A 135,028-nucleotide genomic window follows, 5' to 3' on the forward strand; every position below is an offset into this window, starting at 1 on the left:
GTAATTCCACTCCTAGATGGGCTTAACCTGTGATGGTTAATTTTCTGTGTCAACTTGTCTGGGGCACAGGGTGCCCAGATATTTGGTGAGCATAATTTGGGCTATTTCTTCGAGGGTGTTTCTGCATGAGATGACCTGGTGCTCTGAGTGAAGCTGACTGCCCTCCCCAGTGTGGGCTGGCCCCATGCACTCAGCTGAGGAAATACTAGGATAGAATAAGAAGTCCCAGGAATCAGAGGGCCGGCTCTCCCTGGGTCTCAAGCCTGCCAGCTTTCAGCCTGGAGCGGTGGTATCGCTCTCCGGGGTCTCCAGGGTGCCAACTGTGGCTCTCGGGACTTCTCAGTCTCCATCATCACAGGAGCAGATTCCTTCTCATCGATCTCTTTCTCCAGATACAGAGATGGGTGTGTCTCCTGGTGGCTCTGGTTCTTTGGAGAACCCCAGCTAATACACACCAGAGACAGAGAAGGGCTTCTGTGACCAAGGGACACAAACAGGAACCTGCTGAGCAGAGTTCCTCATCACAGCCCTTGTGCGTTTCTTTTTTTTTTTTTTTTTTTTTGAGATGGAGTCTCGCTCTGCCGCCCAGGCTGGAGTGCAGTGGCGCAACCTCCGCTCACTGCAAGCTCTGCCTCCCGGGTTCACGCCATTCTCCTGCCTCAGCCTCCCCAGTAGCTGGGACTACAGGCGCCTGCCACCACGCCCGGATAATTTTTTGTATTTTTAGTAGAGTTGGGGTTTCACTGTGTTGGCCAGGATTGTCTTGATCTCCTGACCTTGTGATCTGCCCGCCTCGGCCTCCCAAAGTGCTGGGATGCCACCACGCCCGGCCGTTGTGCATTTCTTTAGGGATGCCGTAACAAAGTTCCCCAGTCGGGCGGCCTAAAGGAACACCACTGCATTCTCTCACAGTCTGTAAAGCCAAGGCCTGGAATCAAGGCATGGGCAGGATCGGCTCCTTCTGAAAGCTCTGAGGGAAAATCCTTCCGGCACCTCTCCGCAGCTTCTGGGGACTGCAGCAACGCCCCCCGGGTATCTGTGTCTGGTCTCCCTCCGCCTCGCTCTTCTAAGGACACCTGTCATTGGATTTAGGACCCACTCAACTCCAAGATAATCTTTGTAAATGTCATTAATTAATTTGTAAATGTCACCTGAGATCAAGAGTTCAAGACCAGCCTGGCCAACATGGTAAAACCCTGTCTCTACTAAAAATGCAAAAATTAGCCTGGCATGGTGGTGCATGCCTGTAATTCCGGCTACTTGGGAGCCTGAGGCAGGAGAATCGTTTGAACCCAGGAGGCAGAGTTTGCAGTGTGCTGAGATCGCGCCATTGCACTGCAGCCTGGGCAACAGAGCAACACTCTGTCTCCAAAAAAAAGAAAAAATAAATAAAGAATAGTCAGTCTGTAATTAAATGTCATTAATTAATGACACTTACAAAGATTATTTTTCCAAAGAAGGTCCCTTTCATAGGATCTGGGTGGACACATCTTTTGGGTGCCACCATTCAACAAGCCCCAAACCAGAAATGACCCAAATGTCCATCAGTGGGAGGCTGGGTCAGTGTGCCGTGGTTTATTCCTACATGGGATATAATTCAGCAACAAAGAGGAGCCACTGATGCATGTGGCAACTCAGATGAATCTCCCAGGCCTGACGCCGAACTCAAGCAGCAAGATAGGACCAAGGCCTGAGGAAGGTGAAGCTACCAGGTGGGCCTTAGTAGCGGACCCTGGTCAGGGCTTGGAGTGCCGGCTGAAGACCCAAGGGCTGCACGAGAATCTCATGGGTGAGAACGCGTTGAGCTGCAGCCCAAAGATGGAAGCATTTATTTATTTATTTATTTATTTATTTATTTATTTATTTATTTTTGAGATGGAGTCTTGCTCTGTCGCTCAGGCTGGAGTGCAGTGGCACAATCCCAGCTCACTACAACCTCCGCCTCCTGGGTTCAAGCAATTCTGCCTCAGCCTCCTGACTAACTGGGACTACAGGCATGCGCCACCATGGCCAGCTAATGTTTTTCACCATATTGACCAGGCTGGTCTTGAACTCCTGACCTTGTGATCCGCCCACCTTGGCCTCCCAAAGTGCTGGATTACCGGCGTGAGCCACTGCGCCAGGCCGATGGGAGCATTTTACCGCCTGGATGCTGTACCTTGACTGAAAAGGGAACCCCAACCAAACCCTGAAGCTGGGGTGGGTGCAATTTGAGTTTGGGGAGGGTGGTGAGCAGGTGCGGGTGGGGCTGGGGGAGTCAGGGGGGCTGGGGGAGTTGGGGGAGCTGGCAGAGTCTTTGGGGCTGGGGGATTCCAGGGGGGCTGGGGGAGTCGGGGGCTCTGCCTTTTGCAGCTTGGCCTCAGGCACTCACTCCACATCTCTAAGCATCAGTTTCTCCATCTGTCAAATGGGTGAGTGAGCCCCGCCCCAGACACTGCAGAGCGCGCCAAGCCAGGCAACTTCTGGGGGGCTTAACGAGTGTTCGTCTTAGTCCACCTGCCCCGTGGGGAGAGCCCACTCCACAGGGAGGGAGCCGGGCCGGCCTCGAGGCAGGAGGCTGGAAGCAGCACTTGCAGGTGTGTGTGTGAGCAGGCCAGTGTGTGCTGATGCACGTGTGTGTTCACATGAGCACATGCATAAATATCTCAAGTGAAATTAACATCGGGAAGAGTCCACCAGAAATGAAATAACACACGTGGGCTGGCTCAGTATTTTTTTTTTTTTTTTTCAGATGGAGTTTTGTTCTTGTTGCCCAGGCTGGAGTGCAATGGTGTCGTCTCGGCTCACCGCAGCCTCTGCCTCCCTGGTTCAAGCGATTCTCCTGCCTCGGTCACCCAAGTAGTTGGGATTACAGCTGCCTGCCACCACATCCAGCTAATTTTTTGTATTTTTAGTAGAGATGGGGTTTCTCCATGTTAGTCAGGCTGGTCTCAAACTCCTGACCTCAGGTGATCCGCCCGCCTCGGCCTCCCAAAGTACTGGGATTACAGGCGTGAGCCACCACGCCGCGCCCCGGTCTTTTTTTTTTAAGAGAGAGTTTGCTCTGTCACCCAGGCTGGAGTGTAGGTGGCACAATCTCGGCTCACTGCAGCCTCCACTTCCCGGGTTCAAGCAATTCTCCCACCTCAGCCTCCTGAGTAGCTGGGATTACAGGCGCCCACCACCATGCCTGGCTAATTTTTGTATTTCGGGGTTTCACCATGTTGGCCAGGCTGATCTCAAACTCCTGACCTCAGGTGACCCACCTGCCTTGGCCTCCCAAAGTACCGGGATTACAAGTGTGAGCCACCGTGCCCAGCCAAGACTCTTTTGATGTCAGAAAAAATACTGAATGCCAGAATCTGGGCTCATAGTGTGTGGGCGGCTACACATCAGGGTTCAGCATGTATGTTGAGGGGTCTGCCTCGGCCCCTCCATTCCTGGGCCCAAGCAGATGGGGTAGCAGGTGGGGAAGGGTCTCAGTTGTCTGGGTGGGCTTTCTGGCCCACCCCACTCTCCCCTCCACCCAGGATGGGGTGTCCTGCTGGATCAGGGAGTCTCAGGGCTCCCAGGCATTCTGAATGCTGGAGCTTGGGCACCACTGCACTGGGTCCCCTCCCCAGGGCGCAGCAGGCCCTACGTCAAAGGACATGCCCACCCTACCTCCCCCTCAACCCCTCAGTCAGGCCAGGCCCTGCCCAGCCCCCTTGGGGCTGCAGTTTCTCAGGGAACAGCACTGCCCAGAGCGCCTCCCCCACGGCAGCCACTGCCTGCCCTGCCCTAGGCATCCCTCCCTGCGGCCCCACAGGGACATGAAGATAGCAGCATGGCGGCAGGCTCCCTGTGCAGTGTGCTTCCTGCCAGGAAACTCGTCGGCCTTCCGCTGGCATCACACATCCCTGACCCTCCCTGAGGGTCCTCCCAGGTTTCCCAGGCCGGGGGCAAGGGGCAGAGCAGCAGGAGACAGGAGTGGTGATCCACCAGGCAAGGTGCTGGGCTGGTGAAGGCAACCTCTGGGATCCCTGTCCTGGCTGGGGCCAGGAATGGGAGAGGCTCGGGGGGATGCTGGGGCAGAGCCCGGGAGCTGGAGGGGAAGCAGGCGGGGAGAGAGCAGAGCCCCGCTGAAGGGAGACACACTGAGCCCTGGGCACAGGTGGGGCAGGCTTTGAGTCCTCCTTGGCCAGGAGACTCCCAGGAGGGATGGCAAGAAGGCAGGGGTGGGCCACCAGGAGCCTGCAGAGCCCGTCCACATCTGCCAGGCACCGCCTGTACGACAGGCCAGCTCCCAGTGTGGTTGAGGTCCCAGGTCCCTCCGGCGCCCAGCAATGCCCAGGTCCCAGACAGGACAGGTTGCGGCCTCCCTCTCACCAGCAGGACCTGCTGGGCATCTGAGCTGCCTGGGGTGTTACAGGTGAGCCAGTAGTGGCGGGTGGGAGGTGACGTGTCATGGGTGAACCAGCGGTGGTGGGTGGGAGGTGTTGAGCCAGTCCTGGGCAGCGTATGGCTGGATGGGAGATCTCCCAGGCCATACTTCGAAAAGGACAAATGGACTGGGTCGCTGCCCTGGAGCTCATAACACGCACCTGGCTGTGCCCCCCGCTCCCCCCACACCCCGCTCCCCACCCCTCCACCCCCCTGCTCCCCCCCACTCCCCACCCCCCCACCCCTCCACTACCCCCCCGCCTCCCCCCACATCCTCCCCGCTCCCCCCATCCCCCCCAACTCCCCCCGGCTCCCGCCCACTCCCCCCACACCCCCCCACTGCCTCCGCTCCTCTCAATCTACCCCACCCCCGCCGCTTCCCCCCACTCCCCCCATCCCCCTGCTCTCCCCCCACTCCCTACTCCCCACCCCCACCCCCGCCCAGGCAAGCCTCAGGGGTGGTGGCTGTGACTGCAGGAGCAGAGCCAGAACAGCTGGCGGAGACCAAACCTGGTCATCCTTCGCAGGCTGTGTGGCCATGGGCAAGTCACTCTACCTCTCTGGGTCCTGGTCTCCACATTTTCAGAGTAGGGGCAGTTTCTCTGTGCCCTGAAAGTGGCTGGGAGTCTAGGCCAGGGGACAGCTCAGGGCAAGTTCTCAAGGGCCCCAGAAGCATCTGGGGTTCAGGGGAGGCTCCAGGATCCCCAGTTTCCCACCTTTAAATGAAGTGACTCGAGACCCTCTGAGATGAAGGGACCCTGGACGTTGATCATTTTGACCTCCCATCTCTAGGAGCACGTCCAGAGTCTGCCATTCCTTCCAGAAAGGAAAAAGAAGAACTCACACCAAGGTCTCCCAGGGAGGTGGGGGTGGGGTCGGGCAGCAGCCAGGAAACATGAGAATGTTCGTCATGGTGGGCAGGTGCTGCACGGGCGGCTGGGCAGGGTGAGTCCATGGTCAGCACCAGCAGCGAGCTGTCATCTCCCTGTGCCTCAGTTCCCTTCTCTGTAAAACAGAACTCTGCACCCCCCCCCCACCCCATGCCGAGGTGCTGGGCAAAGCTGCGAAGGTGCTGGTGCCCGGCCACCCTCAGTCAAGGTGGCAAGAACTCCTCGGTGAGTGGACGTGGCCCCACAGGGATGTAAGGGATGAGGCAGAACCCAGGGCTCCCCAAGTTCCAGGTCCACGCTCCCCTGCACACGGGCCCACCGCCGCCCTTTCCAGAGAGAAAAAGAAATTTCTGTCTAAAGCCAGTCAGAATGCCCCCAGACTCCACACTGGTGACGTCCAAATCTCCCCAGACACCAGTGTGACCTCAGTCCTTTCTCCCAGCCGGTTCGCTCAGCCCTTGCTCCCTGCCGGCCCGCAGGTCCTGGTCCTTCTGCCACAGGCTAGCAGGCACCCCACAGCCGGATGGCGGCTCAGACAGAGACTAGGGTGCTGGATCTCCTGGGAGGAACGTCACAGCCACACCCTCCGCCGGGCTGGGGACAGCTGCCCACGGGCCGGGCCAGGCCAGTGCTGGGATTATGTCTGGGGCCACCCAACAAAGGACCACAAGTGGGGCAGCTGCAAACAACAGAAGTTTATTCTCTCTCGGTCCTGGTGGCCGGAACCAAAATCAAGCTGTCGGCAGGACTGTCCTCTCTCTGCAGGCTGCAGGGCAGGTTCTTCCCGCCTCTTCTGGCGTTTGGTGGCCCCAGGCGTCCCGTGGACATGGCCTGTCTCGCCTCCCTCTCAAATCTCCCCCGACCTCCGTCTTCTAAGAGCCTTTGTCTCTGGACAAAGACCCTTTTCCCAAATAAGTCTGTCGTGTTCACAGGCTCCAGGTGGACCAATCATTTGGGGGCCGCCACTGTGCCCACTGCAGTGGAGTCGGGGACAGGGCCACTCATGGCCATGAGGCCACAAACGGGTGTGGGGTCTGAGAGCAGCAGGCAGGTCACCCAACACCAGACAGGGGAAAGCCCAAGCAGGGGTGGCCGAGAGAGCTGGGAGGGCAATCGGGTGAAACGCCTGCCCTCAGAAGAAGAGATGGGACATGGCACTCGGTGGGGCCTCACCCGCGGCCTCTGGTTCTCCCCGTGCCTTGGCGCCACCCCCGCTCCATCCTGTCCCTTCACTCCCCTGTGGGAAAGGGTTTTCCCACAATGGCCTGGACAGGGAGGGCTCGGGAGGTGGGTGACCCGCCCGGTGTGCCCAGCTGGAACTGGCCAACTTGGGCCCAGGTCCATGTGAGTCCCGGGCCCCGCTGCCTCCTGAGACCAGGGAGCGTTTCCCTCTCTGGCGATGAGCACGGGAGCTCCTGGCAGGATGGCGACCGTCCGGCAGGCCCGGAGAGGAGGCAGCTGCTGCATCCTCGGCGCTGGCTCTCAGGGATGGCTGGGCTGTTAGGCCCGAGCTAGACCTGCTGCTGCCGTGTGGAGAAGAGGTGGCCCCAGGAGCCCACTGTCTCAGGTGTGGGCCATCTCCATGCCTGTGCCTGTCCTCATCACATACCAGGCAGTCCCCACCAGCACCCACATCCTCACCAGGGCTCTGCACGGCCCCTCCTCTGGTCCCCACCCATGTGTCAGCCCCTCATAGTTCCAGGGGGCCAGCCGGCATCCCCGGGACCCAAGCCCTTGGAGGATGTGGTCTAGGAGGATGGGACAGACACCTCTTCCCCAGGCCTGCCTCTGATGTGTCACCCAAACCTTTCAACTTTGCACCTCAGGTTTATTTATTTATTTATTTTTATTTTTTTGAGACAGACTCGCTCTGTCGCCCAGGCTGCAGGCTGTGGGGTGTGGCGTGATCTTGGCTCACTGCAACCTCTGCCTCTCAGGTTCAAGCCATTCTCCTGCCTCAGCCTCCTGAGTAGCTGGGATTACAGGTGCGTGGCACCACACCCAGCTAATTTTTGTATTTTTAGTAGAGATGGGGTTTCACCACGTTGGCCAGGCTGGCCTTGAACTCCGGACCTCAAGTGATCCACCCACCTCAGCCGCCCAAAGTGCTGGGATTACAGGCATGAGCCAATGCACCTGGTGGGACCTCAGGTCTGTAATCATCTAAATCACCCAATAGCGGGAGGCAGCAAGACCTGGGCAGCGAGGGCCAGGCAGGAGGGCCATCTGCCTGCCCCCTGCTGTCCCCTCCCCACCCCCACCTCTCCCAGGCACTACAGCCTGGGGCAGCCCCTCTCCCAGGGCCCCACCCTCAGCCTCCTGTGCAGGTGAGCAGGAGCAGGCAGCCTCACTGGAGCCCAGATGATGGAGCCGGAGCCCCTGCCCCACCCCACCTGCATTTGAGGGGTGGGCTCTGCTTCTGGCCATGGGGAAGGACAGCCCCCCACACTCCACAAAGCCTGCGCCTTGGCTGCTTGGCTGTCTGGGCCAATTCTGGTTGTCCTGAACCAGAGGCCACCAGTGGCCCCCGTGGGGGCTCAGAACCAAAATCCCACATTCTCGGAGGTTTTTGGGGTCCTCATGGTTGGGTAGTGCAGCAGTGTGCAGGCTGGGAGGGAAGCCTGGAATCAAATCCTGGCTCCCCTTCTTCCCGTTTGGTGGCCTTGAGGGGGAGTGAGGGCTTCCTGGTGACTGAGCCTCGCTTTCCTCGTGTGTCCTGGGCTCGGAGAAGTCCTTTCTGGAGGAAGGAGGGTCCCTTCCTCTTGGTCAGGGCGGGGAGGAAATGTGCCCCAAGGAGGGATGGCAGCGCCCACTGCGCCCATTTCCTCTTTCCCCCACCCCGGGCTCCTTCTCTGATCCCGTGCTGGGGACTCTTTCCTGCCCCTCAGAGTCTGAGGCTTCTAGACCTGCGCTGTTCATACCTTGACCCCACCCCAGCCCCCATGTTCGCAAGCCCGTGTCCCCTGGAGCCACTTGTCACACAGGACCCTCTCCTGCGGAGTCCCTGGGCTCCACTCGCCCCCACGGGGTTTCCAGCTTGCAGCCTGGGGTCCTGGGACGGGTGCAGGGAGGCAAGTGGCCCCCAGCCCAGGGAGCCACATCATGCAGAAAATTCGGCAAAACCCAGCTTCCTCCGAGTGAGGCGGCTGTCCCAGGGCAAGCTCGATGAGGGCACTGTCGCCCCGCTGCCCCTTGGCCATGGCAGGGTTAGGCTGTAGCATGGGCAAGACTCAGGGGTGCAGAAATCGGAAGGGGAGTCCAAAAGGGGGTCCAGCCCTGCCCAGCAGCCTCACCGCCTGGTGGTTCATCACCCCCATGCTGGGCGAGCTGCCCCCTCTCCAGGGCAGGGCTCCAAACCGCTCTGGGGGAGGCTGGCCTCAGCTGGGTGTCGGGGGGCCTGGTCCCATTTGCCTGGACGCTGTGGGCACCCTGCTCCTCTGGTTCCCCGGGGTCCTGGGCCTCTTGCGGGCAGGAATGCCGTCTGTGCCATCTGGCCAGGGCTCCCCTCACTGTGCACCCTGGCGTTTTGGGGCGTGGGAAGGTGTTCAAGGCTGGTTTCTGTTTCCCCGTCAAGCCCTGAGTGGAGTGCGACCGGAGGCTGGCCAGTGGCTCCCCGGGCACCTAGGGGAGGCTGTGGGCAAACTGAGGCAGTCCAGAGCCTACAATCACTCCAGGGGCCTGTGGGACAGGGATAGGGCTAAGGGGGCCTGGCACCCTGTGGGTTCCCCAGCAGTGTGGCTGGGGACATGGGGACAGAGCCCACCTTGCAGCCTCTGATCTCTGGGCCTGGACATTTGTTTGGAGTAGTGTTCATTAGTTTGTTTTGTTTTCTTTTTTTTGAGACGGAGTCTCTCTCTGTCGCCCAGGTTGGAGTGCAGTGGCGCGATCTCAGCTCACTGCAAGCTCCGCCTCCTGGGTTCGAGCGATTCTCGTGCCTCAGCCTCCCAAGTAGCTGGGATTACAGGTGTCCACCACCACGCCTGGCTAATTTTTGTATTCTTAGTAGAGACGGGGTTTCACCAAGTTGGCCAGGCTGGTCTTGGACTCCTGGCCTCAGGTGATCCACCCGCCTCAGCCTCCCAAAGTGCTGGGATTACAGGTGTGAACCACCATGCCCGGCCTGTTTTGTTTTCTGATTGCAAAATGAATACATTTCAAAAGGGAAATCTGAAAAATATAGAAAATCCACCCGTCAACCCATCATGCTATACCCAGGTGCACTACCTCCAGCTTTCAGGTCCCCCAACCTCAGCCAAGGGTCTCCACATACTTCTCCCTTCTGTAATTGGGTCTTTCTGTGGGGGCTGGGGAATGGGTGGATGGATGCCCAGGGTGGGGGCTACCTCCTCTGGACTACCAAGACCTCTCCAGCAATGAGGCGCATGCTGGAGCCAGACCAGGACCGGGGTGTACTCACCATGAGCTTGTGTCGCCATCTGGGCCTGGGCTGGGAGCAGGAACCTCTGGGGAAGGGCAAGCATGTTTCAGAGTCATCGGGATCAGGGCCACCCTCTCCCTTCCCCAGTGTCTGCAGCCATTTTCATAGGAAAAAAACTGGGTTTAACAAAGCTGTTCCAGACCTCCAGACCTGAAACTGATTTCTACCCTTCTGTGTGGCCCTAAGGCTCCCAGGCACGAGGCGCATAGCTCGGGGAAGACAGTGCCTCTGACACCCATTTAAGAGTTAACTGAGGCCAAAAAGCCACTCTGCACGCCCCTCTTGTTCAGAGGTTCACTGATCCCCTGGTCCCGTGGTCACCACGGGGTATGGGTGCAGACAAAGCCGTGTTCATGGAAGCTCCAGGCCTGATGACAGTGGCACAAGGACCCCATTCTCTGCTGTCCCCAGCTGCATCCCCTCCCCCAGCCGGCCTGACATCAGAGACAGCGGGTCAGACATCCCGGGATCCCCCACTCCCACCCCAGGACGCAGGCTCAGCTGCTGGGGCTCAGGGAAATTCACAAGGGGGCCTGTGCCGGGGAGACGGGGGGTGGATGAGCTGCCTGAGTGGTGCAGACAGCTGCAGCTTGGCCCAGCAAGTCTTCAGTGGGAAGCTGCCTGCATTTTTACAACTGATATTTGAACCTGAAAGTGGAGGTTCACATCCAGCCTGTTCAACGTAATCTTGTTGGTTCCAGTCCAACGTGACCTTTTGGAATCTGGTTTCCAGACTCTTGCCATATATTAGCAGTTCCTCCCGGCTGCAGGCTGCGATCTGCCTTGCTGGGGCCTCATCTCAGAGAAACAGGCTGGCCGGGAGCATTCGGAGGGGCTTCCCAGGGAGAGCTGGACCCTGACACATCTTTCCGTGGGTGCTGTGGCCAAGATGCCCAATGGCTGGTCATGAGGCCCATTTTGTTCTGCTCCTGGTCTACAAAGTAGAAGTCGGGACGCATCATGTCTGCCCCAGTCATGAGTCTTAGGGTTGTCCCAGGCCCAAAAGCCAGCCAACCCTAGTACTAGTTTTCCAGAAGAATCCAGAGCCTACGCACCCAGGCCCTCAGTGTGAACAAGGGCGCGTTATTTGCTCTCACAGTCTCCTTCTGCTCATCTATAAAATGGGCATGGCCACCATGCCCTCTGTGTCCCAGGCTGTCTAGAGGGTTGAGCAGGAAGGGTAGGATCTGGTACCCACGATGCCCCCGATGCCCACGCAGGCTAGAGAGGGGAGGAATGGAGTTGGCTTAGGCCTGGCTCTCCAATGCCCTCTCTGGGATCTGAACCAGGGTTCTGTCCGTCCCCTGGGGCTGCCTCCCACAGGCCAGCGCTCCTTTATTTCTCCCCGTTGAGCACCCGGGGCGTAGGAATGACAGCATCATTTCCCCAAGCAGCCCCCACAGGGCTCCCTGGATTCCTCTCTGAGAAGCACATGCGCCGGCTCTGGTCTTGGCTCCGTGTACCCCAGCACGACAGAACAAGTGCGACAAGACCAAGGCCTGCAGGGCCGCGGCAAGTGCCCGGAGGGGCGGAGGAGGGGGTAGGGGGTATGCCGGCGCCCGCCAGTGTCGCTGTCCCCGCGCCACATCCCCCCCGGCGTGACCTTCCCTGCCGCGCGGACAAAGGCCAGCAGAGCAGGCGGCGCTTTTAAGGACGCGGCGGCGCGGCGGGCTCGGTGCCAGGAGGCGCCGGGGGTCGGAGGGAGCGGGCGCTCGAGGCCAGAGGAGCGACCCCCGGCAGCCACCCAGGCGCGCCCCGCTCGTCACTCGCTCTCTTCTCCTACTTGCGCCGGCCGGGGGCGGGGCGGGGCGCGGCGGCGAGGGTGGGGGCTTGGCAGCCGGGGTCCTCCCTCCCCGCGCTGTGCTGGAGGCAGCGGGGCGCTCCCCGGAGCTGGGGCGCGGAGGGAGGGCCGAGGGTGCGTCGGGGCCTCATCCGGCCTGGACCCTCCGAGCGGGAGCGACCCGGGTGCGGGGCCGCACTCTGCCTGGCCGCCCCGGGCGCGTGGAACGGGAGCCGAGGTTCCGCCCGAAATGCGGCCGGCGAAGGGGTGCGGTCCGGGCGGGGTCGCGCGCCCCCAGCACGCGGCCTGGGCTCCGGAATCTGGGAGAAGCCTCCAGCACGGGCTCCCGGGCGCACAAACTCGGGGACGCCCTTCCTCCCGTCCCTGGTCCCTCCCCGAAAAGCGACGGGGACGGGCCTGGAGGGAAAGGGATTCGGTTTCGCTCCACTCTCGTCAATTTTCTGTTTAATGTCACCGGGCCCCACTGTGGGAGTAGGAAGCGCGTCACCCGGGCCATAAATTTGCGGTGATGGCGCCTCCCCAGACGGAAGGACAGGGCCGACTCCGGAGCAGGTGGGGCCGCCGGGACTCGACCCCCGCGGTAGGCGCTGCGCGGCTTCTCCCGACGCGGGTCTCGGGCGCGCTCGGCCGCCCCTCCCGCCGCATCCGCCCGCGCCCGGCCCCGCCGCGGGATTTCCAAAGGGCTTTTGTTCCGGGCTTGGATGTAGAGGCTTTGATTTTTTTTACCACCCGCCTCAGGAGACTTTTTGCTTGGAAAAGTCCTGCTATTAAAACAAAAACAAAAACCAATCAATTCCGGAGGGAAGAAAATGCCTCCAGTGTGTGTCTGCGTTTCCCCCGGGCCAAGGACGGTGGTCAGGGCTGCGTATTGCCCGGACCCCGGGTAGAGGAGGCGCAGAGACCTGGCCCTAATGGACTTCGCTCGGAAAATCCCCGGCGGAAGTGGCCGGAAGAGCGGGCGGCTGCGCGGGTCTGGGCCCTGGCCCAGGGCAGGCTCGTCTGGCCTTCCTGCCTTGGCTGCTCGGAAAGGGATTTCTGGGGAGTCTCCCTTTGGGGGCACTTTCCCCAAAACTCCTCTCCCGCCTGGGGAATTACCCCTGCAGCGGGTACTGATGCTTCATGAATTGAGATGGAATACATATTTTTTCAGGCCAGAAAAAAAAAAGGAATCCATTGAATGATTTTTAATTTAATGGATCAACTGTCCTGTTAACAAAAGAGGCGGTGGCCGTGTTTGGAGCCAGCAGTCAGGTGGTCCAGGGGCTGGAGGTGAGGGCTTTGCCGCAGGCCCATGCTGCTCTGTGAGAACTCCAAGGAATAACTTACTGGAGGGCTATAAATGATGAAGGTAACCAGGCCGAGGACTCCAGTGCCCCCAGAAGTCGCGGGGGAGAGACAGTCTGTCCCCTCTGGTCCAGCCCAGGGAGGGCCTGCAGCCTCCCCATGGGAGCCATGGCCAAGAGGGAGAAAAGTCTCCAGGGCTGGAAGGCAGGTGGGAGGTGGGGCTCATCTCAGGGGCAGGGCGTGGGGGTTTGTGGGCCAGGACCCACCTGAGAGCCAAGTCTGGGAGGTGCATGGGGAGCCCAGGGCGACCTGTGTGCCCTGCGGGATGCTCCGAGGCCTCCCGCTTGTGTTGGCAGCACCCACCCTTGGGAGCCCTCAGCTGGGGCCACGATGCTGGCAGGGTGAGGCCTGGCAGGGTCTGAGGCTTTTGGAGGGTGGGGGCTAAGGGAACCCCTGGTGGAAGCTGCCTTCAGGGTTCCTGCCTGCCTTGAGGATGGGTGATAAGGGGGCTGGATCCTGCCCTCCTGCTGCCTGGGCTCTGTAACTGACGCTCAGAGGACCGGTTGGGGTTGGGTGGGAGACCTAAATGCTCCACGGTCCTGTAGGTCTCAGCTGGTCTGGCCCTGCCACCCAGCCCGCACCCTTCCCCTAGGGCCCTCTCACCAGTGTGAGAATAGGCCTGGGGAAGTCTGGGCCCTGGAGGCCCCCTGACCCCCACTGTCCAGACACCCTGACAGCGACACGTGTAAACACAGCCAAACAGTGGAGACAGGCAGCCCTGCCTCCGCCTCTGCAGCCAGGCCTGGTCTGGCAGGGAGTGGAGGCAGGTGTCCTTGCAGGGAGGGCCCGAAGCCAGGCTGTGCCTTGGAGGATGCTCCCGGAAGGACCACATAAGCAGTGCCCTCATTTGGATTGGTCCTGCCTGAGCATTGTCCCCAAGCAGGGCAGTTTCAGCCACTAGGCCCTCCCAACCCCCATCTGTCTGATCTGGGCTTTCTCTCCCGGGTCTGGCTTCCTGTCCTCATCCTCGTGAGCAGGAAGACTGAGGGCTGTTTGGGGTCAACCTCCTGCGGGGAAAACCGATTACTCTTTATTCCAGCGGATCCCCAAAGCGCATCCCTTGGCCCAGAGATTCCCAGAGAACCCCGCCCCTCCAGGTCCACCCCTAGACTGGCTGCCTGTGGGGAAGGAGCCGGACTTTAGGGACGGCAGCCTGGCATGGTGGAGATTCCCTGGGCTCCTGGGCCTTTCTCCAGCCCTCCAGCCGCAGAGGAGGTGACAGTGACCAGGAGGCTGGAGGGGCAGCAGGACAATGGTGAGTGGAGGGGGGCTGGGAGGCTCCCTCCTCAGCCTGGGGGTCCCTGGCAACTCCCACCTTCCTTGATCCCCTCTAATAATTGCAACAATCACAGTCACTAATAAAAAGGCAGGGGAAACCAGGCAAAGGGGCGCTTCTGCCCTTTATGAAAATCACTTTAATTTAACCCAGATGGGTCTCGTTGATAACCTCATACAACGAGCACCCTGAATTATACTTTCCGTGAGAACACACTGGTTATATTTAGCCACAAATTACGACTGTGTTTAACAAGCAACTTTGAGAGCGGGGAGGGGGCCGGGCAGCCTCCTGACCTGGTTGGACAAAACCAGCAACTGCAGCAATGGAGCCCCCATCGCTGGAGGGGACACCCACAAAGCCGTGCCACGGGCTTCTGAGTCTCTCTTCTCTGCTGCTGTGGTTTCTTTAAAACACTTACAACCTCCTCCCGAGGTCTGTCGAGGAGACTGTGGCCTGCAGGTACAACCTGAGCCTCCCCCAGGATCCCTGGGACTTCTGCCTTCCCACACCCCCAACCTGGCTCCCTGCTTGGGCTGGAGCCGGGACCTTCTGGGAGTGCCCAAGGAGGGAGAGCCCAGTTTGACGGGCTGGGGGCCGTGTGTGCCTGGAGGACAATGCTCCTACCCAGGTCTGGCCCCTGACAAGTCTTGCTCGTCTGTGGCCTGCCTCAGCCCTCTTATCCTGGGCCTCAGCCCAGGCCTGGTCGGGAGGGGGCAGGCGCTGGGGATGAGGGTGCGGGCGCTCCCTCCATGCGGCCCCCTCCCCTGCCACCTCATCCCCTGGGTCCTGATGAATAATGAAGGGGCTGTGACTGGAAGCTTCGTTTTCAGTGGGGGCAGCCCCCTTCCCTTCGGAACCTTCCCCGTCCTCTTCCCCTCCACAACAGTTCTGCTCCTACGAAGGGTAAGCCCCCAAAGGCAGAAGCTGTGGCAGAGAAAAGGCTGCCCCCCACTCCAAGGCACAGACCGTGGGGCTTCCTGATCCTCCCCAGAGCCAGAGGCCACACCGCTGAGCAGGGGAGGTGAGGGGGGAACACACAGACCTTTCCCCCACACCCTGTTCCCTCCAGGCACCAGGCAAGGCCCTGATGAAAAGAACTCGCCCCAGTCGATAGCAGAGGGGCTAATACAGGCAGATGGGTGGGGTGGGGTGCGGGGGTCAGGACCTCTTCCGGGAGGGAGTGGGATTGTTCCTAACCCCCTGCCCCCAGCTGTCCTCTGGAACACTGATTCTGGGGTGGGGGTGAGCTGCCGCTGCCCTCCTGTTAAGGGAGGTCTCTGTGCTATGAACCATCTTAGGCCCCCCACCTCTACCCCGCCTATCCCTCCTGCCGCCAGCCCCAGCCTCAGGCCTGGCCTCTGGACTTGTCCCCCTGCGCCTCTGGTGGGAAGAATTAAGAGTCAATTTTTGTCGTCAAGAAATTGTTTCTAATTTGCCCTTTGACTAATGGCCCAGGGAACAATGGAGAGATACCCAACACACGATTATTGGGGGCGCAGCGCGGCTGCTCTCTGGCCGAAGCAGGCATTTATTTGGAGCAGCGGCTAATTCACAATTTCATGTAACTTGCCTGACACCCCCACCCCCTTGTATTAAAAAATGATTATTTATATGATGATTTCAGACAGAGCAGGATCTCAGTGGTTTGGGAGCCGGGAGACCTACATCTGCTGCTCTTGGGGAGCGTGGGAGTGGGAGAGGAGTGCTGGAGGGGGCTCCAGGGCTGGGCCTGGTTCTGGGGGAACAGGGGCCCCTAGGCTGGAAGGGAGAAGGCGGTTCTCGGGAGCGCTTCTGCGTGTGTGATATGCCTCTGTACGCATGTCTTGTGCATGTGGGAGTGTGACATGCTGCACGAGGCTCACCTGTCTGCCCATCTGTGCTGTGGGTTTGGGTGTGTGTACACTTCCCAGTGATTCACATGTGGGCACATGAGTGTGTGCAGGCCGATGTGTGTGCACACATTCAAGACTGTGCACAAGTGTGTGTGTGAATATAGTGTGCATTAAAGCATGATGTGTGAGCCAGCCTGCCAGGTGTAGGAGCGCAGCTGGTTATGTGGGGTGGGGGTTTATCTTCTCCCCAGGCCAGAGGCCAAATCTGGAGTGGTGTCTGCCAGGCCCATGGAAGTGACCCCAGATCCTGCTGGAGAGGGATCAAGGTGGGGTTCAAGGCCACTCCTGGCACTGTTCCAGGCCCCACTGGGTGTCCACAGTCCTAGCCTCACTGGCAGCCCACTCGTCTGTAAAGCTGCAGGAACTTCGGAGACCTGGACCCTCCAGCATCAAGACTGACCTCGGGTTTATTATCCCCTCTCCTTTCCTCCCCCTCTGTCCCCTCCCTGGCCCTCTCCCCAGTGGAAGGCGAGTCTGCAGATCCCCACACCATGTTCCTCTAAAATTAAAAACATTTGTTAGCTCTGGACAGCAGGAAGAGTAAAAAAGGAAACTAGGGAGGTTTCCTCCAAGCAGATCGCCAGCCTGAGCTCCCGGCGGCCCAAGTCTTCCAGGGGAACTCGGGAGCTTATTTTGGTATTGCGGGAGCTGCCCAGCGGCCAGGCGCCTGTGCTGGGCAGCTGCCAGCCCCTCTCCGCCGCGTCCAGCAGACCCGTCTGCAGTTATTTGCTGTAACAACTGTTTTGAAACAGTATTGAAAAAAAAAAAAAAAAGCCCACTAGAATTTGTTTCAAGTGAACGCTGGGGGAGGAGGGGGCAGAAGTGGGGAGGAAGGAGGAGGGCAACGAGCTTCCGCACTGCCCTGGAAGGCGCACTCAACGCCTCGGGGCCTTTGCCCACGCGAGCAGCTTCTTTCGGGGACACGAAGGGACCAGCACTTGGGGGATTTGAAGCCAGTGCTCATCCTAGGAATCTGGTGAGGCTGAGCCAGAAGGGTCTAAACCAGCTTGAGGAGATAGAGGCCACGCACCCGCGAGCTACCCTCTGCCCTCCCACGTCCCTGGCAGTGGGCATTTCTCAAATGGTGATTGATGACTGGGGATGGGGGTGGGCAAGCCGAGGGCCCATCATTCAGGCTCCAGGACCCTCGAACAATCTGCCCACGGGGGAGGGGAGGCTGGTTTAGGGACTCTGAGGGGCCTTTCCAGCGGCTGTCCTTCCAACACACTCTGGAGGGGACCAGGCCTCCCAAGGGCTTGGGGCCTCCCGTTCCCCCACAGGGCGGTTTGAGGTGGAGCACCTGCCCTGACGCGGGGAGCTCAGAGCAACTTCTGGGACACCACAGGTGGCCACGGTGTTCTTTTTGTTGGATCCAAGATTTTTCTCATATACATATTTTCCTATATTAAAAAATTCAAATGAGGCTTTAAAAATTAACTTGAAAAAGGTTCCTGATCCGGAAACAGGCTCATTGAAGGCAGTGATGGGAACTCGGTTCCTTAGGAGAGTAGGAAACGCGCCGTCTGCGAGGGGCGCCCTGCGTGGACCCGGGGCCTCGGGGCGCGTCCACTTCCCCAAGCCAGGAGAGACTGGGCCCCACGGTGTTAGCCCCGCGCTCGGGCTCGCGCGCCGCTTCCAGCTCGCGCCTCGTCCATCCCCGGAGGGCTCCGCGGGTCCCCGGCGACCGGTCCCTGCCCAGGGTCCGGGAACCTTCCCCTCCCCTCCTTTCTCAAGTGCCATTTCTCCGGAGCCGGGCCCGCCGTCCTCGGTGTACGCGGGAAGCGGGCAGCCTCCGCCTGTACCCGCGGGGCCGGGACCCGGAGGCACCCGGTTCCCCGACACATTCGCTGGGGCCGCTGCTCGCTGCTCCAGCCTCCCGAGGCCACGGCAACAGCCCGGGGGTCGGCGCCACACACACACCCCCAGCCGGCGACCGCGCCCAGGGACCTAATTCAATCGCCCCCGGCCTAATGAATAGCCGCGCGCTAATCGGATCTCCGCGCGCTTCGGGGATTTACGCTTCCCGGCTCTCCCCCTAGGGCCACGCGGCCCACCAGACGTCGCTTCCGAAGGCGCCGGCCTGGGGCCTGGCCAAGGGCTCGGCCGCGGGGGGTCCCGGCCGCCGGAGCCGGGAGACGCCGGAGCCGGGACCCGGGCCCGCGCGACCGCCACTCCCGAGCCAGCAGGGGTGGGCCCCGCGCCTCGTCCTGCGCCCCCGGCCCGGCCCGGGGAGCCCCGGCGCTTACCTGCGAGCCCCGGACTCTCCGGAGCTCCCCTCCCGGCCGCGCCGCCCGAAGCGGGCGCCGGCGTAGGCCCCGACTCAGGCAGGCAGGAAATCCCGGAGTCCCCGCCCGCGGCCCGCAGCCCCCCACCCCAGGTCGGCGTGGCCCGCGGGGGGGAAGGCCGGCCGGGGCCGGCCGCCCGCTTCCCCTTTCTCTCCAGATTCCTTTGATCCGCGGGCTCTCCGCCGCACCTCGGCTCCCGGGCTGCCCCGGTCGGCCCGCGGGGATCCTGGAAACGGTCCCCAGCTTATCTCCTTTCATCAAGCGGCCTTGGGCCGCCTTGAAACCGCGGAGCCAGTAATTGCTTTTTTCAGGAGGCCCAGTGCGGACTGGACAACAGCCAATCAGCGCCTTGTTTACACTCGGTGATGGACAGTCCGCCGGCGGAGTGCCAACCAATCCCAGCAGTCCCGCGGGAGCGGGAGTGGGGGCGGGGAAACAGAGAGACAACAGGCTTTGAGTTTAACTCTTTCGTGTCCCTGCCGGAAGGAGACGGTGGAGAATTTCGAATGCGTGTGAATGTGTCAGTTGGCTGCTAGTTTAAATATCCTTTTTTCCCCCAGAGGGGGAGGCAGAGATTCACATGGAGAAAGAGGAGCAAAAATAAATGTATACATCGCCACTAAGACATCACCTCGACTCCCTGAGAATAAATAGCATTTGGGTGGGAAACCAAATTCTAACAGAAATATTTGTTTGCGGAATATTTTAGAAGTGGTTTGCATCTGATTACGATAAAAATTGTTCAGTGGCTTGCTTTAGTTGGAGTGAGGATTTAGCAGATATGCCGACAGGGAGCAGCATTGAGAAATACTATACATGGTTTACCACACCATACCCGCTTCCCCCATTATCAAACTGAAAATATTTTTTAAATCTAGGTGTAGATGAAGAAAGGGCAATCCTTGTCTTCTCAATAAGTCCCTGATTTTCACTTTAGTAGTTGCTCTGTTGCAAAGTGTGGCAGAGGGAGATAAAATTGAGAGCCAGTAATGTAGACGGCTGGAGACTCAGAACTCACTTCCCAGGGTCTGATTCCCAGGTCATGGGGAGGAGAGAGCCGGGCAGGCTATTCAAAGCTTTTGCTGCCCAAGCAGCGGGCGTGCGTGCATCCGCGAGCTCGGGTCCGGGCAGGCAGCAGCCTCAGAGCGGTAGATGGGCCAGGCAACCTGGGGATGCCTCTGGGCTTGGAGGTCTGGCCTACCTGCCACCTTGCCAGACAGATTCCAGGGAGAAAAAGCAGCTACTTTTAAGGGGTGGTGGTGTTTCTTCCCTTGGCCTTCTCTGCGGCAGAAGCCAAACGTTAGACCTGCTGGGGTAAACATATATGTGTGTGTGTGTCTGTGTCTGTGTCTACGCCTCCCCCTCCTCCGGGACACGCGCACTCGCTCGCTCCAGCTCCCTCTCCCGCCCTGCGCCACCACATTCCCATTCAGCAGCAATGATCTGCGCAGAGGAGCTGCGCAGTCGCCGGGCTTGAATTAGGCGCCATCGGGCTTGGTAGTAGCCCCGCTGCTTCCTGATTGGCAGCTCCCTGGCCCGGCGCCAGCCTATTGGGAGGCCTGTTTACGCCGAATGAGTGGCACGAGCTCCCGGCCGTGGAGGGCTGCGCGGCCAATCAGCGCGCTGGCTGTTCCGGGCTGAGTGGCACGAGCTTATTAGTATGCAGGGCCCGTGGCTCGCCGCGCCAGGCTGCAGGTTTGAGAGCCGCTCTGGATGGGCTCGCTAGAGTCGTTGTTGTGGAAGCGGTGCATTTACAGTGCAACAGTCAGCACATTGAAAATACCAATAGGAATACAAAACAAAGTCACATTTACTGATTTAATTGTATTGCATTCAGTTGTATCCAGGAAACAGCCTCCAGTAAGTAACTGAAATTGCTTTCATTTTTTTTGTTTTTGTATTTTTATTATTTTATTTTTTATTCTGGCTTTGGGGTTTTACATTTTTTTTAGCAAAAGAAATTCAGGGTTGTGATGTTAAGAAGTATATATCTTCCCTTTTAACAAAATCCGTTAAAATGTCGAGGTTTTTTTTTTTTCTTAAAAAATATGGACTATGAGCGATTTTTTTTCTCTGAAAAATCTTATCGATCGGCTTAAAATTTCCCCCGTAATGCATCCTTGCTTTGCTCTGAGCGCTTGTTGTCTCGATCGACACCCAGCATTAAAAATAAATACTCGAGACAGGACAGGGACCGCCAGGCTGCGTCTGGCGCTAGCCGCGCGGGTGGCACCGGGCGGACAGTCGGCGAAGTCCGGGCGCCGCCAGCGTGCGCCCAGTTCTGGGTGACCCACGAACGAACCCCAACTATTCGCTCCCCTACCCTGCTCCCCTCCCCGGAACAGTCCTGGGTTGACCCTGCCCGGTCGGTCCGCGGCGAGGGGAACCGGCCGGGTCGTGGTACCCATGGCCGCTGCCCTGAGGGGCCTTCCGGGCCGAAGCCAGGGGCCAGGGAGGGGAACGGTCATGGCGAGTTTTTCGGGCCTTCGTTCCCATTTCAGAATCTTTTTTTTCCGGAGAAGTGGGGGTGGAGGAGGGGGGCCGAGCGAGGCCGGCGCAGCGGGGCGTTTTCACCGCGCGCGTTCGGGACAGCGCGCGGGGCTAGGGTCACGGCCCGTGTGGCGGGGTCCGCGGGCTGGTTTTCTTCGGGCGCGGGGGTCAGGCGCGACCCCAGTTCTCATGACTCTCCCATGGAGCGGGTGCGGCTGTTTCGCAGGGAGCGGGTTCTGCGGCGACGGCCGAGCCACTCGCGCCCCAGGGCGCGCCTGGTCCCAGCCCGGCCTGCAGGCCCCACGGCGCCCGCGCTCCCGGAGACGGCGCCGGAGGGAGGCAGACGGGCCAGAGTCCTGGTCTCCGGCAGGTGGGCGAGGAGAGAGCGGGTTTTTAGATGCAAAAGCAGGAAACAAAGCAAACTTGTAGAAGCCCCAGATCCTGGAGCGCGCCAGCCACGCCTGGGGCCGCGGGAAGAGGGACCCGCGGCTCCGGGGTCACGCCCTGCCTTCCCGGGAAGGAGCCCTGTGCTCCCAGGTTCAGCTCCTCCCGAAATGCCCTCGTCAGCGATTCTCCGCCCGCCCGGGGCCCTCTGCCCGCCGCCACTTTTCGCTCCGTTTCTTCCCTTAGCTCAGCCCGACCTGGCGCTGTGGCGCCGTCCTCGCGGTCCTCCGGCGCGGCCTCTCCTGGAGCTGGGCTGGGGGTGGTCCCCGGGCCTCGGCACTCGGCGGGTGGCGGCGTCGCCGCTGCGGGACTGTGGGGCTCCCAGCCCGGGCCGTGTGGCCGCCCTTCCTCGCCCCGCTTCCTGGCCGCCTCAGGCTCCCCAGGCCCCCGAAGCCCGGTGCTGGCAGACGCGGAGGCGCGGCGCGGCCTCTCCCCGGGAGGAGAGAACACAAAGAAAAACTCTCTCCAATCCGGTCAGAGCCGTGGCGGCGCAGGCAGGCGACAGTAATCCACCTCCTGTTTGCTTAAAAAGTCGAGCAGGCTGGTGAGAAAGGAACAATCGGGCCTGCGATCCGCCCGCAGGGGGTGGGAGATTAAAATTGTTGCTTCGTAGCCGAGCCCGCGTCCCGAGAATCGCCGGCAGCTCGCGCTTTCTCAACTTTGAAATTTCTCATTGGAGAAAAAAAAAAAACACAAAACAAAAGCACAGCACACACGACTCTCCGGAGGCCGCCAGGAAGCCTGGCACCCCCGCGTGCGCAGCCCCCGGCCCCTCTCCGGCTCTCGGCGCCTTTGAAGCTGCAGGTTTCTGACCTCCCTCCCTTTCCTTCTTTCCCTTTGTCCCGCCCGGCGCCCTCCGGGGCTCGGGAGGCGCCGGCCGGGGCTGGGGGCCCCCACGTCCCTAGTCCAGCCCGGGCAGCCCCTCCCCTGACCCCGGCGCTCGCAGCCCCCTCGCCAGAGCACACTCCAGGCCCTGGCAGCCGGGCGCTCGCTTTGCAGGCCGGGCTCGGGGCTTGGGAGCCGAGCTATTTGTTAGACCCGGGGAGAGAGCTGGCGATCCCCAGAGGGAAGGGAGCCCCAAACGCCTTTGTATGTAGTTGCCAGACAAAGAGAACTCTTTGTGTAGATCCATTTATTTACAATGCAAAAGCTCTCCGAATAAATATTTAAAAAATTTATCAGCTGAGCAAATATGTATTCACTTAATACATTATGTTTTCGATTATAGATTAAATCAGACACAAAATAGTCTGCAAATAAGACGTTTTAGAACCCAGACCATAAAATATCGCAATTTAAAAAGGTATTCAGTAGATGGAAAACATCTTAATCGCTTTGTTGTCATGGTGGGATGGCTACAAAAACACAAGGTTTTCTGCAAAGTTCCTAATTAGGAATATCAAGCCTATCCATCTCCCTTTTGTTGGAGGTGATAAACATTAAAACAATACGTATTTAGAAGATGAGGAGTAATATGTGAAGTACGTCCAGGGAGCGCCTTCGGAGGGACGCCTGGGAGCACGGTGGTGCACGCAGCTTCTATCACTGGCTCCGACCCTCCGCACCCAGAGTCTGAAATTGTCCCCAATTTCGCCTGAGTGGATGCTCCGCGTTGGGTGGGGGTGGAAGAAAATGGAGGTGAGGGTCATTTTAGGTGGCCCTGCTGGAGGTCTGGGCAGGGTCTGCTGGCAGAAGGTTGTGCCAGGCCGGGCCCACCTTCCCCGGCTAGAGGGGCCGAGCTGGGCGACGCAGACCCCGTGTACCTAGGCCGCCCGGCCATGCAGAGACCGGCCTCTGCTCGCGGTCCCCGGCAGGCGCTGAAGGAAGAAATCCCAGGGCCGATTTGGGCCGTTGAAAGAGAGCATTCTGACTCTGAAAGCATCCCCCCCCACACACCCCCAAGCCCCCAGTCCGCAGAGGAAGATCCTGGGCGAATTTGATTGGGGGGCGGGGTAATTGTTACAGCCTGAACAGGAAGCTCCCGGCTCCGGGACAGCAGGCCGGGCACTGCGGCGTGGCGGCCCAGGTGATGCCAGTGGCGGTTGCGGGGCGCCCGGGGCTCTGAGGAGCCGGCCTGGGGTCCTAGCGCGATGCTGGGGGACGGGAGCTGGTCCCGCTGGGGCTGGGGAGGGGGGACCACGGTGGATTCAGAAGAATGGGCCGAAAGATGCAGGAGGGGGATGGGAGTGGGGAGAAAAGGAAGGTTATTAAAAAAAAAACTCTTGAGTTACAATCAATAAAATTACTCGCTTAATTAGCATGGTTATTCGGTTAAGCGGAATGCAGTAAAAGCTGGACCTCGGCATGAGGTGGGGAGAGGGAGAGAGCGAGTGTGGATTCCAGGCCTTTTCCTCCGAGACACCTTTGGGCAGCGGGGGAGGGGAGAGGGTGTGCGTGTGAGTGTGTGTGTGTGCGAGTGTGCGTGATGGCTTCGCAGATTTGGGTTTTTATCACCCAGCAGAGCCAGCAGCCTCTTCGCCGCGGCGCCCTAGCTGCAGGGACCCGCGGGGACGAGAACGGGAGGCGGCGAGCAGTGCGGCTGGGTTCCCCCGGCTGCCCCGGGCCAAGCGTGGCCGGGACGGTGCGTGCGCGCGCGGGGCCCCGGGTGCTGGGCTGCGCGCCGCGTGCGGCGGGGAGACACCGAGCGCCCCGGCCCCGCCACCCGGCCTGGCCGCCGCTCGCTCGGGCAGGCGGGGGTGGGGGTGGGGGGAGTGGGTGAGCGGGCGGGGCGGGGACCCCCGGGCGAGCCGAGCCCCCCAGTCACCCGTGTCTCCTCTGCTTTTGCCTCCACAGACCATGGACCCGCACAGCGGCCGCCTGCTCGGTGCGCGGCCGCCCGCCGAGAAGCCCAGTCCTCCCGCGTGCTGACCGGCCCCGCCGCCACCACCGCCTGTGACCCCGGACGCCGCCGCCTCTGCGCCGCCCGCGCGCCGAGCCGCCCCCGGGCCCCGGCCGCGCTGCTCCGAGGAAGCGGCGGCGGACCGGGGCCGGGGCCCGGCATGGATGGCCGGGACTTTGCGCCGCCGCCGCATCTGCTGTCGGAGCGCGGGAGCCTGGGCCACCGCAGCGCCGCCGCCGCCGCGCGCCTCGCCCCGGCTGGGCCCGCCGCGCAGCCCCCCGCACACTTCCAGCCGGGAAAGTACTTCCCGTCGCCGCTGCCCATGGCTTCGCACACAGGTCAGTGCTCGGCCGGGGCGGGCGCGGGACGGGAGCGTTCGAGAGCGGAACAGGGCGCCCACCCCTCCGCTCCCGGGAGCAGAGAAGCTTTGGTTTCATTTCCCGGCCCCGGCCGCGGTGGCTGCCTGGGCGCTGAGCGGGGCCGCGCGTCCCGCCAGCCCCCCAAGCTGCATCGCCGCGGTTTAGAGCGGCCCTTCCCTGGCCACCCTCCCCCGGGGGTCTCGGAGGGGCAGCCCCGGAGCCGGCTGAAATTAAAGCCTTTCCGCGCCTCGCCACCCTCCCCCGCCCCCTCCTGCAAATCTAAATTCCACGGAAACCTCTTTTCTGCATTCTGCATTCACCTCCTTAAGACGTTCCGGGGCTGGGACAACGAGGCGCTTTCTGCGGAAACAAAACGGCTGTTGTGGCTGGGGGAGGGGATCAGGGTACGCCGCGGCCTCGCGGATTAGAGTGGTGTGTGCGCCGGACGAGCGTTAATAAGGACTGCCGGTGTAAGACGAGCAAATCCTGTTTCTATATAAAGCCTTGAAGTGTCAGGGCGAGAATGGGTTTGCAGGGATGCATTTGCCTTAACGAGTGCCTCTGGTATCCCGCTAAAGCCGGACAAAGCGTGGCCGGAGTGCGGCCCAGCCTCTCAGCCTGCGGCCCTGGGAGGAGGGCAGCGCGGGCGCGGGCTGGGGGTGGCGCGGGGCGGCGCTCAGGATTTCGGTGCAGGCGAGAGTGCGGCGGATTTGCTCCAAGAGGAGAGTGAGGTGGATTTGCTCCAAGAGGAGAGCGTGGGGCGCCCGTGCTGGGCCTCGCAGGGACGGATCCTCTCGGGCCGTCCCCTCGGACTCCCTGCCCGAGAGGATCAGTCTTTGGCAGAGCGGGCCCAGGCCTCCGGGGCAGCCCTCTTCCCGGCGGCTTTGATATGAGTGTCGAGGGAGGTCAGGGAAGGGGCAGCTACCACGCCTGAAGCCTTGAAGGTCACCAGGCGGCGCGGGTAGATTCGGGGGAAGCGCGCAGAGCTGCGCTAGGGACCCGCCGGGTCATCCTGGTACATGGGTGGCTTTTGTTTACAGTTTGTTCTAAACATCAGAAATGTTTGTCGCTTTTTAAAAAAAATTGGCAGTAACAGTTATTATTGGTAGCTTGATGAACTGTGAATACTAATAAAATTATATCTGCTTTAATGGGATTACAATGAGCGTGTGGATTAAAACGGATGGCAGAGACGGGGCTAGAAGGGAAAACGTAGGAAGAAGGGAGGGCACTCAAAGAAAAACGTACATTTCCTAGAAAAAAACAAACTCGAAATTGCTTAATTGCTAACGGGCTTCCAGCATTTGCAGCGCCAGGAGATTGGAACGGGGGAGCCGCCCAGTGGAGGGGTCTCCCCAGCACTTCCCGGGTTGGCCCACACCCGCTTCCCTCCCTGCCTGGGCCTTTGGCGAGGCTGCCCTTTTCTCTCTGTTGCCCTTCCTTCTTTTTCTCCCTTTCTTTTTTCTCCTTTAGATTTATAACTGGAAAGAAAAGGAGAAAAAGCACTTGCCTGAGTGATGGGTGATTTAAAAATATCTCTTCCGCTGTCCCTGTGGTTATCAAGCTTGTCTTCCTCCCCCTGCATGGGAGCTGCTGCCCACCCGGCTCAGGTGCACGGGGCGCTGAGGCTGGGGCCACCCTGGCAGAAGGGACAGCTTGCCAGCCTCCCCACCAGCCCCTCTTCTGGTTGCAGGCTGGTGGCCCCTACTGGGGGTAGGGGGATTGTGTGCACCCCATCTCCACTGTGCTGTGCCCTCCAGCCTGGCAAGTAACAGCACGACAGAGACAGGGGCCCCTGACGCTGAGGCTTGCATGTTGGTGCACAGGCAGGCTGGGGCTGTCCCCTCCGGGATGCCAGGCCAAATTCCCCATCAGGTCAGGTCAGCACTCCCTCCCTGACCCCGTGCCCCAGCTCACGTCCTGGTCAGGTCCAGGCCAGCCGCATTCTCCCCCTTCTGCCCTTACTTCCAAGTCTAGGCAGCACCCGGGTAGGTGGGCGCCTGGTCGGGTGGCCTAGCCCTTTGTCTTGTTCATTCTAAGTTTGGCCACGTGGTTCTTGGCGTGTAGGCCCCGGAGGGCTGCGAGAAATGGCTCTGGGCTCTGGCCTGGCCTGTGTCCTCCCTGCTTCTTCTTGATCCCAGGCCCTCCCAGCCTCCCCAAGCGCAGGGTGCTCTAGAGGGCGCTGGAGGCCCCTCGGGGCTGCCTCTTCCAGGGTCTGAAGGGTCATGTGTCCCCTGTCCCTGGAGGCCCCATTTCCTCCCCCCTGCGGACCCAAGAGACCGCTTGTGCTCGGAGATGTTCAACCCATTTGTGATTGGCAACTTGGTCATGCAGACATCCAGCTAGAAGCATCTGTAGCTGAAGGAAAGCCTTTTGAAATTGCTAAGAGCCAGAATATTGTATTGGTTTTTAAAATTTAGCTGCACGTATTTTTTTTAAAAAAAGAATTATACCCCAGATCACTTTGCTTTGGTCTGTGTCTATATATGATCTAGTTTAGAGAGAAAAAAGTATAATTAAGTTAAACAATTTTTTTGCGTCTCGTGTGTGGACTTCCAAATGGCCGGTTTGGCTGCCTTGCTTCCCATTTTCCTGGATGGCCTCAGTCCGCAGGCCACAGCTGCAGCCAGCCCGCCCCTCCCTCTGCTGACTGCCCCTTGGAAAGGAAAATTGACCCGGATTCATCCTGCCTGTCTGGAGTAGAATCCAACCATCGGGGATGGAGGCCCTGGCCTCCATGAGGCTGCCTCTTTTTGCTGGGCTGCTCTTCCTGTGCCTGTCTGGCCTGGCACTGCCACCCTGGCTGGACTGAGGCTGTCCCTGCTGGCTGCCTGGGCTGCCTTTCCCCAACCCCACCCAACACTTTCAAAATGTCAGCCTGAGGGGCCCTGATGGGTGGGGACATGGGGCTCCCAGGCTTCTTCCATTGTTTTTCTAAAAATGAAAGTGCTGGGAGCTTTAGACTCGGGCTGTAGGGTTTTATGGTAAAGTGCTGTTCTAGTAACCTTGTCACCAAAAGGTGCAATTAAAATGTTTGGAATCATTATTTTTAGTTCAGTGTTAGATTTTGTCTCTAATACAGATGGTCCGGAGGCAAAGCTGTGAAATCTAGGGGGGAAAAAAGAGAAATCAACAAGAACCAACCCAAGATTTTTCATCAGTGCTACTGCCTGGAGCCACTGGGGCTGGCGCCTCTGCTGGGAGTGTGTGTGTGATCTGGAGGCAGCCCCGGCCTGGGGAGAGGCCCACATAGACAGCCCCCTGTCCTCCTGGCTTCTGGCTGGGCCCGCTCCTGTCCTGGTCTGTACGCCTCCCCTCTCCAGGGACCAGGGCTCCACCAAGGTGCTACTTTTCATCTTGGTTTCAATAATCTGCTCAGATTCCCCTCCCACCCCTTCTCTTGTCTTCTTTGGGGTGTAAATTGCTGGGGCCTGGGAAACCAGGTGCTCTGAGCCTGGGGTTGTTGTGGGAGAAAGGCGAAGGCTCCTTCTGGTGGGAGAACTGCAAACTACTTCTTTCCTGCTGAAAAAGTGCTTCCTACCGCCAGTCTCAAAAAAAAAAAAAAGAAAAAGAAAACACCAAAAAACACAACCAAAAAATACCCCCAACTCGGTAGAGGAAAAAAAAAAGATAATTTCCTAGTGTGAAAAGACCCTATCACAGGCTCCTCTCCCTCATCATGTGATATTTTTTTGTAAAGAAAAAAATACATTTTCTTAAATACCTCATTAACTCCATGACACGATGGAGCGTTTCTGCAACAGTTACCAACATTAAGTAGGTGTGAAAAGAGTTACTTTCCGAAGACGTCACCCGTCCTGCTCCATAAGTGACAGAGCTAGACATCAAAGTTGCCGCAAGCCCAAAGGAGCTACGGGAATCCGGGAATGTGGGGCCGCGTGGACCGGCGGCGGTGGCCCGCCACACCCGCCCTGCCGAAGCCCTGTTTGGAATGTGGGTTTCCCCCAGTGGGGCTCGTGCTGCCACCACGTCTGATTATCCCTGTACGGAGCCGCCGGGCTTTCTGTAGGAATATCCAGGTCACGTGAGTAATAAGGCAAATTAGTGAGCCAGGCAGAGAACGGCGTTGTGCAAATAGCACATCTCCCCTGGAAAACGCGCGTCCCCCCAAACGCTCCCCGGTTATTCTTAGAAATCTTCCCTCATCTCCCTGTGAGACAGGGTTCAACAGCCCCCACAGACAGGACAAAATGCATAGGAGGCTGTTAGAATAACATGGATGAGGCTAAAAATACCCCTCAGAAACACACATAAAAAAGCCAAATCCAACAACAGAACGAGCTAAAAATATTCCAGGCTTTGGCAAAGAGCACAGAGTTAAATAAATTATACAAGAGCCATTCATGGGAGCAAGTTGACTTTCTCTCTTACGGGAACTTGGTTCAAGCTAATAAAAATAATAATTTACTAGCCACTGAGCTTTGCATGAGTTTAAATTTAATTGGTGGGGCTTCTGGCGTTTGTCACTTCTTGGCGATTAGTGGTCTTGCCCTGGCCTGGGCCAGAGTGGGGAGGGGATGCTGAGGCTGGGGCTCCTGGCAGCAGGGACATTTTCCCCTGAGGAGCAGGGCCTGGGTGCAAGGGCAGATTACCCAGGAGGCTGGAGGAGGATGGAGACTATTGGGGGTTCCATCCAGGAAGGCAGAAAAAGAACTGGCAAGGCACGGCTATTTTAATTTGATAAATGATTGTACACCTTTAAGAGTGTTTTAACAATCAGGATACACTCCAGCAAGTTGATAGGATGTTCGCTGTCAACTTACATATGTCATCAGAGCTGGCTGTGAGCATAAATAATGTGTGAGCGCTTGGGACAGCTGCAGTCTCTCCTGGAGGCTGAGGCGTGGCAGGTAGCACCTCTGTCCCCTGGCGGGCACCTTTGTTCTCCTTCTCTCTCTGTGTCTGGAGGCAGGGGCTAGAGGAGAACAGTCGTGGGGAATCACTGAATGCTGCTTTCATCCTGGGTGGTTTGGTTGGGGTCCCTCCTCTCTGGGGACTTTTTAGGTCTCCCCACCAAAATAAGAGTCCCCAGAACTACTTGATCAGAAAAACCACTGTGGATATGATCTGAGGCTAGGATAGTAGCATTGTCTGGTGTGTTTTCTCTCTGTTTTTGTTTTGTTTTTGTTTTTTGAGACAGTCTGGCTCTGTCTCCCAGGCTGGAGTGCAGTGGCACGATCTCGGCTCACTGCCTCACTGCAACCTCTGCCTCCCTGGTTCAAGCCATTCTCGTGCCTCAGTCTCCCAAGTAGCTGGGATTACAGGCATGTACCATCACGCCCTAATTTTTTTGTATTTTTAGTAGAGACGGGGTTTCACCATGTTTCCCATGCTGGTCTTGAACTCCTCAGCTCAAGCAATCTGCCCACCTCGGCCTCCCAAAGTGCTAGGATTACAGGTGTGAGCCACCGTGCCTGGCCTCTGGTGTCTTTTGAGGCAGCAGATGTTTATATATAGCCACTTCCCAGGAGTTTTAAACATCCACCCTGGGGTTGGAGTAAAGGTAACTCCTTTTACTCCCTCCTCTTCCTTGGCTGTTTCTTAACTCAATCTCCCCCCCGGCCCCCCCCCCCGTGCCCCCCCAAATCCTGGCAGGACCTTCTAACTCCCAAAGGACTACATTTCCCAGAATACCCTGATCTAGCTCCAGGGTCTGAGCCCGAGACTGTCCATGTCCCTGGGCTGGGAATTCCCAAGCACAGATAGAATTCAGCCAGTGCCGCTGGGAATAAGTACTTTCCTGGTGGAAGAAAGCCTTGCTCTCTCGTGCCCCCCTGCCCTTCCTTCTGGAAGAGGCTTCTGGGCCCCCGGGTCTGGCTTCCTCCCTACCATAAATACCTGAATATAGGCCTATAACAAATGGGACCTGTCCTCTGTCCTCTGCCCTCTGGATCCTGTGAGGCAGCTACTGTGATTGTCATGGCCAAAGCCCCACCGGAGAGTCTCCCCCGACCCCCTGAGCTCAGTACATGGCACATGCCCTCTTTTGGAGTGGCCTGGTTGCCCAGCAGCTGCTGTGGAAGCGATACAGGGACTCCTCCTGGGTAGCAGCGGGGCCAGCCTCTGCCTAGGGAGTCCTTCGAGAAAATACCTCCCAGCCTTTGGGGTGCCCCCTTGCCCTCCTGACACCCTCAAACAACAGAAGCTGCCTCCCTTCTTGATGGGTCCATCCTGAATGACAGGTTTCCAAAAAGAAGCCCTCCCTCAAACAGGCACTACCTTGTTCCCCTGAGGAGGGAGGCAGGCTCGTCCTGGCCTGTCCAGGGGAGGTTCCGAAACCCTCGGCTCCTGGGTAGCCTCCTTGAGGGGAGGTGGCCTCCCCTTGTGTCCCCCACCTCGCAGACGTGCTGTGTGTGAATGGGCTTGGACTCAGAGTATGCCCCTGTCTGTTTGGTAGATGGGTTACTTGCTCTGCATCCCCCTCCCAGCCCCAGCTCCCCGCCCACCTGGGAACGGCTTCCCTGGGGTTCCCCGGTCCCCATTAACCTCTGGGACCTCATTTCCCCTCACTGAAGACACAGTGTAACAAGCAAAAAAACAAGATCAGAGCCAGCGTGCAGTGTCTGGAAAATCACTCGCAGCCCAGGTCCTTCTGCAAAGGATGGGGCCTGGAAGGGCCTCGGGCGTGGGACCGCACTCCGCTCTGGCTCCGCCACTCTGCCCGCTGACGTTTTTATGGGATAATATACCGTTTCGCTCACGCAGGCCTATTTGTCAGTGGGCTGCCCCTGTTTGTTGTAATCTATAATATTACTGCCTCCCGTGGCCCGAGAGCAGCTGCTGCCAGAGAATCCAGGGACGGTGGGCGCTAGGCGTGGGCTAAGGGGACGTGGTGGCAGGCGCTGGGGGCAGGCGGCGCCCAGGTCCTGGTTATGAGGTCGGTGCGGGGTTTGCAGCGAGCCTCGGGTCTGGTGGGTAGGCGTCCAGCGCCCAAGCTGGGAGCCAGCCGGGCTGGCATGCTGCAGCTGTCCACACGATTAGGTTCCAGATCGGATCAGCCAGGAAGTGGGTTTTTTTCATTCTGACCTGCTGTGGTGAGGAAGGGAGGGACAAACAGGTGGGCTGGGTTCCTGCCTTCCCTTCTCTCCCCTGGGATCCCCTGACAAAAAGTCCAGTGTCTCGAGATGCCGGGACTCTGAGGCTGGCCGGAAGTGCTGCCCCTTCTCCGGGGTCTGTGGGAGACCCACTGTCACTTGGAACAGTGAGGAACGACGGAGCAGCCCCTTGCCCCAGCTCAGTGCAGGGACATGGTTTTGCAGTGGAAATTTCCAGAAATGGGGGATGGGTGTGCTTCCAATAGGGTCCTCTGAGCAGCAGGCTGGGCTTCCCGAAGCAGAGGGTGACATTGGGGGGCAGTGCCTTCTTGGGGTACCCCACCAAAAAAGAGAAGACTTAGCCATATTAAGTAAGAAAGAAACCAGCCTGCTGGCGTCTTCAAGAGAAGTCAGGTCTCAGTGCGACTCCCTCTCTCTCCAGTCCTTGGAGCACAGTTGAAGTTTTGCTTTCTTCCCCTGAGACTTCTGCAAGCAGGGGCCCCTCCTGTTCTTACACATGGCATGGGTGAGAGTGAGCAGATCCAGGGAAGAAGAGATGGGGGATGCCCAGACCGAAGACCCAAGAGACCTGAGCCTGGGATGGGGGTGCCACGGTGGGTGGGAGAAGGGGCTGCGCTGTGGGGCAGGTGCCCCTCTCGGGCATGAACAGACATTGCTGCCTGGCAGGAGTTTTCTGGCCCTGTGGACGTATAGTTGTGGCCCCCTCTTGAGTGAGGCCCACTCTGCAGACCCCAGTAAGGATATCCCAGTGGGGTCTAGCCACAGGTTCACTGACCAAGCTCACAGCTGCTCACACTCACAGATGTGGCAACATACACCTGCTCCTGTGTGCTCACACCATGAGGCAGGTGTTCACCTGCACGCTCACACACACACACTCACACTGTTCAGAACTGGCCCACAAGGAGTCCCACTCCAGTGGCCCCTGGGAAAGCCAGGCTGCCTAGTGACTGGCACGGGCACCTGTCTGCCCCCTACGTCCTCCCCACCTGCTCCATCTTCCGTCTCCTGGCTCCTGGTTCCTGGCCACCTGCAGGAGGGAGCAGAGCCGCAGATCCACATGACCCACTGGCTCAGCCTCCCTTCAGCGCCTTCCCCGGCCCCTTTCCTCCTGCTGCCCCTGTGTGGCTGTGGACCCTGTCCTCGGGCTCCAGCTGAACTTGGCCTTGCCCTTTCCTGAGCTCTTGCTCCACAGGAGGACACGCCTGTCAAGATCAATTCCAGTGCGTGGCGAATGCCTCGGGGCCAGGTCTGGTCCCGTGCCTGCCCTGAGGCTGTCTAGTTGTCCTGGAAGCCGCTGCCTGCATGGGGCACTGCTTCCTGTCCTGTGTGGTCGCCTCCGCCCCAGGCCTCTGCGCCTGGGGTCCTAGAGGTTCCTAGATGCTCGGCTACCCCAGGCCCCACCTGCCTCCCACCCTGCACCCCCACCTCTCAGCTGCCCCCAGTACCGTCTCTGCCCACCGTGCCCTGCCCCTCCAGGGGTCTACACCTGCCCGGCCCTTTACTTGGGCAGCTTCTGCAATCCCCAGTGCCTGCCCCTGCCACTCTGGAGTTCTGATCCCGGCGGCACATCCTCTCAGAGCCCCCGTGTGACTCTGCCTAAGTGGAGAGGGGTCCCCGACTGCTCCATGCCCGCCTCTCCTTTCCTCCATGCCCCATACCAGCTGAGCTGTTCTTGGTGGCAGCATCTCCTGGGCCTGCAGCCCTTCTTGTCCCCTTCTATGACCTCCCAGCCCTGACCACCCACCTGGGTCTGTCCCACAGAGCCTGGCGGCAGCCCCTGCCCAGCCCCCCTGGCTGGCTTGCTTGGGGCCAGTGCCTTTCCACTGCTGTCAGCCATCTTTCCTGGGACACTGCAGGCTTCTGAGTCTGGGGGGGAATGTTCTTCTGTCCCTTCCTATCCCCAGAGCTGGGCTGAGCCACGCTGGCCTCCGTTTCCTGCCCCGGTGCATAAGTGCCCATCCATGTTCGGGTGACGTGCACAGGCACGCATGTGTGGGTGTGAAGAGCTCTGCTTTTCCCCTAGGATTTCACCCCCATACTGGAAAAGATGATTAACTCTGGGAAAACTAAGTTAGGAGGTGGCAGTGGCGAGAGGCCCAGCCAGGGTCTCTGGTCTCTTTATTAAAAATCAAGGTGTTCCCCCCATACTGGACCGTGGCGTGGGGTCACAGGTTGCGTGGGCACCTGCCTGGGGGACATGGCAGCATCCCCTGGCCTTCGTGTAGCATCTTCAGTTGTCATGGCAGGTGTGCACTACACCTTAAAGGGTGTCAGAGCCCAGGGGATTGGCAGATGGCGCTGTCCTCTCCTGATTAGCGCCACACGAGGTGGTGGGAGACAGAAGTGGGGGTGGGGCTCTTGTCCCCCGAAGGCTGGTTGGAGCTGTGCCGGCTGAGTGGCCTGGGGAAGGGGGGGACGTGCGTGTGAATGGAGGGAGGCGGCCCACAGCTGTGAGGGAGGGTCCTGCAGGGCCAGGAGCGGGCTCAGGGTGGGGGCCTGTTCCTTTTCATCTCGTGGCCCTGGCTGGGGCTGTGAGGCGACTCCCTGATTGTCCACGCGGGGTTGTGGGGGTGCAGCTAGGATTGGGAGTAAAATCCAATGGTTTCATCTGGGTCATAGGGCACTGGTGGGTGAGAAGGGACACCTGGGGAGGGCTGCCTCTCCCTCCCCACCCATGGGCCTGCTCCCCTTCCCACTGACCAGAGGGAAATCAGGGCCCGGCGAGGTCGGGTGCGAATCAGCTGCCTCACCCTCTGCGACGTCTCCATCCACAGGCTGGCCCTGCAAGCACCTCCCCAGCAGGCTGGGCTGTGCCAGTGAGGGGGAGACCATGGCCCTGGGACTCATGTCACCAGGACACAGCGCTGCCTCAGGCCCGTCACATTGTGGGTTTTGCTCTCCAGTCTTCCGGCCCTGGAGAGCTCCTGGCCTCAGCGCCTGCCCGAGCTGAGGGGAGCATGCGTGATGGGGCCCTGCCAAGCCGCCTTCGCTGCAGCTGCCCCAGCCTAGGGTGGGGGTCGGTGGCCCCTCCTCTTCCCTCCCTGAGTCTAGGCCTCCCACCTCTAAAACGGGCAGTGGCCCTGCCCTGCTGGAGGGTTGAATGGGACTGGGGGATGCAGTTGTGGCCCTGGTGCCCTCCCAGGAGCACTGTGGCCGTCCCCATCACCTGTGGGGTCCTGGGACCCTGTACGAGCTGCCGGAGGCACACAGCCTATGCACACCCCTTCCCTGGCAGAGACTCAGAGGCCTGGGGAGGAGGTGGCTGTGCCTGGGACCCTTGGTGGGGCTTCCACCCTGGGCAGGCAGCGAGACTCCTGAGGGCCCCACCTCATTTGCCTCAGAGGCCCAGGCCCTCTCCTCTGTGTCCGTCGAGGGATTCTGTAGCCTTGAGGCCTTAGTCTGGCCATAGAACTAGGAAACCTGGGCCCTTGGCTCCTGTGCCCTGGCACGGGGGTCCAGCTGCCTCACTTACCCCCACCTGTGCAGGGGCCGGCATGGGCTTGGCGTGAAGGTGGACGCCCACCCTCCAGTGTGTCCTGGGGCGTTGGATGTGACTGGGATGGGCAGATGTGGACCTGCTCTGAGGCACCATGGGTCCTGGCACTACAGGCAGTGCAGACACTCTGGACCCCCAGGTGGGGCCCGGGTGCTGGGGGGCCTTCGTGGCCTTCCGGGTCTACTGGGCTCTGGGACTTCAGAGAGCTTCCCAGTGGCAGAGGGGGACTGGCCCAGGGGAGACACCAGCAGATCATGTGGGATGGGACCACAGAGCTGGAAGAGCAGAGATGTCCCCCTATCCCCCCAGTCTTGGGGCGGGGGTGGGGGCTCTCTGCCTGGGGTTGGGGGACAATGAAGCAGGCTATGCTTCCCCGGAGTCCAGGGGTGCGGATGGCCGCTCATCAAACACTGCTCTCCTGGGGCGGGTCTCAGAACTCTCTAGGTCCCTCCCAGGGAAGGAGGGCTTCAGAGCCGCACCTGGGTCTTTGCTCTCCATATGTCTGTGTGAAGGCCTGGGGCCCACGTGTGTCTCCCCTCAGGCTTGAGGGGTCCCTCTCTCTGGGGTCACGCTCCCTTGTTCTCAGTCCCGCAGCCGTCCTCCGCGTGAGCCCATTCATCGCGTGCCTGCGGGTGCCTGTGTCCTGTCTCTGCCCCAGGCTGAGGCCGAGGGTCTGCGCCACCTGGGCATGCCCAGTGGGGCCCCAGGAGGACTCACCACCCCCAGTTGAGCAGCTCCCCTTCTCGGCAGCTCCCAAACCCTGACCCCAGACAGGCAGCAGGAGCTGGACCTGCGGTCAGCCCAGGCCCGAGAGTGAGGCTGGGGAGAGGGGAGGCAGCGGTGCCCTGTGGGTGTGAGCACTGCTGGCTCCGTCCTCCACTGTATTCAAATGGATCAGGGAGGGTGGGGTTGGGGGGGAGCAGGGTTCTTGAGGTCGTCGGCCAGCCCCACCCCTGCCTTCCTTCCTTCCTTCCTTCCTTCCTTCCTTCCTTCCTTCCTCGAGAGGCCTCTCCACCCAGCACCCACGAAGACGGGTGAGCTGCTGGCCACCCAGAGAGGGTGTGGGGTGGTCCAGGGTGTAGGTTTGGGGCATCCCAGACCTGAGGCGCTCCAGGCAGCTCCCCTTCCACTCTGCCCAGCACACCCTGCCAGGGAGGCCTCAGCATAGTCCTTGAGCTCTGGGGGCCCCAACCCAGCCTCCCTGGGTCTCTGGGCCTTTGCCCACTTTGCCACACTTGCACGCCTCAGCAAGGTCGTTCCCGACAAGCCCCTCGCCGCCCCGGCCCCTGCCCCTCCACACCCTGGTCACTCTTCCCTCCAGCTCAGCCCTCGCCATCGTATCCCTGCGTCCGAGGGTAGCTTCACCGCAGGAAGCATTTGCATTTAGCGAGACACACAGGCGCACGGGGACCCAAGTGTGGCTACGATGAGGGCAGGACAAGGGCCCCGTGGCCTCCTGGTTTCTGGCTTCAGCTGGTGACCCCCAGGAGGCCTGATGGCAGGTCCCCCGTCCCTGGCCGGTGAGCTGGCCTTGGAGTGGCAGGAAAGAGCCCAGCTCTGTGGTCCCCCAGGATACTCCAGGTCTCCGTAGTGGGACAGCTACCCCATCCAGCCGGCCCTGCCGTGGACCCTGGTCACTCCAGGCCAGCAGGTCACCTTGTGGGCAGTTTTCCTGGAAGCCAGTCCCCTCTCTGAGGGTTTTCGTATCCGTTTAGGTATCCTAAAAATAAACTTTTAATTTATTTTAATTTAATACCAAAATTAAATTAAATTGTAATGCATTTTTCGGCTAACTTAAAAAGCCCTTAGTGTGTGTAAATACAGATAAAATCAAAGAAAATGAAAAGTGTATGTGAGGCCATGCCATTCTTCTAACACGTTGAGAGTTTGATGGTAAATACTTAGCAGAAATCCAAAGTGCCTAAGTCTGGAGGGCCTCAGGTGGGAGGCGGCTGGGTGGACACCCTTGAAAATGCCGAAAGCCAGAAAAGCCAGAGGGAGACACTTGGTCCGCAAAGGCCTCGGGACAGCTTCCCACACCTTGGTCAGAGACCCCTTGGGGCCCGTCAGCCAGGGCAGGGAGCAGCCACCACGCTTCAGCCTGCGTTGCTGACTTGTGCACGAGGCAGGTCTGTGGAGTCACCGACTCTCCCTCCCGGCCCTTCCCGTACCTTCCCAGGGGCTCTTTCCCCATCCTCGCGCTCCGCCCCCGCCGTGGTTCTGTCTCTTCCCTGCATGAGTAGCTGGGGCTCTCTCTCACATTATCTCGCAACTGGGTAGCTTAAAACAGCGAACATTGATTATTTCACAGCTTCTGTGAGTCGGGAATCTGACTCAGGGCCAGGTGTTGGCTGGGGCCTCGGACATATCCAGACCCAGCTGTGGGGAGTCCCCTCCCGAGGCCACCCTCCGGCTGTCGTGGGTGTGGGATCGTTGCTGGCTGCTGGCTGGAAGGAGACAGTGAGAGAGCGCAGGACGGAAGCTCAGTGCGGGTGCGGCCTCACCTTGCGGGGGCAGTGGGTGGGTGTCATTTCCACCACATCCTATTTCTAGAAACGAGTCCAGTTCCCGCCCACACCAAGGACCGATTACATAAAGGTGAACACCAGGGTCTGGGGTTATCAGGGCCTTCTCTGAGGCCCCCCACAGCAGTCATACCCTCCCCAACCCCAGAGTGGGCCATCGGGACCCCACCTGTGGCTGTGGCTGCCTCCCCTGTGCTGACCATGCCCTCCCCGGGCTCTGGCTGCTGGCTGGGGGAGACCTGCCCTCGGGGGTTTGTGCCTCTCCTCTGCCCTGTGCCCTCGGCCTCCTTCTATGTGACTTGGCCAAGTGTAAGCCCCGGGCTCACTGGAAGCCTCGCTCCCTCTCAGCCTCTGTACCCCCGTGCCAGCCTGGTCCTGGACATCTGAGGCGAGGCTGGCCCTGTTCGTCCCTCACCACTCTTCCTCCCCCTTCTGTCTTCCCCCGACACCACACCACACCACCGCCTCCACTCTGGGCTGTCCCCCTCCGCAGCAGCGGGCCCCTGGATACCCATGGACCGTCCCCACCCCAGCCAGGGCAGTGCTGTCCGCACAGGTGCAGTGTCATCTCAGCACCTGTGGGAGGTCCGTTCCCAGACGTCCTGCCCTGGTGGAGTGAGCTGACCCCAAAACAGCCACAAGGCCGCGGGGGGGGGGGGGGGGCTGCAGCAAGGTCCCAGGGCCCGTGCAGGAGGCAGGCCGCTCAGACCACCTGTGGCTTCCCTGGACTCCAGGCTGGGCTCAGGGCGAGAGTGCGTGACCCTAGCCTGTCATGGGCACTCAGCAACTGTTCATGTACCAGCCAGGTTAAGGTGTCCTTCTCTGGATGGAGCACAGGGCTCGCTATGGGGTGCTGGGGCCGCTGTGTCCTCTGGTCTGGGCAGTGCTTTCTCCTTCCGTTTCTGCGTCAGCTGCCTGCCCGGGTGGGGTCTGCAGGTGCGTCAGCCACCCCGGGGGCTCCCCCAGCCCACCTTGAGCCAACACTGGCAGCCCATCTGGGTGCCCTTGGGATGGGGAGCTGGCCCTGGACCTGGCCTGCTGGACCCGTGTGGTCTGAGCGTGTCTCTAGACTTTCCTCTGAAGCTCTGGGGGTGCCTTCTGGGCCCTTACCCACGCCGAGGAGCCCCCACACAGCAACCCAAGCCACCTGCCCAGGACCAGCCATGGCCCCCTCGATGTCCCCCTTGGCAGCAGAGCGGCTCGTCCCAAGGCAGGACCTGTCCTGGGGCAGGGGCAGTGGTGTGGGGGCACCTCCTTCAGCGAGAGCCAATGCCTGGCACCCTGGCCTCTGGGGCAGGTCTTGTCTGAGCAGCAGAGGGTTAGGAGGGCGCTGGTTCTCCCAATGGTCCGTGAGGCCGGCAGGGTGTGCAGGCGGCCAGCATCACAGCCCGGACCCCACAGAGGCGGAGCTCGGGCTGCTGGGCTGGGTGCTGAGGGCACCAGGAGCTGCCGGACCTCACCAGGGCCTTTTCTCCCTCGGGCCTCCCGCCCGGGCCCCAAACCCCCTCGGCCAGCCCCATCTACCCAGAGTTCCCTGCCTGAGCCACCTGCCTCGCCCGCTCCCCTGCAGAGTTCCTAGGAACGCCCAGTGTTTACCTCAGAAGGCTGAGGTGAAAACTAAGATGAATAAGATGAACGTGTGTGTCGTGAGGGCGTGGGTCCGTGCGGCAGGAGCGCCGGCCATCCGGAGGGCCTGGCGTGGCCATCGGGGGCAGGAAGGACCGAGGCTCCCCGGGGTTCATCACAGCCTCACCATGTGTCCCCAACCCCAAGGCCCCGGGACGGGGTGAGGCTGGGGGTGGAGGCGGCAGGCACCCCCTGGGCCCAGCCGTGCCCACTCCCCTGGCGCTGCCACACTGCGCTGAGACGCCCCGTGTGTTCCCTGGATCCCGGTGTGCTCTCCGTTTCCCACCCCGGCCTGTCGCGTCTCCACCCGACTGGCCGTTACCCGCCACGGCGTACTGTCCTCCAGCGGCCGTTACCCGCCACGGTGTACTGTCCTCGCCTGCGGCCGTTACCCACCACGGCGTACTGTCCTCGCCTGCGGCCGTGCACTCTGCATGTTTGCCCCCCAGTTCCCATCGGGGCTCTGCCCTTCCTGCCCTGGCCCCTCTTCCAGGGCCACCAGATGCTGCGCAGGGGGCTGGGGATGGGCCCGGGCGAGGGGGCTGGAGGAGGGCACCTGGCCGTGTGACCCCCGCCCTCTGAGACCCGTCCGCTGGCAGCTTCTGGTTCCTTCCTCTCTTCCACCCATCTCCCTGGACCCTGGGTTTGCCCATGCCTGGCTCGGTGCCACACAGCAGGGGACAGGTGTGCTCAGCCCCTTGGGGTCGCAGCAGGGTGCTGCCTGGAGGGGAGTTCCAAGGGGGACCTTCGTTGTGAAGGAGGGCAGGCTGGGCTTTTTGAAGGTGACTGGGTGTGAACCAAGCCTTGAGAAACAGAGTTTGGCAAGGGGCATATGTCCCCCTGGAAGTGTAACACGAGTGCGAGGCCCCATGTGGCTGGAGCCAGCTGTACCAAAAGCGATTGGCTGGGAAATAACATAAAATGGCACTTTAGCGGGGGCCGGTCATCAGTGGGGGCTGGTCCCTGCCCTTTCAGCCTGCAGTGACCTGTGCTGGCCCCAGCCCCCACCCAGCCCCTTCCTGGGATACTGCAGCCTGAGCCAACCTCATTTTGGGAATCAGGCCCTTGGCACCCGGTCCTTCTCAGCACCAGGGGCAGGAGTGACCTGAGCCCCCTCGGTGGCAGGTGGAGCTCTTCCGGCCAACATAGCCACCTCCACGCTGGACGTGGTGACCACAGCGTGCGAAGCTGTCCCTGCTCCCTGACCTACCCCCCAGCCCTGCTTAAGCTGACACAGACCATCGTTTCTTTCGCCTGGGTGCAGGGACCCCAGCTCTGGGGGCTGCAACTACCCACAGAACCATTGCGGATGGCCCAGGCTGGCTGTGGGCAGAGCGCCCCACCCTGCCAGGGAGACCATTGGCCTCACACCTCCAGGCAGGCCAGGCTAGGAAACAAGTAATATGTGTGTGTGTGTGTGTGTGTGTCCATGAGGATGGGTGTATGCACGCGTGTGTGTGTGTCCATGAGGATGGGTGTGTGCGCAAGCGTTTGTGTGTCCATGAGGATGGGTGTATGCGCGTGTGTGTGTCCACGAGGATGGGTGTAGGCATGTGTGTGCGTGTGTCCATGAGGGTGGGTGTGTGTGCGTGTGTGCGTGTGTCCATGAGGATGGGTGTATGCACAAGTGTTTGTGTGTCCATGAGGATGGTGTATGCGCGTGTGTGTGTCCATGAGGATGGGTGTATGCATGTGTGTGCGTGTGTCCATGAGGATGGGTGTGTGCATGTGTGTGTGTCCATGAGGGTGGTGTATGCACATGTGTGTGTCCATGAGGATGGGTGTATGTGCGTGTGTACGTGTGTGTGTCCATAAGGATGGGTGTACGCACGTGTACGTGTGCGTGTGTGTGTGTCCATGAGGATGGTGTATGCGCGTGTGTACGTGTGTGTGTCCATAAGGATGGGTGTACACACATGTGTACGTGTGCATGTGTGTGTGTGTCCATGAGGATGGTGTATGTGCGTGTGTACGTGTGTGTGTCCATAAGGATGGGTGTACGTGTGCATGTGTGTGTGTGTCCATGAGGATGGTGTATGTGCGTGGACATGTCCACAAGGATGGGTGAGCACACAGGAACGTGAGAGCCTGCCCCCTGGCCATCCCGAGCCTGCACCTGCCTCCGCCCACCTTTCTTCAGCTGCTCTGGCATGGAGCCTGTGTCATTGGCGTCGCCTGTGTGGACCAGGTGGCAGGAGTTAGGAGCATGCTTGCAGCCTATGGCTGGTCCACTTGGAGGATGGGAGAGGCTGGCCAGCAGGGCCACATGGCTGTGTGGACACAGGGCCAAGAGCACTAGAGTCTCCCTGCAGCCCGGCTCTGTTGGGGCTCATCCTGTGGCTGCTGTGCCCGGGCCGGCCTTGCACCCCCATCCGGTGCCCTGTTGTCCCCTCCATGTCCACAGCTAGACTGGACATGTCCGGGGTCAGGGCAGGGAGGGCCCCGGTTGAGAGGCCGGAGTGTAGGAGGGCAGGGCGGGTGTCCACATGGCCTCCCTTGCTCTGTGGGGACCTGGGGGTCAGGGTGGATTCCTGGGCTGGGGTGTGTGTGCGTGTGCCCCTGACATCTTCACCGGGGTGTCCATCTCCCCACAACTGGCTGTCTCAAGATGGTGGGATGCGAAGCGTTCAGTTTGGGGCGGGGAGACTCATCCAGCTGTGGGGGTGGCGCGAGGGAGTGGTGCTGACCACTCTGGTTGCCTTCCCACGCCCCTGGCCGGCCGCCCCACAGCCCTCCAGAGTGTCTTGGGGGCAAGGGGAGGTCCTGGCCATCCGCCTGCCCAGGACAGCCGGTGAGAGACATGGGAGAAGGTGTGAAGAGCTGGAGAAGCAGAGAGGGAGCCTGCCTGTGTCCCGCCCTCAGCCCCCACCATGGCTGCTCTGAGTCACTCGGCACAGAGGCACAGAGCTCTCAGGGTAGGGAGACCGAGGAGGGACCCCATGGGGAGCGTCGGCCACCCCTCCCCCAGCCCTAGCCAAAGGGCTAAATTTACTCTTTTAATAAGAACCAGACTTATATCCGATTTTCCTTTTCTTTTATTAGTTCTGGGCTGTTGGTGGCTGAGCCCATCTTGTCATCATCACCTCCCGGCCGTTTCCACACTGATTGGGTTGGGTACACAGCAACCACAGAGTTTTCCTATTAAGGCCTGAGAGACACTGCCTCTGGGCCAGCGCAGGCTTCTGGAAGGTTCTCCTGAGCCAGCCAAGGGGCTTCCCGGGTGACGTGCTCCTGTTCCTGGGCGGGCGCCCCTCCCACAGGCTGCTGCAGGTCCTGAGCTGAGCCCATGGCTGCATGCTCTTGGCCTTCCCTGCAGCCGCTCCCTCGCTGCCCCCATGCTGGTTCCCATCCTTTCGCACCCCATTTTTCTCTGTTACTCTTTTCTCCCTGTGCCCGCCTCAGTCTCCACTTCTTGTCCAGCCTCCTTCATGGAGCCATGGGTGGTGGGGAGGTTTGGTGGCCCCAGGGGGCCAAGGTATTCTCAGACACTTCCAGGCTGTGGGGGCAGAAGAGGCAACACTAAGCAGGGCGGGCCCCGTGTCCCACCAGGCGTGGAGGGAGCCGTGCTGGACAGATGGACATCTGGTGGCAGCAGGTGTGCAGTCGGGACAGAGGGCCGCCCCGGATCTGGACAGTTTGCGGGCCCTGGAGAGGGCTTCAGATAGGAGAGGGCTCCAGGACAGCCCCAGAAACGCTGGGGCCTGCTTCTCCACCGCAGAGGGGAGCTGGACCTGGCCACATGGCCTACTGGCTGCCCCCCAGAATCCACAAGACTCCCAGGGGCCACTTTAGGGTCTGGGGTCTCACTGATCCAGGAGAGGCAGCTCAGAACTGAGCGGCTGTGCTGGGTTGGGGGCTGGCTCCCATGCAGCAGGGGGCTGGGGGACTGGAGCTGCAACTTGATGCAGATCTGAGGCCCTCTCTACCACCAGTGGGCTGGGACATGCCCCAACCCAGGGCAGCTGTTGATCCCGGTGCCCCTTCCATGCCACCTTGTGCACAGCGGAGGCCAAGAGCCTTTGCCAAGGTTCAGGTCAGTAAGAGGATAAGTCTGGTGGAGGCCTGAGCCCTGGGAAGCAGCATCTTTGAGGACTTGCCCAGCTGTGTGGATCCCGTGCCCGAGAACAGAGTCTGCCAAGGTACGCACACCCACAGACGTGTGTGTGTGTGTGTGTGTAGCCACTCATCCCAGACATGCGATCACAGTCAGACCTTGTGTGCACACCCATAGTCACGTGCACACGCCCAGAGACAGGTTTGCACACTCAGACACACCCCGTGAGTCTCGCACACAGTCCTTCCCCTGCCTCTGTGCAAGTGTGAGTGTGTGGAAGTGTGAGGTGCACCCCACATCTTGAGTCTGGACCACTAGTGATTGCAGCCGGGGTGGGGGAAGCATCACTGGGTTGTATCTGGGGGTTGAGCCTGCAAACTTACCTGCACACCCGGCATGCACCTGCCTGTCTCCCAGACACATCTGCACACTGTGGTAGCATGTGGCTGGGCCTCTAGCCCCTGCTACAGCAGCTTCTGGTCTCCTGGTGCGGGCAGCGGTCCCAGAGTGGCCTCTCACCCCAGGCAGGGCCTGGTCTCCCCACCCCATCCCTCATTCCTCTTTCTGGGCAGCCAAATGGTCAGATGCTACACCCCTGCCTCCAAGCGGGCTGCACCTCCCCTCTGCATCCACGCAGGAACCTGTGCAGGGCGGCTTCCTCCCCCAACTTTCCCGGAATGAGGAATGTGGGGCAGGGCCAGCAGGGGGGCTGCTCCTCCTTCCTGCTTCCCCTCCCATCCTGCACAGCTCCCCTGGGAGCCTGGCTCGTGGGAAGGGTGCTTGGGACCGCCCATCACTCCCTTCCCAGCCACTCCTGGTGTCCCCCGCCTGGGCGGGCCCTGTGGGGGGCGGGGAAGGTGTGGAGCGGAAGCCAGTGCCGAGGGAAGAGGGGAGCCTGAGCGGGTGTGGGTCGGGGGTGGGAGCTGGCGCAGGCGGCGGGTGCAGCCGCCAGACTCGGAGCCGGGGAGGCCCATGCCAGCAGCCCGGCAGCTGGGCTTCCGGAAGCAGCGGGAGCCGGGAGCCTGGGAAGGGCCTCGCTGCTTCTCTGGAGCTGCCGCCATCTCAGCGAGGCTTTTTTTTTTTTTTTTTTTAACAACCCATTTCACAGTTTCCAGAAAAGGAGGATGCTGTCTCGGCAGCTCACTTAACTCAAAACAAATGCTTGCTCTGCCGGCTCTGCGCCCTCCTCTCCCGGCTCCCAGGCCCTGCCATCCTCTTGTTCCGTCTGCCTTCAGTCTGGTGCCACAGGGTGGAGCAGGGTCAGCCTGGCAGGAGAGTGGGGTGGGGCACAGTGGGCACCTGGCCATCCGATTGCCCAGGCCCAGCCTCTGGTGTATGGGTCCTCGGGACCCTGGATGGGGGCTGCTGGCACGGCTGCTGGACCAACCCTTACAGAGGGAGTGGCTCTCCGGGAAGTCCTGGGCTCCAGGGCCCCAGCATGCTCTGTACCCCTTGGGCTGCCCAGCATGTGTTGCCCTTCTTGGCCATCCATGGCAGGGAGCCTGGCAGACAGGTTGGCAGGAGGCAGGCTGGCTCCCATCGGCTGTCCTGGCCACTTAGGGCCACCTCTGCTGTAAGCCCATGTGGCCAGCTCTCACCTACTGTGTGCCGGCCTCCCCACACAGCAGCCCTAGGCCAGGGCCAGGCTCAGTGGGCATCAAGACTCCAGCCCAGCTGTTGTGCAGCTGTTCCCCAGTCCTCCTGCTGCTGGGCCACCCTGGGACAGCAGGTCCAGGCACAGCCTGCCTCCTTGTCTAGTTGGCTGGACCTTGGGCGCCGGGTCAGACTGGCCTCCAGGGATGGGGCTGTGCCCGAGGACCTGAGCCACCTGGGGGTGGCCACAGCCCTCCTGGCATTGCTGTCTCCCGAAACCGTTTCCTCAGCTAGCCGGGCGCCTGAGCCAGGCCTCTACAGCATCTTGGGCAGAGCTGAGGTGGCCCTGGAGCTGGGGCCAGAGCCTGGTCTGTATCTAGAGCTGCAAACCCGGCCTGGGCCGGCTGGGCAGTGGGGGGAGCCGGCTGGAGGCCAGTGTGCAGTCCTCGATGTCCCTGCCGACACCGCGTCCCACTTACTGGTCCCTTCCCCAGGAACATCTAAACTTGTACTGCATCCCTGTGATGAGAGCTGATGGGAAGCCTGGCAGAGCGGCCCCAGGCAGGCTCTGTGTGGGGCCAGGGTGCCCTGACCATGCATGCGGGTGGGGACAGGCCGTGTTCAGCCCCCAGCGGAGCACTTGGGGCTATGGGCCTGGACCAGCAACTTAGACTCGGTCATGTTCCATCTCTTACCAGCCCCGTGGTGGGCCCACGACCGACCTTGAGAGCATGGTAGCACTACGTCACGAGTCTGAAGCCCCAGGTGGGGGAGGTGCCACTGCAGGCAGTGCTAGGATGGGGCACTTGATCTGAGGAGGCCTAGGTCAAGACCCCCTCCCTGGCCCCCAGCTGCCTCCGCCTGGGCTGGTAACCACAGCACTTGGTAGACAGGGACTTTGCCAAGAGGAAAGAGCCCTCAGCCCGGTTCCCGGCTGGCCTTGGCCCACGCGATCTGGCCCTGGCCGGATCCCAGGCTACACTCGGCTCCCAGGCAGCTGAGGCACAGGCTCTGTCTGGGGTTGGCCACTGGTCGGCAGGCGGGGGCTGGGGAGGTGACAGCCTGGTCTGCCTGTGGCTCTGCTGGCCAGTCACGGTGCCATCCCCAAACACTGGGAGGTGGGGGTGACAGTAGAGGCGTGATGCTCTGTCCTGGGGTTTCCCGGGCTCCTCGGCAGCTGAGTGGGATAGGGAGGGCCTTAGGTGGCCGGCAGTCCCACCCCCACACTCGCAGGGGTCACCACAGTAGTGACCACCTGGCAGGGCCTGCAGAATCTGCTTCCAAGTTTCAAGCTAAGGCGAGGACAGTGGGGGAGAAATCCACGCCTTTAGAGTAAGCATCTGAGAGCCCCCAGCCATGTGCAGGGCCCGTGCCCACGGGGCAAGGGAGATGCCGGGCAGAGGCTCTTCCCCTGCCTGGTCTCGTCTCTGAGGTGCTGGCCTGCTGAGCAGCCAGTGAGAAGCCCTGGAAGCAGCTGCCACCCGAGCCAGGATTTCCAGAAGCAAGAGGCCACCCCAGTCCCTTGGGGGGATGGTAGGGTCTCTCATGGTAGGCTCAGTACGCAGGATGCCTGGGCCACGGAATTGGGGTGCAGCGTGCGACCCCGTGTGATACTGGAGAAGTGTATTTGCAGCTGTGCCCAGAAGTGGTCCCAGATCGCTCATGTGAGGGCCTCAGGGCCAGGGTCTCGTGTGACTCCACTTCCTCTCGTGATTTTTTTTTCTTGGAGGCGGAGTCACACTTTGTCATCCAGGCTGGAGGGCAGTGGAACAATCTCTGCTCACTGCAACCCCTGCCTCCCAGATTCAAGCAATTCTCCCACCTCAGCCTCCCAAATAGCTGGGATTACAGGCGCACACCACCATGCCCGGATCATTTCTGTATTTTTAGTAGAGACAGGGTTTCACCATGTTGGCCAGGGTGGTCTTGAACTCCTCACCTCAAGTGATCCACCACCTTGGCCTCCCAAAGTGCTGGGATTACAGGCGTGAGCCACCGTGTCTGGTCTCTCTTGTGCTTTATTACCTGAGCTATTATGGTGAAAATACAAAGACATGATGTTTGTATGATAAGGAGACAGCAATCCAGCTGGCCCATTTCCAGAATGAAAGGGAAAAAGAAGTGAAAGAGATCCCCAGATCAGCGGCCCTGCCTGACTCTGGGCACAGACAGCACTTTGGGGCCCCCAGCTTGGTGAGGCTGGTCAGGTGCAGGGAGGGGCTAGGCTGGAGCCCCCATCCCCTTCCCTCTCATTCCCCAGACTGTGGGGCCGGGGACCCTTCCTTAGTAGGCTCAGATAAGGCAGCACAGCAGGGTCCCCCAAGTCCAGAGACAGGCTGGTTGCCCACTGAGGGCCCCGTGGGACACCGGGGTGTGTCCCGCCCCCACCTGATGTGGTGTGGGAGAGCTCAAGGTACAGGGTTCTCAGGCCAGGATCCTGGAGAAATCCCTTCTCCAGACCCAACTTTTGGACTTAGTTGCTTCCCACCATCCCGGGGAGGAAAAGGCGGGAGGGACTTCCCCAGGAGGGTGTGGGGGTGGGAAGGCCTGGGGGACTCAAGGCGGGCCTGGGCGAGGCAGTGGCAAGCTTCCAACTCCGAGGGGAGCCCACACTCACCCCACAGGCATGCCCCAGTGTCCCCAAGCAGGGGAAGCCAGCACTTCCCTTCCCAACCCCGAGTCCCCTCCCTGGCCGCCGGGCCTGTGGTCTGGCCCCGGCCCATGGCAGTCCCAGCCCTGTGGTCCGGGAAGCCCCTGGCTCGCGGGCACCTTCGCCCCCTGCCCTGGGCCTGGGCCTGGCCCTGCTCCACAGTCCCTTGGGCCAGCTCTTCCTCTCCACCCGCCCACCCGCCACAGAGGCCAGCTCACAGCCCACGTCCCCCACCAGCACTCACAGACCCCTCCTCTGCTGCCATGACCGGGAGAGGCCCCTTGAGTCCACGTGGCCGCGTTCACACACGAGAGGGGAAGGGGCCTTGGCGGCCCTGGGCTGGGAACTGGCTCAGCACAGCAGGAGCCTGCCAGGGCCCTGCAGGGCAGCCCCCGCCGCCCCCCTTGCCCCGCCGCCTCTGCTGAGTCACCTCATGTCTGGGAAGTTCCCAGGGCCAAGCCAGGCTGGATGAGGCATCAGAAATTCACAAATTCCCCCTGCCTCCCGGGCAGGGGAATGGCTGTCCTGACTCACCTCGGGCTGGGCCCCCGCAGACCCCACTATCCCCACGCTCAGCCTTATACCCCTCTTTCCCGAGGGAGCAGGGCCCCTGCCCCGGGTTCCTGGAATGGTCCCAGGCCAGGCCTGCTGCCCGTGGGATGGAGACGACAAGGTGCCAGGGTGACTGGCTGGAGTGGGGGCCGCTCAGTGACAGCCTCAGACCACCCACGGAGCAGCAGGACCACCGTGTGCAGAAATCTGTGTGTGCTGTGTCCTCCGTGTGCAGGAGCCGGTAGTCATGGCAACCCTGGGAGGCTCCCTTGGGCTGGCCTTGGCCACTGGACTTGGGCAGGGGGGGCACAGCTGAGGGGCCACAGGCAAGCATGCAGGCGGGCCGATGGTCCTGGAGAGCTGGGCTGGGCGGGGCCTGGAGCCCTGGGGGCTCACCATTTCCCATACTCAGGCTGCCAGGAGAAGTGCAGGGTATCCTGGCAGTGCCCAGGAAGGAGCCTCTCGCCGCCTCCACTGACCCAGAGGTGAGCGCCATCCGCAGCTCTGTGCCAGCTCAGTCAGGGCCCAGCCCTAGGAACCCTGAAGGGATTTTAGAAGCAGATCCGTCCTCAGCGCCGCCCTTCCTTCCTCTGTCCCCCACCCTCGATCTTCACCCCTGGCTCGGTTTCTCTCTCTGCTCACCTGAGACTGGGCCACTCCTGTCTGACAAGTCAGTTTATTGGGCCTGGGCAGAGGGATGAAGACCCCACTCGGGAGAGAGAACAGCTCCTCCCAGTGCTGCCTGGAGGGGCCGAGACTGTGGGGCCCGTGGAGCTGACACAGGGCCTATGGCTGGGGATCCGCTGACCCTGGTGCCTCATGTATCACCTTGACCTTTTTGGCAAGTTCGCCAGTGTCTAAGAGGCCTTGGAGCTGCCCACCGCTGTGGGCTGGCAGAGTCAGGGTGCTCTCCCTGTGAAGAGGAGGCCCATCCACAGGCCCTGAAAGTTGATTTGGCACAGTACCCAGCACCTGGGTGGCAGTGGTGGTGACGGTGATGGTGGTGGTGGTGAGTGATGTGGTTATTGATGGCGATATGGTTGTTGTGGTTGGTGATGTGGTTGGTGATGGTGGTGGTGGTGTGGTTGTTGTTGAATGTGGTTGGTGATGGTGGTGGATGATGTGGTCGGTGGTAATGGTAGTGGTCATATGGTTGAGGGCATGGTGGTGGAGGTGATGTGGTTGGTGTTGTGTGGTGGTGGTGATGGTGATGTGGTTGGGGTGGTGTTGATGTTGGTGGTGGTGGGTGATGTGGTTTGTGGTGATAGTGCTGGGTGATGTGGTTGGTGACAGGTGATGTGGTTGGTGACAGGTGATGTGGTTGGTGGTGGGTGATGGGGTAGTGATGTGAGTGGTGGTGATGGTGGTGGGTGATGTGGTTGGTAGTGATGGTGATGGGTGATGTGGTTGGTGATGATGTGGTTGGTGGTGATGTGATTGGTGGTGATAGCGGTGGGTGTTGTGGCTGGTGATGATGTGGTTGGGGGTGATGTGGTTGGTGGTGGGTGATGTGGTTGGTGATGATGGTGGTGATGTGGTTGGGGGGGGTGGTGGGTGATGTGGTCGATGGTGGTGATGTGGTTGGGAGCATGGTGGTTGAGGTGATGTGGTTGGTGATGATGTGGTTGGTAATGGGTGATGTGGTTGGTGGTGGTGGTGGTGGTGATGTGATTTGGGGGTGGTGGTGGAGGTGATGTGGTTGGTAGTAACGTTTGTGGTGATAGTGCTGGGTGATGTGGTTGGTGATGACATGGTTGGTGACGGGTGATGTGGTTGGTGGTGGGTGATGTAGTGATGTGAGTGGTGGTGATGGTGGTCAGTGATGTGGTTGGTAGTGATGGTGATGGGTGACGTGGTTGGTGGTGATGGTGGTGATGATGTGGTTGGTGATGGGTGATGTGGTTGGTGGTGATAGTGGTGGGTGATGTGGTTGGTGGTGATAGTGGTAGGTGATGTGGTTGGGGGTGATAGTGGTGGTGATGTGGTTGGGGGTGATGTGGTTGGGGGTGATGTGGTTGGTGGTGATAGTGGTAGGTGATGTGGTTGGGGGTGATAGTGGTGGTGATGTGGTTGGGGGTGATGTGGTTGGGGGTGATAGTGGTAGGTGATGTGGTTGGTGGTGATGTGGTTGGGGGTGATAGTGGTAGGTGATGTGGTTGGGGGTGATATGGTTGGGGGTGATGTGGTTGGAGGTGATGGTGGTGATGTGGTTGGTGGTGATGTGGTTGGTGGGTGATGTGGTTGGTGGTGATGTGGTTGGTGATGTGGTTGGGGGTGATGTGGTTGGGGGTGATAGTGGTGGGTGATGTGGTTGGGGGTGATAGTGGTAGGTGATGTGGTTGGGGTGATAGTGGTGGGTGATGTGGTTGGTGGTGATGTGGTTGCTGGTGATGTGGCTGGTGGTGGGTGATGTGGTTGGTGGTGATAGTGGTGGGTGATGTGGTTGGTGGTGATAGTGGTAGGTGATATGGTTGGGGGTGATAGTGGTGGTGATGTGGTTGGGGGTGATAGTGGTAGGTGATGTGGTTGGGGTGATAGTGGTGGGTGATGTGGTTGCTGGTGATGTGGTTGGTGGTGATGTGGTTGGTGGTGATAGTGGTGGGTGATGTGGTTGGTGGTGATAGTGGTAGGTGATATGGTTGGGGGTGATAGTGGTGATGTGGTTGGGGGTGATGTGGTTGGGGGTGATAGTGGTAGGTGATGTGGTTGGTGGTGATGTGGTTGGGGGTGATAGTGGTAGGTGATGTGGTTGGGGGTGATATGGTTGGGGGTGATGTGGTTGGAGGTGATGGTGGTGATGTGGTTGGTGGTGATGTGGTTGGTGGGTGATGTGGTTGGTGGTGATGTGGTTGGTGGTGATGTGGTTGGGGGTGATAGTGGTGGGTGATGTGGTTGGGGGTGATAGTGGTAGGTGATGTGGTTGGGGTGATAGTGGTGGGTGATGTGGTTGGTGGTGATGTGGTTGGTGGTGGGTGATGTGGTTGGTGGTGATAGTGGTGGGTGATGTGGTTGGTGGTGATAGTGGTAGGTGATGTGGTTGGGGTGATAGTGGTGGGTGATGTGGTTGGGGTGATAGTGGTGGGTGATGTGGTTGGTGGTGATAGTGGTGGGTGATGTGGTTGGTGGTGATAGTGGTGGGTGATGTGGTTGGGGTGATAGTGGTGGGTGATGTGGTTGGTGGTGATAGTGGTAGGTGATGTGGTTGGGGTGATAGTGGTGGGTGATGTGGTTGGGGTGATAGTGGTGGGTGATGTGGTTGGTGGTGATAGTGGTGGGTGATGTGGTTGGTGGTGATAGTGGTAGGTGATGTGGTTGGGGTGATAGTGGTGGGTGATGTGGTTGGGGTGATAGTGGTAGGTGATGTGGTTGGGGTGATAGTGGTGGGTGATGTGGTTGGTGGTGATGTGGTTGGTGGTGGGTGATGTGGTTGGTGGTGATAGTGGTGGGTGATGTGGTTGGTGGTGATAGTGGTAGGTGATGTGGTTGGGGGTGATAGTGGTTGGTGATGTGGTTGGGGGTGATAGTGGTAGGTGATGTGGTTGGGGGTGATAGTGGTAGGTGATGTGGTTGGGGGTGATATAGTTGGGGGTGATGTGATTGGAGGTGATGGTGGTGATGTGGTTGGTGGTGATGTGGTTGGTGGGTGATGTGGTTGGTGGTGATGTGGTTGGTGATGTGGTTGGGGTGATAGTGGTGGGTGATGTGGTTGGTGGGTGATGTGGTTGGTGGTGATGTGGTTGGTGGTGGGTGATGTGGTTGGTGGTGATGTGGTTGGTAGTGATGTGGTTGGTGGTGGGTGATGTGGTTGGTGGTGATGTGGTTGGGGGTGATGTGGTTGGTGGTGATGTGGTTGGTAGTGATGTGGTTGGTGGTGGGTGATGTGGTTGGTGGTGATGTAGTTGGGGGTGATGTGGTTGGTGGTGGGTGATGTGGTTGGTGGTGATAGTGGTGGGTGATGTGGTTGGTGGGTGATGTGGTTGGGGGTGATGCAGTTGGGGGTGATAGTGGTAGGTGATGTGGCTGGTGGTGGTGGTGGTGGTGATGTGGTTGTGACAAAGATGACGTTCTTGGGTTTGCAACAGCAGGAGGGTGTCAGTACCAGGACACCTGAGGCACCAAAAGACTCAGGACTCTGAGTGTGGCAGTCAGAGGCCTACGTGGGTAGCCTTTCCCATCATCGGTTTCTTGGATATTGAAAGTCAAAGGCTCTGGGGGAGATTGGGGCCTGAGAGTCCCCTGTGGAGAAGGGCTGTGGTGTTGTCCCTGCCCTGCCTCAGGCCACACCCTGGGAGCTGCCCCCAGACTCACTCTTGCCCTGTGTCCACAGCCAGCAGCCGCCTGATGGGAAGTTCTCCGGCCTCCTCTTTCATGGGCGGTTTCCTCACCAGCAGCCTGGGCTCGGCAGCCTCCACGCACCCCAGCGGCCCCAGCTCCTCCCCCGCTGAGCAGGCCTACCGTGGCTCCCACACTGCCACCTCCCAGATCTGGTTCTCCCACTCCCACGAAGGTAAGTTGGCGGACTGGGCTCCCAGCGATGCCCTGGTGCCCGGGCCAGGGGCAGGTGAGGGGCTCCCACCGTGGCAGTGGGAACCTGGCCGGTGGATGTCGACAAGCAGGCTCAGGTGAGGCTGCCTCCCTGCCGAGCAAGCCCGGGGGGAAGTGGTGATTGGTTGGAAACAAGGGTGGCCTGTTCGGCAGTGGTCCTGGCCAGGTGTGTGCTCCAGATGGGCAGCAAGGGGAAACGGGGGGCCAGGAGGGGCTCTGGGGAGCTGAGAAAATGTGGAGCACAGCTGGGCCGGCCGGGCTGGGCTCACCCTCACAGTGGCTGTGCCCCACCTCCCCAGACGCTGGGAGGCGGGCTCCAGATGTGCCAGCCGGGAGGTGGGGGCGGGACAGGGAGAGCTGTCAGTGCACACAGGCTGCCACCCAGGGGCCTGGCCCAGGATAAAGAGTTCCTCCCAGGCCACCTGCCTCCCCGTGGGACACAGCCCTGGGCACACAGTAGGTGCCTCACGAATACTGGCTACTCTCAGGCTGCCTGGCCAGCAGGAGACCCCTGGAGGCCCCCCTGGCCTTTTCCTGGCAGGGCACCCCCGCCCAGATCCCCGTGCTTGCTCAGACCCCTTGCCCTGCAGCCTAGGAGGCGGCCCTGGGCCCCCATGTCCTTGGGCCCACAGTTGCTGGTATTCCCTCGGCCACCCCAACCCTACAGCATGGGAAGGGTTAAGCTCCCCCCGCCCCCCGCGGCTGGCACGCAGAGAGGTAATTGCAGTTGGCAGCGGGCACACAGGGCTCTCCGCTCCTGGCACCCAGCACTGCCGTAACTCAATGACTGCTGAGCGGCAGGCGTCGTGTTTACAGAGCGCCGCGGACCCACACACCACGCCACCGCCCCGTTCCAGGCAGGGAGATTAGCACCCGGCACTGCTGGAAGCAGAGAAACCTCTCTTTGTGCAACAAGAAAGGGGCTGTTTTCCATACAGAACAGGTGACGAGTGAGGGACAGTTGCTGAAATAATCTGGGCTTTCCGCTCAGGGCGCACATGTTGGGCAGGCGATAAGGAGTGGCCTCTTCCTGGGTGCGGGGGAGGCCGCTACCTCAGGACACGGTGGGCAGCATGGGGTCCTCGGTCCAGACTCCCCTGCCCCTTCGTCCCACCCCTGCACTACTAGCGGCCTCCTGGAGGGGAGACCAGGCTGGCCATGGCTCCTGGGCTGGCTGTGGGGCCCCGCCTTCCTGACTCATACCCCCTACCCCGCCTCAGCCTTTTGTGTCTGTGGGCAAACGCCCCGGCCAGCCACAGCATCTGGCTCCCAGGATGTCTGTGGGAGGGAGGAGGGTGGCCTGGCACGGGGGGAGCAGGAAGGGGAGGCCTGTGGCAGCCGTGGTGAACCCCCCACAACAGACGCAACGGCCGCTGCCTGGTCCCGGCCCAGCCACAGGTGCACAGATCCACCTGGGACCACTGACTTGGTTTCCCCTCCTGACAGTGGTGGCCCCTAGTCAGGGCCCAGAAGTGGCACCAGCCCATCCCCAGTGCTCTCTGCGCCAGGAGAGAGCTCCTACCCCGCTCCCTCCGCCCACCCTGGGGGACCCCAGCAGCAAGGAGGGCCGTTTGTGGGTAGCACCACCTGCCTTGGAGCCCCCATCCCGCCCCTCTGGGGGCTGCTCAGAGGGTGGGTGTGTGGTGGCCCGCAGGCAGACAGCACCCACAACGGCCTCTAGACACTCACTTCCCCTTGTGCCAACGGCTGCCTGGGCGGAGCTGCCCACATCCCACCCCGGGGACCCCCACCACTTCTCAGCCCCTCACATGGGGCCCGGCATCGGTGGGTTCCATCTGCTCCCGAGCCCTTGGGAGTCCCCCTGGTTGGGTGGGAGGCCAATGTCCTGCCACAAGTGTCGACGTGAGCCCCTGGCATCTGGGCTTCTGAACTTCTGTTTGCGTCCCAGGGAAGTAGCTCCTCCAGGCGGGGGTGTTCTGAGCAGGAGGAGAGGACAGTGCCCACAGTGGCCCTGGCTGTGTCACACCGAGGAGGTTCACCTGTCCACCCTGCTGGGCACCTGGCACCCTGGCTGGGCGAGATGCATCTCCCGCTGTCCGTGTCAGGTGGGGGCGGGCACGTGTGCGGGGCAGTGGGCCGGGTGGACCAGCACAGGTGGAGGCAGGACAAGGGGGCGTGGGGCATGGCCTCTGAGCCGCCCGCCTGGGCCCCAGAATGCAGCGCCCACCCGGGGCTGGGGATGGGTGTGGGTGCCCCCCGAGGGTGGCAGAGCCTCCAAGGCCACACACCTGCAAGGCCCGTCCGTGCTCCGGCTTGCTGTCCTCTGCTCTGCCTTCAGTTCAGTTGTCCCACCCCCCGGGATCCCCTCCCCTCCCTGCGGGGGTTCCCTGCCACGCAGCCGTGCTCCCCGACAGACCACATGGAGCTGCCGCGCTGTGAGCTGAGCGGCAGAGGCCAGGGCGGGCGGGCCAGGGTGAGAGGCTGGCTGGCTGCCCGGGCAGCATGCCTGGCTGCTAGTTTGACAGGGTGCCAGCTGGCTCCCCGTGCGCCAGGCCTGTTTCTCTGCCGTGTGTGTTCATGGGGGAAGGGGAGCGAGGTGGGCGGGGGGCACGCGACTCGGCCGGAGAGTGGGGGCCAGCAGGCACAGCGGGCTGCCTGGGCGGTCGGCCTCGCCCATGTTTCCTTCTAGTGGCCCAGGATGGGCAGGAGGCAGGTGCCCGGCCAAGCCAGCTTGCCACCCCCTCCCCAGCCCAGGGCTTTCGTTGAGGGTAGGTAGGACAGGGTGGGGCAGGCCAGCAGGAACCCAGGTTGGGGTAGCCCCAGGAACCCCCCATGCCAGGCGGGGCCTCCTCTCTCCCCATCTGCAGGGCAGCCCCTCGAGCGGGCCAGGGCTTCCTGCTTCCCCGGGGGAGCAGCTGGGGGTGCAGCAGAGGCAGCCTGGAGCTGGAGGAGCAGCCCAGAACATCTGGCCTGGGCAGAGCCTGATCTGTTCAGCTCTTCCCGGCCCGCAGCTCACCCGAGGCTTGGGCTCCCACCAGCGGTGGGCCTCCCAGGGGCTTGGGGTAGGGGTGGGAGGGGGAACTGGCCAGGGGCAGAGGTGAGCTCCTGCCGGGCAGCCTGTCCTGGGTGGATGAGGATGAGAGCAGGGGTGGGGGCACGCACAGCTGGCCCTATTGTCAGCAGGCCTGGTCCCCTCCCTCCCCACCGCGCCCCCCAGCTGCCTGGCCGGGACCACCCACAGGGCCAGTGAAAGAGGATTCTGTTCCTGGGGGGCTTAGCTGGGAAGGGGTGGGGGCGGGGGCTGCTGAGCTGCCCACTGAGGCCACTCGTGGTCTCTTGTGCCACCTGGGGAGAGCCGTGGGGGCAGCAGGCGCACACACACGCACTGGCTCTCCGCCTGGCCGGCCTCTTGGTCAGAACCATGCCCCATCAGCGGCCACTTCTCACTGGGCCTGGCCAGCTCCTGGGGGTCCGGGACTACGCATGCCGAGCGCTCCCTGCCAACGGAGTCCCACAGCCTCCTGCATCCTGCCAGCTGCCCCTCTGTCCCCTTTGTCCCCTCTGAGGTCTCAGGACTCGCTGGTGCTGCTGGGAGTGAGCAGGAGCTGGGACCACAGCTGTTTGGGGGACAGAGGTCCCACCAGCACCCACCCACCCCAAGTGTCCTCAGAGGTACTGGGGCCCCAGCTCCATCCTTCCTGTGATGCCTGCCTGGGACCCGCCGCTTCCTCCCAGACCCCTTCAGCTCCTCCTTCCTCTCCCGGCCTCGATTTCCTCGGTGGCTAAAACAGCCTCTTGGTCTGTCTCCCACAGGCCCGCTGACCACCCCAGGCACTGACGTTTCTATCTGGGCTCACTCCAGGACCCCCACATCTATGTGGGAGGGGGGGTTGCCCTTGCCCTGCCTAGACCTGCTGTTCCCTCCCATGTGTGAGGGAGAGTTGGGCCAGTGGGGACAAGCTGGCTCCCCTGGGATGCGAGGGACAGCGTGGGGGTCCCAGCGTGGGGGTGGAGGGGCTCTGCTGGGCCGGCTACCTCCCGCCAGCTTCTCTCAGCCAGAGGGCGGCTGCCCCATCCAGGCCTATGATCCCCCCTCCGGAGGTGTCCTGTGGCTTTCTGGAGCCAGCCCTCCCATTCCCTCGGCCCCTCACCGTGGCCTGCCCTGGCCGGCCGCCCTGCCAGGGTCCCAGCCTCCTGTCCCCACTGGAGTCTGCCCTGAGGCCCTGGCAGTTCCCGACCCCCAGCCCGCTGAGACTTTATGAGCCTCATGTTCACGGCCTGGCTGAGTGCTGCCAGTCACTGTTGAGGGCAGGGGTTTCATCCCATGGCCATGGTGACCAGCACCCAGGCCCGCGCCTGGCAGAGAGGGCTGTGTGGAGGTGGCTAGGGGAGACGCAGACCTGGGGAAGCCAGGATAGGGACATCCCAGGTGGCAGAACCTGAGCCCCAGGGAGGCTGGGGAGAGAGCCACCCCTGGTTTGGATAAAGGGCTTGGTCCCTTCAGCTGCAGGGTTCCCAGGGCCAGAGGTTAGGCAGGATGATGGCACTTGTCATGAGCCCGGCCCTGGGATGGCACCTGCCTCCCCCTGGCAATGCTGCACAGCACAGTGGCGCTTGCGCCCATTTTACAGGTGAGGAAACTGAGGCTGAGGATTGTGTGTGACTGAGAGCCTGTCCCCTCATCCCCTCCCTGCCCTCTGACCTGCCGTGCTTTGGCGTGGGTGTCCCCTCTGCCCCGCAAGCTCCTGCTCTCCAGGAGCCGGGGACTTGGGCTAGAGGCTGCTCTGGGACCCAGGAGGCTGCACCTGAGCCCCCACGCACACCCAGGCACTGCAGGACCAGGCAGGACTGTGGCAGATGCGGCATGGGCCCCTGCCATGTGCAGAGCAGGTGGGCAGGGCAGGGGTCTTCACAGACCCAGAGCTGCCTTAGCCTCGAGTTCACGTGCCCAGCCTCAGTTTCTCTATCTGCCACACCAATGAGAACAGCTGTCCAGACCCCATGTGATATAGGCACAGAGAGCAACTTCCCTCCCGTGTCCTGCGGCGGCTGTCCACTGCTGGGGCCAGTGGCCTTGGTCACTGGGGATGGGGTGCGGCCTTCCTAGGCTGACATCCCTGGACCTGACCGATGGTGCAGCCGCCTCGGCAGGTGCACCGTCTACTGTGTGCCTGTGTGTGGGGCTGGCTGGTGTTGTGCCTGTGGCCCCGGTACAACGACCTGTGTGTCAAGGACGCTGCCTGGGGAACGTGAGGAAGGTCCTGGTGGACAGGCGGGAGGGAGTTCCCTGGTAGCCAGAGCTGATGTCCAGGGTGCCAGCGAAGGCTTTGGGGTCGTGCGGTTGCTTCTAGCTCCACGCTCTGAGAATTGTCCATTGCCTCCTGTGGCTTAAGGACAGCCCCAGCCTCGGACCCACCCTCCCTCCCATCGCTGGGCCCACCCTCCCCTCCAGCCCTGGACCCACCCTCCCGGGCCCACCCGCCCCCTGAGCCCCAGACCCACCGTCCCCCCCATCCCCGGACCCACCCTCCACCCGAGCCCCAGACCCACCCTCCCCCCCATCCCCGGGCCCACCCTCCCCCGCCATCCCCAGGCCCACCCTCCCCCCACATCCCCAGGAAGGCTGCGCTCCTCCCTGTGGGGTTGGTGCCTGGATCCTGGGCAGGCTGCCCGCTGCGTTCGTTCTAGAGGCTCCCATGGGAACCTGGCACCTGCTCCTGCTCTTAGCCACCTTGCTCAGCCTGGGAACAGATGGAGCTGGCCCGGCCTGCCCCTGAGGCAGCTGTGGGTCACCACTTGGGCCAGTTCCCTGCAGGCTTGTGGATGGGGAAGAGGCTGAGCTTCCGAAGCCTCAGGGGGCCCCAAGAATTGGGCACTCCAGCTCCAAGAAGGAATCTCCTGCCGTGCCCCCCCAACCACTCATGTCCCAGGAGCTGCACTTTGAAACACAGCCTGGACGCCCGGGGGTCTGCCCACCTGGAGTGAGGGGCCTGTGTGTGGGAGCAGGGGTGTATGGCAGAGAGCAGACAGGACTAGGGAAGGGGCTGCTGCAAGGCTGTAGGCCCTTCTGGCCCTAGAGTAGGAGTGGGAACTGCCCACAGCTGCAGTCACTGCTGAGGCCCCTCCTGTGCCCAGGGCAGGCGTCATCAGTCCCCGAAGTCCCTCCTGTGCCCAGGGCAGGTGTCATCAGTCCCCGAGGTCCCCATGTGCCCAGGGCAGGCGTCATCAGTCCACCGAGGTCCCCGTGTGCCCAGAGCAGGCGTCATCAGTCCCCGAGGTCCCTCCTGTGCCCAGGGCAGGTGTCATCAGTCTCCGAGGTCCCTCCTGTGCCCAGGGCAGGTGTCATCAGTCCCCGAGGTCCCTCCTGTGCCCAGGGCAGGTGTCATCAGTCCCCGAGGTCCCCGTGTGCCCAGGGCAGGTGTCATCAGTCCACCGAGATCCCCGTGTGCCCAGGGCAGGTGTCATCAGTCCACCGAGGTCCCCGTGTGCCCAGGGCAGGTGTCATCAGTCCCCGAGGTCCCTCCTGTGCCCAGGACAGGTGTCATCAGTCCATCGAGGTCCCCGTGTGCCCAGGGCAGGTGTCATCAGTCCCTGAGGTCCCTCCTGTGCCCAGGGCAGGTGTCATCAGTCCCCGAGGTCCCTCCTGTGCCCAGGGCAGGTGTCATCAGTCCCCGAGGTCCCCGTGTGCCCAGGGCAGGTGTCATCAGTCCACCGAGATCCCCGTGTGCCCAGGGCAGGTGTCATCAGTCCACCGAGGTCCCTCCTGTGCCCAGGACAGGTGTCATCAGTCCACCGAGGTCCCCGTGTGCCCAGGGCAGGTGTCATCAGTCCCCGAGGTCCCTCCTGTGCCCAGGACAGGTGTCATCAGTCCATCGAGGTCCCCGTGTGCCCAGGGCAGGTGTCATCAGTCCCTGAGGTCCCTCCTGTGCCCAGGGCAGGTGTCATCAGTCCCCGAGGTCCCTCCTGTGCCCAGGGCAGGTGTCATCAGTCCCCGAGGTCCCTCCTGTGCCCAGGGCAGGTGTCATCAGTCCCCGAGGTCCCTCCTGTGCCCAGGGCAGGTGTCATCAGTCCCCGAGGTCCCCGTGTGCCCAGGGCAGGTGTCATCAGTCCACCGAGGTCCCCGTGTGCCCAGGGCAGGTGTCATCAGTCCCCGAGGTCCCCGTGTGCCCAGGGCAGGTGTCATCAGTCCACCGAGGTCCCTCCTGTGCCCAGGGCAGGTGTCATCAGTCCCTGAGATCCCTGTGCGCCCAGGGCAGGTGTCATCAGTCGACTACAGCACTTGGTGTGCCGCATGCGGACAGGGTTTCAGAATCTGTCAGCCCAGCACTCGGGGCCTGGCAGTCATCGGGTAGACCCGTGCACTACACCTGAACCCCACTGACACCCTGAGTGAAGGGGGCGTCCCGTGAAGAGCCAGTGCTGAGTCGCAGGTGGGCGGAGGCCAGGCTGAGCCTTGTGCGTGTGGCTGCACGGCAGGGACGTCCTACGTGACGGGGACGATGTGCAGAACCACAAGAGGAGCCGGGACCACTTGCCAGGCCAGGGTTCTCCCGGGACTCCCCTGGGGTCACTGGGCGGGGAGTGATGGGATCTGGCAGAGTTGGCAGGAGGTGGAGGAGGGGTGTCTGCTTCTGAGCCAGGAGGATGGGCCCTCACTGGACAGTGGGCATTTGAGACAGTCCCCACAGCCTCCCACGTTCCCCAGGGCCTCCCAGGCTGGCTGCCCGCGTGCACATTCCAGGCCCGGGGCCACACCCAGCTGGCTGCATGACCCACTGCCCGCCCGGCCAGGCGTGTGGGAGCCGAGGTGGTACCACAGCGGGAGACAGGTCGAGGCTCAGCTGTGAGAGGCCGGCGTGGCTGACACGGGTGCCCAGTCCTTCCCCCAGGGAGGAGGCACTGCCGTTTGTCAGGATGGTGGGGTGTCCGCTGCAGAAGGTTTTGTCCTCAAAGGCGTGCAGGCTGGGGCAGGGGCGCTCGAGGTGTGCTTCAGCACCCCCAGAAGTTTGCTGAGCCTGCAGCATCCAGGCCCTGAGCTCTGTGGCCCCAAGTGGGGCTTCCTGGGTGACCCTGCAGTGGGAAGTCCCCTGACCCCCCAGGTGATCTTGGTCCTTCTGCTGGCTGACGTCCCTCCCTCCTACACCTGGCCGTGAAGACACCCCAAGTCCAGCATCCTGAGAGACCCAGGAGCAGCCCCCGGTTTTCCACGGCAGGGATGCTCCCTGGAAGGGCGGCCTGGGGGGTGGGTTGTGGCCACCTCCCCAGATTTGGCAAGAGGAGGAAGGCACAGGGCTGGCCTGGAGAGGGCAAGGCCTCGACGCGCGGGGCTGCTGGGAAAATGTGCTGTGTCAGAACGCAGGAGGGATGAGGGGGATGAGGTACCTGGAGTGGGGGTGCCCGGCAGGCAGCCAGGGCTGGTGTGAGCAAAGACACCCGGCCAGGCCCTGTGCACCCTGGGTGGGGGCTGCTCCTCCCTCCCCAGGGGTGAGAAGCCACCAGGCGGCCCTTCTCCAGGTGGGCCGGAGGAAAGGAAGGGTCCCCTCACCCCTGGCTGTCCCCAGCCCCCATTTCTCTGCATTGTGCCCTCCCACTCCTCTGTCCTTCAGCCCTGCCCAGGGGCACCCCCAACCCCCACTGACTGCCCACTCTCTCCTCCTGCCCACGCCATGGGCCTCCTACCTGCAACCGTTGACCTCCCCAGACGTGGTGAGCTCAGGCCTGGGGGAGGTTGGGAGGGGTCTGTGGGTGTGGCCATTGTGCCCCCTGCCCAGCCCATGCGTGACCCCCTGGCTTTACTCACCCATCAGGTGCCTGTGGCCTTGAGCCTCTGTCTCCTGCGGTCCGTCCCATCACGGGACTGAGTTTGGAGTCTCCTGCCCACCACAGTAGCAGGGGCAGGATGTGGGGACCTCGGTGCGACCCCCACTGCCCGCAGGGCTCTTCCCCACGCTCCGCCAGGCTCCGAGAGCACCAGCAGCCTGAGTCCTGCCCACCTCTCTGGCGGTTCGCTTAGCCCTTGTCTGTTGGGGTGATCGTAAAAGCTCCCGTCTCAAAGGGGTCTGGGAAGGGGAGGTTCTGGGGCCCCGACGTTCTAGCAGGAGCTTGCAGTTGAGGACTTCTGGCTCTGGGTTCATGTGGCCCCAGGCCCTGCTGGCTGAGCCCTCTTGGTCTCTGGCCCCGGAGTATCCCCTCCCTGCCATCTGGGGCCTCTACTGTCCCCCTGGAGCCCTCCCCAGGACCACCACCCCCACTCCTCAGTGGCAGCCCCTTCCAGGATGCCTGTGTGTCCCCGGCCCGGCCACAGCAGCCTTGCCTTCTGGCTTCTGGCCTCAGAACAGCTGCTCTGATTCATAAAAATCATTTTTTAATTTCTTTTCTCAGTTTTGAGAGTATGGTCTTATTGGGAAAAAGAAAGGGGCTTTCTTTCGCTGGGCTGGGAGGACCTTTTTCCCTTCCTCTCTCTGCCCCCTGGCCAAAGATGACCCCACCCTGCTGACTGGGCCTCTCCGGCACCCGGCCCCTCCCTCTCTGCTCCCCACCCCTCCATCCCATCTCCCCACCCCTCCATCCCATCTCCCCACCCCTCCATCCCATCTCCCCACTCCCTCCTCCTCCCCTAGCTCCCTAACTTCCACTCTGGGGCCTCAGAGGTGGGGACCCAAGCAGGCAAGGATGGGGGCACCAGCCAGGCCTTTGGTCTTAGGGCCGTGGCCGGTGCTGCCCTGCTCCCCAGCCCAGGGGCCACCAGCAAAGGCCCAGCAGCTGAGGGACACGCATAGCTGCCCACGCTCAGCTGCCCCCAGAGGGGACCGGCGGGAAGGAGCCCACTCCTCTGCCAGCTGAGTGCCTGCTCCCCCCAGAGAGCGGATGGGCTGGAGGCCTGGACCTCTGGAGCGGGGAGAGGGGCTCCATGCCTGGGAAACGGTGTCTGGGAAGGAGGAATTTACAGACTTCTGTTTACCAAAATGAGGCCTCGTAAAACATTTAACAGCAGCCAATTAAAGGGGGACAGCTGTGGAGGTTTAACCAGTGCCCCCCAAGGCCCTGCCCCTTGCCCTGCCACTCCCCTACCCCCGCCCCAGGTCACTCCCACCCCGTCCCTCTCAGCTTTGGTCAAATCTTCCAGGATTGGAGTTTAATCTGGTAAACAGCTGCACCAGATGCAGCTCCCACACAGACCAGGCCAGTCGGCCAGGCTCGAGCCTTAGCCCGGTGTCCTCAGCTGGAGGGCAGCTGCAGGGCCGCACCAGGGACAGGGCGCGCCTTCCCCAGGTTCCCAGACTTGGCCTGGGATGTGCGGCCTCACAGGGAGATGGGACTTCACCCTGTCAAGCAGGCCTCCGTGTCGCAGGACTTCCCAGGGCCTTCCCTGTGCTCAGCGCCCTGCACAAGACTCCAAATGGGACGTGTGTGGGGTGCATTCTTGGAGCTGGTGACCCAGAGCTTGGGTTTCCTGGAGCATCTCCTGGGGCTCAAGCTCCACAGATTTCCCTGGGATCCACTGAGCCAGAGAGGATCGAACAGCACCTGCCGCTGCTGGGGGACCCACTGGGATTGGGGTGTGGGGTGCCTCAGTTGGACTGGGGGGCCTGTTTTCCAGGGAAGATTCAGAGCAGGAGTTTTAGAGGGTGAGGGCCCCCCGTCCTGCCCCACCCTGCTGCGTTCATTCTGGTTCATTCTGGCAGGTTGAAGCTGTGGGTTGCTGCCTCAAATGTCTTCTCCTCAGGCCTACAGAAGGCTGCCGGACCCCCAACCACAGCCAGCCGCTTGGCCCTCACGTTCAGGCAGCTGCTATGGCGGGCCGGTCGGCCCGGCACCACTGGCACTGCACGCAGGGCTGGGGCTGGGGCTGGGCGGGTCTGAGTCTGAGAGCTCTGCCTGTGGCCCGGAGTCCTGCTGGGGAACCAGAAGCCACACTCCTTGTGGCTGGTGTCCCCGGTGTCCAGCAGACATGCTCTCTGCAGCCCCTGGGCTGGGTTCTGGTGCCTGCAGACCTCCCAGGCCATGCTCAGCCCTGTCCTGACCTGCCGGCTGTGCTTCATCCCCTGGGTGGGGGCAAGTATGCCCCACACAGCCAGAGCTGTCCCAAGGCCCAGGGCCAGCCGTGTGGGTGGCTGGGTGTGGCTGGTTTTCCTGTGCTGGGCAGGGGCAGGCCGCTAGGAAATGTGGCTGCCTTGAGGGACAGACAGACCCCTTAGCCTAGAGAGGGGCCTGTCTGGCATGACTCGGAGTCACCGCCTGGGGTTTTGGGGCTGGGGCCTGTGCAAGGAACTCTTTGCCCCCGTCCCTTCCCCACCCTGTGCAGATCTCGGAGCTGGAAGAGGCCTGGCCATGGTGGGAACTTGGCGTCGGATGGACACACCTGTGACCTCCAGCCAGGGTCGGGGGAGGCTGGCCACACCCCAGCGGCACTGGTCCCTGGCCTGGGCTGTCCACTGGGCCCTGGGGCCTGCCTTGGGGAGGCCAAGTCCGGGCCTGGTTCTTCTTTGGTCAGGGCCTTGGTGCAGAGTCTGTCCACAGTGCCTCTCCTCCCACAAAACCTCCCCAGAGTCCCTTTTGTTGCCCAGCCTGGGAGCTTCCGCGATCCTGAGTGCTGCTGGGAGGGAACAGAGGCCCCCTCGTCTGTCCTTCCCTCTCCCCAGCCCATCAGCAATTCAATTTGTGCCACACCGGAGGGATGGCATTAGTCGAGTCAGAGTTAATATGATGTATTGATGGGTTGATTTCCCCCCGGCGGCTGCGTGCTGGGCTCTGCGGGACATCGCTCCTGGGCTGCCTGCCGGCTTCTTGCCTCCCTGGGGTCAGGGCGAGTGCGGGCCAGGGGGCTGGGAGTTGCCTCTGCAACTGGGTCTCTTGCTTCTCTAGCTCCGGGGTACCCCAGATTTTCGGGGAGTCTGGCATCCACCTTCCTACCCGTGAGCCACTTGGATCACCATGGAAACAGCAGCGTTCTCTATGGGCAGCACCGTTTCTATGGAACCCAAAAAGGCAAGTGCAGCATGGGGCCGGCGTGGGGAGCAGGCATGCTGGAGGTGGGGAGGGGGCGCGGGAGCTTCTGGGGCACAAGGGAAAGGCCAGCCTAGGTGAGCCCTCCCACCAGGTGTCATCGAGGCCAGAGTGGGGGCTAGAGGAGAGGGTGGGCCTGCCCCTCAGGATTTAAACCCAGGGGCCCAGGACCACCCCCAGGCACAGGTCCAGTTCCCAGGTCACGCTGTCTCAAGACCCTCTCACTGCTCAGGTGGGAGCAGCTGAGCTGGTGCCCACCTTCCTCATTACCCTAGCCCCACCAGCTTCCTCAGGACCTGGCCTTGCCCTGCAGCCCCCAGCAGCCCGGGGATCGTGGGGTGGCTCAGGAGGAGGATGCATTCTGTGGGGGCTGGAGGAAGCCCACAGAAGCCCTCACTTCCTGGCTTACACACTCAGTGGCCTGGGCTACACCTGGGCTACACGAAGCCCAGCCCCCAGCCCCCCAGCCCCCCAGCCCCGTGGCCTGGTGGACAGAGGGGCTGCTCATCCCATTGGCAGCAGGCATCCCCAAAGAAGGGATGCAGAGTTTGTCTTTGCTGAGAAGTCAGAGCCGGTGGGGCCTTGAGGAAGAGGAAGCTCAGGCCCAGCAGAGCCGAGTCCTGGTGCCAGTGAGTCCCCTCGGGGTACCCGAGAGGGCCTGGCTGGAGGTGGGATGGGTGTGGGTCCTTATGTCCAAGTTGGGTTTCCTCTGGTAGGGCGATATCTCATTTGCATTTTAGAAAGTTCTCCTTGGGGTGACACCAGGAGGCTGGAGCAGGAAGCCATCGGTTAGTTACCGGGTTCCACTGAGAAGCGATACAGGTGTGGGGCCCCACAGGGGTCGGCATCGGTGATATCTAGGAGAGAGATTAGGGGTAGGGAGGGATAGAGGGTTCTAGGTGACCCCCGGTTTCTGGCCTGGGCTATGGGAGAGCGCACCTGGGGAGCAGCAGTTGGACGGTGGGGTGAGTTCTGCTTCAGTGCAGAGGGGCTGGGGCGTCTCCCCAAGGGGTCCGAGAGGTATCTGGACACACGGGGTGGTGTCAGTGCGGAGGGGTGGACTGGGAGGTTGTCCCAACTGTGAAGAGGGATGCCCAGGCTGCTGGGAATGAGAAGGGAGGTGGGGACAGACGGTTTCCGCACAGCCCTTGGGGAGCCCAGGAGCCCTGGCATTTAGGGCTGGAGCTCAGGGTTAGGGCAGAGGAGAGACCCAGAAAGCTCCCCGCAGGGTCTGGGAGGCGGACCAGACACCCTGCAGGGAACAGAGGGAGGGGACCCCAGTGAGCCTGTGCTCATGAGTGGCCATGATGACCCCAACTCTGAGTGTGAGTTGGGGGGTGGGGACCCGAGGCCAGTCTGCCCGCCCTCTCTTGGCTGCCCCTCAGCCCCTTTCTCCCCACCTCATACTCACTCCAGGACCTCTGTGTGGCCTGCACTTCTGCACCTGCAGGAGCCTGAGATTTGCTAAGGTTCAGGAGGGCCTTGGCCTTGCCCATGCCAGCCAGCTGCAGGGGAGCAGGCATGGGGGCCAGGAACTCACCACCAGCCCCACCCAGGGGATTCAGCTCTCACCCAGGACAGGCACCCAAACCCGTCTCCTCACCCCACACCCCAGCTCCTGCGGCTGGAGGCTGAGGGGCTCTGCTGCCCAGAGGACAGCCCCGCAGGCCCCAATCCCCCAGACCCATGTCAGCCCCAGCGCGTGCAGTTATTTTGACAGTGTTTGTCAGGGGCGGGCAGGTGGCTGGTCCCAGCCCCAGAAACCCAACCCCTCCACCAGCACAGGGGACTCCCTCTGGGCAGTGGGCCGGCCAGGCCTCTCGGCTTTCACAATATTGTGGTGGAGCTGTGTCCAAGAACAGTATTTGGTTTTGGAAATGGAGCTAATTAGGTTTCGCCGGGGCTAGCCCCTTCCCGCTCCCCTTCCCCCTTGTTTCTAATTAGCAGGAAATTGACAAGGAATTTACATGCCTGAGGACAATTTTACAAGTTCCAAATGTTTCTTTTGTTTCTCCCCTTGTCAGCTCCCTCTGCTCTTGGCACCACCCTGCTGCCCACCCACCCAGCTGGGTGTGGAGAGGGACAGCACCCCCAGCGTCCCCAAAGGCGGTGGCCTGGCCCCCTCTGTGGGGCGATGGGTAACCCCAGGGCAGCCGGGAGTGTGGAGAGCTTGGGGCAGACCCTAGCCGGGAAGGGAGGGCCCAGACCGAGGGCCCAGGCTGGGCAACCATTTCAGGGACCGCAGACGCTCACCACTCACCAGGCAGGGTGAGCACAGCTGCTGCTCTCTGCCCCCGGAGCCACTGGCCTTTCTCCATTTCAACACATTACCCTAGCCCCACCAGCCTGAGACACCCAGATGAGAGGCCGAGGGGCTGGGAGCTCCCAGGGTGTCCAGCAGGTGGGTGAGCCCCTCCTCCACGACCCACCCGTCCTTCCTCACCTCTCCTCCGGGGGCGCCTGGAGCTGTGCCTGCTACCTGTCCCTGGTTTCCAAGGTCCTGGTGCCTGTTTGTAAAGACCCAGCAGGGATGCTCTGTAACATTCACTGTCTGCCCCGCATCCCCCGAAAATCCACTGCCTGCCCCGCGTCCCCCAAAAATCCCTACTGGCACTGGGCCAGGCGGGGGAGAGACTGGCCTCGGGTTTGCATCTCCCATCTCTGAGGTGTGGGGAGCTGAACATGGCGGCAGAGGGTGAGTGTTTCACAGGGACAGAGCTTCAGTTCGGGGAGGTGAGAGGTTCTGGCCATGGATGCTTATGACGGCTGCACGGCAGGGGGAGTGTGCCCGGTACCCCTGAACTGTGCACCCAAAATGGGAAATTGTATGTTACCCCATATTTCACTACAATTTTATAAAAACAAAAGCAAAAACCAGCCTGACGCTGTGGCTCACGCCTGTAATCCCAACACTTTGGGAGGCCAAGGCGGGCGGATCACGAGGTCAGGAAATCGAGACCATCCTGGGTGAAACCCTGTCTCTACTAAAACATACAAAAATATTAGCTGGGCCTGGTGGCGGGCGCCTGTAGTCCCAGCTACTCGGGAGGCTGAGACAGGAGAATGGCGTGAACCCGGGAGGTGGAGCTTGCAGTGAGCCGAGATCACGCCACCGCACTCCAGCCTGGGTGACAGAGGACAGAGCGAGACTCCGTCTCAAAAGAAAAAAAAAAAAAAAAAAGAGCAAAAACCTTCCCTAGGCTGTAACCTGGAGTCAGTGCCAGCTGGTGTCCGGGAGGCACCTGTCTCAGGGAGTCTTCCTCCAGCCTCGCCCCTAAGGCCTCCCATTGACCTTGGCTCTTTCCCACACAGATAACTTCTACCTGCGCAACCTGCCGCCCCAGCCCACGCTGCTGCCGGCCAACCACAACTTCCCCAGCGTGGCCCGGGCTGCCCCTGCCCACCCCATGGGCTCCTGCAGCCGGGATCGAGACCGGGGTGAGGCTGGCTCCCTGCAGAAGGGCCCCAAGGACTTCGACCGCTTCCTCGTGGGCAAAGAGCTGGGCAGAGAGAAGGCGGGCAAGGCCGCTGAGGGCAAGGAGCGGCCGGCGGCAGAGGAGGACAGTGGCAAGGAGCGGCACAAGCTCGTGCTGCCCGTGCCAGCCGACGGGCATTGCAGGGAGGGCGGCCCCGCACCCCGAGGGGCCTGCGAGGGCCGCCCCAAGCACCTCACCTCCTGCCTCCTCAACACCAAGGTGCTCAACGGTGAGATGGGCAGGGCTGCGCTAGCCAGCTGTGCAGGGGGCGTGCTGGGGCGGCCTGGCACGGGGGTGGTGACCTCCGGGCGCTTTGCAAAGGAGGCAGCAGGCCCCCCGGAGCCCGGGCCGGCCTTCAGCGAGTGCCTGGAGCGGCGGCAGATGCTACACCGCACCGCATCCTACGCGGGGCCGCCCCCACCCCTCAGCACGGCCGCCAGCTCCTTCCCCTGCCTGCAGCTGCATGGGGGCTCTGACGGGCTCTGCCCGCTGCAGGACAAAGCCCCCCGGGACCTAAAGGCCAGCGGGCCCACCTTCGTGCCTTCTGTGGGACACCTGGCCGACAAGGGCCGCCCCTTCCAGGCCGCCGAGGCCTGTGCCGTGGCAGGGGAGGGCAAGGACCGGCACCTGGAGGGAACCATGGCCCCCGACCACTCTGCATCCTATGGAGTCTCCTATGCCCACCTGAAGGCTGAGGGCAAGGGCGAGCGGCGGCCTGGGGGCTTTGAGGCGGCCCTCAACCCCCGGCTAAAGGGCCTGGACTATCTCAGCAGCGCAGGCCCCGAGGCCTCCTTCCCCGGACTCCCTAAAAGCGGTCTGGACAAAAGCGGCTACTTCGAGTTGCCCACCTCTTCACAGGACTGTGCCCGGCCTGGTCACCAGGACCCGCTGGGCGGGAAGGCCCCCCAGGCCTGCTGCACTTTAGATAAGACTGTTGGCAAGGAAGCCCCGGCCGGCCCCCCGGGGGCACAGAAGGTGGCCCGTATCAGGCACCAGCAGCACTTGGTAGCTGCCGAGGTGGAGCAGGGGGGCATTGGGGCTGAGGCCAAGCGCAAGTCCCTGGAGCTGGCATCCCTGGGCTACGGCGGGCCCCACCTGCCCCCATGGGGTGTCCAGGCAGGCCAGGGCACCGCCATGGCCATCAGCGAGGAGCGCAAGGCTGGCGCCTACCTGGACCCCTTTGGCAGCGGCCTGCAGCAGGCGGCCCTTCTGCCCCAGGAACTGCCTGCGCCGCCGGATGAGGTCTCGGCCATGAAGAACCTGCTCAAGTACAGCAGCCAGGCCCTGGTGGTGGGCCAGAAAGCACCCTTGGTGGGCCTGGGTGGCCTCAAGGCCAGCTGCGTCCAGCAGGAAGCAAAGTTCCCATCCTCTAAGGGCCCAGGCCAGTCGGAGAGGCCGGACTGCGCCCGCAGCAGGGAGCACGACACCACGCACGGCGATGGGGAGGTGCGGCAGCCCCCTGTGGGCATTGCAGTGGCCTTGGCCAGGCAGAAGGACACGGTGAGCCGGTCCGAGGCGGCCTACACCACCAACACCGCGCGGCAGGGCCGGGCCGCCCCCGCCTTCAAAGGTACACGCCCTGCACAGAGAGGGAGGCAGGCGGGGACGGTCTAGGGGGCCCAGCTGGCCCTGCCCTGCGCACCCACTTCCCAGCTCCCACACCTGCCCTTGGCAGACCCTCCAAGGCCCCAGGACCAGGGGATCCTCCTCAGTGCATCAGGCCCCCCAGCTCGAAGCGGGGTCACTGCTTGCCTTAGCCTGTGGCTCCCTGGCCGCCCCAACCCTCTTCCTTCTGCTGTCTCGACCCTGTGCAGCTGGTGGTGGGCCCCGTTCCACACACGCGCTGGACCTGGAGGCTGAGGACGAGAGGACGCGGCTATGTGATGACCGCCTGGGGCTCGCCAGCCGTGAGCTGCTGCTGCAGTGAGAGCTGGGCCTGTGGCCCTGGAGAGTGGGGCTGGGCCTGGGCTTGGGGCTCCTCACTCAGAACCACGTGGAGAAAGAGGGGTGGTCGTGGCTGAGGCAGCAGATTCTATGGCCAGCCGTGGGTGGGGTTCTACCCACCCCTAGAGCCTTTCTGGGGTTTCACCCGGGGTTGGGGATCTTAGCTAACCCCTTGCAGCGGTCAGGTTGCCCACTCTCGGGCCAGGAGAGGGCCCCCAGTCAGCCCTGCAGAGCACTGAGGCTGGAGCCTGGGGTTTTCCCTGAGCCTCCAGGTCCTGTTCTCCCTCCCCGGTTGATGGCAGGGGGTGGGACAGGGAGTCAGGCATTGGCACCGCTGGTGGGGCTGAGCCCCGGGTCTTACAGAGACAACAAAGGGCCGGGGGTGGGATGGGGAGCTGGGCATTGGTGCCGGTGGCAGGGCTGAGCCCCAGTTCTTACAGGGACAGCAAAGATCGCGTAGAGTTCACCCGGATCCACCCACCGAGCAGCTGCCCCGGGGACCTGGCCCCCCACCTCATGATGCAGAGCGGCCAGCTGGGCGGGGACCCAGCCCCCCACACCCACCCCCATCCCCCCTGGCTGCCCCGCACCCGCAGCCCCTCCCTGTGGATGGGGGGGCACTCCTACGGTCAGTGATCCAAGGGCGGGGGCTGGCCTAGGGCTGATGAGGGTTCCCTCCTGGTCCCCGGGAGTGAGAGGCCTGACCACTGTGCCCTCTGCCTCCCAGGCCTGGGGCACCCTGCCCTGCACCAGAACCTGCCCCCCGGCTTCCCCGCCTCCGTGGCTGGCCCCGTGCCCTCTGTCTTCCCCCTCCCACAGGACGCCCCCACGCAGCTGGTCATCCTGCCCTCAGAGCCCACACCCCACAGCGCCCCCCATGCACTTGGTAAGGGCCCCTGGTCCAGGCTGCTACACTTGGGGGGTGCTGTTGGAAGGGGGGGCAGCCGGGGGTGTGCTGGCCAGGGCTCAGGAGGGAGCGGTGGGCTTGGGCTGAGGAAAGGGTGGCAGGGAAGCAGCCCCGGAGCTGTCCCCTCCCCAGCCGGGCTGACCCCTCCTGGGCCCTGCCCACAGCGGATGTCATGGACCAGGCCTCGCTGTGGCCCCCCATGTACGGGGGCCGGGGCCCCGCCTCTCACATGCAGCACCCGGGCCAGCTCCCCGTGTACTCGAGGCCACAGCTCCTCCGGCAGCAGGAGCTCTATGCTTTGCAGCAGCAGAGGGCCGCCCAGTTCCAGGTACCACCCCTAGCCACGCCCACCTGGGCCGGCGCTTCTCCCCCTCCCTGCCTGGCCGGACGTGGCTCCAGGAGACCCCTGCATGCCTGGCCTCTGGCAGGATGAACCCAAGCAGGGGGCCCACTGGGGTCAGGAGATCCTGAGCCTGGCTGAGCTTGCCCCCATCCCTGACAGCGGAAGCCCGAAGACCAGCACCTGGATCTGGAGGAGCCCGCCCAGGAGAAGGCCCCGAAGTCCACCCACAAGCCAGTTGCCTTAACCCCCACGGCCCCGGGCGCCCCCTCACCTGCTGCAGGCCCCACCAAGCTGCCACCCTGCTGCCACCCGCCCGACCCAAAGCCCCCCGCCAGCTGCCCCACCCCACCACCTCGGCCCAGCGCCCCGTGCACTTTAAATGTCTGCCCCGCCAGCAGCCCCGGGCCTGGCTCCCGGGCGCGCCGCGTCGAGGAAAAGAATGGCGAGGGTCAGCAGTCCGCGGCCGACATCGTCACATCCGAACCAGGTGAGAGTAGCCGTCTGGCCTGGCCCGCTGTGCTCCCCTCCAAGCCCTCCCGCCCCTGCCTGGCAAGGCTGCGCTGAGTCCGGGCTGCCTGCAGGCAGGCTCCACACCTGCCCAGGCCCAGGGCAGCATGGCTGTTCCCTTCCTTTCTCTTCCCTCTTCCCAATCCTCCCAATGACCATGGGAGAAGCACACAGCGCCCCAGCCGCCTCCTTCCTGGCCGTGGGCTGATGAAGGCGGGAGGAAGACGGGGTCCCGCTGGCCGTCGTGGGGGCCCTCCAGCAATGAAGGCGGGGCCTGCTGGTGGTAGTGCTGGCACCCTGGGGGCACTGGGCATGGGACTTGACCAGGCTGCCATTCAGGGTCTCAGCAAAGCTGGGTGAGGGAGGGGCAGCGAGGCGGGGTGCCTGGGTGGGGGGTCTTGGGCCTGCCCTCGGCCCCTGCCACCCGCCCATCCGCTTCCCCACCAGCCTATTTGATTCTCTGAGTGGGACTGAGAGTTCACACTGGAAACCGTGTGGCGAACATAAAACCCGTCCTAGTTTCACAGTCAGGAGATGTAGCCAGCAGAGGGTTTTTCAGTTTTTTTCTCTTAGTTTTTTTTGTTTTTTTTTTTTTTTTTTGCAGTTAATGGGACGTGATGCCTCTGACATGCTGCCGGCTTGTTCTGGTTCAGGGAAAACCCTGATTGAAGCATCATGTTTTACAAGTTCCCCCTTTTCTGGTTACCCACAGCACACCATGCCAGAGATGGCTCCAAAGGCCACCCCCAGCCCAGGTGGCCAGGGTTGTTGGGGGGAGCTTTAAGGCCACTCTTTGGGGGAACGAGGGCCTGGCCTCAGGCTGCTCACACTTTTTTTTTTTTTTTTTTTTTTTTGAGACAGGGTGTCTCCCTCTGTCGCCCAGGCTGGAGTGCAGTGGCGCGAACATGGCTCACTGCAGCCTCGGCCTCCTGGGCTCAAGCCATCCTCCCACCTCAGCCTCCTGTGTAGCTTGGACCACAGGCATGCACCACCACGCCCAGCTCATTGTTCGTTAATTTTTTTGTAGTGGCACGTGCTCACTCTGTTGCCCAGGCTGGTCTCGAATTCCTGGCCTCAAATGATCCACCCACCTCAGCCTCCCAAAGTTTTGGGATCACAGGCATGAGCCACTGCACCTGGCCAGGTTGCCCCCTTCATTAACGTAAAACTTTCCCCGCCACCAGTCTCGCGGACCTGCAGCTAGCCCAGGACCCTTCCACATGGGCTTGGGTCTGAGGGTTTGAGGCCACTGTCCTCCGTCCTATCGCAGGACACCCCCTTACCACCACTCCCAGCTCCCTGCTGACCTGTCCCCTCCTTTGCAGACCTGCCTCCCGGATACCTGCGCCCCGTGGCTGGCCTGGGCTTCTCCCTACCCTCAGACGTGCACTCTTCTAACCTCGAGGACCCTGAAACTATGCAAACCGCTGCCCCGGGGGCCCAGCCTGAGCCCACAAGGACATTCCTGCCTGGGGAGCCGCCTCCCTGCAGCCCCAGGAGCCTGGAGGAGACCGGGCTGCTCTCAGGGGCCAGGGAGGCCACCCAGGACCTTGCCACCACCCCCTACCCTGCCGAGCGGGGATGCCAGGGGAAGGCAGCGGACCCCAGCCCACTTGAGGGGCTACAAGAACTGCAATGTGGGGCCCTCCTCGAGGCAGGGGGCCCCGAGGCCACCGGCCAGGCTCATTCTACTCAGGGAGGGGCACGAGAAGAGAGGAGCAGGGAAGAGGGGGAGCAGAGGCCCTTGTCAGGGGCCTCCCCCCAAGTCCTGGAGCAGCGATCAGGGAGCCCGGGTGCCCTTGAGGACGAGGGGGAGCAGCCGGCCCCTGAGGAGGACGAGCTGGAGGAAGACGAGCTGGGGCAGCAGAGCATGGAGGACTCAGAGGAGGACTGTGGGGGAGCTCCCGACAACAGCCACCCACCCAGGGCCCTGCCAGGCCTGGATGCCTTGGTGGCTGCCACCATCGACCTGGGGGACCTGCCCAGTGACAGCCCACTGGACCCTCAGCCCCCAGCGGCCTCTGGGCCCTCCAGCACAGTCCCCCTGCCCCATAGCTCAGGGATTCATGGGATCGCTCTGCTCAGCGAGCTGGCCGACCTGGCAATCCAGCGTCAGAGGAGTGAGAGGGCTGTGCCAGGTAAGCCCAGTGGTTGCCGCCATCCCCCAGAGTCCCAGCGGTGGGACCCGCAGGCCTGGCTCAGGGTCACCTGGCCAGACGGCAGCCTTGGGCCCCACTCAGTTGTCCCCAAAGTGTGGTGGGTCCCCTGGAGAGTGTCCGCCTCCCCTTGCTGTCCCTCGTCCATGGAAGTCAGGTGTGCCATCTCCGAATCCCTCTGTCCCAGGTGGGGCGCTGGGAGCAGGACTCACCTCCATGGTGGTTTCAGAGGAAGGGCCTCTCGGGCAGCACCTCCTGTTGGAAGTGGCTGAACAGGGGCCCGCGTCCTGGCAAGGGGAGAGGAGAGCCTGCCACCTGCCACCTGCTGTGCCAGGCCTCCACCTCCTCAGCCTCCACAGCTGCTACCCTGGCCTGGGGGGTCCAGTTCAGGAACCGGCGCCTCCCCACTCAGGCCCAGGGGAGGAGGCAGGAGGTTGGGGCTCCTGCTGCAGGGAGGCCTATGGGACCGGGAGCTTCTGGGCTCTTCCACCCACCCAGGGGCCCCAAGGACAGCCGGACAACAGTGGGCAGGGCCAGAGCACCTGGGACACCGAGGGCCAGGTTTCTGTTTAGTCCACCCCGGCCCTTGGTCTGGGCACTCCCTGCGGTCCAGTGCTCCTGGGAAAGCCCCCACTTCCTGTCATCTTCCCTGTGGCCCCCAGAGAAAGCCCCGGGGTGGAGGGCGTCTCCCAGCCGGGCGCGGTGCCGTGGTTGTTCATAGCACAAACCTGACAGTCTTCAGGGCTCGGCCACTGCTTTCTGGATGCATAAAGCTCACCACCACGATGAAGAGAATGTTCTCGAACAGTGCATTTTCCCAGGGGCCCGTGGTCACCCTGGGCTGGATGAGGCTGCTGGCTCGCACATGGCAGGGGTGGTTCCGCAGTGCTGGGAGCTGCCTGCCCTTGGGGGTATCTGGCCCAGAGTCCCTGCTTCTGGGTGGGGCTGTGCAGAGGGTTTGAGGAAGCTTGGAGTCCTATCGGGGTGGGCTCCACCTGGACCCCCCCAGAGGTCCTCCCTTGGGCCTCCAGCTGGCGGTGTATGAGAAGATAAGAGAGTGAGGTGGAGGCACCTTGGGGCAGGGCCTGAGCTGCCAGGGACCCGCCGTGGGAGGGTCTCGGGGACCCTCACCCGGCAGCATGAGGAGGCGTCAGTAGATAGCAGGTCCCGTGTGTATGGCCAGAGTGGCCGGTCTGCCTGTGTGAATGTCTGCAGGACAGGAGCCCGTTCACTGCATGAATACTCACGTGTAGACCACGTGTCCCGGGTGGCGGGCCATGTGGCTTAACCCAGCATGGATGTCGTCACACTCCGGCCAGGCCAGGTGTCCCAATCCCCAGGGTGTGCAGAAGTGGAGTCAGGGCCAGCTCTGCCCTCCAGGTCTCCACCTCACGGTCCCCTCCTGGGCCCCTGCCCTCGCCCCTGCCCTCCCCTTGTCCCAGTTAATGGGCAGGTCTGTGCAGCTGCTGGGCTCAGAGCTGATCCCTGCAAGTGTAGCGACTACTTCGGTTGAAATTAATTAGGAGATTGGTTTTGTCCTGTGCCAGACAGCAGGATTTGCAGAGGGGAAAGTGGAGAAAAAGCCCCCAGCATCCGGGCTGGGCAAGCATAGAGCCCCCAGGCCTGGCAGAACCTTCTGGGTGAGGCCACGTGGGAGCCACACGCCTGTAGCCTGCAAGGGCAGGGGAGGCACAGAGGAGCTTCTGGCCAACTGCAGTGACCCCAGGAGACCTGGGGCCTTCAGTGGAAGGGGCCTGCAGATGCACCTCCCTGGCTGCTGATGGCAGCAGCTGCTCAGCCCACCCGCCTCGGCCCTCTCTCCCCCTCCCATTCCCTGCGGATCCTGGACCCAGCAGCCTGAGTGTTCCCATGGTCCCCACCAGATCTGTGGTCTCGGTCCAGAGCTTTGCACCCCAGCATCTGCCCCTCTGAGCACCTCCTGGCTTCTTAGTAATGACCTCTGGGGATGGATCAACCCTTGGTCTGGGTTTGTAGCCTCTTGGCCCTCCCTGTACTTGAGGGAAGCAGCCACGCACCATGGAGTGCCCCGGCCTGGGCGCTCAGGTCAGTGCTTTTGGTGGAATCTCAGGTGCGTGCCCCAGCTGTCAGGCGCTGATTTGCCCCATTATGGATGGGGTTCTCCCGCACTCCTGCCTCTGGCTGAGATGAGCCATGTCTCTGGGGAGCACCGGTCCGTTAAGTGGAGCGTGGGGTTCCGAGGCAGAGACCAGGTTTGGGGTGCTCGTTGCTGTGAGGTTATCGTTACTTCTGGACTTTCCCAGGGGATGCCAGCACCTCTCCTCACCCCACAGGGGTGCCCCAGTTCTCCTGCCTTCCTGGCCATAACCACCCACCCCCACCACAAGGTGTCTGGCCCCTGTCTCCTGCTGGATGTCCTTGTGAGATCAGCCCATGGGGACCCCGTTCCTGGTCTCTGTGGTCAGCTCCCAGGGCTGGCTCCCTCCACTCAGGCCCTGAGTCCCCGCCCTGGGCCCTACCCTGCATGGACGCCAGCCTCTTCTGGCCCAAGCTCTGACCCCAAGATGGGCTGTCCCTTCCCCGGGCCACTGCCTGGGCTGTTGGGCTGCTGCTGTTCCTGCGGTCACTGTGAGGGTAGCTCCCCCGTTCCCGCCCCCAGGTTGAGGTCCCAGAGGATGTGGCCCTGGCAGCCCGTTCCTCCTGACCTGTGCTCAGCCCATGGCCCTCCTGTCTGCCCCAGGGCCGGAGTGTGCTGGAAAGGGCCTGGCAGAGCCCAGCGCTGTGTTCAGAGACCGGGCAGGGGCAGGGATTTGGTGCTCTGAGGGAGGATGGAGGAATGGTGGCTGCCCCTCCGAGAAGGGTCACAGCGGGTAAGGCTGCATCCAGAAACCCCGCCCGCTGCCCTCCTCACAAGGAATCGAGGGACTGGGGTCCCAGCTACCCAGGAGGCTGAGGTGGGAGGATACTGGAGCCCAGGAGTTCGAGGTTGCAGTGAGCTGTGATGGAGGCACCACACACCAGCTGGGGCAATAAAGCGAGACCCTGTCCCAAACCTAAAGGTATCGAGGGGATTTGTCCCCTCCGTCTGCACTGACCACTGGCCTTCCTGCAGCCATTGCTCTTTAGGTGTGTCCACACAGGCGAGTGGACGGGAGGACTGATGGGCAGATGGACAGGCAGTGGCAGGTCTTAGCTGCTGGGGGATGCCAGCCTCCACCACCTGGGTTGAGTGATGCCCAGGTACTGAAGCCCCTGGTTCAAAAGCCATCTCTCCACGTGACTTTGAACTTGGTTAAAGCCACATAGACAGACGCCTGTTGGAACTGCAGGCTTGGCCACGGAATTCAACTTGGTTGAACTTCAACAGCTTCCATGCTCGAGGCCTCAGTGGGCTCTCGTAGCACTGCCTGTGTCTCGGGGCCCCAGAGTGTCCCTTCCCAGGGCTGCCGTTCGAAGCAGGGCCCCCCGGTGGGGGGACACACAGGCGTTTCTGTTAGAAGCTGTAACGAGCAGCTTGCTTTTACTTCGATGGTTTGGGGCCTGTCTTGCTCTGTGACGCAGAGGACCCTGCCCCGTGGGTCCTCCCAGCTGGCCCTGCCCTACCACCAAGGGAGTGTCTCCCCAGCATGGAGCCAAACAGGGGTGCTGGGTGCCAGCCCTGGTGCCCACCTCACTCTTTCCGGTCTCCTGACCCCCATCCCGGTCTTCAAGGCTGGGTGGCTTCAGGGGGCCGGGGCTGACATCAAGAGCCAGTGAGGGGCAGTGTGTGTCCAGTTATGCCCATGCTGACCTTCCCATGCCCCACAGAGGAGGAAGAGGACGTGCTAGCCTTCAACCTGCAGCACCTGGCCACGCTGGCCACAGCCTGGTCCCTGGTGGAGGCCGCCGGCCTGGACAGCTCCACTGCACCAGCGCAGCCGCCCACGGCCGACCCCTGCAACGGCCCCAGGCTCACCCCCCGCATGCAGATCCTGCAGCGCAAGGACACCTGGACCCCCAAAGCCAAGCCTGTGAGTGGAGGTCCCAGTGCCCACGTTGCCCAGTGCGTTGCCACTGGGCCCCGGCCCGGCTCACAGGCCCCTGTGCCCCGCCCACCAGGTGTGTCCCCTGAAGGCCGCCATCGACCGGCTGGACACGCCGGAGGTGGGGATGCGCGTGCAGCTGGCGGAGCTGCAGCGGCGCTACAAGGAGAAGCAGCGGGAGCTGGCCCGCCTGCAGCGCAGGCACGACCATGAGTACGCCCGGCTTTGCGGGGGGGCCTGGGAGGGTCGCAGCACCCCCACCCCCGGGAGGTGCCCGCGGTACTGGGGCCGATGTGGGAACAGGCCGGGATTGGGCTCTGCCCCCTCCCTACCTGTGGGCAGACACTGGGGTCCGTCGGGGAGGCCCCCCAGAGGCAGTGGGGCCCAAGGAGGGAGGCATTCGGCCAGCAGCGAGACCAAGCGGCAGGGCCGGGGGTCTGTGGCAGAGCCGCTTGTCAGAGCCTGGTGTGGCAGGAGGCTGGCCGCAGGGTGGTGGGTGAGGGGACGGTGGCCGAAGGGGGAGTAGGGAGGACTGGGGGTGCTGGGGGGCCAGGGCAGAAGTTGGGGGCTTCTCTGGGGCAGGGGACACCCCGCAGTTGCAACAAGGGCAGGGGCACTACCTGACCAGTGTGTGTGGATGGTGGGAGGTGGGGACGGCAGGGGCCCTGGCTGGCCTTGCCCTCTGCGTGAGGGGTCAGGCTCCACAGGCCGAGTCTAGGCCGCACCTTTCCCCGCACCCAGTAGCCCTCGAAGGCCAGTGCCCTTGGCTGGAACCTTGTCGGGGAGCTGGGTTGTGCATGAGCCTCTGACCATCCCCCCTGCGGCCCCCAGGAGAGATGAGAGCTCACGGAGCCCTGCACGGCGGGGGCCTGGCCGGCCGAGGAAGCGCAAACACTCAAGCTCGCTGCCTGCCCCACGTCCCACGGGGCCGCTCCCCAGGAGCGATGGCAAGAAAGTCAAGTGAGTCCTGGGCACTGGCATGGCAGGGCACGTGTGGCCAGCCCTGGGCACTCGAGGCTGGGGAGCAGGGTTCAGGCTCCCCGAGGCTTCCGGGCTGTTGGTGTCCCTTCACACCTACTCTGAAGGCCTGGCCCTGCCCTTCCTAGGCCATCGAGAGTGACCAGCGGACAGAGCCCTGCTCCAGACAGGCTTTGCCCTTCTGGAAGCTCCTAGCACCACCCTGGCCCGGGTCCCCCTCTGGAAGTCACGGCCCCCAGGCCCGGCCACACTGGCTCTGCACACCTGGCTGTGGCATCGTCCCCACCTGTGCCCCGCCCAGCCCCCCTGGAGTGTGAGGCGGTGTTGCGTGCAAGCCTCTTTATCTGCACTGTATAAAGTCGTTGGTCACGCTGCGGTGCTGCTCACGGCTGCCGGCGCGATGTTATTATCCATTACCCGCCCGGCGCAGTCATTGGCGCACTCCTGGGCCTGGTATAATTGTCCTTCTCGGCTACAAATTGCCTCTCCCGGCAGGCCCATTTGCATAAATCCTCCGAGCTCCTCCAAACACGATTGGCGCGTGCATGTGCGCACTGCATCAATCCTGATGATTTGGTAATAATAGTTAAATCGGCACTAAATGGTTCCTTCAATTAAGACAGAGGCAAAAAATTAATCTCAGGGCTTTATGTCACAGAACATTAGCAAATGCAGAGAAGGTTACGGGCAGGGGCTGTGTGGCTGTGGGCAGTGGAGGGGTTACCATATGGCTGCCCCCCAGAGCTGCCCCTGCCCTGCCCTGCCCAGGTGTCTCCTGGGGGGGTCTCCTGGGGTCTCCCTTTGAGAACCAGCCAGCACTGTGGGAGCTGCTGGGCAGGACAGGGCCCCTGGAAGCCAGGATCTGGCTAGAAGGCAGCAGCCTCAGGACAGGGAGGGAAACTGAGTCCAGGACCCCTCTTCCCGAGGGTCAGGGCCCCACCTCACCCTTCCACCTCCTGCCCTCACTCATCCAGGCAGTGGTGGTAGAGGCAGTTGGCCCTGGGACGGGCCTTCTACCATGCAGGAAGTCGGGGAGCGGGGGCCCAGGGGTGCCTTCTGGCCCATGGCTTCCTGCCTGGCCCCTCAGGCCTCAGAAGCCCAGCCTCCTCTGTGAGCAGGAAGGTGGAAAGGGACATCCGGCCACGCCAGGCCAGGGCCAGGCAAGGGCCAGGCAGGGCTGTTTGTCTCCATCTGTGATTCATTTTCATGAGCAGCTGGGTATCCCTTTGCACCTGTGGGCGGGGGGGTTGAAAGGTGAGAGGCCAAGCCCCCAGCCCCTGTCTAGCCAAGAACAGGCAGAGAGACTCCCCAAGCCTTGGCTTCTCCATGTGAAATGGGGCAGTGGGAGATTCTGGGGAGGGTGGGTCACCCACACAAGATGGGGAGCCCGGGATGTGGGGGGATCAGGTGGGACCTGTTTTGGGGCATCTGGAGGTAGCTGCTGGGCCCATGTAGGCTGGAGTTGACTTCTGCCCCAGCTCCCAGCCTGGGGGACAGCACAGCTCTGGGGCATGGGGAATGCTGAGGCTCAGCCTCCGTAGTGTCCAGGGCTCCATCTGGGAGGGGCCAGGGATGCAGAATTCCGTCCTTAAGACCTGCGTGGAGGACAGAACGGGCTCCTGAGAGGGCCTGAGCCCGGCAATGGGGTCCCTGGGGACTCGGGAAAGCCCAGGCTTCTCTGGACACCGCCCCCACCCGCCTGCCCCTACCCCTGCCCCTGGTGGGACTCCGGTTGGCGCATCCTCTTCTAGCTGTGGCAGAAATGTGGATGCAGTTCTCACAAACCTGCCTGGTGCCTGCCCCACTCCTAAGGGTGGTAGCATCAGTCCCTGAACACCCGCCAAGGGCCAGGCCTGGCCTGCATAAGCCCTGCCCCAGACTCAGACGGGCGCATGTGTGGCTGTCCCTTGTTCCAGGTGCCAAGGCTGGGGCTGCAGCCCCACTCAGGCCCCAGTAGCAGCAGAATCCTGGCTCCTGAGCACTGGGCGGCCCCTCAGAGCCCTCACTGGCCCCAGCCCCCGACACCTGGCCTCTGGGTCACTGTGGCTAGGACCAGACAGCACTGCCAGGGCGTTCCTTCCTATCAGGCTGGAAGGATGGGATTTGGGTAACAGAAGCGTGCCCACTTCCAGTATAGCCAAGTGGGGGATGGGGCGGATTTGAGGATATAGGAACTGCTGAGGGCCGGTGGTTGGCAGGCAGAGGGGGCTGGCTGGAGGCAGGTGCTCAGGGGAGGTCAGAGCCGGCTCAGCCCCCGGGGCCCCTTGCCCCCAGCTCTGTCTGCCCAAGACGTGGGGCCCTTGGAGGAGGGTGACCCACAGTGTGACCCACTATGGAGACAGTAGGGGGACAAGGCTGGGGCGGCCAGGCCTGCATCTGCCCTGCACCCACCACCCCATGTCCCCAGGGCGGTGCGGACAAGCCTGGGTCTGCTGTGCGCGGAGCTGCGAGGAGGCAGTGGGGGCAAGCCTGCAAAGAAGCGAAGCAAACTGGAGAGGAGCGTCTATGCGGGCCTGCAGACCGCCTCCGTGGTGAGTGCCGAGGCGCCCGCCTTGCCCCAGGGCCCTTCAGGTCCCTTCCTGGCAGGTAGCAGGTAGCAGACTCTCCCCAGCCCTGTGCCAACAACCCATTGCTCAGATGAGCGAACCAAGGCTGGGGAGCTCCGAGCGCCAACAGCAGGAGGAGGAGCCTGACCCTGTGGTGCAACGCGGGAAGGTCTGACCTGGTGGCCCTGCCGCCACTTGCCCACGTCACTCCACCCTCCTCGTCTCACTCCAGCAGGAAAGCAAATGCTGAGGCTACATTCTGCTCACACAGACTCCCTGGAGCGAGGCCCTGCCTTTCTTCAGGTGGCCCAGGGCACACTTGGTGTGGCGGGGGCTCCTCTGGCTGCCGGCACCCCCTTTCTTCTTGGTGTGGAGGGGGCTCCCCACGCTGCTGGCACCCCGTTTCTTCTTGGTGTGGCGGGGGCTCTCGGCTGCCGGCACCCCTTCCTTCTTGGCACAACAGGTGCCTCCTGCCCCTCCCTTCTCCGAGGGCTCGGCGGAGCTGGTGAGACGTGGGCCCCAGCATACTTCACCTGTCTGCCTGGGGGCTGATTCTTCTGCCCAGATGCTGTTTTATCCTTCCCTTTAGAAAAGCTAACAGCCTGGCCCCACAACCCACAGCCACTGGGCCCTCAGCCTCCTCCACGTCCCTTGCGTGGGGTGGGCAGTGGGGTGTGTGGGAAAGGCCGCAGCGTAGGTTCCAGGGGCAGGCCCCGTGTCTCTGGGCCAGACATCCCTTCAGATCCCTTCAGCCCCTGTGGATCGAGGGCAGGGGCCTGGGAGGTACCAGTTCTGAGCTGGGCATCAACAGAGGCACCTAACCACCCAGGGGCTGTGGTTTGCAGAGAGTGCCCTGAGAGTGCAGCTGCCCCTCCCTGTTCACAGGAGAAGGCGCAGTGTAAGAAGAGCAGCTGTCAGGGCAGGCTGGCGCCCTCCGTGGCCCACAGGGTGGCCCAGCTGAAACCCAAGGTCAAGAGCAAAGGGCTGCCTGCAGGCCTCAGCTCTTTCCAGCAGAAGGAGGCTACCCCCGGGGGGCGCATCCGGGAGAAGCTGTCCCGAGCCAAGAGTGCCAAGGTGCCTGGGGCCACACGGCACCCACAGCCCAAGGGCCACGGCAGCCGGGAGACACCCAGGTGCCCAGCCCAGCCCTCCGTGGCTGCATCCCGGGAGGCAGGCAAGTTGCTGGCGTGAGTGGCCACTGCCAGGAGCCCCAGTCATGGTCACTGGGGGGCTGGAGGATGGGGCAGCAGGTTCATGGCCGCCATCAGGGCTGGGTCATGGCTTGTGGGGTGTGACAGGTCCAAGGAGACATTTTCACTGAACAGGCTGGGGAAGGAGATGAAGGTCTCACGGAAGGAGACCCCCATCCCCAGGCAGAGCTCAGTGGCTCTCAGCATGCCTCACCCCCATGTCAGGGCCGAAGGGGAAGGAAGGACCCCTCCTGGAAGCATCTAGGTTAAAAATAGCCCTCTCAACAGCCCCAGCCCCTGTGACTGTAGCATCCGGCTGGGCTGACCCCGAGGTGTTATCTGACCCCCCCCAGCAAACACGTGTGTCCAGAAACAGGAGCCTAGAAAAATAGAAGCTTCCTTTCTCCCGCCAGCCCCTTCCCCCAAGGTCTCAGACGCCTGAGAAAGAACAAAGGGAGGGCCGCTTGGGGCTGGGGGAGGGGCAGAGGGCCATCTGGGCGGAGGACAGCAGAAAAAGGGGAAGGGACTTTCTGGGGAGGGGGCCCCAGCCCTGCCAGGTGGGTGCCCTATTGCCCAGGGTATAAGAAAAAAACACCCCTCCCCACACCCATACAAATCCCTTCAGGCTGGAGGCCAGGACCTCAGGCGCCTGCCCCCAAAGCAGCCCCACAGAGCAGCCCAGAGGGTGACAGTGACCGGCTCCACTCACAGCCCCACCATAACCGCATGCCCAGAGGGTCACCTCCCCCACCTCTTAATGGCACAGCTTACCATCAAGTCATCAGGATCCTTCTGCCTCTCTCCCAGGCAGTGGCTATGACAGTGAGGACTGCGAGGGTCTCCTGGAGACAGAGGCACCACCCAGGGAGGCAGGGCTGCTGCTGCATGCTGGGGCCAGTGTGGCCGTGCTGGGGCCGTCACCCTCCTCTGTGGTCAAGATGGAGGCCAACCAGAAGGCCAAGAAGAAGAAGGAGAGGCAGGGGTTGCTAGGTAACCAGGAGGGAGGGCAGGGGTTGCTAGGTAACCAGGAGGGAGGGCAGGGGTTGCTAGGTAACCAGGAGGGAGGGCAGGGGTTGCTAGGTAACCAGGAGGGAGGGCAGGGGTTGCTAGGTAACCGGGAGGGAGGGCAGGGGTTGCTGGGTAACCGGGGGGGAGGGCAGGGGTTGCTGGGTAACCGGGGGGGAGGGCAGGGGTTGCTGGGTAACCGGGGGGGAGGGCAGGGGTTGCTGGGTAACCGGGGGGAGGGCAGGGGTTGCTGGGTAACCGGGGGGGAGGGCAGGGGTTGCTGGGTAACCGGGGGGGAGGGCAGGGGTTGCTGGGTAAGCAGGGGGAGGGCAGGGGTTGCTGGGTAAGCGGGGGGAGGGCAGGGGTTGCTGGGTAACCGGGGGGAGGGCAGGGGTTGCTGGGTAACCGGGGGGGAGGGCAGGGGTTGCTGGGTAAGCGGGGGGAGGGCAGGGGTTGCTGGGTAAGCGGGGGGAGGGCAGGGGTTGCTGGGTAAGCGGGGGGAGGGCAGGGGTTGCTGGGTAAGTGGGGGGAGGGCAGGGGTTGCTGGGTAACCGGGGGGAGGGCAGGGGTTGCTGGGTAACCAGGAGGGAGGGCAGGGGTTGCTGGGTAACCAGGAGGGAGGGCAGGGGTTGCTGGGTAAGCGGGGGGAGGGCAGGGGTTGCTGGGTAAGCGGGGGGAGGGCAGGGGTTGCTGGGTAACCGGGGGGAGGGCAGGGGTTGCTGGGTAACCAGGAGGGAGGGCAGGGGTTGCTAGGTAACCAGGAGGGAGGACCGGCACAGTCAGCCCAACCAGCCGGGTCTCCAGGATGGGGACCCCTGTGACGGCCTCCTCTCCCCCAGGGGCCTGCCGCCTGTCCAGTCCTGAGAGTGAGGTCAAGATCAAGAGGCGGTCGGTGAAGGCCAAGGTGGGCACCACCCTGGAGCGGGCCCCAGGGCAGAGGCCCCCAGGTGCGCTGGGCAAGAAGAAAGCCAAGGGCAAGGCCAAGGGCAGCCTGCGGGCAGAGCCGGGGGCCACCTCCAGCAGGGACGCCCTCTTCAGCCCCTCCCGGGCCTTCGCCTGCCATGAGGAGGGCAGCCAGCTGGCCAGTGAGCGCCTCAAGAGGGCCACGCGCAAGGGCACGGTGCTGCAGCCAGTGCTGCGGGTGAGACTGGGCTCTGGGGTGCTGGGCCGAGAGGGTGGGTGCCTGTGAGGAAAGGCCTTCCCCGCCCTCCCCCGCACGCCAGTCCCTGAGCCTTGGGTCAGCCTGAGACTGTCCCACCCTTGACTCAGCCCCTTCTCTGCCTGCCCACGCACAGCGGAAGAACGGGGCCCTGTCCATCACACTGGCTGCACGCAACGCCAAGGCCATCCTGGGGAAGGGCCGGAAGCTGAGCAAGGTGAAGCACAAGGCCGGCAAGCAGGTAGCAGCCCCCCACTCTGGGAGCCCACTGTGCACCCACCTGCACCCCGCCTGCACCCCACCCAAGCCTGACCCCTCTGGCCCCCAGGGCAAGGGCCAGGCCGTGAGCCGCCTGCTGGAAAGCTTCGCCGTGGAGGAAGACTTTGAGTTCGACGACAACAGCAGCTTCTCGGAAGAGGAGGAGGACGAGGAGGAAGAGGAAGAGGACAGCGGCCCCCTGAGTGCAGAGCAGAGCGCCGCCCTGGGTGAGCAGGGCCAGGAAGGGTGCCAGCCGCCTGGGGAGGGGCGGTGGGTAGGCTGTGCCGGCCGCTGACACCTTGTGCCCACAGCGCGCTCGTGTGCCATCCACAAGGAGGACCTGCGGGATGGGCTGCCCGTGCTCATCCCCAAGGAGGACAGCCTGCTGTACGCGGGCAGCGTCAGGACCCTGCAGCCACCCGACATGTGAGGCCTGGGCATGGTGGGGCAGGGCAGGGGCCTGGAGGGCAACCGAGACCCGTGGCACCTCACATTCCCCAATGCCCCCAGCTATAGCATCGTCATCGAGGGCGAGAGGGGCAACCGGCAGAGGATCTACTCACTGGAGCAGCTGCTGCAGGAAGCGGTGAGGACCGGGCCGGCCTGCCCCGGGGAGGGGCCTGGCTGGCTTGTCCCAGGACAAAGGAAGGCCTTGGCCTGGCCCACAGCCACTCCCAGGCCCAGGGACCAGGCTCTCAGGCAGCCCTGGGCCAGGCCCCTCCTGTTCATGGGTCGTCGCCCGCGTTCCTGCAGGTTCTTGATGTGCGGCCACAATCCAGCCGGTACCTCCCGCCTGGCACACGGGTCTGCGCCTACTGGAGCCAGAAGTCTCGATGTCTGTACCCGGGCAACGTGGTCCGGGGTAAGTTGCACCCAAAGCCGGGGCTGGGGCAGGCCCCTCTGAGACCCACAGGCTCATATCTGCCCCCAACAGCCTGGCTTCCGAGGCTGGCGAGGGCAGAACCAGCTCTCTGCTTAGACAGAGTACGACAATAAAATGAGTTCCCCAGCTGCCATGAAAAAGCACACGGTGTGTGGGGAGGGAGGGTGGGGACTCCGGCCTCCAGCCAAGCAGAGAGGGCCCAGCAGGAAGGGACCCAGAGCACTGCTGCTGGGGGTCACAGAGTACGTCGGGGGCACCAGCTCCCCTGGGCAAAACCTCCTGACTACAGGCAGGGCATGTAGGTCCCTAGGGCGAAAGGCTCAAGGGTCCCACAGGCAAGTGGCCAGGTGGGCGGGAGGCGCCTCCAGGCGGAACTCGGCTGGGAGGTGGGCACGTGGGCGTCAGCACGTGTGGGGAGGTCTGGTTCTGGGCTGGGTGGGGTGACGGTGGCATCGCATGGGAGGCACTGCAGGAGGTGGAGAGGAGGCCCCTGCTCCTGGGCTGCAGGGCGGCTCCACCGTCTGCGTGGTCAGGGAGCAAAACCCTGGAGCCCTCCCCTCACCCTCCCACTCAGCTTTGGCAGCCCCGCCTCCCTGTTTCGGGTGCCTACTGGGGGTTCCAGCTGCAAGCTCAGGTGTGCCGTCCACAGGGGCCTCCGGTGACGAAGATGAGGACCTGGACTCAGTAGTGGTGGAATTTGACGATGGGGACACCGGCCACATCGCCGTCTCCAACGTCAGGCTGCTGCCCCCTGACTTCAAGATCCAGTGTGAGCATGGGAGCTGCACAGGGCAGGGCCCTGCCTGGGCTCCACTGTGTCCAGACGGGCTCCCAAGGAAGGGTTGGGGTGGCAGTCAACCCACAGCCATGGCACTGAAGCCCTTGGCCCATGCTATCCACAGGCACAGAGCCCTCTCCAGCCCTGCTAGTGTCTAGCAGCTGCCGGAGGACCAAGAAGGCGTCCAGTGAGGCACCCCCGCCTAGTGAAGCCGCCACCCCCAGCCTGTCCCCCAAAGCCCAGGATGGCCCCGAAGCTTTGAAGACACCTGGGAAAAAATCTATTAGCAAAGACAAAGCTGGTATTTTACTGGACTTCCCAGAATCCAGATCGGGGAAGGCACCCTCTGGGGGCTGGGGGATCCATGGGGTAGACAGGGAACCGGGAGGGGCAGGTGGAGGCAGCTGTGTGGGCCCAGCTGGGGCTGACTCCGCTGGGCTTTTGCCCTCAGGTAAAGCCGAACTCCTAACCTCAGGTGCCAAATCCCCCACGGGGGCCTCCGACCACTTCCTGGGCCGCCGTGGCAGCCCCTTGCTGAGCTGGTCCGCGGTGGCGCAGACCAAGCGGAAGGCGGTGACAGCGGCCGGCAAGGGGCCGGGGGTGCTGCAGAACCTCTTCCAGCTCAACGGCAGCAGCAAGAAGCTGCGGGCCCGCGAGGCCGTGTTCCCTGTGCACAGCATGGCCACGCCCGTATTTGGCAACGGCTTCCGCGCCGACTCCTTCAGCAGCCTGGCCAGCTCCTACGCGCCCTTCGTCGGGGGAACCGGGCCGGGCCTCCCCGGGGGAGCCCACAAGCTGCTGCGGGCCAAGAAGGCCGAGAGGGTGGAGGCCGAGAAGGGTGGGCGGCGGCGGGCGGGTGGTGAGTTCCTGGTCAAGCTGGACCACGAGGGTGTGACCTCCCCCAAGAATAAGACCTGCAAGGCGTTGCTCATGGGGGACAAGGACTTCGGCCCCAAGCTCGGGCGGCCCCTGGCCAGCCCCAGCTATGCACACCCGGCCCTTGTGGGTAAGGACAAGAAGGGGCGGGCACCCATCCCCCCGCTGACCATGGGGCTGGCGCTGCGCAAGTACGCGGGCCAGGCAGAGTTCCCGCTGCCCTACGACAGCGACTGCCACAGCTCCTTCTCGGACGAGGACGAGGACGGGCCGGGACTGGCGGCTGGCGTGCCCTCCCGCTTCCTCGCCCGCCTGTCCGTGTCCTCCTCCTCCTCCGGCTCGTCCACCTCCTCCTCCTCAGGCTCCATGTCCACCTCCAGCCTCTGCTCCTCCGACAACGAGGACTCGTCCTACAGCTCAGACGACGAGGACCCGGCTCTGCTGCTGCAGACCTGCCTCACCCACCCCGTGCCCGCCCTCCTGGCCCAGCCTGAGGCCCTGCGCTCCAAGGGCGGCGGCCCTCACACACATGCCCAGCGCTGCTTCCTATCCAGGGCCACGGTGGCTGGCACCGGTGTGGGCTCAGGCGCCAGCAGCAGCAAATCCAAGCTCAAGCGCAAAGAGGCCCTGAGCTTCTCCAAAGCCAAAGAGCTCTCCCGGAGGCAGCGGCCGCCCTCCGTGGAAAACCGGCCAAAGATCTCAGCCTTCCTGCCTGCCCGGCAGCTCTGGAAGTGGTCGGGGAATCCCACGCAGGTAGGTCCAGCGGGTGGCGGGAGGAGCTCCTGGTTCCCAAGGAAACCAGGGCGGGCTCATGCGCCCCCGCTGCCGTTCCCTCTCCTTTTTCATCTTCGCACTTGATTTCAAGTTAAAAAATGTGGAAAACTCAAGGGAAGAACAAAGACCCATCCATGACCCAGTGAGGCAGCCACTTCCGCTGGCCCCTCGCTGGAGCCCATGGCCCGCGTGACAGTGGAAATGGCTTCATGTCGGGGCCGGGCCCGAGCTGCACTCCGCATGTTGTGGACTTACTTTCCCACGTCGATAAGTGGTGTGGCCAGCTGGAGAGCTGTGTGTCCCCGCGCTCAGACGCCAGCGTCTGTCCTCACCAGGGCACTGCTCGGGGGCGCATGTGGGGCCACTCATGGGTCTTTTGCCTTCGTAAATAACGCCGTGGTGAACGTCTTGTCCACACGTCCCTGTCCCAGATCCAGTATCCAGACGTCATGATTCCATGTGCGGGCTCAGTGGGGGCGCGGCCCCTGCTCCAGATCCATGGCTGCCACGGCCTTAAGCTGCGGTGCTGCCGCTTCCTGCCCTTTCGGGCGCCCTGCACACCGACACTCGGACTCACACTCACACCCACACCACACCCTCCATGCCTCCTGGCTGCCGCCTGTCCCCACGGCCCCCGGCCTCTCAGAGCCACCCTCCCCGTGTCCCCCACAGCGGCGCGGCATGAAGGGGAAGGCCCGGAAGCTGTTCTACAAGGCCATCGTGCGGGGTGAGGAGACCCTGCGTGTCGGGGACTGTGCCGTCTTCCTGTCAGCTGGGCGGCCCAACCTCCCCTACATCGGCCGCATCGAGAGCATGTGGGAGTCGTGGGGCAGCAACATGGTCGTCAAGGTCAAGTGGTTCTACCACCCCGAGGAGACCAAGCTGGGCAAGAGGCAGTGCGACGGCAAGGTGAGGCCCGGGCAGGTGCAGGGCCCAGGCCCCGTCGGGGCCCCGGGGAGGGGCACAAGCAGCCAGCACTCTGCCCCAACACAGAGCACCCGGCCCCACCACACAGCCCCCGCTCAGCAGGTGCCACGGCCCTGCAGGGAGCCGCACAGCCCATGGGCATGCCCTAGAGCAGCGCTCCCAGGTCCCTTCCCACTGTGGGGGGCTGTGGCCCACAGCAGTGCTCAGCATCCGGCAGGCCCGGTTCACTCCTGGGATGTGTGGCGGCCCCCACCCCGTGGGCCCTCCCTGCCTCCAGTGCCAGCCCGAGACAGAAATTGCACTCAGCACACCCTCTGCTCCTCTCTGAGAAGAAGCCATTTTCCAGACCACATGACGCGTCCATCTTTCAGGGAAATTAGTATTTCTCTGACTCCAACAGCCCCCAGAGGGTCCCCGGCAGGTTCCTCGGCCTCTGGACTGGTTACCGTCTTCCGGCCACACAGAAGCCCATCCGGTGACCCTCACAGGACATGGGTGGGCGGGGGGTCTTTCCTGGCTGGGCAGGGGCGCACTGGCCGAGGCCGGCCACTGACACCCTGTGTGCCTTGTCCCCAGAACGCACTGTACCAGTCCTGCCACGAGGATGAGAACGACGTGCAGACCATCTCCCACAAGTGCCAGGTCGTGGCGCGCGAGCAGTACGAGCAGATGGCCCGGAGCCGCAAGTGCCAGGACCGGCAGGACCTCTACTACCTGGCGGGCACCTACGACCCCACCACCGGGCGCCTGGTGACGGCCGATGGCGTGCCCATCCTATGCTGAGCCGCCCACCGCAGATGCCTCCCACCTGCGCCAGGGACCCTGTGTGCGGAGCCTGGCGTCGGCCAAGCCACCGGGCAGGAGGCAGCCCCGGCCTCCCAGGGGCGAGTCTGAGCAAATATGCAAAAGCCCACAGGGCAAGACCCAGGCTTTCTTACAGTTTTCCCTGGAAAGAGCGCTCCAGGTGTCGGAACCCAGTCCCGTCCCATCCGCTGCGGAGGGTCGGGCTGTGGCCCTCATGGGTCCCTGGCCCGCCCCGCCCACAGCGCCCTCCGTTTCCCGCACCGGCAGTTCACGGGAGATTCGAATCCAAGCCATATTCCCTAGTACCTCCGACTGTCTCCCACCAGGGAAAGCAGAAATCAGGTGTGTTGTCTATTTATTTCTCTATGTAAATATTGTATTTCTGCGGGGAAGTTTTATGGAAAAAAGTGGAAAAGGGTTTTTCCCCATCCGCGTGACAAGGTGTGTGTGCGCGTGTATGTGTGTGGGCGTGTGTGGCGATTTTTGTCCTGGGGTTTCCTTTGGAAATGCACTGTTCTCCTCAGCCCAGCTGGGTTCCAACGGGGGCACCTGGGACGACAGAGGGAGCTCGGGGCAGCAGGCAGAGGCCACGGGAGGGTCAGGTGGGACCCTTGGTGGCACCCTCTGATCTCTTGGGGGGACGACCGTGTAAAATGGAAGTCGGTCAAGTTTATTTGCTTTCAGTGCATCTCCTAGAAAAGAAGTGTTGGAGCAGGGGGTGGTGATGAGGGGCCCGTGGGGAAAGAAGGATTCAAGAGGCAAAGCCCAGACCAAGGAGTGTGACAACAGCAATGAGCATCTCACCTCTGTTTAAAACAAGACAAAGACGAACAATATTTTAAAGTATTGATAAGAAAAAGCAATGTTTGGATTGTATCTCCTGAATCATATTCCAACTTATATCTGATTTCTGTTTCCGGGGCCAGTTGGTCTGAGGCCAAGGAGTCTGGCCTCCACCCAGAGCAGGGAGGGGCTGGCCCCTCGCCCCCCTCACCCTTGCTGCTCTGGCACACTCGGGAAGCAGGGCCCAGCTCTGAGCCCCTCCTCACCCCTGGGGTCCTAACTTTCCTGAAAGTAGCAGGTGCCGTGTGAAGGGGCAGCTTGGCCAGGTTCCTGAACTAGGTAGGGCTCGGGACCTATGAAGGCCGGTTCACAGTCCCGCCAGATTCTCTCCTCACCCCCGAGCAGAGTGCATGCAAAAGCCACCCGTTTTCCCACCCACCTTACTGGTGCCCCCAAACCCCTGGCCTGCTGGGTAGATGGTGGTGAGGCCAGGCCAGCAGTGCTGTGGCCAGGGGAGAAGAAAATAAAATGCAGGCCCTGCCCCACGGCCCACCCCAAGCAGGGGAAGGCCCCTTCCTGAGCCCCCTTTCACCAGCCAAATCTGCCTGGCCCTTGGACCCCTCTGCCTGCCCCAACCCCTTTGGAGGTTTCTCGGCCTTTTCTGTGCCACTTGGTGGGGCAGATGGCCTGATGGGCTAGTGCTTGGGGCATAGAATAAAGGTGCCCCTGACCACCTGAGCCCACATTCTGGCCCCAGGTGCAAGAAGCACCCCTCGGGGGCTCTGCCTCAGTATCCCCGGAGAATTCACACCCCTCCCCTTCTCCCACAGCCAAGGACAGACAGGGCTGCCTAGACCTGAGTCCGACAGCCTCCAGCCTCAGAAACGCATGGGGGCCACACACTCCTCATGTCCTCCCACACCAACGTTCCCATGGCCCCACGGGAGCTTCAGGAAAGCCCCCCAAGTTAGCCGCTGCTCTAGGACAAGCTCTGTGTCACCCACACCACAGGCCTCGAAGCAGGGTGCTGGTGGGTGCCCTGTACCCCAATCCCAGGTCCCCTTGGCCCCCCTATTTTTCTCGGGCCCATTGGGGCCTGTTTCTCACCTGCTGGCTGGACCCCCTGAAGGGCTGTTCCCAGAGGCTCCCCAGGAAGCTCAAGGCTGGGGGCTTCTGTTGTGGTCGGGGGTCCCCGCCCCCAGCCCCCCGCTCCCACCCCCGAGCCTACCCTTTGTCTCGCATGAGTGCAATACTTCATTCCCGGTGGTTGTCTGGAGAGGTGGTTGGACGAGGTCCTGCTTGAGGCTCGGGGATCAGAGCGATGTGAAGTGAAGAAAAATGCATGGGGGCACGCTGAGCCACTGGAGTTCCAGAGAGGGCTGACGAGGGCGCGGCCACGGAGGTTGGATCCTCTGCTCCGCCGCCTCATCCTCGTCCCGCTTCTGCTGGGTTCCGCTTTGCCCCTGGTTTTTTCCTTTTTTTCCTTTCTGTGTGCGTGCGAATGGTGGGGCCCCTCCCCTCTCACCGTGGTTAACGTGACGAAGGCGATTCCTGTAAATGTGTAAACTAAGGGGATGGTTGGATTTTTTTTTCAATGTAAACATTAAAAACAAAATGGACAAAAAAACACACAAAGGTTTTATGAACAGCAGACTCTATGTAAAGGCATTTTAGTATCAAATTTTTTATTGATAACTTGCTTAAGAATAAATATATGGACTATTGTACAGGTTTTCGGTGGTCCAGGGTCCTGTGTCCCACGGTACTCCTGGGGGGCCCCCAGGGCTCCGGGGGCTCAGCAGAAGCCTCTCGTTCCCAGAGCTGGGGCTTCTGGGCCAGGCCTCCCCACCGCCCCCTGTGTTGGCCCAAGTGAAGCCCCTCAGGGTACTGAGCCTCAGGCCAGGAAAGGGTCATGTGACCGGAATGGGTTCGGAGTGGTCTTAGGGGTGGGGTCCCTCCAGGAGGCGTGCCCCTTTCCTGGTTGCTCTCACAGACCCCTGGTCAGTCCCTGTCCAGCCTGAACCAGTCCAGGGCCAGAGCAGGTTCCACTGGAGAGGACGAGGGGCAAGAGCAGTCTCCGAGCTGGTATGCTGGGCAGGGCCTCAGACGTGAATGACCACCCTGCAAGGGGCGGCCCACGGCCCGGGTGTGGGAACACAGATGAGTGCACCCCCAGCTGGAGAGAGCCCTGTTCGTGAGGCTGCAGACCCAGAGGAAGCTGGATGCTTGCAGAGGGTGGGGGACCCTCCTTGTTCCCCCTCTACCACCGGGATCTCGGGAAGCTGCGTGAAGTCGGTGCACATCTGTCCCAGTGGGCCCTGAGTGCCTGGTCGCAGCTGCGTCGAAGGCCAGGAAACACGGTCCTTGGAGGACGGAGTCCCTGAGTCAGCAGCGCCTCCCCGGGCCGGTGAGTGCAGAGAGGTGCTCAGGGACCAGCCATGCCTCGGGCTGCCGCGAGGGCAGGGAGCAGATGAGGCCTTGGCCGGGCGGAGCGCTGAGTAAGGAAGGGCTGCTGGACCGGGTTTCTGGGTCAGGGGTCCTCTGTGGCAGGAAAGGAAAGACTGGGGTGAGGCCAGACACTCCCTGTGGGCTCAGGAGACCCTGACTTCAGTGATCTCAGTGACTTTTTTGGGGCAGAATCCAGCCCAGAACAGGGAGGAAGGCCTGCGGCTGTTGCCCTGGCTCCTGGAGCCCTGAGCCAGGACTTGCTGCCGCCTCCTGCCCACTCCAGGAGCTTGCCCTGATGAAGCAGGTCACACGGAGAGGCCACAGGCAGCCGACAGGGACTCTGGGGCAAGAGAGCCGGGTGAGGCCCAGGCCGGAGAGGTGACACCTGCCTGGGAAGCCCACAGGAAACCTCTGCCAGCAGGTCTCGGGTTCAGATCCTCCATTCACCCAGCACTGCCTGGTGCCAGCAGTGTACCCAGCAGTGAGCTACAGTAGACGTGAGCGGCCCACGACCCCACCTTCATGACAGGCAGATGGGAGAGATGAGAACAGTGGGACCCAGCCGCTGCATCTGGGGCCACGCAGCTGAGATAACCTCACCCATGGAACCCCAAGGTCGGCCACCCCCATCTCAGCCAAAAGCGTATCGGGGCTGAGCCAGGCCTGGTGGGGCAGCACTGCGGCTCCCCGCACCCCACTGCATGTGGCAGCAGGATCAGCAGGGACTTCCCCACCTGGCAGAGCAGAGAAAGAACTGACTGTCCCTGGGGCAGTCCAGGTGGGCTCCCTGGAAGAAGTAACACCTGGGCTGTCTTGGAAGAGCCCAGGGCAGGGCAGGGCAGACAGAGGGTAGTCAAGGAACAGCTGGGGTGGCCAACAGGTGATCAACGGGGGTGAGGGGAGGTAGGGGACTGATGTTAGAGCTAGAGGGTGGCAGGGCCAAATCTCAAGCCCCTGAGAGCAGCGTGGAGCCTGTGTTCTCTCTCTCTGACAATGGGTGCCCCAAGGGCTCTAAGCAGAGTCTGCAGTCAAATTGAGGCGCTGGTTCTGCAACCTGGGAGTCAGGGTTGAAGGTCCCAGGCCAGCCAGGCACCTGGGGGTCAGGGTTAGAGGGCCCAGGCCAGCCAGGTGCCTAGGGGTCAGAGTTAGAGGGGGTCAGGATTAGAGGGCCCAGGCCGGCACAGGTACCTGGGGGGAGGGGCTGGCACCAAGAGAAAGGCTTTAAGGGTGGCACAGGGCCGGACTAGGGGTCCAGGTGGGGCTGAGGGCCAGAAACGGCCAGAGGGGAGGGGGCCTGGCTGAAGGGGGTGCCACCGTGGGCCCAGGAATGGTCTGGGTGAGCCCAGGAGGCAGATGACCCGGGCACAGCGAGTGGAGTTGACAGCAGGCTTAGGTGGGCCCCTGACCTCGAGGGTCTGACCTCCCCAGGAGCCCTGCAGGGCACACTGCTGAATCTAAGGGCAGGACTCACGTCTGGGTCTGGCCTCGCAACACCGCCGTCCTACCCTCCCCCTCCATCACCTCTCTGCCCCTCGCCCTCCCACCTTATCTCAGACAGAGCCATCCTTGCCTTCCAGAACCTCCTGCCCCCAGAACAGGCCCTGGGCAAAGGGCAGGGCGTTGTAGGAAGGACAGTCTGTGGGGCTGGGCATACACTGCTGCGGAGCCCCAAGGGTTAAACATGCAAGACTACACTTTGATCAAGACAAACGGGCCATTACGTGAAATGCTGGAGCAAGATGAATGCTGGCGCTGGGTGAGTGAGATCAATAAAAGTCATGTTTTCTCAGGTAGAAATGACAACCTGGCCGATCGCAATTCGTTTTTAATACCACAAACCAATTGGGGACCAGGGGGCTTTAATTGTTCGTCCCCGGCCTGGCGAGGTTGCTGGGGGTTGGCGGGGAGTGGGGGAGAGGCAGCCGCACCGCTCAGCCATCGCGGGGTCACCGGGCACTGGAGCTGGCCGGACGCCCATGCTGGGTGGGCCCCTCGATGGTCTCCTGAGTCTGTACCAGGCAGGGTGAGGAGGGAACTGCCTCTGGCCCCTGAGTGCGGGCTAAGAAAACAAGCAGAGGCAGCACCCCAGGGGAGTAACTTTGAATGGCCCCCTGTCTCTCGCCAAGCCCCTACCAGGAACCTGGGCCCCTCAGCCTCCACTCTCCACCCAACAGCCACCCTCTCCCGCTCCCCAGGAGTCCCAGTGAGAAGCCAGCACCTCCCTCCTTTAAGAGCCAGAGGACCCAGCCTTGAGCTTCCTGTGCCCTCCCTATTGGTGCAGCCTCTGTAACCTGCCTTAGGCTACCTGGAGCCATAATGGTGATGAGGATGCGTCTAGGGGAGCGAGCTTCCCAGGGACAGGCGGGTGGGTTGTTCAAGGCCCAACCACCACTCAGTGCCCACCTGGGACCACAGCACAGCTGCCAGGGGGACCAGGCCTGCCCCTGTCTCGGGTGGGGAGCTGGGCCGGGCCATGGGTCAGTGGGGTAGAGGTGTGGCCCCGGGGCCAGGCCTGCAGGTGCAGCCTGACTTTCCAGTGGCTCGGACCTCAGTGTCCTTGTCTGTGAAATACAGACCTTGAGTCTCTTTCCCCACCCATAAGACCAGGATGAGGCTCACAGGTGGCCCAAGGGATTTCTGGACGGATGCGCCGGCAGAGCCCAGTCGGCATGGGGGTCTCAGCCCCTTTCCCTTGGCCTACAAGCTCAACCCCCAGGCCTTGTGTCCCCACCCACACCCAAGGGAGGCTTGAGAGGCCCAGTTCAGGCAGAAAGAGGAGTAGGGCTGGCCTCCAGGCCTCCGCTCTGTCAGTGCCTCGTCACAGAGATCAGGTCCGCGGTCAACACTCTTGGGCCACTTACATCACTTCCGAAGGCCAGACACACTTCCACTTCCATTCAGCCCCCTGGACTCCTGAGGGCCTGAGCAAAGGCCTCCCAAAGCAGGAAGAGGCAGCAGGCCAAGAGCAGACACTAAGGCCGGGTGCGGCGGGTCACGCCTGTTATCCCAGCATGGGAGGCCGAGGCGGGCGGATCATGAGGTCAGGAGATCGAGACCATACTGGCTAACATGGTGAAACTCCATCTCTGCTTAAAATACGAAATTAGCTGGGCGTGGTAGTGCATGCCTGTAATCCCAGCTACTTGGGAGGCTGAAGCAGGAGAATCGCCTGAACCTGGGAGGCAGAGTTTGCAGTGAGCTCAGATCTCGCCATTGCACTCCAGCCTGGGCAGTAAGAGTGAAACTGTGTCTTGGAAAAAAAAAAAAAGAGCAGACATGGATAGCCGCCACTCGGAGCCCAGAGCAGGGTTTGCCATGAGTATGCCACATGGTCTCGGGCCTGATGTCGCCGCGGAACTGGGAAAAGCATCTGTTTTCTTACATTCCACATCCCCCTGGTGTCTTTTGCCCCTTTCCTTTGCTGAGATTGAGTTCTCAGGCAGGCTCTATCCTGTGCTTTAGAGTCCGCGGGGCCCACTCTGATGGGCATTTCCTGTCTGTTTTTTGGAGACTGACTGCACCCATTTACAGAAAGAAAAGGCAGGGGATTGACACAGCACCCTAGGCTTCCTGGGCCAACATCTACTGTTCAGAGAAAATCTCCAGTCCTGTCTCCCTGGACAGAGAGGACAGCAGGGTCCTCATGATACCCAGGGCTGGTGGGGAAACTCAACACCTCCAGCCTATCCCAATATCCTAGAATCTGTCATCCTTCCAGAATAGGCCTGTGATGTCCCTGTCCCATCAAAGCAGGGGACAGTGCATGCTAGTTCTCAACCCCTGATGATGTGATCTGTTCTTGGCAAGGACACATCTTGCTTCCTTCTCAGACAACCATTCCTGTGTCCATCTGCCCATCCATCTGTCCGTCATTTCAACAAGTATTAATACAAACTCAAGACCTACTGTGTGCCAGGCACCAGGATGCAGTGTTGAGAAGATTACACAAAGCCCCCACCCCCAAGAAACTCAGAGCCCAGCACACAGAAGCCCTGGCACCCAGCACACCAGGAACTCCGAGAAGCCACATCGAAGGGTACAGGACAGGGCCCTTCCTCAGTACAGAGCAGCTGCAAGCCAAAGAATCTGGCTCCAGCCTCCCAGGGAGAGGAGCAGTCCTGTTGCCCTTCCAGGAAGCTCAGCCCCTAGTAGAATGCACTTCTGGGGGCATCCACAGTTGCTTCCTTTAACTAGTTTAATCCGAAGACAAAAGTTGAGCTAAGGCCGCTTGCAGAGAAAGGCAGGACTAGGGGCTTGCTAGGTAGGACTCGTCCTCCACTGGCGTCACCTCAGAAAACAGTGACTCAGAGAACAGCCTCTAGGCCTGGGCCCTCAGCGCCAGGGCAGACTGGCTAGGAGGCCAGTGGGAACTCTGGTCTCACTGAGGCTGGGGCTGGGGGCTGGGACTTCCCTGAGAAAAAGTGTTCCAGATGGCAGTGGGGTGGGCTAAACCAGAGGCCTCCCAGAGCCCCTCTCCCCTAAGGTTCCCAGCAGTCAGGAGCCTCAGGCTCTCAAACCCTTCCTGCGGTGATGGAATGGTCTAGGAGCCTCCTCACAATTTGGTTTGCTGAGAGGGGAAAGTTAAAACCAGCCTTTTTATTTGGGAGCCTTTGAACAAGTTTATGATCTTGCCCCTTGTCAGGAAATCTGTTTTCACTTACAAGAAACAGGCTGGCTCAGGGGCTGGCGGTGAGCAGAGCAGTGAGGGGAGACTCCACACTGACAGGCTAATTATATTTTTCACCACTGGCCCAGTTAGTCCCCACTCTGGTCCGGAGCGAAGCACCCCTGGCCTGGTGCTCCCGGAAGCCCCCACTACGGCACGTCTTTTTGGGGGGTGGAGTTGGAAAGCCAATCTACAGCGAGGGTGCAGAAAGCCAGAAGTGATGTCGGGGGGCCCGGACAGGAAGGGGACGAGCGCCCACTGACAAGGCAGGTCTGCGCAGCCAGAGCCCAGGCAGCCTCTGCTCTGGGCTGTGAGCTCTGTGGGGCAGCCGGGGATTCTGAACGATCAGCAGGCAAACAGTGCTGCCCCCAGACATTCAGGGCTCCGAAAAGCCAAAGCCCTCGGAGGGTGTCCGAGGCCACTGTCCCAGGGCCCCAGAAGCTGCGGGAAGAGCCTCCTCTGGGGCAGAAACACGCCATGCACGCACGTGGCTCCGAGGACAACCATGCCATTCTCCAGTCACATGACCCAGGCCAGGCCAATCACAACACCGCTGCTTCCTCTGCCACCGTGATTGGCTTTGGGCCGGGCATGTGACCTAAGCTGAGCCAATCAGGGTTTACCCCTGGGACCTAATAAGCTCACAGCCCTTCCTGTGGCCTCCTGCAGCTAACTTGCCAAGTTCTCTTCTCCCAGCGCTGGGCTTTGACCGCGGCAGAACTTCGGAGTGCAGGATGGGGTTGCAGAGCCCACTGTGTCATTCACATTGCTGGTGAAGAACAAGTAATTTGTAACAAAAGCATGTTTCATGCAATATCAGGGGTATGCTTATACTAAAAATTATTCATTCTTTATCTGAAATTTAAATTAACCTGACGTCCTGTTTTGTTTAGAGACAGAGAGGGTTTCGCTCTGTCGCCCAGGATGGGGTTTCACTCTGTCGCCCAGGTGCAGTGGTGGGATGTTGGCTCACTGCAGCCTCCACCTCCTGGGCTCAAGCCATCCTCCCACCTCAGCCTCCCACGTAGCTGGGATTACAGGAACGTGCCAAGCCCGGCTAATTTTTTAATTTTATTTTTTGTAGAGTTGGTGGGGGAGGGTCTTGCTATATTGCCCAGGCTAGCCTCGAACCCCGGGTTCAGCCTCCCAGAGTGCTGGTATTACAGGCATGAGCCCTGCACCCAGCTTCTGTATTTTATTCATTAAATCTGGCAGCCCGCCTTCACAACGGCGGTTGACCTTGAAAGCCAGCTGTCCAACATAAAGTGGGTCTCCCCAGCTCACCTGGCTGCATGCAGCTGCACCCGGCCATCCATCACGGGGCAGAAAGAGCCCATGCAGGCCCTGAAGGCTCAGGAAGCTGCTGGAGGCCACTCCTGCTACACTGACCCTCCCTCACCTCAAACCCATGGCCTCTGTGAAGCCCCATCACCTGTTGACCAAGGAGGCAGCAGCCTCCTTTACAGAGCCAGCCCCAGCCCCAAGTGGATGGCTGCACCCTCACAGCCTTGCAGGACCTTGCAGGACAACCGTCCCAGAGTGCAGCACATTGAGTGGACGTCTCCATGTTCAAGGCTGAGGCCTACACAGAGTCCTGGGCAGTGCCTGGTCATCTGGCCAAACGTGAGGGACCTGGAAAAAACACAGGGCAAACGAATCGGGGACAGGAGTCGGGGGAGTTCGAGGAAGAGGAGGGTCAGTAGGCATTTGAGCTGTGCCTGGAGGCTGAGCATGTGCAGGCCATGTGAGCCCACCAGAAGCCCCACTGCAGAAGTTTTTCAGTCAGGTGGGCACATGACCCACCGGGGTGCCCATCACCTCCCTCCCCCCAGCCAATCTGCAGCTCGCCCCACGGACTCGCAGTGTGCAGGGAGGAAGGTCAAGCACAGGCACTCCGTCTTGAAACTGCCCTCCCCGTGGCTGGTCTGGATTCCCACTGAGGAAGGCTCAATTGTAGAAGCCACAACGGACCTGAAATCCCAGCAGGGTGCCATGCTTCACGGGCACCTGGCAGCGCTGTGGGGCACATTGATGACTTTGGTCCCTTCCGTTATGGCATGGGCAGCAACTTGTCCTCATCAGGAATAAGCTCTGCTCTGGATGAGGTCGTGCCATGGGCCTAGAGAACCTCTAGACCTGCTCAGGGAACCCCGCCCCGCCCCTGCAACCAAGGAACTCATTTCCAGGCACAAGCACAGCCAGGAGCTAAGTCACAGCCATTCCCCATCTCACCCTCTGTCCCTGGCATCTGCAGCCCAGGAGCCACGCAACCTGGTTGGTCTGAGGCAGGGCACCCCACAAGCCAGGATAAGCTCCAGTCCTGGCTTCAGGAGGCAGGAGTTGGAGGAGGAGTTTCAGCCTCTCACTGTCACACTAGTGCCCTTAAGCTCTGCCTCCCATCCCGACTCAGAGCTGCACTGGTCTGCAGTGCGGCACCCACGGGGAGACATCGTTACAGCCCAGGGATCTGGAGCCATTTCATGTTCCTTGGGCTACAAGGTGAGTAGGAGAAAGAGGGGGTGTGGTTGCCATTCCGGCCTGCTGTTGGGCGAGGAGACATGGGTGGAGCTGGGGGCCTACGACATGCCGATGCACTGGCGGGAGACCTCTGCAACCCTAAGAAGGCAAGAGCCACGGGGGCTCAGACACCCAGCGAATAAAATTGGGGCCAGGCGCAGTGGCTCCCGCTTGTAATCCCAGCACTTTGGGAGGCCAAGGTGGGTGGATCACGAGGTCAGGAGATTGAGACCATCCTGGCTAACATGGTGAAACCCCATCTCTACTAAAAAATAGAAAAAAATTAGCCAGGCCTGGTGGCAGGCGCCTGTAGTGCCAGCTACTCAGGAGGCTGAGGCAGGAGAATGGTATGAACCCGGGAGACGGAGCTCACAGTGAGCTGAGATCGTGCCACTGCCCTCCAGCCTGGGCGACAGAGCAAGACTCCATCTCAAAAAAATAAAAAAAAAGTTGGGTCGCCCCACCAGGGAAAGAAGCCACCCATGCAAGGCTCTGGCTGGAGACGAGGGCAGCGGTGGTAAGGTCAGGAGTGAAGGCACCGCCGATACCAATGGCAGCTCGGGACCTCAGAGGAAAAGGAGAGCGCCTCGACTTTCTTGCCTCGGGCTATGTGCTTTCTATTTTATTTTCTTTCCTCTTCTTCCCCTGCTGTTGGGTGTCAGGTAGATTGGCAGTGGGTAGTTCCAGCGTCCACTCCACAGCTGCAGACGCCCGGCAGACCTTCACCAGAACTCAGGGAGGTGGACATCCCAGACAGCAGGCAGGCACAGCTGTCGCCCCTTGCAGCCACAGCTGAGCCGCCCGGCTCATCTCCTGCGGGGAAAGGGAGTGTTTTTATTGACCATCAGATGGCTGCACGGTGCCCCTGGAGTCGTGGGAGTGGGTCAGGGGAAATGTGTGGCTCCCACGGGGGCTGAGTGTGGCCCCCGCTGCCGTGTCTGCCCCAAGGCCTTCCTGCCACCTTCTCCTGGTAACAGATGCCCCTGTTTCGTGCTGGAACTGCCCTCACCTGACCCACGTGGTTCTAGTAGAGTTGTTACCCGACCCCTGGGCCTGGATGATCACACGGCCGTGTCCCCTGGCCCAGGGGAGCAAGCCCTTTCCTGGAATGAGGAAGGACCCTGCACTCCTACTCGGTAGCCACACTGGAAACGAGCCGGCCTGGCCCTGTCTGAGTCATGCCCCCATTCTCCTCCCCTATTTCCCTTGAAGAATAGGGAAACACGTGTTTGCAGTGGAGAAGCAGAGGCCAACACACACACAGAGAAAGAGCAAGGGACAGAAACACGGAGACAAGTGGAAAGACAGACAGACAGAACCCTGATGACAGCTGGGTCCTCAGAGGCTCGGAGGCCCAGAGGCCCACGCCGCCCAGGCCGTTCTGGCCATAGCTTCCTTTTGTGCTGATGGCGTTTGAGCTGATTGCATCCGTTAGAATCCTGAGGGTCTTGGTGCTCTCAGCCCCTGCCCTGCACGGAGTAGCGATGGATCCACCGCCCCTGGTGACGGTGTATGCTCTGAGCGTCTCCGGGTTCCCGGGGCCCCACAAACACTGTGGTGGCAGGTGGGAATGACTGAGGCCTGACAAAGGGGGAAGGGAGCCCTCCCTCCTGAGTACCCACAAGTACCCAACACAAAGACCTCCTCAAAAGACTGGACTGGACACTCCTCCATCAGCAGGGTCTACCTCACTGATCCAGTGTGAATGACGGCCCAGCCACTCAGCCAGGGAGGTGAGCAGGGCCAGTAGCAGCTCAAAACCCACATCCCGTCCTGTTCCATACGTGTGTGTGTGAATGCAGCCCTTGTGTGTGCATAGAAAACGCTCTGGGTCGGGTGCAGTGGCTCATACCCGTAATCCCAACACTTTGGGAGGCCAAGGCGGGATGATCACACCCAACTTTGGTGCTGGGGAGGACGCTATCCTTGGGCCCAAATGGGGCTGAGGCCAGGATAGAGGGCAGTGGCAGGTCCAGCCTCTTCCCTCCTCGGCCTGGGCTTCTGTGTGAGGCAGGGGGCTGCCATTGTTGAGGGCACACCTGGCCATCCAGAGCATGGCCACCCTGTGGTGGGTCCTTGCCATGCCTGCTGTGCTCCAGGAAGATGGGAAGGGGTCTGTGGGCACACCTGTGTCCTGCTTAAGGTGGCAACGTCACAGCCTTTTTCATCCAGGGACCCAGAGAAAAGGAGCGTCTCGGGGAAGAGAGCAGTGGGGGCCTCATGGTCTGGAGCCCTCTCCCCACCAGATAGATGGAAGTTCTGGAATGTTCCTAGCCGGTTCTGCTTCTCTTGGCCTGCCTCTTGCTGTGGGCCCTTGGGCAGGCCACTGGCCTTCCTGAGACCTGATTTCCTTGTCCATGAAAATGACATGGAAAGTGACAGCAGCAGGATGGCTCATGGGAGACGTGGCTGAGCACTGGGCCTGCTGGCGCCTCTTCTCCAGCATCAGCTCTTCCTTTCCTGTTACCAGGGGTGGGGGTAACTATATTCCCCAGTACCTGTCCCCCCTTCTTCCTCAGTAATAGAGCCCCCAACTCGTAACCGGGCACCTGGCCATTAAGAGTGAAAATTACATTTCCCAGCGTGCCTTGCAACTAGATGCAGCCATGTGTCTGAGTTCTGGGCAACGAGGGTGAACAGCAATGTCACGCGCAGCAGAAAGTATCCTTAGACATAAGGCTGTGCTCTTCTCCCTTCCTGCTAGTTGGAATGTGGGTGTGATGGCTGGATCCTAAGCAGCTATTTTGGGTCATGAGGAAGAAGCCACAGCTAAGGATGGCAGAGCAACAAGACAGAGGAGCCTGGGTTCCTGATGATTCCAGAGGCTCCAGAGTGGCCCTGGAGGCCTTATGTAAAAGAATAAGAAACATCCCCCTTACTTAAGTCACTACATTTCTGTGGTGTTTCTGTGGAGCCTGAATCTAATCCTAGTGTCTGTGTTGGTTACCCATCAGTCTACCTTCAATCTCTTTGGCTCTCCTCTGTGACCAGCCCTGCCGGCCCACACCCAACATCCACTCTCCACTTCTCCCTGCTCTCGTTCTGCTGGGACGCCCCTTGGAGAGTCCCACTCTCCACTTCTCCCCACCCCCGTTCTGCTGGGACCCCCCTTTGAGACTCCCAAGGCCCTGTGGTCTCTGAGGTTGAGGTCCACTCTCAGCTTGATGTTGCCGCCAAGCCAGCCCCTCTCATAGCGCAGAGCGCTCGGCACAGCCTGTAATTATGTATTTATTGTGGGTTTATTTGATTGCTGCCTCCCCAGGACTGTCACTAATGTGAGGGCAGGGCCCCTGCCTGGTATTCACATTATATCCTCAGCTCCTGGCTGGGGGTCTGGGCTCAAGCAGGTACCCAGTGAACCCCAGGCAGGTGAACCTCGTCCTGGTGAGTGCTGACTGCGTGACCCACCACCCTCCCCACCCCTTCCTCGGCTACCCTGGCCCCAGCCACTCCTGTCCCTCTCTCTACCCTCCCCCAATGCCCAGAGTCCCCCTCCCAGCCCTTTTCTTCCACCCCATTGTCTTCTCTGCCGCCTTCCTGACCTTGCGTTGAGGCTACAGGCCTCGGGGCCTTCCAGTGACCCACACCCAGCCACGTTTCATTTTCTGAACTCGGGTTTCAAACATGAGGAAGGAATTGAAGCTGGCGTTCCAGGAGCGGCACCAGCACTTGCTGGTGGCTGTGTGGGGGCACAGGCCCCCGAGTAAGTCTCCCATCCACAGGGACATTGGAAGGATGGAGAGGTGGAGTGTCTCCCCCACCCCCTGATTGGCTTATGGGAAAGGACAGACAGTCCGCAGTGCTGGCACTATGTGGGGCGATCAGAACCCACCCACACTGCGGGTGGGATCGGCGGTCAGGACAGTGGCTTGGAGAGCTGGCAGTGTCTGCTAACATCCACCAGAAACCCCCACTGTCGGGCACAAGGAGACACACACTAGAACGTTTGTAGCAATACTATTCATAAACTTTGGAGATAACCTAAATGTCTGTCAACAAGAGACTTGGTAGATAAAGTGTTACATCCATACAATGGACTACAACCCAGCAACGCAAGAGAACAACCTCAGACACACGCAGTGTCGCAGCGACGCAGCGAACACGGGGCAGCGTTGTGCTGCGTGAAAGCGCCAGCCTCGGAGAGGACAGCTGTACAGCTCTGCTGGCGTGGACTAAGGATCAGGCAGAGCAGTCTCCGGGATGGGTGGCAGAGCACTCCTGGGCTTGCATGGGACGGGGCACGAGGGAGCCTCTGAGTGCTGGGAGTTCTCTGGACCGGGCTGGCGGTTGCATGGGTGTGCACGAATGTGAAAGTCCAGTGATCTGCAGCTTAAGATTGGTGCACCTGGCCAGGCACGGTGGCTCACGCCTGTAATCCCAGCACCTTGGGAGGCCGAGGCAGGCAGATCACGAGGTCAGGAGATTGAGACCATCCTGGCTAACACGGTGAAACTCCGTCTCTACTAAAAATACAGAAAAAAAATTAGCTGGGCGCGGTGGCAGGTGCCTGTAGTCCCAGCTACTCGGGAGGCTGAGGCAGGAGAATATCACGAACCCGGGAGGCGGAGCTTGCAGTGAGCTGAGATCGCGCCACTGCGCTCTAGCCTGGGTGACAGAGCAAAACTCTGTCTCAAAAAAAAAAAAAAAAAAAATGGTGCACCTACTTCACTTTTTTTTTATTTTTATTTTTTTTGAAACAGAGTCTCACTCTGTTGCCCAGGCTGGAGTGCAGTGGCACAATCTTGGCTCACTGCAAGCTCCGCCTCCTGGGTTCACGCCATTCTCTTGCCTCAGCCTCCCGAGTAGCTGGAACTACAGGTGCCCACCACCACGCCTGGCTAATTTTTTGTATTTTTAGTAGAGACCAGGTTTCACCATGTTGGCCAAGCTGGTCTCGAACTCCTGGCCTCCAGTGATCCGCCTGCCTCGGCCCCCCAAAATGCTGGGATTACAGGCATGAGCCACCGCGCCTGCCCCACATTTTTAATAAGAATATAGAGATGGAGGAGGCGTGGTCTAAGAATGCAGAGTATGACTCTGCAGGATGCTCTCATCCCTGTAACCCCCAACTGTCGCCTGCCCAACAATGCAGGCCTTGTTCCTCCTCCTCTGTCCCCTGTTCAGGGCAGCCTGAGCTTCCCTCCCTGAGGCTCAGGGCTCTGCACTGTCCCCAGGCCCAGCCAAGTGCTCCCGTACTCCATCATCTCCTTCTGGTCCATTTTCTTGTGACCCTGACAGGTGCCATCCTGTTTGCCCTCCCTGGCTTTGGGTCCGGGCTGTTCCGACAGCACCAATGGCACCTGCACATCCTGGAACTCAAGCCAGACACTCTCTTCTGGAGACAGGCTTCTGAACCCTCCAGCCTCTCTGCTCCTAAACAAGATCCCAGGCTGGGCACGGTGGCTTGCACCTGTAATCCCAGCACATTTGGAGACCGAGGCAGGCAGATTGAGCTCAGGAGTTTGAGACTAGCCTGGGTAACAGAGCAAAACCCCATCTCTACAAAAAATACAGAAATTAGGCTGGGCGCGGTGGCTCACGCTTGTAATCCCAGCACTTTGGGAGGCCGAGGAGGGCAGATTACCTGAGGTCAGGAGTTCTCAACCAGCCTGGCCAACATGATGAGACCCTGTCTCTACTAAAACTACAAAAATTAGCCAGGTGTGGTGGCGGCACCTGTAGTCCCAGCTACTTGGGAGGCTGAGACAGAAGAATCACTTGAAGCTGGGATGCAGAGGTTGCAGTGATCCGAGATCGTGCCATTGGACTCCATCCTGGGTGACAGAGCGAGACTCTGTCTCAAAAATAAAATAGAATACAGAAATTAGCCGGGCATGGTGGCACGCCTGTAGTCCCAGCTACTCGGTAGGCTAAGGTGGGAGGATCACTTGAGCCTGGGCGGCGGAGGTTGCGGTAAGCCGAGATCACGCCACTGCACTCCAGCCTAACAGAGTAAGACCCTGTCTCAAAAAAATAATAAAATCCCATCCACCAGCCCAGGACGCCCTTCCACATGGGAAACAGGCCCAGGGTTGGGGGGCACTCCTAGTTCCCAGCCATTAATTCCCAACTTTTTTATTTTATGTTATTTATTTATTTATTTATTCATTTTATTTTTTTTTTTGAGACAGAGTCTGGCTCTTTCGCCCAGGCCGGACTGCAGTGGCGCGATCTCAGCTCACTGCAAGCTCCACCTCCTGGGTTCATGCCATTCTCCCGCCACAGCCTCCCGAGTAGCAGGGACTACAGTCACCTGCCACCACACCTGGCTAATCTTTTGTATTTTTAATAGAGACGGGGTTTCACCGTGTTAGCCAGGATGGTCTCAATCTCCTGACCTCATGATCCACCCGCCTCAGCCTCCCAAAGTGCTGGGATTACAGGCGTGAGCCACCGCGCCCGGCCTTTTATTTTATTTTTTGAGACAGGGACTCCCTCTATTCCCCAGGCTGGAATGCAGTGGCGCAGTCACGGCAGCTTCTTCCTCCTTGGGCTCAAGCAGTCCTCCCACCTTGGCCTCCCAAAGTGTTGGGATTACAGGCATGATCCACCACCCCCAGCCCAGATCCCAGTTTTTGATGTTGGTGGAATCGGAGATGGCAGGCAGGGCCATCTGTGTGCCAGCTGTGATTGATTAGCAGGGGCTGCCTGTAGAATGATCTGAGGGCCCGAGGCCACCGCTGGGCTCCGTGGGAGAGAGTGGCTGATGGATTAGTGATGTCTGCCACATGCGCTGCAGGAATGAGAAGCAGCCTCCATGTCCCTGAAAGAGGGCCATCCTTGCACTAGCCTCACAGCCCCCCACAGGCAGCTCACTCCAGCCAAGGCCACCACCACCTCCTCAACGGCAACCAGTGCTTATAATGACAGCTCATGTATATTTATCGAGCCTGTAATTACCAAGACACTGTGCTGCACGTCACCTACATCCCTCACCCTGCCCAACAACCCTATCATCATCGCCATACCACAGGCAGAGAAGCCAGGGGCAGGGGTGCCTCGCCCCAGCCTCCTGATGCCTGAGGCAGAGGCCCAGCTGTGCACAGCCACACTCCCCCGGACGCCACGTCCCTGATCCCCTTGGTGGCACCTCCTTTTCCCCTGCTTTTCTTCAGCTTCTCCACCACTCCTACTCCTCCTTGCCCTTCAAAGCCACCTCAAGTGCCACCCCCTCTCTCCTCATTATCCAAGAGTCCTCCCCCTCCTGAGCCTCTCAGGGGACCTGGGCCCGAGCCACCTTATCAGGAACTTGTGCATGGCTGCACTGTTGGGTCACACGTCTCCAAGTCTGAACTACATCCTTTCTTCCTTGGGCTCCCTGGGGCTAAGCCCAGCCTGGCAGAGAAAGGCTCCCCTGAGAAGGTTTGATGAGTGAATACATGTCCCGTGCCTCAGAGGGAAGCCCCCGTTTCAGGCCTCACCCAGGCAGATTCATCCTCCTTCCAGATACAGGCCCCATGAAGGGGCAACAGCAAACAGGACCAGTCCCTGCCCCAGGGAATTACAGTCCCAGCAGTGGCTTGTGACAGCTGCCAAGATGGGCAAGCATCGGAGCATCCAGGAGGACCCCCAGGAAGAGGTGCCTGAACAGCACCGTGCACGTGCGCTGACACGGGGCATTCCTCGTCCACAGTCCTGCCTCGTTTTGTGACTCATCACTTTCAGGATGGGAAACCCTCCAAGGAAGGTCCCCTTGGCTCTGGGGTGGCTCCTAGTGGATCTGCAAGAGGCGGGGCCCAGCCTGGTCGTGCCCCATCTTAGTCTGCCTCTGCATGGGCTACACATCCACAAAACAAAGCAAAACAGCAACATTTTCTACGATGCTTTTATTCACACTTCAAAACAGGTGCTGGACACCTTCCCATTGCCCCACCCCAGCCCCTGCTCTGTGCCCCGGGAAGCTGACTGTAGGTACAGGATCCATGGGGCTTCCTTGCTCTCTGGCCTCTACCTAGTTCAGCCAATGCGTAGCCCCAAGCAGTCAGGAGGGGTGAGGTCAGTGTACAGAAGCAGCTCCTCCCTGCCGGGTCGCTGTGTCCCTCTCCAAGGTCAGGGCTCCTGGAGACGGCCTCTCCTGTAGCTCCAGCTGCCCTCCAGGTCTCAGGGGGTAACAGCTCCCCTTTGTTGCTGGCCGTGGCTACTGCACAGCTCTCCTTTAATTCACGTATTTTTCATTTATTCAACTCTCCTCAAATACCCTGTCTGAGGGTGCCATAAAAATGTAAGACTGTGTCAATTGCCCATATCAAAAAACATGCTTGTACGTTCCACTTGAAGTAGTTTGGAGGGGAGACTAATGGAAACTAGGGAGAGGCTAGCCCCCAAACCTCCGCTGAGGCCACCGCTGTCTGTGTCCCGAGGGCCCTGGAGTAGGAGGTGTCAATGACGGACTCAATGAATGAATGAATTGATCCCACCACCACCAGCGGCAGGCCCGCCTCTTCCTTCCACAGCCCACCTTGGCCTCCCCGCCCCGCCAGGTGGCAATGCCTTCGCTCCTGGTCCCTGAGCGCCGCTCCCTTCCCTCCCGCGTGGGCAGGGGGCAGGCGCGACGCCGGCCCAGCGCCTCGGAGCCGGGAACCGCACAGCACCCGGCGATGGCCCCGAGCCCCGCGCGCCCGAAGCCACGGCGCCGCTCGCTGGGGGCCTCGGGACGGCAGGGACGGCTGAGGGTGGCGCGGACCGCGTCCCCGAGGCGCGCAGCGCGCGATCGAACCACGCGCCCCGCCCGCTGCGGTCCGCTAACAGCAGCGCGCACCGCCCCACGTGGGGCCGCACGGGCTGGCGGCCCCCTCACTCGATTGGCCGCCGCACAGCCAATCAGAGAGCTGAGGCGATAGCGGCCGCACCGATTGGCCGCGGCGGGCCGGCCCGGGGGAGGGGGCGGGGCCCCTTTTGTTCTCTCCGCACCTCCGGGTTCGCGCGACTGTGAGCGCCCCCGCCCCGGAGCAGGGGTCCGCGCTGGGGGTTTGGAGGGCGGGGGCGCGGCCCGACGCCCCACCCCCAAATTGTTCACTACCGCCAGGGCCCAGCGCCTGAAGCGCGGGTCCTTCGCTGGGACGAGCGCTTTCATCTCCATCCCTCAGTTTCCCTCCTCTCGTCTTCTCCCTGTGTTCAGGGAGTTATGGAGAAGCTCAGCCCTTGGCAAATGAGCTTGGGACCTTCCTAAAACCTAAGCCAATGATAGGCCCGATCTTGCCTGAGAGGGGCACGTGAGAGACCCCCAAGCTGGAGAGGCAGGTGTCCTGGTAACTCTAACCTGAGACCGTTTTCAGGGTGAGCTTTCTCCTAATCACCGCTGGGGCGTCTTCGTCCAAGGTGGGGCTGGATGGGGGTGGGCAGAGGCCCCCACAGCCACAGCCTGGCCAGCTGTGCAAATGCTCCCTAAACCGTCCCCCTCTTCAGTCACTCAACCAACCAATCAGTCAATCGCAGGGGCCTCCTTCTGGGGTGGAAGTGGTGGCCCCAGGGACCAGGGACCTTCACAGGGAGAGAGGGCTATGGTCCGGGCAGGGGCGTCAGGGGTTCAGCCTGGGTCTCCTGACCTCCAGGCCCACGTTTTCCCTTAGACAACACCTGAGAGCATCTCCCAGAGCGGCTGTGGCCACACACATCCCTGGGAGTAGGACGGGCCACCGCACTGAAGCTGTGGACGCAGGGCTCCCAATCTGTAGGCGAGGGGCCTCTCCCCTGCAGGGGACAGGATCGGACCCTGGGAGCCCTCAGTCCCCCTCCCAGCACTGATTACCTGGAAAACCCCCCAAGCCCAGGGTGATGAAGAAGGTGGGACCCTGACAGACAGTGAGTGGCCTGGGCCTGGGATGGTAGCTTGACCTCATCTCCAAGGTCATCCTCCCAGACCTGGGGATCTAAAAACATTAAATCCTTCAGAATGACACATTTGCATCAGATCACTGTTCAGAACGCCACTGGTGCCATTGATGGAGCAGTCCCTGGGCTGAAGTGGCTGCTCTGGTCTGGTGAGCAGGGGCACCCGCGCGAGCTCCCAGGCCCAGAGGCCTCCCCCAGATCCTGGTGTTAGTGGCCCATGGAAGGACTCCCAGCCCCAGAGCCTTGGCAGGTGTCTGCGGCTCCCCAGGGGTGGGGTGCTGGGAGGCTGACATCTGTGGAGTGTTTTTACTGTTGAACAAATTGAATCAATTAAACAGGCCCCATCGGGGTGGCTGGGAGCGGTGAACAGGAGGGAAGAGGGGAGCGGAGCCAAGAGGACAGCCTGAGGGTGTCTGTCTCCCCAGGCGGGATTCAGACGCACCTCTTTCCCTGAATGTTCCAGGGCAGGAGACCTCCCTTGTTGACAAGAGGGAGGTGAGTTAGTGGAGGTGGAGTGGGAGGAAAGTCAGTGGGGACTGTCCCTGTTGTGTGTCCCCTGAAAGCACGCCAAGGCCTGTGTCTCCTACCCAGCCACCTCTGGGCTTCTCAGCCCCCAGCCCTGTGACCCTTTGGACATCCCAGCCTCCTTTCAAAGGCATTTTATTGCTCTCACAAGGCCTCCGGAAGCTGGAAGGCTCCACCAGAGAAAGAGAGGAGGCTGCCTAGGGAGGCTGGAGGAGGCGGAGAGGAAAGAGGAAACATTGTGGGGGTAATAGCAAGGGCCCCGGGTCACCCACCTGGAGCGGAAGCCTCCCCCTCGGGCAGGCTGAGAATGACGCAGGCGCCGGCTGCTCTGTGACCCAGCTGACCGAGGGACAGCCCCTGCCCGGGAGCTCCAGCAGCTGCTGCAGCGTCCCTCCTGCCCAAGCAAGGGCCGCAGGGCCACCCCTCTAATCTGTCCCCAGAGGTCCACTGCCGCTGCCTCTCCTCCAGCTGCTGCTCAGGGGAGCGAAGTTTCCTGAGTCAGGCCACCGGCAGCGGGCGGCCAGCCCCTCTCAGCATGACGCTTGCCCAGGGCCTGGGCTCCGTCACATGCCAGGACAGTGGTCACCGTCACCCTGGACAAACCACCTCTGTCCCTTCATGTCAGGTGACCATTATTGGGCCCCCTGAGGCAGACGAGCGTCTCACCAGTAAGCTCCCAGGGAGGACAGTGTGGTCAGGGCCTGCCCATCCGCCGGCACTCTGGCCTCTAGGCCCGCAGGCTGAGGGCACTGGCTGGCACCAGAACAGGGGCTGGTTTGGCCGACGGACCTGCTTCTTGGGCAGCACCAGGAAACAGCCGGGGACCAGGGCTGGAAAGCGCGGAGACCCTCCCAGCCCCCACATCCATGGCGTGAGCCCCGCGTGGGTGCAGCCCCTTCCGCAGCCCGAATTCCAGGCCCAGCTGCTGCCGGAGGGACCGCCAGCCAGGGGCGCAGGGCAGAGGGTGGGGGAAGGCGTGGCGCTCGCGCTCTCGGTTCTTGCTTGGATGGCGCCGGCTGAGGACCCCCACACCTGCGCTGCGGTGCAGAAGTCTTAGGATCCGAGGGGGCTGCCGGTCTGGGCCGGCGCGTTCAGGCCCCGGGCGGTGGGGTGGCCTCGGCGTCCGTGGCTCGGTTGTCTGCAGGCAGGCACGCGGCGCTGTGAGAAACGAACGTCCGTGACTTAGTCCACGGGACCGTTTCTGCATTTTCACCCCAACCTGGAGAGCTGCAGCGCAGCCGCGGGACAGGAAGCCGCCGCCAGGTGGGTCAGGACTGCGACCTGAACTCGGCTCTGCGGCCTCCCGCTCCGGCCGCCGGTTCGCAATCCTGGCGTGAACCAGGAGATCAACCTCCGGCGCCCGCCACAGGCGCCCTCCCGCGGGAACCGGCAGGCAGGAGCGGTGTGGGGGCGCCCTCCAGCGGCCGTGGCCGGGATGGCGGCCTCCTGCCAGGCCCCAAGCGTGGCCGCGTGGGCAGCGCGCATAGCCCGCAACGGAAAGACATGCGCTCCTCCTGGGTGGACCTTGAGACCCCTTCGCACCCTGGGTGGCCGCCTCGTGGTGAGCACCCCCGCCCCTCCCTGCAAGGCAGGTGTTAGCTGGAAGGGCAGGCAACCTGGGAACCAGAGGGAGCTGCTCTGGTTGGGAGGAAAAAGCCAGCTCGGTTCCCGCCTGAGCCCCGAAGGGGCGGGGTTGGGAAGGGGGCCTGGCCAGAGGGAAGGAGCACTCTGGGTTGAGGGTGCTGGGGGAGCACAAAGGCAGGAACTGGGGAGCATAAGGCCAGGAGATAGGGGACAACCTAGGCAGGAGCTGGGGAGCAGCCAGGCAGGGGCTGAGGAGCAACCAGGCAGGAACTGGGGAGCATCGATGCAGGAGCTGTGTCGCGTGTTATCCCCATCACGTGGAATTGTGTGTCCTGGGAGGAGCACAGCATTTCAGGGCCTAGAGCCCCTCTCTGTACTGGAGCCGCCTCTGTGTGTCCATTCCGAATGAGCCGTCCTTCCCTCGCAGCTCTCCCAGTGGGATTGAGAACTGTTAGGCACACACCTGGTGAAGCATTGCTGCCCTTTCTCTTGGGGAGAAGTGGCCTTCTAGCTCAGAGAATAGCTGCTTCCTGGAACTGAAATCCTGCCGCATCCAGACCAAGAGCATGCTTAGAGCAGGTATCAGTGCACACACTGCTTCCGAAATTACAGCTATACATTTAAAAAAAATTTTTTTTCAAGGCAGGGTCTTGCTCTGTGGCCCAGGCTGGAATGCAGTGGCAGCACCATGGCTCATGGCAGACTCAACCTCCCTGGCTCAAGCCACGCCCCCACCTCAGCCTCCCAAGTGGCTGGGACTACAGACACATGCCACCACACCTGGCTAAATTTTTTTTTTTTTTTTTTTTTTTTTTTTTTTTTTTTTTTGAGACAGAGTCTCACTCTGTCACCCAGGCTGGAGTGCAGTGGCGCAAACTCTGCTCACTGCAAGCTCCGCCTCCCGGGTTCACGCCATTCTCCTGTCTCAGCCTCCCGAATAGATGGGACTACAGGCGCCCGCCACTATGCCCAGCTAATTTTTGTATTTTTAGTAGAGACGGGGTTTCACCGTGTTAGCCAGGATGGTCTTGATCTCCTGACCTCGTGATCCGCCCGCCTCGGCCTCCCAAAGTGCTGGGATTACAGGCGTGAGCCACCACGCCCGGCCTAGTTTGGGTATGTTACATTATATATTTTTTTCTTTTTTGAGACTGAGTCTTGCTCTGTCACCCAGGCTAGAGTGCAGTGGTGTGATCTTGGCTCACTGCAACCTCCACCTCTCGAGTTCAAGGGATTCTCCTGCCTCAGCCTCCCAAGTAGCTGGGATTACAGGCACCCACTATCACACCCGGCTAATTTTCTTGTATTTTTAGTAGAGACAGGGTTTCACCATGTTGGCCAGGCCGGTCTCGAACTCCTGACCTCAAGTGATCGGCCCGCCTCGGCCTCCCAAAATGCTGGGATTATGGGCATGAGCCACCATGCCTGGCCCATAATTTTTTAAACTGTGATACATTTTGCCATTTTAACCATTTTTAAGTGTACACTTCAAAGGCATTGAGTACATTTACCATGTTGTGAGACTCTCAACACTATCCATTTGCAGAACTTTTTCGTCATTCCAGAGACTATCCATTAAGCACCAACTTCCTTTTCCCTCTCTCCCCAGCCCCTGGCCTTGCCCTCTCCCCCCAGCTCCTGGCCTTTCCCTCTCCCCCCAACCCCTGGCAACCTCTTACCTACTTTCTGTTTCTGTACTTGCCTATTCTAGATGTTTTATAAGTGGAACCAGACAGACTTTGTCCTTTGTGACTGGCTCATCTCACTTAGCATAATGTTTTCAGGCCATCTGTGCATGGTGTGCGTCAGAATTTCCTTCCTTTTTAAGGTTAAATCATAGTCCATTGTATGGAGGGACCACATTTGTTTCTCTATTCATTTATGGATGGACACGTGGGTTGTTTCCACCTTTTCTCTGCGGTGAGTATCGTTGTGGTCAACATTTGGAATAACTCGTGTTGAGCACACTGTTCGTGTTCCTGCCTAGTTCTCTGGGTGTGCGGCTGCGCAGAACTGCTGGGTAATTCTGCCCTTCGCTCTTTGAGAACCGCTAATGTGTTTTTCACGGTGCATGCATTGTATGAGAGCTCCAATTTCTCCACATCCTCACCAACACTTACTGTTTTTATTATTGTTCTTGTTATACAGCTTTCATTTTTATAAAAAGCAATTTTTTTTTTTGAGACGGAGTCTCACACTGTCACCCAGGGTGGAGTGCAGTGGCATGATTTCGGCTCACTGCAATCTCCGCCTCCCAGGTGAAAGCGATTCTCCTGCCTCAGCCTCCCAAGTAACTGGGATCACAGGCACCCGCAACCACGCCTGGCTAATTTTTTGTATTTTTAGTAGAGGTGGGGTTTCACCGTGTTAGCCAGCATGGTCTCAATCCCCTGACCTCGTAATCTGCTCACCTCAGACTCCTAAAGTGCTGGGATTACAGGCGTGAGCCACAGCCCCCAGCCCAAAAGCAGTATTTTCATACAAACAATACACTAACGCTAACTGAAATAATTAACAAATTACAGAGATAAAAAAAATTTTTTTTTCTTTTTTTTGAGACAGGGTCTCACTCTGTCGCCCAGGCTGGAGTGCAGTGGCACGATCTCGGCTCACTGCAACCTCTGTCTTGCCCAGGCTCAAGTGATTCTCCTGCCTCAGCCTCCCGAGTAGCTGAGATTACAGGCGTGCACCAGCACGCTCGCCCGGCTAATTTTTTTTTTTTTTTTTTTTTTTTTTGTAATTTCAGTAGAGACGGGGTTTCACCATGTTGGCCAGGCTGGTCTCGAACTCCTGCCTGGGGTGCTGGGATTACAGCCGTGAGCCACTGTGCCCAGTCAAAATATTTTTTATTTACCTCCAACCCCACCATCTAGAGATGACCACTACTCATTTTTGTTGATGGTATTTGGCAACAGGCTTGTCTGCTTTCTAAGCACTGTTGTTTTGTTTACGGACAGGGTCTCAGCTCTGTGGCCCAGGCTGGAGTGCAGAAGTGCAATCACGGCTCACTGTAGCCTCCACCTCCCAAGCTCAAGCGATCCTCCCGCCTCGGCCTCCCGAGTGGCTGGGACCACAGGCGCGGGCCCCCTCCAGCCAAGCATTGTTTTTCTGACCCGCAGGATGGGAGCAGGGAGAGCGGGGCTGGCCGGGGGTCGACGAGGAGGCCCTGCGAAGGGCAGGCCCCGGCCAGGCCGGGCGGGGCTCCGCGTCTCAGCCGGCGCTTCTGCGCACGGGCTCACTACTGGGGGCGGCCAGGATCACGGACTCGCTGGCCTGGTCTCCGGAGCGGAGGCGGACGGCTTGAAGGAGCGACCCCGTGGGCCGGCGCAGCCCTCCCCAGGCCCCGAGACCCGGTCGGAGACGGACCCGCCGAGCCAGGAGCCGCGCATCCATTGGCCGAGAGCGCGGCCGCCCGGGCCAATCACAGGGTGGCCCCGGCGCCCCCGGGCGCGCCGTGGGGACAGAGTCAGGCGCGTGCGCACTCGGCACTCGGCCCTCCCCGGCTGCCTCCGGGCGGGACGCGGCGTCGGCTTCTGAAGTTGGGGCTCCGTCCTGCCTCCCGGCGGGCCGGGAAAAGGGTATCGCACGTGCGCCCCCCGCGGCCCGCGATCCCCAGCCGTCGGCCTAGCCCCAGGCGGGTCGCTCGCGCTGTCCCCAGCCCTGGACCGGCCTCCTCCAGCTGCCGGGTGGAGAGGCTGGGGGGCTTTTCCCGAGGTCGGCGGCGAGGCTGAGAGAGCCCAGGCCCCGCCGCGCCCGAGGAGACAGCCCCTCGCGGGCTCTGAAGGCCCCGGGGCCTCCGTGATGTTCCGGGGCCGGGTTGTGCCTGCTCCCGTTTCCGGTGCCGCTGCCCTCGGGCACCGTCCTCTCTGGCCCTGCCTTGGTCTGGGAGGGGTCGCTAAGGGGGCGGAGGGCGCTCCTGGGGGGCCCTGCGGGTCTCCCGGCCTCGGCCCCCCCAGGTGGCCAGAGCGGGGCTCTGCACAAAGGCCTCAGGTAGCCGGGGCCTCGGTTCCGACAAACCCCTCGCACTGACCGGGCCTCAGCTGACCCGGGCAGCCTATTGACCCGACCGCGACGCCCGGGCCCTCCAGGCCTGTCAGAGCCTCCAGGAAAGGAAATGGGCTGCGGGACGCAGCGAGGCTGGACAGCGGGCGCTGGCCCAGGACTCCCCTTGCCCAGAGGAGAAAATGGAGGCTGAGCCTCGAGAGAGCCCAGCTCGATGCCAGGAGCACTTTGCAGAGGGACACGGATGGGGGCTGGCAGCACTTCACCCCTGGGCAGTAACGGAGTAACGGGAGCGCACTAAAAGCAGCACCGCCACCCACCCACCCACCAAGGCCACCGCCACCTCCCACCATCCCGACCGTCCTTTGCTCCCTCAACGCTTGTTGCTGTGGGGCTTGGGGATGTGTTGGATTCTCACTGGCCCGGACCTTTGCTCCCCAAGGGCCGCCTGGCTGTAGAGCAGAACCCCCAAGTCCTGGAGAGAAGGGCAGAGGCCGGCCGACCAGGAACTCTGCAGAGGAGCAAACTCTGGCCTGCGGACCCAGGGCTCTCACCGGCAGGTAAACCTCTGTGGGTCACAAGGCTTGGCGCTCCATGCTCTCTGCAAACTGGGCCTCATGCCACCTGTCTGCCCTGCACCTGGAGAACTGACAGCCTACCCGCCCAGCACTCGCAGCAGAAGCTAAAGCATTCCTGGAACCCATAGGCCCCCAGCTAGCCTGACCCCTTGCCGCAGCCCCCCACGGCCCTGGCCTGGCCTCCCGGAATGCACCCAGGCTGTGCTCGCCCTGGGGCCTCTGCGTGCCCGTCCCTCTGAGGACAGCTCTTCTTGCTTTAGGCGCCTCCATCTCCTCCTACAAATCTTTGCTCGCATGTCTTCTCAGAGAGCCCCACACCCCTGTCTAAATGTTCAGTCCCCCTCCCCCACTCCTCGTCCCCCTCAAGCCCAGTTCCTGCTTGGGTTCTGGTAGCTGGTGCCCCCTTCCCTGCTGCTGTGGACCTGAGCTCTTTCTGCCCCTCTGTTTCCTGCTGCATCCTGCCTGGCTCCCAGGAGGCCTCTCTAAGCATTTCTGACAACAAAGCCGGGGCTGCAGATCCCTGGTAAGATTCCAGGCTAGCATCAGCCCTCCTCTCCCGCACACACCACAGCTAAAGCACACAAGGGCACCGCTGAACGCCACCACTCCCAGCTGCCAGAGTGCCGCATCCGTCGGCAAGGGAAATTGGGACCCTTCCATAGAAAACAGGCAAAGACTGAACAGACATTCACAATGGCCCCAAACAAATGGAAAGAAGCTCACGCCCTCCAAAAACCAAAGAAATGCAAATTCACATAGCCAGGAAGTGTCATTTCTCACCTTCCGAACTGGCAAATGTGGACCAGGGTTGTCCTGGGTGTTGGTGGGGATGCTAGCAAGGTGCCCTCAGGGAGGGAGAGCACAGCCCTGGGGGGCCATCTGAGCCTGTGGGGCACCTGTTCATGCTAAGGAATCAGGAGCCACGGCCCCCTGGGGACCCCATTAGCCTTGCTGTGGCCAGGCCGGGAGAAGCCCCTCAGTGTGAGGACATAGCAGCACTCAGCCCCAGGGCAGACCCACAACCTGTTCCAGGGCCAGGACTGTTCCTGCCTGCCCCTAGCTCCTTCCCTGTCTCTCTGTCCCAGTGCGGTTAATACTGGATGTTTCTGAGTCACCAGCTGGAGGGAGTGTGGCCCTTCAGCCTGGTCAGGGGCCCCCCAGTTGGGGTGGGTGGCTTGGCTCATGACCTCGGTGGACGGGCCCCTGGGCACCCTGCTGGTGGCAGGAGGAAGCCAGAGTGGCCCCAGAAACACTCCTTAAAGAGCCAATAAATCACAAGCCCCGTCTGCCTACCGCCTCCACATCGCTGCCTGACGTTTTTTATATTGATGCATTAATTTATCTTTAAAAATGGGCAACACTGCTTGTTTGATTTCCTCAGAGGCCACGTGGGGCAGAGAGTGACAAATTATTTCCGGAATCTCGAGTGGCTGACCCTTTCAGTCCCCCACACTGAAAGCCCGTGTCCCCGGTTCCCAGACACTCCTCGGTTTGGCTTGGGGCCACTCCCTGGTGCTGTGACATCACTGGTGCTGTCCTTGACAGGTGACCCATTTGCCTGAAGCCCGGGACGCCCATCCGTCCAGGACCTGTATCAGGACCGCATGGCCTTGCCCCCGGGTCTCTCTTCCATGCCTTAGAGGGGGCTGGGGGCCAGGTAGGGGTGGGGGCACTGGCCTGGGGCCTGACAAGGCTGTGAACTCGGCTCATGGGGACAGTTTGGATGCTGCTCATTCGTTTGCCTACATCGCCAGGACAGGCAGGATCTGGGAGCATCAAAAAAAGGGAATTATTCGCAGCAAATATGAGTGTGTTCAAAAAGAAATCTGAAGGCAGTTTCCACCAGAATCCTTTGTCTACTCTGGACAGGCAGAGGCCATCTGAGCTCGGGACCTCCCAAGAAGGGATTCGGAGGAGCCACATTCCACTTTCTAGGTGTGACCCTCCATCTGCTCCAAGTGGACTTGAGACATCTTAATAATAACACTGACTAGCTACTAAAACAAACATGGGCAGGAGCACGTGTGCACCCTGAACACACAGCAGAGCAGCAGCCATCCAGGGTGGGCAGCCTCCCAGATGGCCCCACAGGCCCGCACCCCTGCCCTCCTGTCGGTCACACCCCACCAAGGGAGGGTCTGTGTAATCAGTGGAGCAGGGCAGAGGTGCCAGCAGGCCAGTTTAGAGAGACACAGCACACAGCAGCTTCCGTCCTGGTTCTCTCTCCCTCTCTCTTTCTCTCTCTTTCTCTCTCTCTCTCTGCCTCTCTCTCCCTCTCTCCCTGCCTCTCTTTCCCTCCCTCCCTCCCCCCTCCTTATCTCTCTCTCTCCCTCCCTCCCTCTTTCCCTCCCTCTCCCCCCTCCCCCTCCCCTTCTCTCTCTCCCCCTCTCTCCCTCTCCACCTCCCCTCTCTCCCCCTCTCCCTCTCTCCACCGCCACTCTCTCCTTCTCTCCCTCTCTCTGTCCCCCTCTCCCTCTCGCCCCCTCTCCCCCCCCTCCCTCCCTCCCCCCTCCTCCCCTCCCTCTCTCCCCCCGCTTCTTTCCCTCTCTCTGTCTCTCTCCCCCCTCCCCTCCCTCTCTCCGTGTCTCTCCCTCTGTCCCCCCTCCCTCTCTCCCTCTCTCCCCCCTTCCCTCTCCCCCTCCCTCTCTCCTTTCCCTTCCTCTACATGGGGAGGAGCTCACTCCCTGCCAACAGCCAGGGGAACAAGCTTGGAAGCGGATTTTCCAGCCCCGCACCCAGCCTCGTGGAAGACCACCCAGGTGAGTTGCTTCCTGCGCCTCAGCTGCTGTGAGAGATGATAGATGCTTGTTGTAAGCCCCTGTGTTTTGGAGTAATTTGTTACACAGCAGTAGAGGGCCAACGCACTGCTAAAGCAGCAGCAGGAGCAGGTGTAGCCAGGCACCTAAGAGGAGCTGCTTATAAACGCCGGGGAGTGGCTCAGCCTGTAATCCCAGCACTTTGGGGCCGAGGATGGAGCCGGCCTGGACAACATAGTGAAACCTCGTCTCTACAGAAAATTTAAAAAATAAAACATTAGCCAGGCATGGATCCGATGCTTCCGTGAGGACTTTGAATCTCCAGGCAGTGACAGAGAAGACATCAGAGACTCAGGATCAACAGCAGCTGCACTGAGAGCTGAGGTCCTTGCACTGGGCCACTCCCCCTCCCCACTGAGCCACTCTGAGTGCAGGTGATGCTTCCCTGGGTTCCTTCCCACCTTCTGAGAAGGGTTCTGTCGACCTGTGGCTTCAGTGGGACCTGAGCTCATCCCAGAGACCGCCTTTTTTCACTTTCTTACCGAGGGTTGGGCGTCTGGTTACTGAGGGTGGTGTGTGCCTGTAGTCTCAGCTATTCCAGAGGCTTGATGCAGGAGGATCACTTGGACGGTGGAGTTCCAGGCTGCAGTGAGCTATGATCACACCACTGCACTCCAGCCTGGGCAACAGAGAAAGACACTGTCTCAAAAAAAAAAAAAAGAAAAAGAAAAAAGAAAAAAAAGCGGGGAGTAGGGGGCAGGCGGAGTGGTTCACACCTGTAATCCCAACACTTTGGGAGGCCGAGGGGGGCGAATCACGAGGTCAAGAGATTGAGACCATCCTGGCCAACATGGTGAAATCCCCTCTACTAAAAATACAAAAAATTAGCCAGGCTTGAAGAGAATCACTTGAAGTTGGGAGGCGGAGGTTGCAGTGAGCTGAGATTGTGCCACTGCACTCCAGCCTGGGGACAGAGCGAGACTCTGTCTCAAAAAAAAAAAAAAAAAAAAGTAAAACGCAGGAAGAGGAGGGAGAGAGGAGACCTCAGAGCTGCGTGGCTTTCCTTTTCTGACCCAGGACGCATTTGTGGCCAGAGCCCTGGGATGGATGGAGCCCCAACACCCTCCTCTCCATGTCTCCATTCCCTGGGGGCTGCAGGCCCGAGAGATTGCACACGGTGTTCCTTCTGCCCAGAAAATTATTGGTCCTCCCGTGTACCAGAAGCCACATGCTCACTTTCCAGGGCACTTCTGCCCACACAAGCATTTCCTCCAACATGGAAGGAAGGCCATCCCCTGCAGCAGGCAGTACTCCAGGCTTCAGCGAGCTGCCCTTCACCAGAGGGGCTGTCTGCAGACCCACCCACAAGCCTGGCATACCGTGGCACTTAGTAAATGTTTGCCGACTCCGGGCATGCAGGTCAATTCTCTGGTCTCTGTTATGAACCAGAAAGTGCGGGGTGTGGTGATAACAGGACTATTTACACAGGTTAACAACCTGCCAGTGAGGTAGCAACCTTCCACCACACTGATTAAGAAACTGAGGCACAAGGAGGTTGTATAACTTGACTCAGATTGCACAACTATTAAGTGGCAGAGCCAGGACACAATCCAGGTAGGCTGGCTCTGCATCTACACTCTTAACCACTGCACTTGCTGTTTTCCTGGAACAAAACCACCTGCTTGTCGGGTGCCTCCCTCCATCAGCGCCTGGACCAGGACATCAGCCACGTGCATGGTGGGCCTGGAGCTGCCCCCACGCCCGCCAGCCAACCGGGTCAGTGCGGCCTCCCCTCCATCATGATTGGTTCAGGCAATCCAGGCCTCAGCCAATCAGAACACAGCTCTCTGGTCCAGCTCGCCTGGAGCGCCTGACTTCTGCTCTTTCCCAGCATGGTGGCCTGGAGATGTCTCACTCATTGTTGCCCAGGCTGGAGTGCAGTGGGGCAATCTCAGCTCACTGCAATCTCTGCGTCCCGGGTTCAAGAGGTTATCCTGCTTCAGCCTCCCAAGTAGCTGGGATTACAGTAGGTGGCTCACGCCTGTAATCCCAGCACTTTGGGAGGCCTAGGCGGGCGGATCACAAGGTCAGGAGTTCGAGACCAGCCTGGTCAATATGGTGAAACCCCCTCTCTACCAAAAATACAAAACTTAGCCGGGCGTGGTGGCGTATGCCTGTAATCCCAGCTACTTGGGAGGCTGAGGCAGGAGAATCACCTGAACCCGGGAGGCAGAGGTTGCAGTGAGCCGAGATCGTGCCACTGCACTCCAGCCTGGGTGACAGAGCGAGACTCCGACTCAAAAAAAAAAAACGAGAGAAAGAGAAGTGAGAAGTTCTGTTTGCCATAGAGCTTCGTGCAAATACACGCATTGATCTGCAGAGGCAGGCCCACGGGGTATCCAGGTAAGAACGTGGTACTAGTGAGCAAGCAGCAGAATACCCGACTGACAGGCAAGTCAATGTGTGGAGGCTTTTCTTCTTTTTCATGTAACTAGAAATCTGGAGGTGGGAGTTATCCCCATCGCGACCCAGACTCTTTCAGTCTTTCTGCCCCAACATCCTTGGCAGGTGGGCTTTTGTATGTTGTTTATAGGGCAGCTGCTGGAACGCCATATACCACACACACCTCTACAGTCAAGGCACAAAGAAAGGATGAAGAGACAGGGCCAGTCACATCTGTGCCCTTTTATTAGGGAAAGACAAACCTGCCCTAGAAGCCCCTGCAGTGGATTCCCCCCAGGCCTCAACGGCCACCCATGATCGGGTATCCTATGAGGGATTCGGAGATGGCAGAGAGCCAGGTTGTCATGACAGCACTGGCCAAGCACGCTTCATTCCCAGGGTCTTGGTAGCCCTCCAAAAAGCAGAGTTCCATAGGCAGGAAAGAAGAGGAACAGATTTTGGTGGGCGGCAGGTCTGCCTGCCACAGGTGGGAAGACAAGACATGGGGAGGTTCACAGATTACCCAGGGGAGTGGGGATCAGCTGAAGGGCTGCCTGGCCAGGTACAAAACCTGAGATCCTGCCGCACGGCTGGATGAGGGAAGAGCCCTGCTGCTGCTGCTGCTCCAGCCCCCTCAGCAACAGCATGGATGTCACAGATGCTAGCCACCAGATGTCCACTAGCCTCACTGCCAGAACCGGTTCTATGCTGCTCCTGCTTATGGTGCGAAGACACCACAGGCTTCCAACTGAAGGTTGGAGGTGGATGCACCTGATTGGTGGAGCCTGGGCCGTGTGACTGAGTCCTGACAGCAACGGATACTGGGAAAGTTAGTATCTACTGTTTTTCAATTTATACAGAAAGATGAGTCCTGCTTTGCAGACTGGAGATTAACTTTAGGTGAGAAGGAGATTCTTTATACATGCAGGGAGCATAAGTTGGCACAACTTTTTGGAAAGTAATGAGGCAGTACATATGAGCAGCCTAAAAAAGGCTATAGCCTGCCACCCAGTAATTTCATTTTAGATAATCTCTCTTAAAATCGTAGTAGGGGCTGCCGGGCAAGGTGGCTCACTCCTGTAATCCCAGTACATTGGGAGGCTGAGGCAGGAAGATCACCTGAGGTTGGGAGTTCGAGACCAGCCTGGCCACCATGGAGAAACCCTGTCTCTACTAAAAAATACAAAATTAGCCAGGCATGGTGGCGCATGCCTGTAATCCCAGCTACTCGGGAAGCTGAGGCAGGAGAATCGCTTGAACCTGGGAGGCGGAGGTTGCAGTAAGCCGAGATCGCGCCATTGCACTCCAGCCTGGGGAAAAAGAGCGAAACTCCATCTCAAAAAAAAAAAAAAAAAAAAAAAAAAAAGATGGTGGTAGGGGCTAGGCATGGTGGACACCTGTAATCCCAGCATTTTGGGAGGCCAAGGCCAGCAGATCACTTGAATCCAGGTGTTCAAGACCAGCCTGGGCAATAGGGTGAAACCCTGTTTCTACAAAAAATTTAAAAATTAGCCAGGCGGTGTGGATCATGCCTGCAGTCCCAGCTACTTGGGAGGCTGAGGTGGGAGGATGGCTTCAACCCTGGAGGTCAAAGCTGCAGTGAGCTATGATTGCACCACTGCACTCCAGCCTGGGCAACACACCGAGACCCCCATCTCTTAAAAAAAAAAAAAAAAAAAGGTAGTGGCTGGAGTGGTGGGAAATCTTTAACACTCACGTCATCAGGACAGAGTTGATTATAACCACAATCATGTGGCAACAACTGACTTGTCCAATGAGGAGAGTAAGTGAATCTCAGCCCAGCCATCCTACAATGAATATTTAATAACCTGGGGAAAAAAGCTTAAGTTCTAATGGCAAATGGAAAGATTAGGATATATCTGTAGTTGTCTTGGCAAAGTCTTACAAGGTATTATTTATTGAAAGCAACAAGCCAGTTGTGCAAACCTGCCTGATTTGAAATTACTTGGCAGGAATGTTTGGAAAATTCCTCGTATTTAAAAAAGCTTCCCCTTGAAAATTAGGAAAAGCCTTAAAATGAAAATACCCGGGAGAAACCTAAAGATGGTTGGCTGAGAGGTTTGGAAATGTGGACATTCCCAGACAAGTTCATAATGATGCCATAAATAAGAATGCTTGCAGTCCGGCTCAATGGCTTATGCGTGTAATCCCAGCACTTTGGAAGACTGATGTGGGAAGATTGCTTGAGACCGAGAGTTGGAGGCCAGCCTGGGCAATATGGTGAGACCCCATCTCTACAAAAAAATTAAAAATTAACCAAGCATGGTGGCTCACACCTTTAGCCCCAGCTACATGGGGAGGCTTGAGCCCAGGAGGTCAAGGCTGCAGTAAGCTATGATCATGCCACTGAACTCCAGACTGGGTGACAGAGTGAGACCCTATCTCAAAAAGAAAAAAAAAATGGAGGCCGGGCATAGTGGCTCATGCCTGTAACCCCAGCACTTTGGAAGGCCGAGGTGGGCGAATCACTTGAGGTCAGGAGTTGGACACCAGCCTGGCCAAAATGGTGAAACCCCATCTCTGCTAAAAATACAACAAAAATTAGCCGGGTGTGGTGCCACACGCCTATAATCCCAGATACTCAGGAGGCTGAGGCAGGAGAATCGCTTGAAGCTGGGAGGCAGCTATATCAGTGAGCTGAGATCGCGCCACTGCACTCCAGCCTGGGCAACAGAGTGAGACTCCATCTCAAAAAAAAAAAAGAAAAAAGAAAAGAAAAGGACTGAGCAACACAGTGCCTCAAAAAAAACACAAAAATTGGATCACGAGGTGCAGTTACTTGCAAGGCTTGAGGCCAGACATTTGAGACGGCTTCAGCAATATAGTAAGACCCTGTTTCAAAAAACAACAAAAAAAATTGAATTGGCCAGGTGTGTGGTGCGCACCTGTACTCCCAGCTACTCAGGAGGCTGAGGCATAAGGAGCACTTGGGTCCAGTAGGTCAAAGCTGCAGTGAGCTATGATTGCATCAATGCACGCTGGGCAACAGAACAAGACCCCATCTCTGAAATAAATAAATACATACATAAGTATCAGGTCATGGAAGAATATGTCCTTTTTTTTCTTTCTTGAGATAAGGTCTCACTCTATGGTCCAGGCTGGAGTGCAGTGGCACAGTCTTGGCTCACTGCAGCCTTGACCTCAAGAGCTCAAGTGATCCTCCTGTTTCAGCGTCCAGAGTAGTTGGGACCACAAGCACACACCACCACATCTAGCTAATTTTGTTTCTTTTTTGTAGAGATGGGGTCTCACTATGTTTCCCAGCCTGGTCTCAAACCCCTTGGCTCAAGTGGTCCTCCTGTCTCGGCCTCCTAAAGTGCTAGGATTATAGGTGTCAGCCACTGGATCTGACTGCAAGAATATATTCTTTATGTGTAAAATATTTTAAAATATACATTTCAGCCGGACACAGTGGCTCACGCCTGTAATCCCAGCACTTTGGGAGGCCGAGGCGGGCGGATCACGAGGTCAGGACATCGAGACCATGGTGAAACCCCATCTCTACTAAAAATACAAAAAAAAATAGCCAGGCACGGTGGCGGGCGCCTGCAGTCCCAGCTACTCAGGAGGCTGAGGCAGGAGAATGGCGTGAACCCGGGAGGCGGAGCTTGCAGTGAGCCGAGATCGCACCACTGCACTCCAGCCTGGGCGACAGAGCAAGACTCCATCTTAAAAAAAGTAAATAAATAAATAAATAAATAAAATATACATTTCAGGACAGGCATGGTGGCTCACCCCTGTAATCCCAGCACTCTGGGAGGCCGAGGCAGGTGGATCACCTGAGGTCAGGAGTTCAAGACCTGCCTGGCCAACATGGTGAAACCCCATCTCTACTAAAAATACAAAAAAATTAGCCAGGCGTAGTGGCACATGCCTGTAATCCCAGCTACTCGGGAGGCTGAGGCAGGAGAATCGCTTGAGCCAAGGAGGCGGAGGTTGCAGTGAACGAGATCGCGCCATTGCGCTCCAGCCTGGGTGACAAACTCTGTCTCAAAAATAAATAAATATATATAATATATATTATAAAATATATATGTAATATATATATTATATATAATATATTATATATATAAAATATATATTTAATATATATATTACATATATAAAATATATATAATATATTATATATTATATATTATATATTATATATTATAAAAAATATATATTATATATATAAAATATATATTATATATAAAAAATATATATTATATATATTATATAATATATAATATATATAAAATATTTTATATATATAAAATATATATTTATATATATATATATACACACACATTACAAAGTATAGAAGGGACTTCTGCTTCTGGCCATTATGGGGTAACTGGTATGGGACTTGCTCTCCTGCCATATACAACTAGAAAGCTAGAAAAGTCATGAAGCAACAACTGTTTTGTTTTTTTTTTTTGAGACAGAGTCTCACTCTGTCACCCAGGCTGGAGTGCAGTGGCACAATCTCGGCTCACTGCAAGCTCTGCCTCCCGGGTTCACACCATTCTCCTGCCTCAGCCTTCTGAGTAGCTGGGACTACAGGTGCCCGCCACGACACCTGGCTAATTTTTTTGTATTTTTAGTAGAGATGGGGTTTCACTGTGTTAGCCAGGATGGTCTCAATCTCCTGACCTCGTGATCCACCCGCCTCGGCCTCCCAAAGTGCTGGGATTACAGGCATGAGCCACCATGCCCGACCAGCAACAACTGTTTTTAAACACAGGACAATAGGCAGCGCAGGACCATGACCCCTAAGAGATTACAAATGATGTGAGCCCTGCAATTATCATGGTTTTCTACCTGCAGGTCTTTCTGGACTGAGACACAGAACACAGACGTCCCGTGAACTGAGACATAGAGATTGGAGTTTGAAGAGGCTGAAATGATTGGAATGTGCAAGGCAGAGTGCCTATGTGGAGGTAGCAATGCAGATAGTGACTTCTAGAAATTTGTATAGAGGTCCCCTTAAGGATTTTGATGAATCTTAAACTGTGCATATGTACAGGGAAAACCCATGAGACTCAGGAAAGAGTGACAGCTGGACAGCAGTGACACAGAGTAAGTGACAGGGTTCACAGAGGACTGAGAGACATTGGGGTTTCCAACAGACTTCACCAGCACTCAGGGCACAGAGTGAAGATTGCGGAAGTATCTCACTTTCGTAGCAAATCTAAACTATCTCGGAATAAAAGCACCATCTAAGGCCGGGCACAGTGGCTCATGCCTGTAATCCGAGCGCTTTGGGAGACTGAGGCAGGTGGATCACCTGAGGTCAGGAGTTCAAGACCAGCCTGGCCAACATGGCAAAACCTTGTCTCTACTAAAAATACAAAAATTAGCCAGGCATACTGGCGGGCGCCTATAATCCCAGCTACTAGGAAGGCTGAGGCGGGAGAATCATTTGAACCTGGGAGGCAGTGAGCCGAGATAGGGCCATTGTACTCCAGCCTGGGCAACAAGAGTGAAACTCCATCTCAAAAAATAAATAAATAAATAAAAATAAAAGCGTAATCTAGACTTATTTAACAAAACTTCAAAATAAGCCTCAAAAATATCAACCTGCTCTGCAAGTTGACTTTCTGTCAAAACTAACTTCAGCATTCTAAAAAGAGACAACAAAAAACAGAGACTCAATGATGTAAGGATTACAATGTCCAGCATTCAGTGAAAAATTACTAGACATATATAGAAGCTGGTAAATATTACCCATAACTAGGAGAAAAATCAGTCAATAGAAATAGACCAATACTATCACACTGGTTGTTAAGTTAAAAACAGAATAAAAAATAAGGGCCGGGCATGGTGGCTCATACCCGTAATCCCAGCACTTTGGGAGCCCAAGCTGGACGGATCACTTGAGGTCATGAGTTTGAGACCAGCCTGACCAACATAGTGAAACCATGTCTCTATTAAAAATACAAAAATTATCTGGGTGCACATGCCTGTAATCCCTCACCCGGCCGAGAATGACTAAAAATTTTAAAAGACTGACAATACCGAATGTTGAAAGAGAGCTACTGGAACTCTCATACTTTGCTCATGTGAGTGTAAAATAATATAGCCACTTTGGAAAACCATTTGACAGTTTCTTATAATGTTAAATATCCACTTACCACATGATCTAGCAATTCCACTCCTAAGTAAGAGAAATGAAAGCATATGTTCACATAAAGACTTGTACATGGGCCGGGTGTGGTGGCTCACGCCTGTAATCCCAGCACTTTGGGAGGCTGAGGCAGGCAGATCATGAGGCCAGGAGATCAAGACCATCCTGGCTAACACAATGAAACCCTATCTTTACTAAAAATACAAAAAAATTAGCTGAGCATGCTGGCAGGCGCCTGTAGTCCCAGCTACTTGGGAGGCTGAGGCAGGAGAATGGCGTGAATCTGGGAGGCAGAGCTTGCAGTGAGCTGAGATTGCGCCACTGCACGTGAGCCTGGGTGACACAGCGAGACTCCATCTCAAAAAAAAAAAAAAAACAAAAAACTTGTACATGAATGGCAGAACAGCTTTGTTTGTAAAAGCCAAACACTGGAAACGACTCAAAAGTTCATCAGTGAGTGAATGGATAAGTCAATTGTAGACACAAAATTATAGCTAACTGATTTTTGTCAAAAATGCAATGGACAAATAATCTTTTAATGCATGGTACTGGAACGATTATATGTGCAGATGGATTTTTTTTTTTTTTTTGAGACGGAGTCTCACTCTGTCACCCAGGCACCCAGGCTGGAGTGCAGTGGCACGATCTCAGCTCACTGCAACCTCCACCTCCCTGGTTCAAGCTATTCTCCTACCTCAGGCTCCTGAGTAGCTGGGACACAGGCACATGCCACCACACCCAGCTAATTTTTATTTTTTTAGTACAGACGGGGTTTCACCATGTTGGCCAGGCTGGTCTCAAACTCCTGACCTCGTGATCCACCCGCCTCAGCCTCCCAAAGTGCTGGGATTACAGACATGAGCCACCATGCCTGGCCCGCAGATGGATAATTTTTTAAAAAAGAACCTAGACTCAGACCTGACATCTTACACAAAAATTAATTCAAAATGAACCATAGGCCAGGTACAGTGGCTCACTCCTGTAATCCCAGCACTTTGGGAGGCCAAGGCAGGAGAACTGCTTGAGCCCAGGAGTTGGACCAGCATGGGCAACACAGTGAGACCACCTCTTTACAAAAAATAAAAAATTAGGTGGGTATGGTGGCATGCACTTGTGGTCCTAGCTACTCAGGAGGCTGAAACGACAGGATCAGTTGAGCCCAGGAGGTCAAGGCTGCAGTAAGCTATGATCATGCCACTGCACTCCAGACTGGGTGACAGAGTGAGACCCTATCTCAAAAAGAAAAAAAAAATGGAAGCCGGACATAGTGGCTCATGCCTGTAACCCCAGCACTTTGGAAGGCCGAGGTGGGCGAATCACTTGAGGTCAGGAGTTGGACACCAGCCTGGCCAAAATGGTGAAACCCCATTTCTGCTAAAAATACAATAAAAATTAGCCAGGTGTGGTGCCACATGCCTGTAATCCCAGATACTCAGGAGGCTGAGGCAGGAGAATCACTTGAAGCAGGGAGGCAGCTATGTCAGTGAGCTGAGATCGTGACACTGCACTCCAGCCTGGGCAACAGAGTGAGACTCCATCTCAAAAAAAAGAAAAGAAAAAAAAAAATGAACCATGGACATAAATGTAAAATGCAAAATTATAAAAGTTCTAGAACAAAACATAGGAGAGAATCTACATGACCTTAAATTAGGTCATGAGTTTTTGTTGGTTTGTTTGTTTTTTGGTTTTTTTTTAGATGGAGTCTCAATCTGTGTCCCAGGCTGGAGTGCAATGGCACGATCTCAGCTCACTGCAACCACTGCCTCCTGGGTTCAAGCAATTCTCCTGCCTCAGCCTCCCAAGTAGCTAGTATCACAGGCGCACATCACCATACTCGGCTAATTTTTGTATTTTTAGTGGAGACGGGGTTTCACTGTGTTGGCCAGGCTGGTCTTGAACTCCTGACCTCAAGTGATCTGCCCATCTCGGCCTCCCAAAGTGCTGGGATTACAGGCATGAGCCACTGCACTTGGCCAGGTCATGAGTTTTTACATACTGCACCAAAACCATTATCTATTACAGAAAAAACTGAATTGATATTATTAAAATTTAAAACTTTTGGGCTGGGCACAGTGGCTCACATCTGTATTCCCAGCACTTTGGGAGGCCTAGGCAGGTGGATCACTTGAGGTCAAGAGTTTGAGACCAGCCTGGCCAATATGGTGAAACACCATCTCTAATTTAAAAAAACACAAAAAGTAGCCAGGTGTGGTGGTACACACCTGTAGTCCCAGCTACTTGGGAGGTTGAGGCAGGAGAATTGCTTGAACCCAGGAGGCGGAGGTTGCAGTGAGCCGAGATCACGCCATTGCACTCCAGCCTCGCTGACAAGTGAAACTCCGTCTCAAAAAAAAAAAAAAAAAAGAGCATGGAAATTCCAACACACTCTGCACCACAGGTCCGCCTTGAGGACAGTGCATTAAGTGAAATAGGCCAGTCACAAAAGAACAAATCCTGTACGGTTCCACATGTAGGAGGGACCTAGAGCAGCTAAATTCATACAGACAGAAAGTGAAATCGTGGCTGCCGGGGGCTGGGTGGAGAAGGAGTTGTTTGATGGGTACAGCTTTTCAGTTTTGCAAGATGAAAGTTCTGGAGATTTTGGCTGAACAACAGTGCAGATGCTCAGCACCCAACTGTATGCTCAAAAGTGGATGCCTGGGAGCGGGGGCTCACTCCTGTAGACCCAGCACTTTGGGAAGCGGAAGTGGGCAGATCACCTGAGGTCAAGAGTTCGAGACCAGCCTGGCCAATATGGTGAAACTCTGTCTCTACTAAAAGTACAAAATTAGCTGGGCGTGGTGGTGCGTGCCTGTAATCCCAGCTACTTGGGAGGCTGAGGCAGGAGAATCACTTGAACCCGGGAGGTGGAGGTTGCGATTAGCCGAAATAGGCCCCTGCACTCCAGCCTGGGTGACAGAGCGAGACTCAGTCAAAAAAAAAAAAAAAAAAAAAGGGCCGGGTATAGTGGCACGTGCCTGTAGTTCCAGCTATTCAGGAGGCTGAGGTGGGAGGATCACTTGAGCTTGGGAGGTTGAGGCTGCAGTGAGCTGTGATCTTGCCACTGCACTCCAGGCTGGGCGACAGAGTAAGAGCCTGTCTCAAAATTTAAAACAATTTCAAAGAAGGAAAGGAAGCTATGCCTGCTGCATGCAAGCAGAATCTCCTCGCGGCTCGGCCTGCTCCAGGATGCGACTCTGACCAGGGCCGGCCCAGGTGCCACAGTGACAGCCAGTGGCCCGCAGTTCTGAGGCCCCTGGCACCGCTGAGGCGTCCGTGGAGCTTCCTCACTACCCCCACGCGTCCTGCCGGGGTGGCGGGGTCAGGGCCCACCCCTGGGCACGGGAGGCGTGGGCCTCACGGGCCGCGGATGGGAGCCCAGGGCAGGGGGCTGGAGCCCTCGGGGGTCAGGGCACGGCGAGCGTCTCGGGAGAGCCCGTGCGCCTTCCAGGGCGGAGGCGGTGAGCCGATGGACCAGGCGGTGCCGCAGCGACACGGGGGGTTGAGATCGGGGCTTTCCCCTGCGCCCAGCTCGCAGCCTGACGTCGGCCTCGCTCTGGGGAAACCAAGGCACGGGCACGCGCGGGCGTGGCGCCAACGTCCTCGCTGCCGGCCCCGCCTCGCCCGGGAGAGCGCCCCGGCCCTGCTCCCCGCTCTGCGGCCCCGCGCCCCGGCCATCTGCGGCTCCTCTTGCTTCGCGCCCGCGCCGCGCTCTGTCCAGGCCCAGCCCCGCAGCTTCTCTGTGACCCCCGCCTGCCGCACCCCGGCTGGGGGCTTGTTAGCGCCGCGGAGCTGAGCTGGACGCGTCCAGGATCTGGGGAGGGAGCGGCCCAGAGAGGGCAGGGCCTGGCCGGGCCTCCCCGCCACGAGGGGAGGGGACGCCATAAATCTGGGTGCCGACCCCGGCCAGGAGAGTCGGGAAATGGGCCTTGGCTGGGACCCAGGCCGACTCTGATCCCGCGGGCCCTGTAGCCCCTCCAGCCCTCGGCCACGCAAAAAGTGAGGGTCCCACGGGATGAGCCCCGCGGTGGGAGCCCAGCTCTGACAGACATCACCCCTCAGTCCCCCCACCCTCCGCCCCAGGAGAGAAGCTGGACGCTTGCCTGGGCGACCAGGTCCAGGCCACCCTAGGCAGTGAGGAGCAGCAGGGGGCCGTGGCGAGAGGACAGGGAGGGCCGTTGTTGGGCCTCGGAGGAGGAGACCCCACTGCTGAGCCACAGCTGGCGCGTGCATTGGCTTTCCTCTGAGCATCTGTCTGCGGAACCGCCGTGGGAGGAGCAGATCCCCTCGGGCACTGGTAGGGAAGCCAGGCTGCCAACAGCCCTGCCACCCTGGCTGCAGGTTCTGGAGCCTGGGACCCTCTAGGCTGAAGTTCTCCAAGTGGGTTGAGCCCAGGTATCCGTTTATCCTAGGTAGGCCTCCACGCCTGAAGGTCCCGGGCTCCTCTGGACCACCTGTCCTGCCAGGGGGCAGACAGGCCTCCTGTCCCTTCCTGTTTCCGTTCTGCTCCCTAAACTCCAAGCTAAGTGTGTCCGTGGGCAGCTGGGTCTTAAGAGCCTGAAAGGCTGGATGGAGTCTGTTCGTTCAGAGGAATCTCAGCTATTTCCTGGGAGGCTCCATCTCAGCCTGGCAGGTCCTGGGTGAGGGGTGGGTGGCCCGGTGAGCAGGTCAGCCCTGTCCTCAGGGGCTTGCAGCACACCCGCCAGGGTGGCAATTATCCAAAAAATAGAAAACAAGTGCCACTGAGGATGTGAAGCAACTGGAACTCTTGTCCACTGCCGATGGGAATGCAAGATGAGGCAGCTGCTGTGGAGAACTGTTGGTTCCTCAGAAAGGTGCACACCATGACCCTGTGACCAGCAGCCCATGCTGGCCACAGACCCCAGAGAACTGCAGGCAGGCCCTTGAACACATACTTCACAAGCAGAATGTAGTATAGACATATACTGCTGTATTTTTCAGCTTTAAAAAGGTAGGGCCAGGCAAGGTGGCTCACGCCTGTAATCCCAACCCAGAGGCTGAGGCAGGTGGATCGCTTGAGGTCAGGAGTTGGAGACCAGCCTGGCCAACATGGTGACACCCCGGCTCTACTAAAAATACAAAAATTATCCAGATGTGGTGGTGGGCACCTGTAGTCCCAGCTACTCAGGAGGCTGAAGCAGGAGAATCACTTGAATCCGGGAGGTGGAGGTTGCAGTGAGCCGAGATCGTGCCACTGCACTCCAGCCTTGGCAACAGAGTGAGACTCCATCTCAAAAAAAAAACATGAGAGACAGAGGTTGCAGTGAGCCTGAGATCACGCCACTGCACTCCAGACTGGGTGATGGAGACTCTGTCTCAAAAAAAAAAAAAAAAAAAAAGAAGGAAGGAAGGTGTGGTGGCTGTAATCCCAACACCAACACTTTGGAAGGCAGAGGCAGAAGGACTGAGCCCAAGAGTTGGAGACCAGCCTGGGCAACATGGCGAGACCCCAACTCTATAAAATAAGTAAATAAATAAAATTGGCTCAGGGCAGTGGCTCATGCCTGTAATCTCAGCACTTTGGGAGTCCAAGGCAGGCAGATTGCTTGAGTCCAGGAGCTCGAGACCAGCCTGAGTGATACGGTGAAACCCCGTCTTTCCTAAAAATACCAAAAAATTAGCCGGGCTTGGTGGCATGCACCTGTATTCCCAGCTACTCAGGAGGCCGAGGTGGGAAGATCACCTGAGCCCAGCCAGTGACTGAGATTGAACCACTGCACTTCAGCGTGGGCAACAAACTGAGACCCTGTCTCTAAAAAATAAATACATAAAAGTAAATAAATTAAATTAGCCAGGCATGGTGGCACACGCCTGTGGTCCCAGCTACTCCAGAGGCTGAGATGGGCAGATTGCTGGAGCCAGGGAGGTTGAGGCTGCGGTCAACTGTTATTATGCCAATTCACTACGGCTTACGTAACAGTGCAAGACACGGTCCAAAAAAAAGAAAAAAAAAAGGAAGGAAGAAAATTTGTTGTTTGATAGATATAGAGTTTCAGCCGGCATGGTGGCTCACGCCTGTAATTCCAGTACTTTGGGAGGCCGAGGCGGGAGGATTGCCTGAGGTCAGGAGTTTGAGACCAGCCTGGCCAACATGATGAAACCCTGTCTCTACTAAAAATACAAAAAGTAGCCAGATATGGTGGTGCATGCCTGTAGTCCCAGCTACTCGGGAGGCTGAGGCAGGAGAATCCCTTGAACCCGGGAGGCAGAGGTTGCAGTGAGCCGAGATCACGCCACTGCACTCCAGCCTAGTGACAGAGCAAGACTCCGTCTCAAAAAAATAAAAGAAAATAGATGTAGAGTTTCAGTTTGGGAAGATGAAACAATTCTGAAGATGTGGTGATAGAGGCACACCTTTGTGATGTAATGACTGTACCCTTCAACACAATTAAAATGATAAATTTTGGCTAGGCGCGGTGGCTCACGCCTGTAATCCCAGCACTTTGGGAGGCCGAGGCGGGCAGATCATGAGGTCAGGAGATCAAGACCATCCTGGCTAAAACGGTGAAACCCCGTCTCTACTAAAAAAATACAAAAAAAAATTAGCTGGGCGTGGTGGCAGGCGCCTGTAGTCCCAGCTACTCAGGAGGCTGAAGGCAGGAGAATGGCGTGGACCTGGGAGGCGGAGCATGCAGTGAGCCGAGATCGTGCCACTGCACTCCAGCCTGGGCGACAGAGCAAGAC

At 60.2% G+C, this 135,028-nt stretch overlaps 2 protein-coding genes across 9 annotated transcripts; one reads left to right on the top strand and one right to left on the bottom strand.

The window, feature by feature from the left end:
- Positions 1 to 3,759: 3,759 nt before the first annotated feature.
- LOC129017630 (uncharacterized) lies at positions 3,760 to 4,941 on the bottom strand. The gene is made up of 2 exons (XM_054458234.1): positions 4,912 to 4,941; positions 3,760 to 4,614 (listed from the first exon to the last, which is right to left on the bottom strand). The coding sequence occupies exons 1-2, from the start codon at positions 4,939 to 4,941 to the stop codon at positions 3,760 to 3,762; spliced, it is 885 nt and encodes a 294-aa protein (XP_054314209.1).
- Positions 4,942 to 16,918: 11,977 nt separating this feature from the next.
- Positions 16,919 to 92,576, top strand: BAHCC1 (BAH domain and coiled-coil containing 1). Of its 8 annotated transcripts, none has more exons than XM_063656622.1 (28): positions 16,919 to 17,021; positions 24,058 to 24,441; positions 52,365 to 52,544; positions 64,409 to 64,531; positions 67,862 to 69,595; positions 69,840 to 69,948; positions 70,410 to 70,597; positions 70,697 to 70,855; positions 71,041 to 71,204; positions 71,379 to 71,706; positions 73,052 to 73,864; positions 77,669 to 77,871; positions 77,960 to 78,096; positions 78,715 to 78,843; positions 81,269 to 81,392; positions 82,293 to 82,585; positions 83,409 to 83,587; positions 84,442 to 84,743; positions 84,898 to 85,002; positions 85,090 to 85,246; positions 85,331 to 85,445; positions 85,530 to 85,605; positions 85,773 to 85,881; positions 86,552 to 86,671; positions 86,805 to 86,981; positions 87,132 to 88,309; positions 89,003 to 89,239; positions 89,834 to 92,576. In XM_063656622.1, exons 2-28 carry the CDS (start codon positions 24,264 to 24,266, stop codon positions 90,038 to 90,040), a joined length of 7,824 nt encoding a protein of 2,607 aa, XP_063512692.1. In that variant the 5' UTR covers positions 16,919 to 17,021; positions 24,058 to 24,263; the 3' UTR covers positions 90,041 to 92,576. The 8 variants fall into 8 exon arrangements, with proteins under 8 accessions (XP_063512692.1, XP_054313482.2, XP_054313484.2 ...); XM_054457507.2 differs by lacking the exon at positions 16,919 to 17,021 and adding an exon at positions 20,003 to 20,190; XM_054457509.2 differs by lacking the exon at positions 16,919 to 17,021 and adding an exon at positions 20,003 to 20,190 and having other exon boundaries at positions 87,156 to 88,309.
- The last annotated feature ends 42,452 nt before the right edge of the window (positions 92,577 to 135,028 follow it).

Source organism: Pongo pygmaeus, chromosome 19 (genome assembly GCF_028885625.2).
Source record: "Pongo pygmaeus isolate AG05252 chromosome 19, NHGRI_mPonPyg2-v2.0_pri, whole genome shotgun sequence".
Lineage (NCBI taxonomy): Eukaryota > Metazoa > Chordata > Mammalia > Primates > Hominidae > Pongo > Pongo pygmaeus.

Bases quoted from the DNA above. Each gene is read 5' to 3' on its own strand.
- BAHCC1 (XM_063656622.1), top strand. From the start codon at position 24,264: ATGGATGGCCGGGACTTTGCGCCGCCGCCGCATCTGCTGTCGGAGCGC. The intron at 85,606-85,772 runs GTGAGGACCGGG...GCGTTCCTGCAG, and splicing joins AGCAGCTGCTGCAGGAAGCG to GTTCTTGATGTGCGGCCACA. The intron at 88,310-89,002 runs GTAGGTCCAGCG...TGTCCCCCACAG, and splicing joins GGTCGGGGAATCCCACGCAG to CGGCGCGGCATGAAGGGGAA.
- LOC129017630 (XM_054458234.1), bottom strand. From the start codon at position 4,941: ATGGCCACACAGCCTGCGAAGGATGACCAG. The intron at 4,615-4,911 runs GTTTGGTCTCCG...GGGGGGGAGCAG, and splicing joins AGCCTGCGAAGGATGACCAG to GGGGGTGGAGGGGTGGGGAG.